The sequence below is a fragment of the Phyllostomus hastatus genome, unplaced genomic scaffold (genome assembly GCF_019186645.2).
Source record: "Phyllostomus hastatus isolate PE091 unplaced genomic scaffold, TTU_PhHast_1.1 phas_scaffold_93, whole genome shotgun sequence".
Lineage (NCBI taxonomy): Eukaryota > Metazoa > Chordata > Mammalia > Chiroptera > Phyllostomidae > Phyllostomus > Phyllostomus hastatus.
This window is the reverse complement of record NW_025334042.1, coordinates 5,390,008-5,534,186: the sequence shown is the minus strand read 5'-3', so window position 1 is coordinate 5,534,186 and position 144,179 is coordinate 5,390,008. Positions and strand designations below refer to the sequence as shown.

The window sequence follows — 144,179 nt, the reverse complement described above, 5'->3', positions numbered from 1 at the left end:
TGCTGCTGGGTTGTTACTGCCTGATTTTACATCCTATGCAGCTTTCATTCCAGCAGGAGATAGCAAACTTTAAGCTAAAGTTACATCTGCTTTATTTCAGGGAGACCACCAATTCATTTTATAAATGCAAAAAGTCTACCTGGTTCTTTTCTAGATCTGGGGGCAGACTTGAAAAGTTCATCTGGTCTACCTTCTTTTTTGTGGAAGTGCTATTATACCTAGGATCTTATACTGTCCTTGTTTGTACTATTTTCAGAAGTTTCTGAGGATATAGTTCCCATTAAGTCCCCATGTAGCTTGTTACAATACCTGATTATTATAATAGTATCTTTCTTAGCCTAAACCAAACTCTGTTGCTCCATGAAGCACTTTTCATGGGTGTGGGCAGTCATTTCTCCATGGAAAGAGAATAAAAGAATCAGTGTTTTTCTTATATTATCTTTGAGTGCATAGATGGGAAAAACTGTAAACTTTGGTAATAAAAATGGAAGCACTAACTAACATGATACCCCCAACACCTGAAAATCACACAACTAGTTGTCAAATTTTTTATTACTTACTATTCAGCAAATATTAATCATCTGCTGTGTGCCAAGTCCAACAATCACCTCATTGAAGTTTTTTCTTTAGCCTATAATGATTTTCTTTCTTAAATATTCCTTATAATGAGGACAACAAAACTGTATATAACATTCTGATGAGGGGGACCAGTGTGCATGTCATGCTCCTATTGATATGTCAGTTTCTTCTTTTTTTTAAGATTTTATTTATTTATTTTTTATTGAGAGGGGAAGGGAAGGAGAAAGCGAGAGATACATCAGTGTGTCCTTGCCTCTCACGTGCCCCCTACTGGGGACCTGGCCCACAACCCAGACATGTGTCCTGACTGGGAATCAAACCAGGCAGGGCAATATGTCAGTTTCTAATTCAATACAAACTTGTGTAAAGAATCAAGGTCTGAAAATCAAGGAAAGTTTTGGCAATTTGTTACCCACTTGAAAGTTGTTTTTCCTCATTTCCTCAGACTCTTTGTTCTAAGAAACCAAGCCTGACATAATATATTTTTTTTCCTTATGAGCACTTTTATATAAAAATTATCTGGACTGGCAATACTATCTTGAATTAAATGGCCTCAAGTGTCAAAACCACTGAGATCTTAATTTTTATTTTAAAGTTTTAGATATAACCTTACATTCTTAATTTGCTTCCTTATGGGCATTTCTTTTATACTACTTTGATATCCGAGGGCTCATTTTTCATTCCCAAGCTTTTTAGAATAGTTTAAAAACTAACTTGAGAAGAACGTTTTGTTATTCATTATATTCAATCTTTCTGAATTAGTGAGAAGCTATTTAGCTCATTTTTTTAGAAATGTCCTGAAGTGGATTCTCAAATGCTTGTTGACTGATCATCAAAGCAGAAGAGGAGATTCCTGCTCTGACTGAGCAGACTGGGAGCAAGTGCACGCTGAGAGCAGACCGCAGGGAAAGGCACACAGGGACACTGGCCAACTGAAACCCCAGCTCACTTGTTGAAGTTGGGGTGGGGGTGTGTAGCTCCTAGGACCGGAAGCTGTGGACAGGCAGGAACCACCAGGCAGCTCCTGAGATCTAGAGAGGAGGAAAGTCCATTCAGGAAGCTGTTATCAAACAAGCTTCAAACATTTTCTGCCCCGGTCTCTCTGCTTAAAATTTAAGTGTCTAGGTAGCTGTTATTAAAAGGTGGTAGGGACACAGGGTAGGCAAAAACATCCATTGCCCACAAACTGTACAGGAATAGCATGGAGGGGCCAAGTGTTTAGAAAAATGGTATTACAGAAGGCTCAGCACAGAAAAGCAGGGGCTGAGTGAAGTGCCCGACCCAGATGGGATGGTTCTGGAAAGGCTTCGAGGGCGGGCAGGCAGGACTGTGGAGCAGAAGAGAGGTGCAGCTTGGAAAAGTGCCTGTATGGTGCCTGTGTGTAGTAGCCACTCAATAATATTTATAGGATAAATGAATAAAAGAACTGTGCAAAAGACCATTCTATGCAACAAATAGTTAGTAAACTTGAACTCTAGCTTCAGAGAACCCAACAAGTTCAAATATAGGAAGAAGGAAAACTTTGCCAGTAGCAGAAAGGGCCAGTGAATAGAACAAAAAGGCATTTGAGACAAAGTCTTGCCAGTTTGTGGAAAGCCTCAGATTTCATTATTACCAAGGTAAAATAGCAAATGTCTTAAGTGGGCCAGTGGGCTCTGTATATTATTTCTCCGAGAGGGGAGCCAGCTCTGACTGGTTGACGTTTCTGAATCCCTGTGAGAGGAACGGGAGGCTCTGAACAGTGGAGCAGTACCAGGACTGGCCACGGGCAAGACTGCCTTGTGGGTAAAGGGTAGCTTTGGCTTCAGACCAGTCTCTTAATTCTTTGTCTTTCCTTCCCGTTGGGACCAGCACTTTCTCACCCTCTCAGACAACCAGCACCTTCTGTCCCAGGAAAACCTGAGCTTGCACAGAAGGTACAAATGTACCTTTGTACAGAAGCTACAAAGGTAGCAAATGATCTCCCACGTTCCATTTCTATAGAGTCTTGCATGCCATGCACTTTCATTGGACACAAGCTGTTTTGATCAAATGAGTCAAGAAAGATTACCTTCTCTAAGGGTACATTCAGTTGATCTCTAATGGTGGAATTTTATTTTTATTTTTTTGATTAAGTAATAGTTTATTTAACATTCAGTGTGGCCCCATACTGGCCAAGACAAAGTCAGAAAACATTTTAGCCAGAAGACTTAAATAGACAAACTTCAGTGCTGGCTGGTGTGGCTCAGTGGATTGAGTGCTAGTGTGCAAACCAAAAGGTCACCAGTTCAATTCCCTGTCAGGGCACATGCTTGGGTTGCAGGCCAGGTTCCCAGTTGGGGCCATGTGAGAGGCAACTGATCGATGTATCTCTCCTGATGTTTCTCTCCTTCTCTTTCTCCCTTCTGTTCACTCTCTCTAAAGTAAATACAATCTTAAAAATAAAAAGAGACAAGCACGACAAACTGACAGCATTAACTAGGTAACTCTCTAGCACTGTGGTTTGATAATGTCAATTTTTTATTCTATTATTCACATCTTCATGTGTCATGCCAAATGTTATCTGGTGGTGGAATTTTAGACATCATGTTGCTGCCTAGTGTTTCTGCCATGATCTCACAGAGGCAGGAACTCCTTGTTTATCAGTAAGGCGACTTCCGCTCCTGTGGGAAGACAGCATGGACTTTTCCAGGGGACGAGAGCAAGAACATGCCAAGGACAAGAAAAAGCTGCCAGATCATGCAAGCAGTTTGGGATTATCTGAACATTTCTGTCTGATGTTGGCAGGTGGTTGGAAACCATGTTGCCATGGTGTGGAGCATCTATGACAAAGAGGTCGGGCTTGGGGCCACTGAGAAGCAGTCCCTTTCCTTCCTTCATGCTGGGACCTCAAGGTGAAGGCATTTAATCAGCATGTCCCGTGTGCCATAACTAGGTCAGAGCCAGTTCCCCTCCTCTGCAAACACCCTGCACTGGAGACCCGCCGGGGCTATCACCATCTCTAAGGAATCCTGGCCCAGTGTCACCCAGGCAGACCCTCCCAAGAGGAGGTGCCACCACCTTCTGTGGGGTTATTGAGGTTGTCATCTCTTCAATTTCGGAGTTAGAAGTAGGTTTCTGGAGGACTCTGCAAGGTCTTGGAAGGTGAACTTTCAATACATGGACAATTTTGGAAAATAGAGATAACTTAAAACAAGAAGGTCGTTTTCACTGTAATCTCACCATTTAGTGTCTAAAAGCTGTTCAGTTTGGTGTCGATTTTGTGTGTCTGTTTTTTTAAACAAAAATGGGATTATACTATACTTTAATAGTGAACTTTTTCATGGAATATAAAGTGAATATCACGTGTTCATTTACAACAAGGGTCTGCAAGCCACAGCAAAATCTGGCCCACAGTCTGATTTTGTAAGTAAAGTTTTATTAGAACACACACATTCATTTACAGAGTATCTGTGGCTGCTTTGATGCTGTGATGGCAGAGTTGAGTGGTGATGACTGAGACAATATATCCCTCAAAATTCATCTGGCTCTTTATAGAAAATGTTAGCCCTTGACCTATAACCTAATTAATAATAGTTGTTATTTATTGAGCATTTACTATATGCTGGGTATAGAATCATAGTCATCCTAGGTGTGAATCCTGGCTCTTTTACTACCTCTGGAATAATGGATAAGTAAACCTTTGTAGGTCGTAATTTTCTTATTTGTAAAATGGGGGTAATTGTATGATCTCATAATATGGTTGTAAAGTGCTGTGTCTGAGAGAGAGCCCAATAAATGTTAGCTTTTATTATTCTCATTGTCACTTTATTACCATGTTTTCCTTTTACCATCAAAGCAGCTCTATGAAGGATTTTTATCCTCCCAATAGAAACACAAGGCCAACAGGGGTTGAGTGAAATGCTTAAGAGTTATCCATGTAGTAAGTGCCTGAAAAGTCATCCTTTATTCCTTACCTTTGCTTATTCCATCAGCCAGTTGAAATGAGCCAGATGCTGCCCTAATAGCTGAAGACTCAGGGGTGACCAAGCAGAGTGCTTGCCCCACAGTGGCTCTTCTAGCTGAAGGGAGACAATAAAGAGATAAGCAAATATGCCCTGGCTGGTGTGGCTCAGTGGATTGAGCACAGGCCTGCAAAACAAAAGGTCATTAGTTCAATTCCCAGCCAGGGCACATGCCTTAGTTGCTGGCCAGGTCCCCAGTTGGGGGTGTGTGAGAGGCAACTGATCAATGTATCTCTCACACATTGATGTTTCTCTCCCTTTCTTTCTCCATCCTTTCCCCTCCCTTTAAAAGTAAATAAATAAAATTTTAAAAAGAGAAAGAAATGCAAATAAAAAAGATGATTTCAGATAGTCATTAATTATGAAGAAAAAAATAGGTAACTGTGCAGGTGCAGAGGCTCATGAAGGGATGAAGAGTGGGTGACTTAAGCTAAGGCAACCAGGGAAGGATTCTGAGAAGGCAACATTCAACCTGAGGCCTGAATAATGACTGGGAGCAAGTTATTCATCAGTCATCATCCATCATCCATCATCCATCATCCATCAGAAGAGCATTCTGGGGACTTCCAGTCAAGGTGGCAGCATAAATAAACACAGCTTGCCTTTTTGCACAACCACATCAAAATTACAGTTAAAATACAGAACAACCATCACTCAGAACTGTCAGAAATAGAGTCAAATGGAAGTCTTGACAACCACGGATTTAAAGAAACCACATCCATCCAAACAGGTAGGAGGGGCGAAGACATGGGATGGGCTGGTCCCACATACACATGTGGTGGATAAAAATTTGGGAGGATATTTTAGGAACAAGGTGTCCCAGCCTCACACCAATCCCCCCCAGACCAGGGTTCCAGTGCCAGGAAGATAAGTCCCCACAACTTCTGGCTGCAAAAACCAGTGGGGATTGAGTCAGTAGAGAAAACTGCTGGATCCCCAAGCAGTTCCTCTTAAAGAACCCACATAAGGATTCACCTACTGAGGCTCCCTACCTTTGAGCTCCAACACCTGGGTAGTAGCTTGAAAGGCACCAGTGGCAAATTGGGAGAAACTGAAGTATCTGGCATTAAGGTGAGCAGAGGCCACTGTCCCTTATCTAAATCCCGCGCCCCCCCCCCGCCCCCCACCCACATACACACCTGACAGAGCCACAGAGCTGGCAGGCTGGTGCCATATCTGAGACTTCACCAACCTGACTAACACTGTTTGATCCACCTTGGAGATTCTCAGAGACTCTGCCCCACCCAACTTACATGTCCACCCAAGTTGTTAACAGTGAATTTTCCATATGAATGGCTGTTTTTGGCTCATGCTTCACAACTTCCTAAATCCTCTCACTCAAGCAACAGCTTGCTTCTGTGAGTCCTCAGCCCCCATACCTCTTGCTAAATGACCCACGCCTGGTACTAGCAGCAGCCAGCTCAGATGCACAGCTTGGATTTGCCTGGGAACCTCCAAGCCCAGCACAAGTAGCAGCCATTTCAGATTGCTTTATAGCTCAGGCAGGGTGGCCCCAGGCCAAGCACAGGTGCAGGCTGACCTGAACCACCCAGGAAACCCCATATCCTGCACACTTTGTGGACAGCTGTAGACTATGTCAGAGCACCACCACCCTGCCCCTGCACAGCCAATCCTTCACAGAGGGTGGAGGTTGGAGATCAGTGGTCACAGCCATCTTTGCAATTGACTGGCCTGGGTAAGTCTCTCCTGTAGACCTCCCAAGAGCAACCACAGCTAAACTACAAAAGAAGGGTGTACTCAGCCCACATGAAGGGTGCACCTTGAGTACCTAGCTTGGGTGATCTGTGAGGCTGTGCCACACTGGACCCTACAGGACACCTACTACATTAGGCCATGCTATTAAAACACAGAGTCATAGCAGCTCTATCTAATACATAGAAACAAACATAGGGAGGTTGCCAAAAGGAGACAAAGAAATATAGCCCAAATAAAAGAACAGATTGAAACTCCAGAAAAAGAGCTAAATGAAATGGAGATAAGCAATCTATCAGATGCAGAGTTCAAAACCCTGTTTATAAGGATGCTCAAGGAACTTAGTGAGGACCTCAACAACATAAAACAAATTCAGTCAGAAACAAAGGATACATTAATTGAAATAAATAACTATTTACAGGGAAACAACAGTAGAGTAGATGATGCCGAGAATCAAATCAATAATTTGGAACATAAAAAAGCAAACAACAACTAATCAGAACAACAAGAAGAAAAAAGAATAAAAAAATTAGGATAGGGTAAGCACCTGGTGAGACGATTTTAAGCAATCCAACATTCACTTTGTAGGGGTGCCAGAATGATAAGAGAAAGAGCAACAAATTGGAAATCTATTTGGAAAAATAATGAAAGAAAACTTTATTTGGTGAAGGAAATACATGCAAGTCTAGCACAGAGAGTCCTTAACAAGATGGACACATAGAGGCCCACTCCAAGACACATTATAATTAAAATGCCAAAAGTTAAAGATAAAGAGATGGGAGGGGTGGTGGGAGAAGGGATGAAGAGGTGAGGGGAGTAAGAAGTACAAACAGATAATTACAGAATAGCCATGGGGATGTAAAGTACAGTAGAGGAAATGGAGTAGCCAACAAACATGACCCGTGGACATGAACAACGGTGGGGGGATTGCTTGAGGGAGTGAGGGTGCTGTGTGGAGGGGCAAAGGGAGAAAATTGGGACAACTGTCATAGCATAATCAATAAAATATAATAAAAAAGAAGAAGAACATTCCAAGCAAAGGGAACAACAGTGTGAAGTTTCTGAGCTTGGAGTGATCAGGCAGGGGTGGGGTGGGGTTAGAGGGCAGGGGCATGGGGCAGAGAGCAGTGTTCAGTAACGTTGGGGAAGGTGGTAGGAGATGACAAGAGTTCGTTTTTTTATTCTCAGTGTGATAGGAAGCCAGTGGAGAGTTTTAAGCAGAACAGGCAGGACTTGCAGATGGATGGCATATGGAGTGAGGAAAGCTGAGGGACGAAGGATGATGCCTAGGTGTTGGCGTCAATATTAGTGAATGCTGGTTCAATGTAATCTGGCTTCTGCCTCGACTCCCTCTTCTGAAAATTTTCCTAATTGCTCGATCACATCAAACATCTCCAGCCCCTTGTCCTCCTGGCATTCTCCCTAGACTTTGCCACCACCGCCCAGTGTTCACTCATGGAAACACCCTCCTATCTGATTCCATGGCATCATCCCTTCCGGGTCTCATCCAGCCTCCGTGTGTCCTCTCAGCCTCGTTCACTGGTTCACTTTCCTCCTTGTCTGCCCAGGAGTCCTATTTCAGGAACTCTTTTATTTGAGCACCAAAGTTATCCAGAACAGTTTCATTTATTCCCATGGATAAGCATATTCCAAACTCTATTGCCAAGTTCCAGACCTGTATTTATAGTGATTTACTGTACGTGTGTATGGGTAGTTTCCCTAAACCAACACATTTAGAGTGGAACTCATCGTCCTTTGACTCCTTCATTTCAATGTTCACTTCCTCCTGTTTTCCTTTCTCCAGCAAACCTCCCGAACTAGACATGGGAGGTCACCCTTGACAACACCTCCTGCACTCTTATAGCTGATCATTATTGAACTGTGTTGCTTCAACCTCAGGAATGTCTTTCAGCTGCACCCTCTCCTTTATTAGGAAGGTCATCTCTTGTAAGAGCCCCCTAACCTCTCTTCTCATGCTGACCACCTTCCATTTCACTATTGGCTCATAAGGATGTCATTGTTTAAACATTTCTGTTAAATCTCCATAGTCTGAGCTGAGCATAGTGGTCCCAATGTAACATTGCAGGCATCCTTATCTCCAGGGACTCCTCCAGGCTCACATTTGTTAGAGATAGTTTGTCGTAACTGGTTAACAGCATGTTCCAGGGCCAGAGCTCTAATCTTGGCTCTGCCCCTTGCTACCTGTGTGATCTTGGACAAGTTACATAATCTCTCTGCAGCTAAACTCTGTATCTATAAAACTGGGTTTTAAAAACAGTGTTACTGGGTTTTATAGATACAGAGTTTAGGTACAGAGAGATTAAGTGATACCTACGTAATAGGGTTAAAGTGAAGGTCAAATGATTCAACATGCATAAGGTTCAGAGCAGTACTTCAGTTACTATGTGTCTGTCATTATCATTAGTATTATTATCATCATCAGTATTGTTATTATTGTTATCTATACCCCAGTAACACTGAGATTTTTATGGTTCCTTGAATACGCCTTTCCCTCTCATAATACTGGGTTTTGGCTGTGCCTTTTGTCCAGAATGCACTTTCCTACTTCATCTAGCACACTTCCCTGGGCAAGGGTAGAATGAAATTCCTCATACTTCTTGAACACTTTGTCCATACCTTTGATGTGCTCCCTTTACGTCGATGTTAAACACTGATTACCCCCAGGCGAGGGCCTGGCTTTCTCTCAAACCCTGTGCAGGCTTAAGGGCTTGAATGTAGTGTTACTTCAAAAACAATTTTTGCTGAATACATGTTAATGAATGAGATTCTTGACCAAAAAGCAGGGGCCTTAACTGCATTATACAAAGGTTTGTGCTAATACACACACACACACACACACACACACACACAATTATTTTGGGGGGAAAACTAGCATTTAATGAGATATACTGATAGTGAATGGTAAATCTATTTAACAGAAGAAATATTTTGATAATCATAGCCACTTGGTAAAATAAGTTATATGTGTGAAAATAACCACTAATTTCTGGAACATTCTAGAGGATTCTGAATCAAAACTTTGAAATCAAACCGATTTAAAGGGCATGGACAAGTGCAGAAAGTTCATAGTGATAAATAAAAGGAAGCCTCCTCAGGGAATGTAAAGCTTGTGCTGCCCAGTCTACGTTACTCCCGGGACGAGTGTGGTGGGAGAGCTGCTGGCCCCAGCTTCCCACCTTCTGGATGGGGCATTCATTCCCTTCCAGATATTTTAATATCAGAATCAGCTCAGGGGCAAGTCAGCTCCTCATCAATGTTTTTTATGTAGATTATGCTTGGATCTGTGACTTATAGTAGTGATCTACCCCTAGGTGTGGCAACTCTGTTTACCCAAAACAAACAAACTCCTCTTTATTAGCAGGAAAGGAATGGAGGTGGTGCGGTGCTTGGGGGAAAAGGTGCTCAGGGGAAACGTGGCAGAGATGCTGAGGATGGAGAGAATGCAAAGCCCAAGTCCACCGCTGAGAGCTTTAGGCTGCTAAGTAACTTATACCAGGTCATGTGCTTAGAATCAGAATCAGTTATTGGGAGTCACTAGGAAATGTTAGGAGTCAAACAAGGAAGCTCTCATCCTGAGTGAAAGCAGAGGTCCAGGCACCGGCACACCAGTCAAGGTGGTAGAGATGATCACGGAGGTTGTCTGATTACAGCGTCTTTCTCAGCTGAGGCTGCATTTCCCAGGCCTCCCACATCAGCTCTGGAAATGGGGCCCGTTACAAATCACTCACCTTAATCCTGAGCTCCTGACTCCAATCTGCATGGGCGGTGATGACTGACATAGTAGTCAGAGCACAGACTTTGTTAGAGCACTGCTGGTGCAAAACAAAACTCTGCAGAGGGAATTTAGGCAGCTGGGTTTGCTCCTAAGTGTAGTAAAAAATATTAACTCTCAACTGTAGTTAGAATGCAGATTATCCTGGGTTAAATTCCACCTCTACTAAGGATTTAAGAGGCTGCTTTGGTAAGTGACTTGCCTCTCTGAGATGGTTCCTCATCTTTCAAATGAAGGAGGTATACTTAACAAGAGAGGAGTGAGAATTGAGTATGGTGTATGTGAAGTACTTTGCATAATGCCTGACACACAGTTAGTTATTGACCAATGAAGTGGCATTGTCAGTATTATTTAATTTAGAAAAATGTTTATTCTTTTAAAGGAGCTCCTTGAAGCAGCCTGGGATGAGCAAGAAAACCACTATCATTTAATGAATGCTTGGCTTTACGTTAGACATTGTACTAAGACCTTTAGCTGTATTCTTTTTTAATTTAGTTTTTAAATTTTTATTTATTTTTAGAGAGAGGAAGGAGAAAGAGAGGGACAGAAACATCAATGTGTGGTTGCCTCTTGCACGCCCCCTACTGGGGACCTGTACTGTAACCCAGGCATTTGTCCTGACTGGGAATCAAACCAGCAACCCTTTGGTTTGCAGGCCAGCACTCAATCCACTGAGCCACACCAGCCAGGGCTAGCTGTATTAATTCTTAATTTGCACAACAAAATGAACAGACAGATAATGTTATCACCATTTTAGAGATTGTTAGGTCAAAGTCGCTCAAGAAACCAGATGCAGCGAGTGAAGGAGCAGGATTTATTAGCGGGGAATAAGAGGGAAAGTGGAGCCGACCTAGGGTGGTTGTGGAGCCAACCAAGGGAGGTTAGGATTTGCTCGGTTGTTCTTAGGGCAGGGTTTTTAAGTACAAAAACCCATGAAGGGTAACTGGTTAGGGTGTCAGAGTCTGATTGGCTAGAGCTGGTTGCTGGGTGCCATTTCTGCTGACCATGTTCTTGATACATCTTGTCAGGCTCAAGTTAAAGCCGCATCCTGTTATGACAGATGGGCCGACCCCAGACCCAGATCTTAGCAGGGCACCTGTTTGTCCTGGGTAGGGTCAGCAGGCAGTTTCCCAGGCTACAGTTTCCCATGGTATAGTTCCCCACCTGGTGATTTTCCATTTCTCCTAGGCCTACCTAGGTCTGTCAGAGATGGGGAAACATAAATTCAGAGAAGGTTTGTACCTTGCCCAAGGTAACACAGCTGTTGTGCTTCAGGGCTTGGAGTTGAACAAAAGTCTTTTTCTCTGAAGGCCTGCGCTCCTAGCCACTGTGCAGTGTCTACGAATCAGGTCGCAAGGGGACATCTGTAGAGTTATCTGTGGAACTTCTGGCTCCTGTGAAAATAACCAGGACTTTGTGCATATGTGTGTGTGTGACAATTTGCATGTACTTCTATTATGTACATAAAATTATTCTGGAGTGCTAGCAGTTGGTACCATCTGGCATTTTTTTGGCAAAGTCCAGCTCTGGTGCCATACAATGAGATGTCAGTGGTGAAATGACAGTGGTTTATATTCACAGAACAGGCAGCTACAGAAACTCAAAAGATGAGGCTACTAGTAAGAACACAAAAATAGAAGAACTCCAACACTGGCTTGTAGCACTGCTTGGTGCAAAACAAAACTTTATAGAGGGAATTCAGGCAGTTGCATTTGCTTGGAAGTGTAGTAGACAATAACTCTCAGTCCTGTCCTTTTTGGTCATTGACTCAGGACAAAAAGTCCAGACATATGGCATCCGGATATTTATTAGCACTATAAGAAACAATTGTCATGTATAGCAATGGGAAGTAATGTCTTTTAAGGAAAATGTCATGACTTGGTAGTTGGAAATAGTGTCACTTCCACAGGATTAAAGTGATCAACATCCTCAAATATTTGGAGCTGAGAAATATGCTTCCTACGAGTCTCTGTGGTGTGTGTGTGACATCCTAGGCCTTGGTCCAGGCAGGTCTGGGTTTAGATCCTGATTTCTCTGCTTTTCATTTTGTGACCTTGAGCCAATTACAAAAGTTTTCATTTTCTCCAACTGTAAAATAGGGCTAATAATACCTACCTTTTAGAGTTGTGCAGATTAATGATAAAATGCAGAAATGATGAAGTAAATGATAGTTATTGATTTTTACTGTAACATTTGCAAATGTGAAGGAACCCAATTGCTTTGTTCTGAAACAAGAATAGCTACAAGCCATATATATATAATCTCCATGCATTTCTTTCTCAAAGAAACACTCCCGTCTCCAGGGAGTTATTACAACTTTTACATGTTCACATTAATTCCAGAGCCTTTATAATCAGAAAATCCATTTATAGCCTTTAGTTGCCAAGCAACAAAGGACAAAGTACTGAGTATTTCCTTTTATTGTAAAAGGTTCAGCTTTTCCATGTTGGTCCTGAAATCCACATTTTTCAGAAAAGACAGAACAGGGAACCTTGACACCATGTTTCCAAGGCTTAGAGGCATTCCTTGTTTGGGGATAGAATCAAAGCTGAAAGGCCTACGTTGTTGTTGTTGTTGTTGTTATTGTCCTGTCCTTGAATAGCCTGAAGCATTTTGTGCTAATTTCATGGTAAGAAGTTCTGGAGCTGGGAGACTACGAATTCAGTTTAAGGAGAGAACTTGTTTCATTTCATGTTCTGTGGTGCTCTCACTGTAAGAGAACGAGTCCTTTGATCTGTCGGTGGTCTTTTGGGAAACTCTGGGGTGACGTGAAACTCACATGAAAAATGACGACAGGTCATTCAGCCCTGCACTGGCAGCATTTGGGAAGCTGGCTTTGTGCCACATGACTAAACGAAATTCTCCCCTGCAAAAAGTATGTTGACATAACAACATACAAATCTGTAGAGAATTTTTATGAATTTATTTGAGCCAAACTGACAACATACGCCAGGGAGCAAGATTTCAAATGTTCTGGAAAATAACAGTTTGGCAGCTTCTTTTATGCATTTGAAATTAAGGAGGGAATGTAAGGAAGAGTACTTGGAAGGTGAGATTGGATTACAGGGTAGCTAAAAAGATTATAATGCTGTCCTGTGGGTGGTTATGGCTTATTTCAAAGGTGTGTTAGCTTAAGTGCATAGAAAAAAATGGACAGGGCTGGTTTAAGGCAAAGATAAGCCTTTTAGTAAAGGTGTTATAGGCCTGGAGCATGACTACCTTACCTGCCTGGTTAGGACTTTACAATCAGTTCTCCCTATGAAATTACTTTCCATAGAATCCCCCCTCTTTTTCTCCACAGGTATCAAAACTCTTAATTACTTCTGGTGTTTTTGTTTGTGGATAATCAGTAAGTAAAGATGAAAATTAAAAAATAATTGACTCAGTGGATTGAGTGCGGTCTGGGATCCAAAGTGTCCCAGGTTCGATTCCCAGCCAGGGTACATTCCTGGGTTGCAGGCCATAACCCCCAGCAACCGCACATTGATATTTCTCTCTCTCTCTCTCTCTCTCTCTATCTCCCTCCCTTCCCTCTCTAAAAATAAATTAAAAAAATAAACTATTAAAAAAATAATAATTGAAATAATATATTACTATTTAAAATCTTATAAAGTACCCCAATACAGCCTATATTTTTAAAACCTCTTAAAACATCTATGGAAGCAGTTTCTTATTTGCATAGCTATTTCTCTATCTGTGTGCATTAAAACAGTGCAAAAGCAGATTATCTTTTTTTTTTAGTGTTTAATCAGCTTTACTCAAGATAGCACAAAACTGGAAACAACCCAAATTTTCATTAACAGGAGAGTGAATAAACAAATTATGTTTATTCGTGCAGTGCAATACTTAACAATAAGAAATAAATGGCTGATTGGTAACATAACACCATAAATTTTTAAATTTTTATGTTTACAATTTTACAAAGAGTGTACTGAAATATACTAAATGTTACTGAACAAGTGGGGTCCTGCTGCCCGCCACTGTCTTCTGGGCAAAATTCCAGAGGCAAAGATTTGCAGATAAAAACAGGAGTCTTTATTTAAAAGCTTCACAATTTTGGAATAACAGCTTTCCACCTGCATTAGGCACTTAAGCCTATCAATTAAGGCTAAATTCTTTAACTCCTGAGTTCCTCTATCATTTCCCCTGTTAGTTTTCAATTATCTTATTTCCATAGGGTTAGTTTATAAACTAAAACAAGATAAGATACAAAAGCTACACAAATTTTGAAGAATGGCAGGCTTCTGCCTCAGAGCCCATCCCCTCTAGAACATCGGAAGAAGAATAACCATGCTACCCTCTGCCAGGCCAGTCTGATCCTAGGCTGTGCCCGGAGCTGCTTCCCATTCCCATTGAAAATATTGTCCGTTAGGAAACACAGGCAGCTGCAGTACGCCCCGATATGCAACCTTGAACCTGCCACACAATCATCCAGGCACCCTTGAGGAAGCGAGCCAGAGAGAGCCAGTAATCTCTGTCCTCCTTTAATTTTGAATCTTCTGGCCCATAATTCCCTGTACTCTGGAGAAGTGTTCAGCTTCTCAGCCAATCCCATCGTGGATGGTTTACCATTGCCTCAGGCAACCTCCTCTTCCGGTCCCTCCCCACTCCTCCCCAGTGATCTGATCAGATCTCTCCGTATCATAAAGAGTATCTACTTATGATTCTATTTATGTTGGATTCAAAAAAGGGTAAAGCCAAGCTATCAGGACAGAAATCAAAACAGTAGTTTCAGGTGGCAGATTTCTGGAAAAGGTCATGAGGCACCTTTCTGAGATCACAGAGTATCTTGGTGGGAAATGTACTCTCCTTGTCCTCATGTGAATCCTACTCATATGTGCAGTGTGATTCTGCAGATGCAGAGTGAAGACAATGCCTAAAATTTTTCTTCCCTTGTTGGGTTAGAGAAGCTTGTGGCTTTGGAACAAATTTACTAATTCATATAAGACGTTTTATATGCAGGAGGAGGCAGAAAGGACACCTAAAATGATTATTTTTAATTTTTAATTTATTGATTTGAGAGAGAAACATTGATTTGTTGTTCCACTTATTTATACACTCACTGGTTGATTTTTGTATATGTCCTGACCGGGAATTGAACTTGCAACCTTGGCTTATGGGGATAATGCTCTAACCAATTGAGCTAACTGGCCAGGGCCACAAATTTTTTCTTATAAATTCTACAAGGTAACAGCTAGTTAAGGCTCACCTGCTGAGAGTAAATGTCCTTTGGGATAATTTTTGTGCATAAATATAAAAAAAGAGTAAGAGCTAGCCTTTAACATGACTAGGCTAATTCCAACTGATCAGAACAGAGGCACCTTTAAATCTATTATTCACACATCTCAAGAAGCATGCCTAAAGCATCAGGAGAACTATATATTCTCTTTTTATCTTCATGAAGGTGAAACAAAGACAAAAATTTTCTCCCCTCCCCTCTCCCTGGGAGAAGCAGGCTTCTCTGTGTGAAACCGTGAACTGAGCCTTCATGGTGGTGAGGACCACAGGGCTGTAATCCCACCCTCAGGACCTGGTCCTCCCTTTCTTTGTTGCTGTTTGTGGAAATGCTGGAAAAAAACAATAATTCATACACAACCACCAATTTTTAAAAATATTTATTTATTTTTATTTTTTGATTTAAGAGACAGGGCAAAGGAAAGAGAAAGAGAGGGAGAGAAACATCTACTTGAGAAAGAAATATTGATTGGCTGCCTTCCATACATGCCCTGACTGGGGAGCAAACCTACAACCCAGGCATGTGCCTTGATTGGCAATCGAACCTGTGACCTTTCAGTTTGCTGGATGACGCCCAACCAACTGAGCCACATCAGCTGGGCTACAGTTACCAATTTTTACATTTCTTATTTTGTGAGTTTATTCCTAACCCATCTTCAAAGTTACCTCCTTGGTTTTCCATTTGTACTATGCTTGTTTACAAAGTTTGATATTTTACAAACTCTTCCATTAGCTCATTGGTCCTACAAGGGACCCCAAAAGGAAGGCATTTTACAGATGAAGGAAGTGGAGTCGTAAGGAAGTTGGCAGATGCGTCTAAAAATCATATTGCTAAGTTCCAGGGCTGGAGGGTCCTGTCACTCCAAGTCCATCTGCATCCCACTTTGTCTTCCCAAAGGAAAATGTGGGCAAAGACGTGTGTTGGCTTATTGACGTTCATCCTTCAGGGATAGGTGCCAAAAAAAATACTGATGTAAACATGGTCAGTCTTTGGAAATAACTCCTCCCCTTTATCCTCCTCTCCCTCACTTGACTCCAGTCAGCACGTACTCCCCCACAGACTGGCTGCTGGCTTCCCCTGCCCTCTCCTCTCCAGAACAGAGCCAGCAAGTTCCTGTGTTTTCAGCCTTTACCTAACCCTCTGCTTCGATGAGACTGATCTGCCCGAGTTCAGCAATTGGTTTATTGTTCTGAGTCCTGTGTTTGGGGAGTGGTGGTGAGGAACAGATAAGAAATAAAAGAGTATGAGCAGGCCCTGGCCTGGTAGCTCAGTTGATTAGAATGTTGTCCCGATACGCCAAGGTTGTGGTTTCACCCCTGGTCAGGGCACATATAAGAATCAACCAATGATTGCATAAATAAGTGGAAGAACAAATTGATGTCTCTCTCTCTCCCCCTTCCTTTCTCTCTCTAAAATCAGCAAATGAAATAAAATTTTAAAAGAAAAATGAACATTTATTATGAGCCAAGCATGTAGTAGTAAAGAAAAAACAATCAATGCCACTATTAAAGCATGGTAAGTGGTGCAGACATGGGCCCGCAGTGTCCGCATCATTAAGAATGAAATGAGACATTCACAAGGACTATGGAGTCTGGTGGAGGAAAAGGGACAGCATGGCTTTTCTCTCAAGGGGAGCAAAAGCTGTGGCCCTTGCTGTGACTGGCCTTCATTGGGTTTCTCGGCACATTACATGATGGTCCTCATTTATTATGCACAGGTTTACTTTAAGTGGTTACCTTTAATAGAAAACAAAAGAGCAAATGCTGCTAATCACATCACAGAAGAGGGATATTTGCAAATGAAAGGACAAAAGTAGTTGAACCACTTACACTCATCCTTGGTAGCTTTAGCATGGATTTTAGGAAGTTACTTTGCAGTAAATGTCCTCAATTCTGGGTGAGGAAGTTTTTTAGCAAGAGCAAGACTCAAAGCGGCCTGGACACATTGCAGGCCTGATTCCCCACGGGAGAACATATCTGTGGGCCTGGGTCCTGTGCATCTCCTAGTGGGAGCTGGGCCCACACTATGCAGAACGGTCTCCTACAGTAAGGAGGGCGCTCTTCAAATATGACACTGTCAGGATGGGTAGAATGACCACTGGGATGGAATTCTGCAGTGGCGAGAGAAACTGGGCTCAACTTCGACTAAAACATAGGCAAGTAGGCATTTTTAGCCAAGGAGCTGGTTAAGGGGGATCTGGATGAACTGACCTAACAAGAGGCTTGCAGAACGAAGGCTAGGGTGATCAGACATCACCTGCGACATGGTGGTGGATGGAATCTGATTTAGATATTGAGGGTGATCAGAGATGGAGGAAAGAGAATGCTGGTTAAACTGATTTAGTAGTACTATTACATATGGGATACTATGCAGCAGAGAGAAAGAAGGAACTCCTACCCTTCACAACAGCATGGATGGAACTGGAAAGCATTATGCTGAGTGAAATAAGCCAGGCAGTGAAAGACAAATACCATATGATCTCACCTATAAGTGGAACCTAATCAACAGAAGAAACAAATGAGCAAAATAGAACCAGAGTCATGGAAAGAAGGAACAGACCGACAGCTACCAGAGGGGAGGGGGGCAGGGGATAATGGGGGAAAGAAGGGGAAGGGTCTAGTCAAGGAACGAGTATAAAGGACCCATGGACGTGGACAACAGGGTGGGGACTGACTGATGGAGTGGGGGTGGGGGTGGGGTAGGGGAGAACAATGGGGGAAAATTGGGACAACTGTAATAGAACAACAATGAAAAAAAGAAGTAGCCCAAAAGAGGGAGGAAAGCCTTAAATGAGATGAAGTTTAAACCAACATTAATGTTCTAAAACTCTAAATATGTGCCCGCTAGGGAGGAAACACTAATGACAGAAACTACTGGAAGTCATGAATGTGAGCTCACCTTCATCTTTGTGACTTTGTTACAAGCTCTTCATGTTACTTGCTGTAAGAAAATAAAAGATTGACCTGGATTAAAAAAAAAAAAGCTTTGATACATTTATACAATGGAATACTACATGGCTGTAAAAATAAGAAATTTTCACCTTTTGTGACAGCATGGATAGACCTGGAGAATATTCTGCTAAGAGAAATAAGCCAGGCAGAGAAAGACAAATACTGTATGATATAACTTATACATGGAATCTAATGAATAAAATAAACTGATGAACAAAATAGAAACAGAAGCATGGAGACATGGAACGGGCTGACAGCTGTCAGTGGGGAGGGGGACTGAAGGAAAGAAGGGGAAGGGGTTAGCCAAAGAACGTGTGTGCATACATAACCCATGGACACAGACAATAGTGCGGTGATGGCCAGAGGGAGGGTGGGATGGGGGTGGGTAGAGGTCGCCAAAGGGGGGAGAATGGGGACATCTGTAGTAGTGTCAATAATAAAAATAAAGAAAAAGTGGAGAAAAAAAGAAGTCTTGTCAAAATTTAAAAAATACCAGGAGAAACATGAAGTAGGCCTCGTTGAAAGGTTCAGGGGAGCTGGAGAACAGTTTGGTGAGGGAGAAAATTTGTCTGTAGTGGAATTATGTATGTTATCATATTTAGTCTGCAAGCAGCAGTCTATGGTGGTAAAACCCATTTCCTTTTTCAAGATAAGGAAACAGGCCCAGAGAGAACTGGAATTTAATTCAGGTCTCCCTGCCCTGCGGTTTCCCAAGTCCTCACGCTTTTCCTGTGCCTGTGTTACACGGGGCTCCCTCCTCCTGGAACGCTTTCCTGCCCTTGTTTGCCTGGTCAACTGCCTTCACCCTCAATATCTGTGCTGTGACATCATTTCCTCCTTATTCCTGTGTATTCCATAGCACTTTGCAACTCACCTTTCAAGGCATGGATGGCTTTTTTTCTGTGTCTGTCTCCTATGGACAAGTGGAAGGAAAGAACTATGTCTCATTCTTCTTGTAGCCTCAGCAGCTAGGAACTGGCCCCTAGTAGGCACTCAAAGAAATTTGTCAAATTAGCAAATATAGAACTCTAAGCCTGGTCTCTTCCCAGGATTCCAAGTCTTCTGGATTCCCCTCCTTTGTTTCTTGCATCTAAGAGGACAAGAGTCTTTGTCCTACACCTGGCTGAAGACTAAGCCCTCAGATGGTGCTCTGCTGGGCTGTCCCCTCCCTGCCTGCCTGGCTTCACCACACAGGAAGGCATTGCTGAGGCCGGACAGGCACCCCTGAAAGCCACAGGGTGGGCGCTTCCTTGTTATACTTTTTCTGAATTCATGCAGTGCAGGGTCTGCTAGGGGGCAGGGGGTGGAGCTTGTTTTAATATCCAACACTGAACATTCCAGGTGAGCCCAACTCTCCGTAAAATCTGGGGGTGGGGATTTACTCCAGCGTTAGGATGGTCTTCCTCTTCCTCCTCCTATTTGGCCTTTGGCAAAATTAGACTTTCTAATAGACCAAACCAGAACGAAAATTCTTCAAAATCTTGGACATAAAATCAGTAAGAGGTCTTGATGTGTTCCTATACCATTTAAAAAATTTTTTGTCAGCTTCTGTTTCCCAAATTTATCTTCTATGGTTAACAAGCATTTGTGTTTTCTCTTCTAGTATTTTATTTTCCCCTGTATTTATTAACATTAGTACATGTTACTGAGGAGAAAATGGACTTAATGTGCTGGGAGAGAACTTGAGCCCAGGAAAGGTGGTTCTGATGTGATTGATTTAAACCAGTTATAATCTCAATTTCCTCCTCTCTTTCCCTCATAATTCAGCAGCTGTAACTCTTCTCTGCAACCCCTTCTAACATCCTTTTCATAAAGTAAATTCTTATATTTTCCGAAGTACTTAACAATATAATAGTAATTTGATGTGTCTTTTACATTTTTACTAGGAATGTTAATTGTTTTTATTAGTTTTTAAGTGGTTCGCCCAAACCTTCTTTCCTCCATTATTTTGCATGATTTTGCAGACAGCGAGGTTGTTCGTTAACACGTTACAGTAAAAAACACGTGAGTCCCTGCAGTAACAACTGTGTCACTGAAACTTGAGCAGATACTTAAGCTTGCTAAGACTGTTTGCTCTGCTAAAAAATAGGGATAATAATAGTTCTTATCTGGGAGAATAAAATTATTGTGAGAAGCAAATGAGAAAGTGTCTATAAAATTCTTAGTACAGTAGCTGTATAAAAAACGTGCTCAACAACTTTACCAAGTATTATTATTATTGTTATTACTCTCCATCAGCCATCACTTAGGCAACTTGACTGATTCTTTCTCACCCTGTCGGCTCTCCTTTGGACACCCTACTATTTGTCTTCATTCTCCTTAAGGTATGAGGCCTATGTCGTCAAGGTTGGACCTGTCATAGAGGAATAGGGGACTCAGCATCCTAGCTCTGTCCTCAATGGTTTTTATTATTATAACTCTACATTAGTTTCTTTTCTTCCCAATACGTCCTCATGACAATGCAACTGAAAGACCTATGTGTTTATCACAGATAAGCCAAGTTTCTCTCATACTTACATAATTTTAAAAAGCCTATGTAAAGCTGAACGCTTAACCTACCAAATTTCATCTTGTCAGCCCACCATCAACCTAGTGAGCCCAGATGAGACCTGACTCTTTTGTGCTTTATTGCACCTTGCCCACCTCCTTCAGGCCATCTGCATGCTTGGCCAGTTTACTTTCTCTGTACTTTTCCAAATCACAAATAATGTTATTGAGAAGGATGAGAGCAGAGTCATTTTATCCTGAATTTTAGGATTTTCTCCAAGGTTAACATTTTGGGGTATGATTGTTCTCCCAGGTGTAAGTTTACCTAAATCTAATGTAATTTTCTCTACCTTTCTCCATCTTAGCTGAAAACACAGCCCCGCCCCCCCCCCCCCAGACTGCCTGCCCCCCAGATAGGATCGGAAACCCTCTTGACTTACTGCATTGGCATGGCCAGTTTCCTTCCTGTGCCCCTCCCCCACCTTGAGGGTAAGATTGAGCGTTGCTCACTGTCTACCCTTTGCCTAGCACACACACTTCACTGGCTATTTATCGAATGTTGATTGAATGAATGAACAATGTTGCTGGGTGTCTAGCTGAAGTGAAAATACATGTTTCCAAGGAGAGTGTCCTGATCTGCCAGCCAGGCAGCCGGACAGGAGAGGAAGTCCACCCACCCAGTTCTGGGTGGGCACATGCAGGCGCCCCGATGTCTTCTGATGTTTGTAGAGCCCAGCAGTCAGGTTTTCAGCAGTCCTTTCTAGAATTTACATCTGTGACATTTATAGTAAACCCACGTGGGTGCTACCATTCTGTTACACAATGTGCTTGAACTACTTATTTACTCAAGTTGATAAAAAGGTTAATTTTCATCTTGTCTTTTGATAATGGGGCACATGAATTTCAGGTGATTCATATCACTTTAAGGTCTAGAGACAATCTTTTAATTTAGTCGTTAATTCCAACAATGAATCATGGTAACTCGGCTTGAAAGGACTGATTAGATTCTTCCTGGATCAGGGTAGGACAGCCTGTACAAGGAAGGCTGGGAGACCCCCAGGGTTCCAGGTCATTAGGTGGCGTTTTTCTTGAGGGTAGTGCCCTGCTGCTCACTCCTGTCCCCAAGAGTGCAAAAACAAGATGGACATGACATGAGCTTGAACAGATGAACTCCTCCAGCTCCTTCCCAGGCTCCTCACCCAGCTCTCTCATATTTCCTATCTCAAGGCACCAGCGTGACCTAGCTGCCAAAACAGGGACGAAGAACAGCCTAGAACCCTTTTAATCAATCACGAAGTCCAGTGAAGCTCTCCTCTCAAATACGTACTACTCACATTCAGCGATGTGCTGGTCCATGTTCAACAGCCAACACTTGGGTGAAATAATTCCCCACTTGGTGGTGTTTGCCAATTTCCATGGTGTAAATGTGCCCAGTATGGCTATTGGCAAGCTACTGGCATGCTACTGGCATGAAGACGCTCAATGTGGAGCTGGGAAGGGAGGTGCACAGGCTTGTACAAGCAGGCTCCAGCTCACCACTGCACATTCGTCCACTTTCCTGACCCCACTGTACTGCACTGGATCCGGCTCACAGCTTCTAAGGCTCCAGGATTGGGTCCTTCTGATGGTTCCAGCCTCATGGGCCCTGTTCGTGGAAGCTTTACTTGGCACGCTTTTGCTCCTGCTGAGTCATTTAGGTGTCCCATAATGTCCTATGTACAACTCTGTTTTTATATCCTATTGCTATGGTATTTTTTTTTTTTATGTCACTGTTTCTCATTGGTTTAGGAACTGCTTGAGCACAGCAACTGATGGTAATGACAACAGCTAGTATTTATTGAGCTGGGAAGTGTGCAAAACCCCTTATGGGCATTATCTCATTTAATCCTTACAACAACAATGTGAGGTAGATGCTCTTATTCATTTTATAGATAAGGAAACTGAGACATAGGGAGGCTAAGTGATTTGCCCACGGTTGCACAGCTGGGAAGTGTCTCAGCCATGTGGACCCCAGGTCTGACTGCAAAACCAGGGCCCCTAACTACTAAGGCTCCTCTGGCTTTGTGTCTCCAGCACTGTGCCAGGTCCATTGTAGGTGCCCCTGGACTGTGTGTTGAGAGGTGTAATGAGGGAAGGCTAGTGTTGGCAGTGTTCCCAACCAGTCTCTTTGCTCTACTCTTGCCCACCTTCTCTCCTCACAGCAGCACAAACACCTTTCAAAACTATAAACCTGATCGTGCCACCCCTCTGACAAAAAATTTTCAATGTCTAGAAATGTTAAGACAAATTCTTTGCTTTGATACCTATAAACCTCCATGATCTGCTATCTTCCAGTTTCTCTAGCTACACATTTTGCCATTTGCAATCACATCCATTTAAATCTTACTACACATCCAACAAATTCAGTATTTATGGACTAACCACCCTGTCCCAGGCCTTGTGGGTCTGCTTAGGATCTGCACAAAAAGATGCAATTTCTACCCTAGAGAAGCTTAGAGTTCAGCACGGAGAGACAGACAGCCCCACGTAACTGCTGCCATGGTGGAACTAAACGTACAGGCAGCTTGCAGGGGGTCGTGAAGGGGCTGCTCTCAGTCTGCCATGCTCTTCCCCTGCCCTCCAGCTCCGGCCGGAGTACCTGCACATCGCCACGTGAATCCTGCTGCTATTTAAATCCATTTGCCCACGCTTCCTAGACTGTTTTTTTACCCACCTCTACTCATCCTTAAAATTCCTCTCAAGTGTCACCTGCAGAAAATCCTTGGCCGACCCCGGCCAGGCTGATTGGTGCCCGTGTCTGGATCCATGCTAACACTGGACATCCTGTGCTGCTATAGCTAATTTTCTTGTCCCTCCCTCTGGACTGTGAGCTCCTCCCTGATTTTATTCCTGGGCACATCGTGGATGCTAAGTAAATGTTGAGTAAATGAGTCAACAATTAGTCAGTTAATGATTGGCAATGTCTATGGGGAAATGCCATCTTTAGTTGTCTAACTCTGACCTGGCTGTGGCTCTGAACACCGACAGCAGAGTCTCCCCTCCTCCCTCTCCTCTTCTTCCACCTCTCCTCCTCCTCCTTTGGAACGTCCATTGACATTTCTGCTCCACTTTCTCACCCACACTGGCATGTCAGAGGGAAATGATCTTGATGTTTAAATCCAAAGGCAACCCTGAGGATGATCCTCACAATTGCTTTTTAGAATTGTCTAAAAATCTAGAGTTGCCATAAGAGACAAATGTCATCAGCTTGCTTATGGTCGGAACACTCTGTGCACCAGGGCTGTGGGACAAAGGCTGTAAGAGTAGATAAAGAAGGAGTGGGACGGGGGCATGGGGGCAGGGGACAGTGTGTGGGAAGGGAACCCATCAGATGGAAACAACAAGGTCTTCACAGGGGGCTGGTGGACATGGTTGCGCAGGTGGGGGTGGGGGGAAGCAGCGGGTAAGGAAAGGCTGTGCCTAGCCTGCTTGTACCTTCGGAGAAGCACCATTTCCCCAAAGGCACATGCATGTCCATTAGCAGGTCCTCCGAATGCAGCGTGGATTTGTCTGTGGCATTCCCTGATGGGTTTCTTTTCATAACTGTGTGCTTTTTTCTCATCTGTCCAAGGCCAGTGCAGCAGGGCAGGTGACCATCCTGCAGCTGTCACTGTGCCTGGAAGGGGAGGCAGAGAACTAGGGTGAAGAAGGGCTTTGCGTTCTGAGAGCCATAAAGGGGCAGTTCGCTGTCCTCCCAGGAGGCCGGGCAGCTTCTCCCTTTGGGAGCCGGACTGTGACAGCCCTTCCCAGGTGCAAAGATAAATGTAGGGAAGGGAACAGTCAAGGTTCGAAACAGAGCTTCCCTGACAGGTTTGGCTTGGTGTTATAAACCACTGTTTAAGACATGTAGAGCAAAGTGATTATTTTTAAAAGCATGATCTTTACTTTAACAGCTATTAGAGAGTGGCCCTGTGTGTATAAAGGCCTCCTGGAAACAGTTTTCTCTGACACTGAGATTTATCTTGTTGAATAATGTCCTTTGGGTCTAGAAGTCACAGGTGTGATGTTGGAATCCTAGAAAGAGCCGACTTCTGCAGGGATCATCTCTCCTTGCTCATTAAGGAGTTTGGACAAGCCGCATGGGGCAGGTCCTGACAGCTGTGGACTGTCTCCTAGTTCTTTCTGCCTGGGGATGGGCGTGGGGAACAGCGGGCATTGTAAAGCAAGTGGCACATTGGTCAGATCTGAGCATCTATGGGCCACCTCTGATTTGTTCCTGGGAAGTGTGTGTGTGTGTTGGGGAAGGGGGGCTACATAAAGCAGATGGGGCACCAGCAGGGATTTCAGTGGGAAACCAGACAGATCCTTTCCTCCATCTGCTTCCTTTAGCATTCGGCTTGCCCAAAGCCCAGAGAAGTACCAGAAGCAAGATGCTTCCCTGCGGTCGGTGTTGAAGGAGGTGGGCGTGCAGGTGATGGTGGGGTGGTGGAGAGAGCAGGCCCAGGAATGACAGCAGGCCTGGTTGCCTTCCCTGCATGTCGTTGACTAGCTGTGTGACCCTGGTGAGTCACCTTTCCTGTGAACTGGAGATGACGTTAGTGCCCACCTCCTTGGGCTGTTGTGAGAATTAATGGGAAAATGCAGGTGAAATGCTTATCCTTTTGCTTGGCTCAGAGTAAGAACTCGTCTGCCTCTGAATGTCCCTGGACAGCTGTGATTGTGTCTGACTTGATCTCCCTTCTTTTGTTCTTGTCCCCTTGTACTCCTTTCCCACAAAGCAATCAGACTGACCTTTTAAAAATGTAAAGCACACCATGTCACTTTCCACAGGCTTTCCATGGCTCTGACTGCCTCTCCTATCCCCTTCCCTGGGCTCACATGCTCTGGACGCACCAGTGTGGTTTGCTGCAGGCTCTTGTCCTTGCCATTCCCTCCGCCTGGCATGCTCTGCCCTCCGTATTTCCATGGCTGGCTGCTTCCTAAGCAAACCTTCCCAATGAAAAGAGCTCTTTCCCAACACTCCATTACACCACTTCATTTCATTTTCATCAATGTCCAAAACTGCCCTGTATGTTTATTGCTTCTCATGGTCATGGTTAGTCTTCCAGGCCCCACGTTTGCTACCTTTTCCTCCTTTAGAGTTCACAGCCCCCAGGGGAGCCTGTCCTTTTTTATTTCCCACTGCTGTGTCCTCAGAATCTTGTACAGTGCTGAGCACATGGGAAGTCCCTAATAAATGGTGGTTGAATCAATGAAAGAATGAATGAGTTTTGCCCTGCTCATCTCCATCCCATCCATACTTCAAAGTCTAGCTCAAGACTTAACTCCATTATGAGGTCATTTCTGACCATCTCAACCTTTAGGAATATCTTCTGTTTCCCCCTTTAGTTTTTGCCACAGGATGGAGTTGGTAATCTCTCTTCCTTTTTCTTTCCTTCTTCCTGCTTCCCCCCTTCCTCCTACCTGTCTCTCATACCCATACATTTTTCCCATTTGGGAGGTGCTCAAAATTTTTAAAATTTTATTTTAATGACTTTGGATGGGATAGGAAGTCAAAACCTAAACATAAAATGGACTCCTGTAACTAGCGCAGTGATCTGCACACAGGAGCCCGGATTACATGCGGGACTGTGGTGTGGGGGGTAGGGAATCGAAGTGTGACACGTTTAAACTGAATCTGGGAACCCCCCACAAAGTTAATAATTGGTGAATATGAGTGAAGGATATAAGTTTTCTTGTGACTTTTCTTTAGGTTAGTAATTATTTTAAATGAAAATATTAAAAGTTCTTTCTCCTCTCGAAAAATGTATAGGGTGGGCCAAGAAGTTCATTTAAGGAAAAGTTTTTTCCTTAGATGGCTCTAGTAGTACTTAGCTATCTTTACCTTCATTAGAAACAGTTTTATTAGATTGTGTGGTGACAGCTGTCATATCAGCGTACATTAAAAAACACCAAAATTGGTGAATTTTGGGGCATTTTAATATTGAAGATGTAAGAAAATATTGACATTTTCAGTGCATTATGCTTTATTATTTCAAGAAAGGTAAGAATGCAACTGAAATGCAAGAGATTTCTGCACGTGTATGGAGAAGGTGCTGTGACTGACGAAACATATTAAAAGTGGTTTGCGAAGTTTTTTGGTACTATTGACATTTTAGCCAAATAATCCTTTGCCGTGGGGCTGTCTTACACATTGGAGGATGTTTAGCAGCACCCCTGGCCTCTGTCCACTAGAAGCCAATAGCGGGAGATAGCCAGCATACTCAAAATATCCAAATCAATCAAGTTATTGGTGAAAATGAAAAATGTGTTTTTTATTTTATGGAAAAAAGTAAATGGACTTTTTGGCCAACCCAACATGAAGTGAAATTTACCAATCTCTTTATAGTTTTGGTGTTCATGCCATGCTTGGAAAATCCTTCTTTATCTCAAGGTCATAAGAATGGTCATTCATGTTTTCATTCTATGGTTTCTTTTATTTATGTTGAAATATTTGATCTATCTGGAATTTTGGTGTTGAAGCAGGAAAATGATCCAGGTTTTTTTCTTCCAAATGTCTAACCAATTTTCTGCACAACTTTTACTAAATAATCTTTTCTTACTGGTATGAAAGGATATGTTTGTCATGTACTAAAGAGTCCTTATATATTCCATATACATGTCATATTTCTTGTTATGCTCTGAACTTGCATTTCTCTGATGTGTCCATTTGTGTGTTTCTTGGTACTCATTTATCCTCACCCCCCCTTCCACAATTATTCTGATGATTTTTGAGTATTTATTTTTCCAGAAGAATTTCAGAACACTTTAACTTGGGGATTATTTGATTTCAAGTAACACACAAGTCAATTCATATGGTTTATTAGGTATATAAAGAGGCTGTTATGTAATTAAAGCCAAAGTGGAACAACCAGGCTCAGTACGGATTAAAAATCAAGAAGGACCTGGGTACACATGGCAGAAATATTAGATGATCACTCTTGTCCTCTGCCTTAGCTATTACATGACTTAATCCTAACTACCAGCTTTAAAGTCTGTTAGTTCAAATTCTTGGGAGAAACAATTGAATTAATTGGCTACTGGCTAACTAATGGATTGGTTCTCCTGGACTCAAGTGCCTGCAGAGATTGCGTGTTAAAACATAAGGGGAAAGTTCTCAGAAAATGAATATATAAGTTTGGCAGACATCCTAAATAATATATAGTAAAAGTTTTGCAATATTGACAGTTTTAGCCCAAGAACAATGTAAGTCTTCGCACTTGTTCAAATCTCTTACGACCCTTCTGAAATACATGTTTAGATATTTTGTGCTTTTTATTATTTTGAATAGAATTACCTTTTTTCATTGTTATTTATTGAAATGATTGACTGCTTTTTTATATATAAGAAAGTAACTAGTTTTTATATTTAATTTTAACCACCTACTCTATTGACTTTCCTAATTATCTGTCATTGTTGTCCATTGTTTCTCTTGAGTTTGCTAGGTAGAGTCATGTTATATGCAAATAAAGATTGTTTTATCTTTTTTTAAAAAGATTTTATTTATTTATTCTTAGGGAGAAGGGAAGGGAGGGAGAAAGAGAGGGAAAGAAACATTGATGAGAGAGAGAAACATTGATTGGTTACCTCTCATACGTGCCCTGTCCAGACTGAACCTGCAACCCAGGCATGTGCCCTGATGGGGAATCGAACTGGTGACTTTTCCCTTTCCAGGATGATGCCCAACAAACTGAGCCACACCGGTCAGGGCTGTTTTATCTTCTTTGTAATATATTTCTATATTTACATTAAAAAATGTAACTTTTTTAAGACACAGAATGAAACCGGTAAGTTTGTTTTCATTTTTTTTTAAACCAAGAGAAAGAACAAAAATATTGTGTTACATTTGGAAAGTCTAACAAAATGTGAAGGAAGATACTGAACTTCATGTTGAACTTAATGAAAAAAACCTCTCTAACCAGCCATCCCTTCATCCATCCTTCCAATAAAAAAGAGTCTTATGGCTACAATAAGAAAGACACAGTCCCTGCCCTTAAAGTCTTTAGATAAAGAGACAAACGCAAAACCAAACAATCATACTAGTGTATAAGGCAAAGCACATGATGTTAAAGAAAGCACCTGGACTGGCTTTGGGCAGTTGGGGAAGGCTGCTGGAGGAAGGTGACATCCAAAGAGATTTCTGAAGGAAATATTTGAATGGGAAATAAATGCATTATGCCACTTAGTTGTGTTGAAATTCTTGGGTGCAAGCATATCAATGCTTTTAGCCATTAGCCATTGTGAAATCTTCCTGAATCTCAAACTTTTCATGTTACCTTTGCTGCTCAGGGGGCCAGTGGCGCTCTGGGAAACTCGTCCCTGGACACAAGTGTGCTGGAGGAGTCCTCAGGCAATGATTTCGATGTGGGCGCCTTGTAAGTAAGGAGAGCACTGCTTTCCATTTGATGTTTTCAAAATTATGAAATAATTAAATGGCCTGGGAAGTGTTCCCTCCTCTTCTATTTTCTAGAAGAGCTTAGGTGGAGTTGGTATTATTTCTTCCATAAATCTTTGGCAGACTTCATCAGTGGAGGCAGCTAGGCCTGGAGTTATTGTAAGAGAAAGACCCTCCCCTTCCAACACAGAATCTTTAAAAACTATGTGTCTATTCAGGTTATCTATGGGTAGTTATTAGCTGAGGAAGATTATGTCGTTCAGTGAATTTGTCTGTTTCAACTAAGTTGTCAAATTCACTGGCCTCAAGTTGTTCATTATATTTCCTTGTTATACTTTTAATGTCTGTTCCATCTATAGTGATGATCCTTTTGACAACAGTAATTTGTGGCCCTGGCTGGGTCGCTCAGTTGGTTAGAGCATCATCCTGATACACCAAGGTTGCAGGTTCCATCTCCAGTCAGGGCACATATGAGAATCAACCAATGAATGCATAAATCAGTGGAACAACACATCAATGTTTCTCTCTTTCTTTCCCTCCTTCTTTCTCTCTCTAAAATTATTTTTCAAAAACACTAATTTATGTCTTTTTTTCTTGATCAATCTGGCAAGAATTTTATTAGTTTTCTTAATCTGTTGAAGAGCCAGTTTTTGGTTAAATTTATATTCTTAATTATTTTTTCTTTTTCATTGATTTCTGTTCTTATTTTATTTGATATTCATGTAGCTAGTCCAAGTGCCCTTTTATTTTTAATTTATATACAATAGAACTCAATTTTTTCCCTTGTTTATCGTTTTGTGAGTTTTAAAAAATTGATGGAGCCATACAATTACTATCATGATCAACTCACACTCTATACTCACCAGAAACAGTTCCCCTGTGCTCCCTGCTGTGGCCAAACCCCACCCACCCTGTGCTCTCGTAACCGCTGATCTGTTCTCTGTCCCCAGAATATTGCTTTTTTGAATTGTCATACAAGTGAAACCATATTGTATTTAACACTTTGAGTGTGGCTACTTTCACTCAGCATAATAAGTGATCAATAAGTCACTTCTTTCTTTTTCTTTCTTCTTTTTTTATTTTTTCTGAGAAAGACTCTATTGAATAGTCATAATGCAGATTGTGTATCTGGTCACCTTTTCAAGGACATTTGGATTATTTCCAGCTTTTGGCAATTATGAATAGTTTCTATAAATATTCATGCACAGGATTTTGTGTGATTAAGAGTTTTGATTTCTCTGGGGTAATACTTAGAATAAAGACTGCTGAGTCATACTGTTAATGTAAACTTAACTTTATAAAAACTGTCAGATTTTCCAGACTGACCATCCATTTTGCATTACTACTAGCAATGTATAAAAAATCCAATTGCTTCTCTTTATCAGCAGTTCTTGGTATTGTCAGTTTTTAAAATTTTTATTATAGCCATTTTAATAGGTTTACAGTGATATGACATTGTTTTACTTTGTATTTCCCTAATGACTAATGATGTTGAGTATCATTTTAATTGCTTGTTTGTTAGTCATATATTTTCTCTGGTGAAGTATCACTTCAAATTTTTTGCCTATTTTAAAAAATTGGGATTGTTTTCTTATCTTCAAGTTAAGAGAACTCTTTAAATGTTCTGGATATAGGAACTTTGTTGGCCATGTGGTTGTGAATGTTTTGTCCCAGTTGGCAGCTTATGTTTTCATTCTCTTCATGATGTTCTTCCTAGAGCAAAAGTTTTAAATTTTGGTGGTGTCCAGTTTATCATACTTTTCTTATTTGGTTTGTACTTTATATCAAAGAAATATAGGTATTGCGTAATTTAAACTTTCAAAGATTTTCTACTATTTTTCTTACTAAAGTTGTATATTTAGGTCTATGACCCATTTTGAATTAATTTTGTATAAGGTTTGAGATACAAACTGAGATTTATTTCCTCATCTGTGAGTGTCCAATTATTCTGGAACCATTTGTTGAATAACCTTTCTCTATTGAATTGTCTTTACACTGTTGTAAAAAAAATCAATTGACCGTGTTTTTGAATCTTTATCTAGACTCTCTACTGTTCCACTGATCTATGGTGCCTATCATTCCGCCATTGCCACACTGTCCGGATCGCTACTGCATTCTTATCATGCAGTTCAGTGTCCATCTGAGGAAAACTACACCAAAACTGAGTTTTCCAATCCACGGACATGATATATCTCTCCATTTATTTAGGCCTTCTCTGATTACTTTCATTAATTTTTTATAGTTTTCAGCATATAGTCCTACACATATTTTTTATTAGATTTATACCTGTATATTTTACATTTTTCTTTGAGCTATTTAATACTCCCTTCCTCCCAAAATTTTAGGTTCCAATTATTCTTGACCGATATATAGAAATAATACTGACTTTTAGATAGTGGGCTTGGGTCCTATGGTCTTACTGAAGCTATTTATTAACCTTAAGGCCTTTTTTGTAGATTTTTAAGGCATTTTTCTATGTTGACACTCATGTCATCTGCAAGTTGGAACATTTGTTTATCTCTCTTTTCCAACTGCATATCTTTTTTTTTTTGCTTGTCTTGTTGAACTGGGTAGGGCTTTGGGTATAATGGTGAATAGAGAAGTAGTTTGAGCAGACATCCTTGCTTTGTCCTTCATATTAGAAGGCAATCATTCAGTTTAAGTCATTAGCTATGATGTTAGCTCTAAGTTTTTTGTCATGCCCTATTTTACCTTAAGGAATTCTCTTCTAATCCTAGTTTGCTGAGAACTGTTACCATGAATGGATATTGAATTTTGTCAGATGTTATTTCTGTATGTTCTGTGACCATATAGGTTTTTCTCCTGTCTGTTAATATGGTGGATTACTTTGCTTAATTTTTGGATATTGAACCAGGCTTGTATCCCTAGGACAGACCTCAGTTAGCTGTGATGTATTATCTTTTTATGTGTTGCTGGATTCAATTTGCTAAAATTATGTTGAAGATTTTACATCTATGTTCATGAGAACATTAGTTTGCAGTTTTTTTCTTTATTTTTATTATTTTTTATTGTTGTTTAATTACAGTTCCCCCCATTTTCCCCCATTATTCTCCTTGCCCTACCCACCCCCACCTCCCATATTCAATCCCCCCCCCATTGTCTTTGTCCATGGGTCCTTCATACATGTTCCTTGACAACCCTTCCTCTTCTTTGCCCTGTTATACCCCTCCCGCCACCCCCCCCCCCACCTCTAGTTACTGTCAGTTTGTTCTTTATTTTCAAGTCTCTGGTTCTTTTTTGCAAATCATATGGCATTTGTCTTTCACTGCCTGGCTTATTTCACTTAACATAATGCTCTCCAGTTCTATCCATGCTGTCTTGAAGGGTAGGGGTTCCTTTTTTCTTTCTTCTGCATAGTATTCCATTGTGTAAATGTACCATAGTTTTTTGATCTACTCATTTACTGATGGGCACTTAGGCTGTTTCCAGCACTTGGCTATTGTAAATTGTGCTGCTGTGAACATTGGGCTGATTAGATACTTTTGAATTGGTGTGTCAGGATTCTTAGGGTATAATTCCAGCAGTGAAATTGCCAGGTCAAAAGGCAGTTCCCTTTTTAACTTTCTGAGGAAATTCCATACTGTTTTCCACAATGGTGTAGTTTTTTTCTTACATGGCATTTTTCTTGCTTTAGGATCAGGATAAATATAGGCTCTTAAAATTAGTTGTAATGTGGTCCTGCCTTTCAAATTCTCTGGGTGAGCTTGTGTCATTGGATTTATTTCTTACTTAAATATTTGATAGAATTAATCAGTGAAATAATCTGTGCCTATAGTTTGCTTTGTTGGAAAATTGCTTTGCTTTGTTAACTACAATTAAATTTGTTCCATACATTCATGTTATCGCTTTCTCTGTAACTGAGTTTGGTTGCTGGGTTGCTTGTTCCCACTTCCCCATCTCCACCCCCATCCCAGGAACCAGCCCATTCCAAATTAATGGGCATAAAGTTGTTCATGGTATTTCTTATTAGTCTTTTGCAGACTCTGAGGAGTCTGCAGTGATATTCCCTCTTCTGTTTCTCATATAGGCAATTTGTTTCTTTTCTCTTTTTTGATTAATCCCATTAGATATTTATCAATTTTGTTGATCTTTTTAAAGAACAGCTTTTGGCTTCATTAATTTTCATCATTTTGCTTGTTTTCTATTTTATTATGATATGACTGGGTACAGGCATGGTTTTCTCAGAGATTATATTGACTGGGATTTGCTCTCCTTTTTGAATCTGTAAATTTATGTTTCTCACAACATCTTGGAAGTTTTCAGCTATTATTTCTTCACATTTATTTTTCTGTACCAACATCTTTTTTTCCCTTTTCCTAGGACTCCAATGATACAAATGTAGAATTTTGATACTGTGCACAGGTCCTTGAATCTCATTGGATTTTTAAAGTCATCTTTCTCTCTGTTGATTATATTGGATAATTTCTATTGATTTGTCTTCAAGTTTATTGACCCTACTGGGTCATTTCCATTCCATTATTAAGACCCTTGTAAATGCCCTGCTTTTCCTCCTCCATGAAAGAGAAAGTAAAACCAGACCTAGATTTCAACAGTAATGAGGAAACTTGTTTGTGGATATTTCTGGTACCTGGATTGGTTGATCTTTTCCAACACACACACACACACACACACACACACACAACCAAAACCCATCTTTATCAAATGTCCATGGGAAGTAAGGGAACTCATTATGCAAGCTAGTTAGACACACATATACACAACTGGTAAGTTGCTAAATGTTGGGGCCTACACTCAGCCTGCTATCTGCCCCAGGCGCTGCCTGGGCTGAACCCAGACACTGGTTGCCCTGTGCCTGCCCTCACATTCCTCTCACTCCGTCTCAGCAGCAGGTGTGAATTCCTGTGGGGAGGGTGGCAATGGAAATGACCTTACCACTGCTGGCCTGGAAACAATCTGCCAGAAGTTTTCTTGCCTTTCTCTCCTCTGTGACTTCTCCTTAAGAGAAGGTACAGCTCATTCCACCAGGGCTCTGTTTAATTATCCGAACCACTTTTATGACTAGCAGAAAGAACTTTAGCTGTTTGGGGTGGGGGAAAATGAACAAAAGTCTGATTTGAAGAGCTATTTTTTTTTAACCTGGGAATTCTGAAACCTGCCATATGATCTTAGTCCCCGTGATAATAATGGACCTTCCTGCAGGAGCAGAGATATCTCCCCATAAGCTACTGCTACTGGTTTGTCCAATCAGATTCACTCTCTACCTTTGAGGGTGGGTGGCAAAGGGGGGAGTTAATATTGTTGAGCACTTAGCAAATGTTGAGCAATGTTCCATGCACTTACATATTTGCTTATTTAATTACATTTTTGATTTTACATATTTCAGTCTTTTAACGAACTCTGCCAAATAGGCATGCTATTGTCCATATTTTACAGATGAGCTGCTGAGGTTCAAAGAGCTTAAGTAACTCTCCAAGGGAAATAAGTGGCAGAGCTGGGATTAAAATGTGTCTAGCTGTAGAATACATGCCCTTCCTTCTACAGACAAGTTTTAGGTTAATTGATATTTTAAGTGATATTTTGGAGGATTGTGAACCTTAAGGAAATATATTAAATGTGTCTAAAGTAATCTGCCAAAAGGTATTACTCAAGATGGATCTGAGCCACGCATAGCTTACAAAGATTGTCAGAGTTCATGTCTATTTAAAAAAGTCCTGTGTGTCTTGGTGTGGTCCTCTTTGGATCTGACTTGTTTGGGACTCTCTGTGCTTCCTGGACTTGTATGTCTGTTTCATGCCAAAAGTTAAACATAAAGAAAGAATCTTAAAAGCTGCAAGAGAAAAGCAGAGAGTTACCTACACGGGAGTTCCCATAACACTCTTAGTCAATTTCTCCAAAGAAACTTTGCAGGGAAGAAGGGACTGGAAAGAAGTATTCTAAGTCATGAAAAGGAGGTACCTACAATCTAGATTACTCTACCTGGCAAAGCAATCATTTAGAATGGAAGAGCAGATAAAGTGCTTTCCAGACAAGGTAAAACTAAAGGAGTTCATCACCACCAAGCCATTATTACATGAAAAGTTTAAGGGACTTAAGAAAAATAAGATCAAAACTATGAACATTAAAATGGCATCAAATTCACAATTATCAACAATTGAATCTAAAAAAAACACCCCAATAAAACAAACTAAGCAAACAACTAGAACAGGAACAGAATCATAGGTATGGAGATCATTTGGAGGGTTATCAGCTAGGAGGGGGAAGGGTGAGAATGGAGGAAAATGCAGGGATTAAGAAGCGTAACTGGTAGGACTTCCCCAATCTGGCAAAGGAAATAGACTTCCAGGAAGTCCAGGAAGCCCAAAGAGACCCAAAGAAATTGGACCCAAGGAGGAGCACACCAAGACATATCATAATTAAGTTATGCAAGATTAAAGACAAGGAGAGAATCTTAAAAGCATCAAGAGAAAGGAGTTACCTATAAAGGGGTTCACATAAGACTATCAGCTGATTTCTTAAGAGAAAACTTACAGGCAAGAAGGGGCTGGAAAGAAATATTCCAAGTCATAAGAGGTAAGGGCCTGCATCCAAGATTACTCTATCCAGCAAAGTTATAATTTAGAATGGAAGAGCAGATAAAGTGCTTCCTAGATAAGGGAAAGTTAAAGGAGTTCACCATCACCAAGCCCTTATTACATGAAATGTTAAAAGGACTCATCTGAGAAATAGAAGATCAAAAACTATGAACAGTAAAATGACAACAAACCCACAACTATTAATAACTGAACCTAAAAAAACAAAAACAAAAACTAAGCAAACAACCAGAACAGGAATGGAATCATAGAAATGGAGATCACAAAGAGGGTTATCAGTGGGGAGGAAAAGGGGGACAATGCGGGGAAAAGGTGCAGGGAATAAGAAACAGAATAGGTAGGCACAAAATAGTCAGGGGGAGGTTAAGAATAATGTGGGAAATAGAGAAGCCAAAGAACATGTATGTATGACCCATGGACATGAACTGTTGGGGGAGGGGATGCTAGAGGGTGAGTGGGGTGGTGCAGGGAGGAGGGGGATAAAGGGGAGAAAAAAAATTGGGACAACTGTAATGGCATAATCAATAAAGTATATATTAAAAAAAGAAGCATAACTGGTAGGAACCAAATAGACTGGAAATGTTAAGAATAGTGTAGGAAATGAAGAAGACAAAGAACTTACACTCACAAGCCATGGACATGAACTAAGGAGGGGATTGCTAGTGGGAAGGGGGTGGAGTGGAGCAAAGAGGGAAAATGGGACAGCCATAATAGCATAATCAATAAAATGTACTTTAAAAAAAGTCCTGTGGCCAGAAAACCCGTCATTGTTTGACAACAACTGCTTGGGTGCATACAGTTAAGTGGGGCTGTAATAAGAATCTGAGAGCGGACATGTGCAGATAGGTCCAGTTTATGGCCACTGGGTTGTTGGACCAGTTCAGCGATCCTCGCAGCTGTGCAACCTGTTCAAACACTGTGAGTGTGGAGTGTTTCTAGACACTTCCAGGCTCTTTCCCCAGGTTAGTTGCATTCTTCCCCACAGCCCTGGGGTGGAGGCTTCCTTGCCTAGGCTCACAGTTAGTAAATGGCTGAGTGGGGACTCACACCCGAGTCTCCTACAGATCCTGACTGCTTCTCCTCTATTACAGTGCCTATAAATTGTTCTTTAAAAAAAATGCCTGTGACTACTCTTTATCTAAGCGACCTAAGAGACCGTGAGGCTGTAAATATACCAACAGCAAGTTTGGATCTCATAAACAGATCATCAAATCTCAAACATATTAAAAAGTGGAACTATTGGCTCTTTAAAATGGATTCCCCTAAATGCTCTGTGGAAAACTGGTCCTGTGAAATGCTGTGGGAAAAAAATGAAAGTTCCATGATCAATAAATAAGCTTATGACTCACTGGCTTTAAATTAATTGATCTCCTTTACTGTGGTATTTTCAAAACCTTTGATGTGCTAATGTGCGGCTAGGGAAGGTAAGTGTGGTGTTCTTCAACTTATTTGGCCAGGACACTCTTTTGGGAGGCATGTACCCATGGCTGAGCATTGGGGTATGCTGCTCAAGCCTTTCCCATGTTTCTTTGTGACTCGGGTGTGTTGGGCTGGGACAGTCCTGTTGGCATGTGAAGGCTTTCGACCTTAACCCTTTATTTCCTGTGTGGCAGAATCCAGGGCAGCTGTCTGCTCAGGAGGAGCAGACTGAAGTCCTGTCTGATCCTCTGGGTTAGCCAGCCAGTTACCTACTAGAGACAAGGTGAGCTGTGGTAGTTGGATATAGTGGGAAATATCCAGGTGTGGAGAGCTTCTTGGAGGAAGGGAGGCTGGACATTTAAGAAATAGCATAAACCTCTGGTGGGTGCATCCCTGGCTGAGTAGCTCTGTTGATTAGAATGTTGTCCTCATATGCCAAGGTTGCAGCTTCTGTCCCTGGTCAGAGCACAGACAAGAAGCAACCAATGAATGCAGAAATAAGTGGAACAACAAAATAAGTGATGGTTCTCTCTCCCTCTCCCTGCCATCAATAAAATTAAACAAATTAAAGACTGAAATAAAAATTTTTTAAAACTCTGAAGGATGCAGCGAAAAAGGAAGTGAAGAGAGAGAGAGAGTGTGTGTGTAGAGGAAGACTCTGGAAACTAGATTAGTGCTTTTCAAAACAAAATTTGTTTCCTTCAAAAACATGTGAGGTGACAACTATTCACAGTGACTTCATAGGAGGAGACCTTAGGGATACATTAGGTCCATGAGATATCAACTCTAGGTTTCATTTAATTTCATTCTAATGGTTGAGCTGAAGTGTCTGACATTCAGAGGCTTCCTTAGGACTTGGCTTATTGGGGTTGGATGGCAAAATGAGTTAGGAGTCACTGACCAGTTGTATGTTTAATTCCGCTGACAGTTGAGTGGGGCTGATAAGCTCTTAATTGTGATGTTGCGCAAGGCGGTGAGGTAATACACATGGTCCTAAGAGAAGAGCTCGTTAAAGAGCTTGTTTGAGTTCATTGACCAGTTTGGCCTCTAGGTTCACACTGATTCAGTATGAGATAGACAAAGCAGAATCTTGGGCGAAAGCATTGTGGACAATTTCTTGATTCTAAAGGTATCCGTGGAGAATGAAACAGCCTATAGTTTTCAATTTGAAAACACTGCATTCTTTAGGGCATGACCTCTGGTGGCAGACTCCAGCTTGACTAGTGGCCAGATGAATGACCTCATGAAGCTTCAGCTTCACTGCCTGTGGCAGAGACACAACAATAGTCCCTTTCATCTGGTGGTGGGAGAGGTGAGCTGAGTCAGCACATGCACAGGGCTAGCTCAGGGCCTGGCCCAGAGGGGTTCTCAGTGAGGGTTATCTATTTCTAAAGCAGCAGAGGAGGCCTGGTGACTGGGGGGTGAGAGAGGGTACTTGCCATTTGCTAATATAGGGCTAGAGGGGCGGAGAGGCACCTCTCGCGCGTTTCCCGCCTCTCACTGCCCTGTCATGAAATGATCGTCTCCTGCTGCCTTACCCACTGACGGCACTTCTGTCAGGGCTCTCTCCTGCCCCAGGTTCCCGGTGGTGAGTACAAACCCTAACTAAGTAGGTATTTATCGACCAGGTATTTCTTGAGTGTCTACCACGTGCTTGCAACTGGATACTATGCAGGGCACACATACACAATATTAAGGCATGCTCTTTTTTCAAAATTAAATTTATTGGGGTGATGTTGATTAATAAAATTATATAGGTTTCAGGTGTCCAAGTCTACAACACATCGTCTGTATATTATATTGCGTGTTTACCACCCAAGTCAGCTCTCCTTCCACCACCATTTATCCCCCCACCTCCTTCTCCCTCCCGACCGCCCCGTCTGGTAATCGCCACGCTGTAAGACACGCTCTTAATGTGAATGTTCGTGTGGGAGGGGAACCACACATGTAAAGCACTGGAGAAAGTACCTTCAGTAACACTTTTTGGAGCTGGGTAACGCGGCACAGCGGTGTTCGAAGCAGGTGAAACCACTGCTGCGGGCGGTGTGGTGGGAAGCCTCCCGCCCCGCAGGGCACCCGCCGAGTTTTCTCTGCGGTGGTGGTGCGCGGTGATTAAAAAGAAAGAAAAGGCAGGCTGACTGTTGTAGGTTTAAGGATTGTTTTTAAATTCTCTGTAGACAGTTTATTTCCTTATTCCTCCTCCTGGGGTGAGCCGCTCCCGGTCCTTCCCCGGCGGCACTGCTTGGCTCTCGGGCGCCCCAGCAGGAGGAGAACCGCAAGGGCACACAGTGTGAGGCCGTTCGGTGGGATGAGAAATATAAGGGCGAGGCTAGCGGGTAGAATGGGAAGGCTACCAGTTTAGATGGGGAGGTCAGGAAAGCCCTCTCCTGACCTATGAATTTATATATATATTCACATATATATGACTATATGTAGAGTAAAAACCCGAATTCATATGTATTAAGTACCAGGCTCTTAACTGTGTCCCAGGCCCTGTGCTGAGTTGGGCTCACCGTGTGGCAGAACTTCGGAGAAGGCGGTTGGTGTGCGAAAGCGCCGGGGGGTCACGGGAGAAAACTGGGGATCGGATTGTCCAACTGCGAGTCGTTCCAGCTGGGTGGTCACACGGGGCTCGTGTCTGAACACCCCGTGTCCTGCATAGCACCTAGTGGAGTCAGCCAAAGGCACGTGCTAGGCACTCAGTCAGTACTTGCTCTAGCCTGGTTGCAATCTGAACGAAGTCCTGGCTGCTTCGGGGGCAGCCTGCAGGTGTCACGGATGTAACCTCAGCCAGCTGGAGGGTGAAGTCTACTTTGCGCCCTCTCTTTTGATGTGCGTGGCATGCAACCACCAAACACAGAACAAGTTGTGCTTCTGAGACAAAAGGGTTTAGAAGGCAAATTATTCTGTTTTTTATCAGCAGCTAAGAATTTTTTTTTTGACATTTACAACTATCTCCTACAGAAGCTAGAGAGAGAGATGGCCCCTCAAGCAGTGACCATGGTGTTTGCTGCTTCCTGGACCCACTTCAAGAAAATCCCTTGGGCTTAACAGGCGCATTTGGAGCAGGGAGTCCAAAAGCAGTCTCGGGTGCATTCCTGGGATTCCTGACAGGGTGCCTGTGACTAGGGAAGAGTTAGCAGCTCAGAAACAGTCCCGAATAAGTGTTTTTCTTGAAGTTAATCATTGCCCTTGTTTTAACAATTTGCTCAGTTAAATACTTGCTTAGTCTTGAAAGTAGCTATCATTAATTCTTCCCTCAAATTCTCTGAAAAGAACTGCAAAATTTCTCTCAATGTATTAAAATGCCTCGAGCATGGGGTGCAATGAAATAGTGAAGTAGCTATGATGAGTTTCGAAGAGAGACTAAATTTTAAGAAATGCATTTTAAAAATTTTTCATTTTAAAACTACCAACCATGTTGCTGCCACTCAACCCAGGGACCTTTGGTTCTCCACAGAGAGATGGAGCATGCATTCCTGTTCCTAATATTCCATGCCATATTTCTTGAGTAAATTGATAATTCACTTGTGATTTTTAGTTTTTTTTTTCACATATTGAATTCAGTGGCGCTAACATAACACCAGCTTAACTGCCTAGAATCTTGAATGTGGCACTGTAAGATCACAGAGTCAATCACCAAATTTAATTTGCAGGTTTAATAGTGTGATACATGTGCAGAATTTATGACATTGAATGGTGCCATATAAATGGCTTATAATGAAACCCAGCCATCCTCTGCTTGACTGAATTTTACTCTCCTGGAGGCAAATAATTTTAACCCTTTTAGATATTTCTACCACTTTCTATCTAAATTATGTTTTTATGTTGCTGTTCTTGAGTTATACCTTTTAGGAACCTAATATTATCTACATAAAATGTGGAACATTCAATTGTGTGATTCCATGTATCCTCCATCCCCATCATCTGTGTAATTGTCCTAAGTTTTATAACCACACTCATTATAAACACTACAAGATAATGTCATAATTTTTGCTTGCTATAGTCATATGTACTTTAAAGAAATTAAGAGAAAAAGGAATTTGCATTCAGATGTATGAGTATGCCGTTTTTGATTCTCTGCATTTCTTCCAAAAATTGGAAGTTTTCATCTATCATTTTTCTTATTTTAAAATACTTTTCTTAAACTATTTTTTATTTTTAAATTATAGTTGATATACAATATTCCCTTAGTTTCAGGTGTACAACTCAATGATTAGACATTTATTTAACTTACAAAATGATCACACCAATAAATCTAGCACCCATCAGACACTCCACATATTTATTACAATATTATTGACTGCATTTTACATCCTTGTGACTATTTTGTAACTACCAGTTTGTACTTCTTTTTTAAAAAATATACTTTATTGATTATGCTATTATAGTTGTCCCAATTTTTCCCCTTTTGCCCTCCTCTGGCTAGTACCCCTCTTTGCTCCAGCAATCCTCCCCTTAGTTCATGTTCATGGGTTGTGCATATAAGTTCTTTGGTCTCTCCATTTCCTATACTAGACTTCACATCTCCCTGTCTATTTTGTACCTACCAATTATGCTTCTTAATACCTGCACATTTTTCCTCACTGCCCCCGCTTCCCCTCCCAGCTGATAACCCTCCAAATGATCTCCATATCTATGATTCTTTTCCTGTCCTGGTTATTTGCTTAGTATTTTTTTTTTTTAGATTCCGTTATTGATAGTTGTGAGTTTGTTGCCATTTTAGCATTCATAGTTTTGATCTTATTTTTCTTAAATAAGTCCCTTTAACATTTCATGTAATAATGGCTTGGTAATGATGAACTCCTTCAGTTTTACCTTGTCTGGGAAGCACTTAATCTGCTCTTTCATTCTAAATGATAGCTTTGCTGGATAGAGTAATCTACGTTGTAGGTCCTTGCTTTTCATTATTTGGAATACTTATCACCAGTCCGTTCTTGCCAGCAGTTTCTTTTGAGAAATCAGCTGAAAGTCTTATGGGGACTCCTCTGTAGGTAACTAACTACTTATCTCCTGCTGCTTCTAAGATTCTCTGTTTATCTCTGACCTTTGGCATTTTAATTATGATGTGTCTTGGTGTGGTCCTCTTTGGGTCCTACTTGTTTGGGACTCTCTGTGCTTCCTGGACTTGTATGTCTATTTCCTTTGTCAAATTAGGGAAGTTTTCTTTTATTATTTTTTCAAATACGTTTTCAATTTCTTCTCCTTCTGACAGCCCTATGTTTTGGATGTTGGCACATTTGGAGATGTCCCAGAGATTTCTTATACCACCCTTATTTTTTTAAATTCTTCTTTCTTCTTTCTGTTCTGGTTTAATGCTTATTTCTTCCTTATGTTCCAAATCATTGATTTAAATCCTGGCTTCCTTCCATTCACTGTTGGTTCCCTATGGATTTTTCTTTATTTCACTTAGTGTAAACTTCATTTCTTCTTTTATGTTATTCTTGTACCAATGAGTTCTCTGAGCATCCTGATCACCAGTGTTTTGAACTTTGCATCTGATAGGTTCGCTATCTCCATTTCATTTAGTTCTTTTTCTCGGGTTTTGTTCTATTCTTTCATTTGGGCCATATTTCTTTGTCTCCTCGATTTGGCAGGTTCCCTGTGTTTGTTTCTGTGTATTGCGTAGGGCTTCTTTGACTCCCTGTCTTAGTGCACCTGTTGAGTTGTATGGTGTGGAGGCATTTGCCAAAGTGAGACAACCTGATTCACTTTGTGGCTCTGTGTGTGGGGGAGGCTCAGAAAGGGTACAATGCTACTGCCTGATTTTTGGAGGTTTGTCCAGCACTCATGCCATTTCCAGTCCCTTAACCCACTTCCTGTATACCACTGGACCCTTCCAGCTGTGGCCCTGGTGGTGAATCCCAGAGTGTGTGGGTTTTCATACATTTTAAGTTCCTGTGGGCCCTTTAAACAGATTCTCCTAAAAAAACCCCAGCAGTTTCTTCTGCTACCCCAACCCCCACTGGTTTTTTACAGCCAGAAGTTCTGGGACTTTATCTTCCTGGTGCTGGAATCCTGATCTGTGTGGTCTGATCTGGGGCTGGGGTTGCTCACTCCCAAGGTCTCCCTTGCCCTTAAGGCATCCGTCCCAATTTTTATCCATGAAACATCAATGTGGGACAGCTCACTCCACCGTTGCCACTGCCTCTTGCACCATACCACATCTCCTTGCCTCTCTGCCCCATCTCCACATCTCTGCCCCATGTACTTGTCTGGGTAAATGTGGCTTCTTTAAATTCTTGTTTGTCAGACTTCCATACAGCTTACTTTCCTGACAGTTCTGGGTATTAATTTGTTTTGAGACCTAGTTGTAATTTTTTCTGTGGTTGAGTGAGGAGGTGAAGTGTGTCTACCTATGCCTCCATCTTGACTGGAAGTCTTCATCTATTATTTTTCTTTAGCCTGAATAATGTCTTTATCATTTCCTATTGTGCATATCTGTTCATGGATTCACTTAATATTTTTTTAACCAGAAATGTCTTTAATTTGCTTTCATTCTTGAAGGATATTTTCATTGGATATAAAGTTCTAGACTGTCAGTTTTGAATTTTCTCTAGCACTTTAAAGATATTGTTGGAGTATCTTATTGCCTCTGGAAATTTTGATGAAAAGTCACTGATCATTTGAATCACTGTTACCCTAAATGTAATATGTTGTTTTTCTCTGCTACTTTTGAGAATTTCTCTTTATTTTTGGTTTACGGCTATTTGACTGATAACCTAGATGTGTTTTTCTATATACTTATTTTGTTTAAGATTTGCTGAGCTTCTCAAATGTATAAATTTATGTGTTTTACCAAACTTGGAAAGTTTCTGGACATTATATCTTTTTCTACTCCACCCTGTTCACAAGTTCCTGACTCTTTTTGTCTCCCTATTTTTTAAATAATGTTTGTCAGTTTTTTAGATTGGATGATATTTATTGATGTATCTTCATGTTTTTCTGTTATGCCACCTATTAATTAATTTTTTAAAACTTTCATATTTAAAACTGTCTTCATTCTAGCATTTCCATTTAATTCTTTTTTATAGTTTTGATATGTTTCTGAGATTTTGTATTTTTAAAATTTTTTATAAACACATTTTCTTCTACTCCATTAAGCTAAGTTACAACAGCTGATTAAAAATCCTTGTTTGCTAACCTGGTATTTGGATCATCTCTGAATCAGTGTCCATCGTTGATTGGTCTTTCCTTGAGGCTGGAGTACATTTTCCTGTTTCTTTATTGAGTAATTCTCTTTTGGTTGTTGTTGTAACAGTGAAATTGTATATTTATGGTAACATTCTTTTAGGGATTGTCTTTTCAGTTTATTCATCAACTTAGAATTGGTAACCAAAAGGTGTTTATTCCTACTGAGTACCTCAGGAATTCTTAACTGTATCCTGGACATTGTGAATGCCTGGATTCTTTTATATTTCTCTGAAGAGTACATATATTTTTGTTTTACCAGGCAATTAGTTTGCTTAGACTCAATCTGTAAACTCTATCTCTTGGGCAGTCACTCAAATTTCAGTTCTGTCCTATTTACTTTGGTTGGGCTGTGTGCTCTTAGCCCCACACATGGACAGCTCCGGAGTCAGCTGGACACTTAGGCAGAATTACCCGGAGAATCTGGGCTTCTTTTCTCTACATCTCTTTCCCAAGAGTTCCCTTTCACCCTTTCACTTTCAGCAGCTGTGTTTGCCCCAAACTCTGTTCTTTGGTCCATGAGGCCAAAAAGACCATAGGTTTTTATTGGCATTTTAGCTCTTTCGTGGTTCTCACTTGAACTGGCCCAAAGGCTAAGAGCTGTGAACAGGTGACTCCTGTATGCCACTGCCTTTGTCCTAGCTGCAGGGCCCCTTCTGAATCTTCTTGCTTTTGTTTCCTTCTATTGTTTTGGGGTAGGTTAAAATTTTTTTTCCAGAGTTTATAGTTTTTACCTGGGGGAGGGTCAGGTCTGTAAGAGCTTACCAGTCATATCAGAAGCAGAAGGGCATTGTGATTCTTTTGCACTTCTTATTTATCTAGTTGTTCTCTGTCTTTAATATTAAAGGTTTTGTGAAAATGTCTGTTCCTTCATTGTTTGCTCTTAACATACTCAGGAGGCAAGCCCTTCTTCTCGAAGGATGAACTTCATTGTAGGGTGGTCAGGCAGGAGGCCATTTCCTTGGGTGATTGCAAAATATCATCTTTTCCCTCCTGATGATATCCAGTTTTTCTAGGGAGCCTAGAAAATTTCCAGTTTTCCAACCTTCCAATTTCTTACTGTGGAAAATCTGCTTGGATGCCTACAGTCAAGTTGAAGAAAGGTCTCCCAGTTCGGTGTTTGGACTTTTAATTAATTAATTTAATTTTTAGCCCAGTAGCTCCACAGTCTCCTTGGAGCAATTTCTCTAGAAAGTAAGCTTTCTCAGCTTCTGTTGGGGTCATGGAGGTAGTTGCCCAGCTGTACAGGCTGGGGAAGCTGATCTAAGGGTCCAGCTGTTCCTTCGTCCGACTTTCAATCAGTCCTTTTATTTTCAGCCCCATCTTACACTTGAATTCAGACACTCCTGTTAATTCTAATGTCTTGGGCTTTTCTGGGGCTGAACTCCAATTGGATAACTTCCTGTTGGCTCCTACGTCCCCTCCTCCGACCCCAGGAAGTCTTGTTTTTGCTTTTTCCATCCTGCTGATTCGGTCCCCATCCACACTACTTCTGTCTGCACCAGCGTCATTGAAATGTGGTCTGGTGTGGCCTCTGCTCACACACTCTGTGTCCTTCTGTGTTTATGCTTCTATATTCCTTTCCTCTCGCTTGGGTGGAGTTTTGGAGAACTGTAAATGTATGTTCTCTCTTCCCTTATTAACAAGAAGTGAATAAATTATAAAGGACAAATTTGAGAAAACACCGCTTTCCTAGTTAATAATAAAAGCAGACTTTTCTCTTTATTGTACAAGATTGAAATCTTAATCGGCTGAGAAAGACATGACAGCTGACTCTCCCACAAAAGAACCAGGGGGAAGCTGGTGGTACTCACTGAGCATCAGAGTTGCAGAGCTGTAAGAGACTTGCAGGTTTTGTGGAGCAGGAGTTTTCACACTTTGTTAGTGGTGGTACGCATTTTTAAAAAATGACAGTTTACTTTCCCCTCATGATATAACACAGAAAAATGTTATGATTTTCCTCCCAAGCACTAAAATATTTCCTGTATAAAACCCCTGAGCCCTTTCCAAGAACTCTGGAATCTTCCAGAGCAGAGATGGAAAACCCTTGCTTTAGTAGTCCTATTTTACAAGGTCTTAGCCGAAACAGTATATACAACCATCGCTCCGGTGTAAATAATTTGAGAAGGTTAAAAACCAACAATAATGTTAATTAAAGTTTATTGAGCACTCTCTATGTTTGGGGCACTATGTCATGGGTTTATATACAGTATCTCATTTAATTCTCACAATGATGCTATGAGGAGAGCATAGTGATTATTGCCATTTTGTAAGTGAAGAAACTGAAGCCTGGAAAGGCTAATTACTTGTTTAGGGACACACAGCTAGGAAGTGGAAGAGCTGGGACTCAAACCCAGGTCTGTCTGACTCAAAGCCCATTCATTTAATACAGGCCCCTGGGCATGGTCTGGTGGGCTTTGGCCCCTGGAGCACCTGGAACCATCCCTGGGGGTGGTGTACACTGAGGGCCACCTCCCATTTGTGACACAAAATATGACAATAGACTAGGTTACCACAAAAAAGCAATGCTTGTCTCTAATCCTCAGGACACGCCAGCTCCCTCATACCTCTCCCTGCGCTACATCAGACTCCTACTCTCCTCCACAGGTCAAAGCAAAGGTGAGGGCCCTCCACCTCCGCGCAACGCACGCCTTCATCAACTCTGGTGGTGGGAAGAGAGGCCCTTCTCACCTGTGTGTTCCTCCAGGTGCATGCTGCCGGACTCTGAGGACACCGGCTCCTGTCCACCACTCGGCTGCCACACCCAACACACTGCCTGCACACCTCCACCGCCCACCCCCGGCAGTGTCCCGACCTGAGCGACGCAAGCCTTATTCACAGAGGCTCTCACAACTGCTACCCAGAAGCCGGTCAACCCGCGACCGCCCTGGACCAGTCCGTGCCCTCTCATCTGGGGACAAGTTGTTCTTACCATTAGCAGCCTCTGTGCCTCAACACTGGGTAAAGAGCAAAATGATTTAGTCTTCACTCTCTCATTTTTTGCTGAGAAGGGAAGACCTCAGACACCAGCGCGGGGCAGGGCCAGTGGAAAGTGAACAGTGGCGCCCTCTCCAGGAGATGGCAGTGTTGAGACACATATCAGATAGGGCCAGGCCCACAGCTCTCGGCTTTGGATCTGCTTTAATTAAAAACCAACTAAACCCGAGGTGTTCCTCATTCAGTGAACAGCTAAAGTGTCAGAAATATGTAGGGAGATTCTGGGTGACGGAGAAAGCCCTCTTTCCACGTGTAGCCTGGCTAGAGTACTCAAGGGGATTTGTGAATGATCTCTCAGAGAGATATGTCAATTAAGCTTTTACTAATAAGCCTTTCTTCTCTTTTGCTTCCTCTCCCCTTTTCCCTTCCTTTCATTCCTCCTTTTGGACTTAGAAGATGGCAAAAAGAGTAAAAGGCCATCAAAAACTATGGTAAAATTCCATTCAAAATTTTTTTAGGTGTGAAATGTATACCTGTATTTTGAGTCTCTATTTTCTTGGTCCTAATGAGTTCTTTGCCTTTGGCAGTTTATTTTTCAAGCAGGTGAATCCCAGGTCCACTGGGTGGAGGAAAATGAAATCTGAGACGGGTAGGAGTCATGGAGTAGGGGCTTGCTTTGTCCACCGCAGGCATGGACCTAGTTTTGCAGACTAGCAGGCCCCAAGGAACCACGACTCCTTAGAATTAGACTTAGGAAGGTGGACAGCAGAAACGTGGGGCATTAAATTTTATTTACGGTAACATCGAGAGCAAAGAAGAACCCTAATCTTCTTTTCGGTTTCTTGATTTTAGAGCCTCGCAGCCACCGACCAAGAAGAGAAAGTGCCACAGGCTCTGGAGGACCCCGGGGACTGTCCAACCTGTGCCCGGGACTCTGGACCAAGTGAGCCGACGTGGGGCCTGTCACTGCCCGTTCAGTCAGGGCATTTTGTTTTGTTTTGGTTTGGTTTGGTTTTTAAACCAGGCCTGGAGCAGCCCTACAAAATTATTTTCTCCCTCATAGAAGGGCAATGATAGACTCTGGGAGTTCATTTCTTCCCACTTGTCATAATGTTTCATGCAGTCTTAGGTGGGGCCTTGCAGGGGCTCCCGGGTAAGAGATGCCATCCTCTCTCCCCTGGGGATGAACACCCGTCCTTTCCACTTCAACAGCAACGTGCCTCAGAGGACCCAGACTCCAGGCCGGGGGAAGATGCACAACCACAGCAGCTTCAGGGGCCTGCTGGTGTGCTCAGCGCTTTGTTTGGTGCCACCCTTCTTCACTGCGGTGTGCAGACGGATAACGTGGGGCAGGTAAAGTGTAGATTCCGATTAAGTAAGCCTGGGATGGGGCCTGAGATCCTGTCTTCCTCACAAGCTCCCAGGGGGTGGGCGCTGTACCGGAAGAACTCAGAGAAGCAAGACTGTGGAGGATTTCTACAGTCTGCCTCTAGCGGAGCAGGGAGGAAGAGAGTTGAGCTTCCCTAGCACTCACTTCAAATTAGTAGATTCCCAGTTGATCTTTGAAATTTTATAACATCATTTTAAAAGTGTTTTTAGCAGAACCAACTGATGTCCAAATGGTTGGCCTGCCTCTTTCTTTATCTCATATAACATGTGACACGTTATGTTTTGAGCTTAGAGACCTGATCCAAAGTTGAGAAAAATTGAGGTTTTTGAGTCTGAAGCCTTGAACTTCAGAATTTTCAGAGTAAATGCTATGGCACATACTTGGGAAAGGGATAATATTACATGCCAATTTTATTAGCCACTGTAGATAATCAAATGTAGGCCGTGTGAATAGTGCCCCAAATTCAGGGTAGCAAGTCACATCTCTTATTCCCATGCATCAGCTTGGCAAGAAGTCCAAGATTTCCCTCCTGGAGCTCCCTCTCCCACTGTTGTCCTCAAACTCCAGAGATTTATCCTGCCCTGAAAGGAGATGCGCATGGCCTTCTCACCGGCTTATGTTGCTGCCTTTGCCTTTCACAGCTACATAAGAGCTGATCCTTCAGGGATGTCTGGCCTCAGCCCCAGCATGGGCTCTAAGGGTCCTGCAGTAGATGATGGCTTCGCCTTCTCAGCTGAGTCCTCCACTCTGCCATCTCCTGGCAGTGCCGTGGCAGAACTGTGCTGGACATCCAGCCTTGTATAAACCAAGCCTCTTACTGTCTTCTTTTCTTTTGTGTGAGATCTACCGTACCCAGCAGTTGCTTGATTTTAATTGTTCAACCCTAGAAACACAAAATGCAAAATAAAGGCCCCTTTCCAAATAATATAGCACTCCCCACCCATCTTCCTATGAAAGGTGACTCTAATTTCTTCAGGGATCCTTGCATTCAATCTGCAGCTTCAACATGGTTCTCAAGCACGAAAGGATGAGTAAATTCCTAGCAGATGAGAGGACCATCTGTTCACTCTTCCACAGATACACCAGCTCACTGAGGGTACCGGGCAAGTCACCCAAACCTTCCAAGAGTTTCCTCATGTAACCAGAGTGCTACTCAAATCGTCCTGGTCACTTCAGAGCTAAGGTCCACCCTGCACTGCTTTTCTGCTGCCTGTCCCTGGAAAGGGCACTGATTTTGCACCATCGCCAGAGAACAGCCATGGAAGACTAGCTGAAATGTCCCAACACATAGGAGGCCTCAAATCCCTTGTTGAATACCTACTCAAAGGTCATTAAAGCTGGCCAAAGATATTTGGCTCCAGACAGAATAATAATGGTCAGATGAGCAAAAAATAATGGGGGAAAAAGAGGCAAAACTCAGTTAATCTAAGTGTCATGTTTTTTACAGCAGAAGTTTTCTAGTAGAGAGCTCAGATTCGATGTTGTAGAAGCCCAGGGACTTTACGAAGGTTCTGAAGCACATGGGTAGAGGAGGGAAGAGGTTATGCTAGTCTCATAGGCAGGATTTTTTGATGGGAGTTGATTTTCATTTTTTTTTATCCTCGTCTAAGGACATGTTTATTGATTTTAGAAGGGGGGAGGGAGGGAGAGGAGGGTAGAGAGAGGAAGGGAGAGAAAGAGAAACATTGATCAGTTTCCTCCTGTATGCACCCCGATCAGGACTGAATCAGCAACCCAGGCATGTGCCCTGACCAGGAATCGAACTTGTGACCTTTTGGTTTATGAGACGATGCCCAACTAACTAAGTCATCTGGCCAAGGTGGGAGGTGATGTTCTAAATCAATCAATGAGGCATTTTGGTTGACCTTGTTTCAAGCAGTTCACTTTCAGCAAGTGTTCTAAGATCTCCATTTAGAGGGCTCACAATGTAGAATTATTGGGTTGCTGTGACCAGATGTAAAATCTTGCTCTGAGAGGAAGCAGCTGGTGACTCCTATTAGCTGATTCCAACCTCACATGGTCTGGATTCAAAATATGAGAGGGTTCCTGGTCCCACCTAATCTGAACCCCAGATATAAAAGGGTTCACGGCTTCATATGGCTTGCTCCTCAACTATAAAAGGGTTTGTTAGCTCCAGAGTTGTGACCTTTGGCCCCCGGTGAGAAGTTCAGGGACTGAATTCACACTGTAGAATCGGAAGGATCTGACTCATCTCCCCAGCAACTTGGAACTTTCAAAGCCTCATTTTTCTTGATTATCAAATCAGAATCATAAGTTCTACTTCACTCATTTCCAAGATTTTTAAAAAAGGAATGCATAAGAAAATATTTTGAAAGACATTCAAACTCAAGCTATGAGTTTTTTCCAGAAGGTTGGGACTTGGACCATCAGCTGCCTTCACATTCCTGCTTCTCTCTTCTGTAACATTTTCTCAAGAAATCCTCTGTGTTTCATGAAGAGAAGAAAAAAGTTTGAATCCCGTCCCTTCCACTGAACAGCTGTGACACTAAGCAGGTTATGTCAGATCTCTGAACCCATTTCCACACTGATTGAATGGAGTACCCACTTTCTAAATCTGTTTGGCTACATCTGCTAAAGCATAGCCTCTGACCCAGGGATTCCACTCCTGGGAATAGACCTGACAGAAAGTTGCACATGTGCTCACTAAAACACACGCCCAAAGACATTCATGGCAGCATTACTCATAAAAACCACAAACCTTTTGAAAGTAGCTTGAATGACCATCAAGGGCAGGATAAGTTGTGGTGTATTCACGCAATGGAGTACTACACAGCACTGAAAATGAGCAAATAACTGCCATTTGCAACAATAATAAGTGAACCTCATAAAGATAATGTTGGGCAAAAGAAACCAACCCTTAAGAGTACCTATCATAGTATTCCGCCTCTACGAACTTCTCTACAGTGCTAGATTTCAGAATAGTGATTATTCTGGGGCAGAAGGAAGCAGCGATGAGAGGAGGGCAGGGGGTCTCTTCTAGAGCACTGGACTCTCCCGTTTCTTGATGGTGGTTGTTACCTGCATTGTTCTTACCACCTGCACCTGAACTTATGAAGAACTACTACTTCCCTTTCACTCCTTATGTCAGGCATGAGTATTGCTGAAGGAGTACTGGTATAATTCATTTTATTAAAAAGTATCAAAGTATGTACCAATGATCAGTGTGCCTTCATTGTGTATATGACATGTCAGTGAAGAAAGTCTATTAAAAAAGAAATCTTAACCTTGAAGATAAGTTAATGAGTTGATTAGAAACTGTCAAATGTCTAGGACAGTGCCTGTAGTTCAGAAAACACACAGGAATCATAGATATTATTATTAGTAATAATGAGTCCCTGAATAGGCTCCGGCTTGTGCCAGGAATTTGGGTGTGAGCTTGTGGTCCCAGATTCCCATCCCTGGGGTTCTCTAGCTGATGGCCTGCTCCCAGTGAAGCCACAACTGTGTCAGTCCTGTCGGAGTGGCTGCCTCGACACCCTTGCTGCTATGATGAGAAAGGGTGGGAAATGCCATTATCCCTGAGGACAATGGCCCCGCCCACTACCCACCCTCCCAACCTGCACCTGGAGGAGCAGAGCTGGCCTTTGGCTGCCCCCCACCCCTACCAGCACCTTGCCCTTGCCACTGTGCTTGAGTAGCTGCAATTCCCTCACATCAGACAGCATTACCACAGAGGCCAAGGACAAAGTATTTGCCAAGGCTTCCTGGGAATAACCGAGTCACTGAGCTGAAACAAGAAGTGTAATAATGACACTATTGTTTAAACCCTTTTGGTGACGAACACCATGCTAAGCACTCACAGACATTACTCACTGAATCCCTTTAACAATCCTGGGAGGCATCATGTGGTTACACCCACTTTGCAGATGAAGAGACCGAAGCCCAGAGTCCTCAAACCATGTCCCTAAGACTGTATAGCCATTAAGTGTGAAGTTGGGACAGCAACTCACTTCCAACCTTGGAGCTCTTGAACTGCCTTCATCCTCTCTTCAATGGAGGAGAAAGGAAAGAAAAATGGAAGAACTAGTTTCTCACTTTCTCTGAATTTGGTATAAGCAGGAGAACGATAGAAAGATTTATTGTTTTGAAAACACTTAAGGCCAGGTATCTTTTGGACGGCTGAGGGCACAGAGTTCCTTGCATTGCCAACCTCCTTACTTATAGGTGGAAAAAAGTTTCTCAGGATTTTGAGACATTGTTTCCAAATCCATATTTATAAAAACAAACAAACAAAAATAGATGTGTGGTGGTATCACATGAAAATAAATGTGACCAAGGAAAACACATTTTATGTGGCATTTAGGATCAAAAGCAATCTGAAGCAGCTCTGTTATTTACTTTAGGAAGTCCTCAATGAAAGTACGGAGAAGGTTAGATGAGTGAGCGCAAACCCAGCCACACCCCCTGCATTTCCCAGGCTGTGGGCTAAGGAGCTCTGTAGGAGCTAATGTCATCTTTCTGCGTTGTTCTCGCCTCCTGCATCTGAACGCATGAACAGCCACCACTTCCCCTTCACTCCTCCCGTCAGGCATGAGCACTGCTGGGGGCGTTGAAGGAAAAGGAAACAACAACGAACAGCCCAGTCAAATTCACATAAAAACTTTCTGCGGTTGAATTGTACAGTTTGGAGGCCTACTCAAATTAAGACAGTGTGAAGGACTATGCAAAAATGGTAGCTTGCACGTGTGAAACTGCTGTTACTTGGCCCTTTTTTATATGCAAAAGTAGCAATTGCACATAGTTAACACTACACTTTAATGGGATGGATTCTGTCACCGTGTCCTGGTATCAGATTCTGAAAGTGCTGTCACTGTCACTCTCTCTGCCTGTGCAATGTTGCAAGTTGGGCAGGACACCTGTTTTAATTTCTCGTTTGCAGTTGAGGGAAATTAGACGCTAAGTGAATAAATAACTGGTCTAAGTTCAAAAAGCTAGTTGGACCAGAGAACATTGGTGCCACTAGGAACCTGTAACAAACTAGAGTGTATTGATTTCAGTGAACAAAAACAAGGAAACGAAAGACAAAAACCATAACCTTAAACTGCCTTAAGCGAAAAATAGCATAAAGTAAAATGAAATGAAATAAAATAAAATAGAAAAAAAAAGAAACAAAAACAAAACCAGAGGATTTATTGGCTTCCCTGATGCTGGAGTTGAGGACTGGATCTCGGAACCCAAATCATGCCGTCAAGCCTGGGCGCCCTTCATTCTCAGTTGCTTCCTGCTGCATTGCCTTCTTCCCAGACAGGCTTTCCCTGAGGATCCACAATCCTGGGGATGTGTCTCACAGGTTCAGAACTCATAGAAAAGACTCAGCATCTTTGAACCCTCATTCCTAGTAGTGCTGAGATCCACTCTGCTTGGATTGGATTAGGCCAGGTATGTACGTGATGCAATGATTGGTGCAAATAGTGAATGCTGTACTTGGACTGACCAAGCCTGGCCGGGTCCCCTACCCTCCTCAGGCTGAACATGGCCATCACTGGAACCACACAGAATGGACGTGAGGGGATGCTATGAAGTAGGGAAGATAGATGCTGAGGGCAACGTTTCCTTGGAGATCACTGACCCCAAGATGCTCTTTCTATAGATGAGGAAACAAGGCCGGCCACATGCCTCCTGCCTCCCAACGCTTGTCACTTCAAACACAGTCGCTCTGCTTTCTACATGGCCTATTCATTAGCTCCACACAGCTGCCTCCGAATCTAGGAAAAGCAGCCTTGGGGGAAAGATCTAACACACCTATTTCTTTGTAGTGATGAGCAGGAGTCACAGCAGCGAAATGCAAGACCATGACAGTGAGGGGCTGCTGACCAGGGCTCTCTGGCTCTGAAGTAGCAGCCATACCAAAGTGTTCTTTGGCATAGTTTATTGAATGGTCATTATGAAAAACTGTAAGTGGCCTTGGGAAGCCCTTGTGATGGGCTGGAGAGTGAGGGGGGAAAGGTAGTGCTAACTCTCAAGACTGAACCCAAGATATGGGGCTTTGCGGCCACCCCTGATCTAATGGGATGGGCCAATGAGATGTGTAGCTTACTCTTTATGTTTTGCACTCTACCTGATGAATGGCTGGGACATGGGTTTCTGGCTGTCAGGAATCCAGACTTGTAATTCTTACTTGTTATAATTTACCCACTAAACAATGGAAAGGGAGGGAGTTTTTCTCAGATCACGTGCTCAGTTAAAGCTAAAATCTTGAAAAATAGAGATTTCTCAAATTACCAATATTTAATCCTGCAGTTAATTTAAAATTCTGGAGAATACATTTTTGGTGCCACAATGAATTTTTAGCTGGTGACACCTTCCTCCTTCAGCATCTATGCTGCCTGCCAGTCAGTATTGTCAAGTTCACTTTGAATGTGCCCTGCAGTAATCACAGCCAGTGCTGCCTTTGTATTCAGAGACTGGTTCAAACCATACAGAATATCCTTAAACTGGAAGAGTTTCATTCTATTCTTATGTTATAGTTTCAAGAAGCCAATGTGGATAATCTTTAAGACTTTTCTTTATTCCTTAGGATATAATTTACCCATCTAAGTCTTCTAGAATTTTTATTGATTGTAAGTGCCTTCCTGAAACACTAGGAAATGTTAGTGGTTAAAGAATAATATTTTCAAGTAATAAGAACAGTATGAAACTGGCCTACAGACTTGAGGGTCTTCATGGTATTTTCCAAATTTAAATATAACTTCTTTAAGAGCAAAACTATGTCTAGGACTTTTATGTAAGGTGAACTGGAAGGAAATCTTTTCCTTAAAACCAAATCTAAGCAGGTAAACAGACTTGGAAGTTGGTGTGTTTAACAGGAGGCAGAAAAAAGCAAATTGCTAATTGTATTATTGAGATGTCTTTGCCACTGTGAGGAAGAGCCCATAGGTCTTGGTTTTGAGTCTTAGCCTTCACGTGATCTTTAGGGCAGGGTCCCACACCCTGCCTTAAACACAAGGACTGAGGTATGAAACTGTCACACACATGCACAGTATTTTACTTAACACCATTTATGCTTCCTGGTCTCTGTGCATCTGAGTTAATCAAGCATTTGAGGTACCTGTGTTCTCACTTCTTACTTGAATAGATTATTTTCTAAAGTTTATGGAATAGCCAATCTATGCTGGACTAATCTAGAAAAAAGGAGAACACAAACAGTATCAACTCAAAGGTGTAGAGGAAGGTGCATTTTGAAGCCATAATTCACTTTTCTTAAGTGTGAATGGAGGCAATATTCATCTGGATTAGAACTCAGGCCCTCTTGATTTCACTACTAAGAAAGAAAGTCATTTGTGTCTTCTTAGATTTTTATGTCTAAATTGTTACCCTCCTCAAAAGTCAGTCAATTAGTCTGCTTACCTGAATATATTTCTGCAATAGTGAAGTCACATTATGAGCCTTAAAGACTTTGAAGTCATTAAGGTCCCTGAAAATGGCTACAAGAAAAAAAATAATAAAGTGTTACAAAAATATTGTTTTCCTCAATTACATAATTCACATTAGGGGACTGAAAATTTATCAGATCTCTTTTTTTCCTGAGTGATTTTTCAAGCCTGTGTTAAAAAGGGTTTTTTAAAAAGCCAGTTTAATTGACTTTATAATTGACTTTTGATATAAAAAACGGAATTGCTAGTCTTAGGTAAGCAGATTTCTTTAACCAGAGATTGGTGTTCAAGGTTCAGATTAGTCTTCAGCGTAATTGTTGCTGGTTGACTCAGTTTCTGTCACAGCTGCTTTTAAATTTCAGGCTAATGCTCATATCTGAGCTGTCAACCTTACCTGCTTTCTTCCAAGTTTTTGACAGTGAAACATGAAAGATCACAAAAAGATAGTTCCTTTTTTTCTCAAGCAAGACAGTTCTTATTACCCTCCGTAGTAAAATCTATACAGTTCAATCTGTCTAGCCATTAGATGAGCAAATTAACAAATCGGATCTAGAAACCTGAGTCAATATAAAGTTCCCAAATGGCACAAGACACGCGGTCTTTATCAAATTCTTCATTCAATGGATTTTCTCGTTGCTGCCGGCAAGCACTGCGGTTGTGGGGCATTTGACTGATCAGCCACTTGAAGGTAATCAATGACCCCGTGACTTGATTCACTGTGAAGGTACTTTACTTGCAAAGAACGCAGACATGACTTACCCAAGAGACCCATTGATATTTCCTGTCTCTGGAATTAGAGGACAACTTAGAAACTCTGTGTTGTTCATTATGATGGCAGGCTTCCAAACTGAGATCCCAAGATGCAAAAATTCACAGCGTAGTGGGAGCGGAGAGCTATCACGGCAGGAAGTGCTGCCCTCTTCCACCTGTGCTCCTGGGAGGGTGCTTCTCTCCCGGGGAAAAACCCAGAGTTAGAAGCCCCAATAAACTAAAAATCATGATCCATATCAACATGTTTGAAAAAAACTCACCAAAGGAGTTTTCAACTTTTATGTTCTCTTCTCACCTTGAAAATGTCTCCCATTTAACATTTTTATTTTTATTAATGTTTAAAAGTATTTACACATATAAAATGTTTAATTAACTAAGCATTTAATTAAACATGTAAGCTTCTATTGAAAATGATTTGATTAAAACAAGTAAAGCAAGAGGCTGATTTTTTTTAGCCATGCCACTACCATTGCATTCCCTCCTGCAGAAATAACCAGCCAGGAGGTTGGCGGTGCTGTTCAGCCTGGGTGAGTGAAAAGGACCTGACTTCTATCTGGAGGAGACAAATTCTCAGTCAGTAGAATGGCTGACTTTGGTTGATCCGGGGTAAAGCTGTCCCTGGTATTTTGACCTGTCTACTTTACTCATGTGATCACCAGTAGGAGGGATATTCATTCGTCTGAGTAACTATTCAAGTATGGTATTGCTGATAAAAGGTAGAGACTTCTTTTTTTTTTTTTTTAAAGAAGCACAGAGATAAATATTTCACAAGTCTGAGTAGTGCAGGGACTTCCCAACTTCTGGCCTATGTCTTCCTGCTGTATGGTGGAGTCAGGTGGAGTCAGGTTACTGGAGGAGGGCAGAAACACAAGGGGAACAGGTGGCCGAGGAAACAGTGCCTGCGTTTGGTGAGAACTATGCACCTTCCTGGGGCCACGACAAAAAGCTGCGAGGGAGCCAGCTGTGTTTTGAAAATATTGTATTCATTTTCTCAGTAAAAATGCACAAAACTGATGGATTAAATATAGCAAAAGGAACTCACTGCACTATATTTTCTCGAAGTGTTTATACAATTAATATGGTTAATGAAAGAAAATGTGTAGAAAATATTTGTGAAACTGGTTTCTAGATTCCTCTTTCCATAGACCCAATGTAGGCTTCTGAGTTGTTGCAGACAAAGGATTCAATTTTTCACTGGCAGACGAGGCTTCTGTTTGCCAAAAGAAGAACCATTTCCAGATAACCATTTGTATCCAAGTTTGGGGAAGTGCAAAATTTGTCAAAACCCAAATGGGCCTACAGCCAATAGAAATGTTTTACTTGAAAGCTTTCAGGGTTAAGGTAAGTTTTTTATTTATTTAGTCCCATTTAATTCAGCCAACATTTATGAAGTGTTTCAGTGGTCTGTTGCTGAGTAACAAACTATCTCAAAACTCAGTAACATAAAATGCTAACAATCATTTATTTGGGTCACAAATCTGCTACTTGGTTAGGGCTTTGCTCTGATTGTTCATCTCTGTTCAGGAGTCATCAGCTGGGGCAGCTCCAATTTGCTGAATCCAATTTGCAAGAAGGCTCATTTACATGCCTGTCTGGCGCATGCAGCCGTCAGCCAGGGGGTCAAAGGGGCTGGAAGGCCAGGGCTCTTCCCCATGCTGCCTCTCCATGGGACCTAAGAATAGGTCCCATGTGCTTCCACACAGCATGGAGTTTGGGTTCTAAGAATAAGTGTTCCAGGACAGAGGGAGCAGAAGCTGCTAATTTCTTTTCAAAAAGATTTTATTTATTTATTTTCAGATAGAAGGGAAGGAAGGGAGAAAGAGAGGGAGAAAAACACCATTGTGAGAGAGAAACATCAATCAGTTGCCTCTTGTATGTGCCCAGACTAGGGACCAAACCCACAATCCAGGCGTGGGCCCTGACCAGGAATCCAACCGTGACCTTTCCCTTTGCAGAGTGACCCCCAGCCAACTGAGCCACACCGGTCAGGGCAGAAGCTGCTAATTTCTTAAACCTGGGCTCAAACTGGCAAAATACCACATCAAACTGCACTTTTGCAGTTTTCAGTGAATAAATCTTGCACTTCTTTTACTAAATATGGTCTTAATTGTTTTATACTTTTTGATGCTGGTTCATTTTCATATGGAGTAGATTCAAAGTTTTCACCAAATTCTCAAAGAGGTCCCTGACTTAAAAAAAAGTGAACAAACCACTAATCCAGTCAACGTCCCCTCTTTTCCAGTTTAACAGAGAGGGTAGACTGAGGCTTAGAATGTTACAGAATTCATCCAAGATAATAGATGATAGAGCTGGGCAGGATGAGTTGTGATTGGCCAATGAGTATCTAATAAATTATTACCTCAGATCTTGTACCTTAGGGGGAGTGGCTATTGTCCACATATTTTATTCTGATCATTAATCTGGGCTTAGCTTCCCAAAATGGGGCTGGACTGCTGGGCACATCAGCTGCTCTTCCTTCAGACTGAGCTTTCACACTAAACCAAACCAAACCAAACCAAACCAAACGGAGCACAATAAAAGCAAGTACAAACAAGCAAAACCAAATACCCACATTTTCCTGATTTTTGGAAGTAATAATTCTACTGTAAAAATGTTGAAACATAATAGAAAAATATTAAAGAGAAAAAAATAATTCATATTTGGGATCCACCATTTGGTAGCTTATTTTTCCTTAATTTTCTGTTATTAAAATTGATCTCATATTGTTAATATAGTGTAAAAAAATAACACAATATGATAGTAAAGACTCTATCAAACTATTGTTTACAAAGATGACACAGATTTCTATAGTATAGAGGTACTCTATAATTTCCTATATCATTGTTTGTTTTATTTCCAATTTTTCTTGTTAGTAAAACTGCAGTAAACATCTATATACATCCACTTTTTCGTGAAGATAAATTCCAGCAGAATTTACATATTGAAAGAATGAACATTATTAATCTCTTAATGTAGTTTGCCCAGTGGCTTTTCAGAAGAATTTTCACCGTGTGAAGGGACACCCACAGCCACAGATGATAGGGTAGGTCGCACCCTGTCATTGCCGATGATCACTAATGACAAGGAGAGTTCGTAGCAAGTACTGAGTAAACACTATTTCCTGTACTTTTTTATTACCATTGCATTTTCTTATTAGAGCATAAGCTCTGCAAGAGCATGGATTTCTGTCAATTTGGTCAACTTCTCATCTCTATTGCCGTGAGCAATGCCTGGTGTAGAGCAGGTGCTCAACAAGTATCTATGAATAAATGAATGCATGAACACAGGAATGCATGCCTTCTTTGAGCTATGTTGCTCCTGTGTTTTGCAACTGATGTTTCTACTGGCCCATTCTGTACTCACTGTTTCCCTGGGATACTCTGTGGCCTTGTGTTTTCACTGTGTAGCTTTACAGGTATTTGTTTCTTTTCTCACCAATAGCATACTGCTCTAAGGTCGGAGCCATTGCTTTACATGTCTTTTCAGTGACTTGCCCCTCCGGCCCAGTGCCTAGATTAATACCTTGGAAAACCTTTAAAGTACTTGAACATTATTTACTAATGGACATTTTTATTAATAAATTAGTTTATTAAATTTTTTCTTTATGTTGTTTTACACAGGTGGAAGCCACCAATCAAGTAATTGCTATTGAACAATCCTAAGCAGATAGAAGGAAAAAGATTTTCAATCCTGTGGAGTAAGAACTTCTTTTCTGAATTCTTTTGTAAGTGTTTTGGGAAGAAAACCTATTGCCCAGTTTATTTTGCTTATTTGAAATGAATCTTTCTGTAAAAACTAAATAATAATATATAAATTTATGAACATATGCTGTCCACAAAAATAAAGTAGGTAAAATGCATCAAACTAGTTACAAAAAAATTTCTTATAAAAAGCTCCATCTTAGCCCTGGCTGGCATAGCTCAGTGGATTGAGCGCAGGCTGCAAACCAAAGTTTGATTCCCAGTCAGGGCACATGCCTGGTTTGCAGGCCACGGCCCCAAGCAACCGCACATTGATGTTTCTCTCTCTCTTTCTCCCTCCCTTCCCTCTTTGAAAATAAATAAATAAAATCTTTTTTTAAAAAGCTCCATTTTTAAGTCATTTTTATTTTTATAATTATTTACTATTTGCTAACAGTCTTGGTTCCTTGAGATAGATTATGGTTAGATCTTTTAATTTTTCATTTAAGTTGGCACAATGCTGATAAAATTAAATTTAAGGCCCTGGATCCATCCTGTGCTTACAGTTTATTTTTTCTCTTCTAAAGCTATATTGATAGATTGCTTAATGGGTTCCAAAATAGAAAGCATATAGGATTGGGATTATCCAAAGTAATATGGTGGTCCAAAGAGAGTCCTCTGTAGAATCACTTTGGAGTGGGATTTGCTTTTCAACAACTGATTTGGCTGGGATACCATTGAGATGTTTAATGTTTTGACCCTGAGTCAGTCCCATTTGGGCTGGGAGGAAGATGGCCCCTTAGCTGGGACCAGGCAGGAGCTCAGCCTGATGCTCAAGCAGGAGCCTCGTGTACCAGCACAGCTCTCAACCTGCCTGGTGCATCCGGCTCTCCCTTGGTGGGGAAGGCTGTGTGTGGTCGTCCTTGGGAACAAGCAGCCTCCCACAGCCAGGCCAGGAGAGGGCAAATACATGAAGGAGGTGTGAAGGAATTCATGAGAAACCTAGAGAAATTGCTTCAGTGAGGAAGTGAGTGCCGCAGAAGCAGAAGCACAAATAAAATACGTCTTTTCTCCTCGTTGTGGAGGTGAAAGAGTCCATCAAGAGCACACAGCCCTTATGAGTCAGAAGGTCTGGGCCTGAGCTCCTGCGGGATGCGCGTTTCCACTCAAGGGTTATTCCGTGGACTTTCCTGGCCCCCATTCCTGGCCTCGCTATGGATGGTTTATTAAAAGTCAGTCACTGGAATAAACTGTCCTCTGCAGTGTGACAGGAACTGGGGACTGAACACGCTTGAGAATCTCAGATGGGCTACATATGCTCAAAGACTCTATGTGCTTTTACAGTCTTTTGGTATTTCTGCTGTTTGTTTTAGAATTGACTTACTGGCCAACCACATCCCCAAAGTAACATTGGGCCGACTACGCTTCCGTTGAAACCACAGCAAATAACATGAGAAAGGAAGGGAAACCAAATCCTGACCAGAGGTACCAGCGTCACTGTGTCCACCAGGGGGTGGCCGGTGCTTTGTACGACCAGGGAGTGCCCTCCACAGGCCTCTCTGCTCCTCTAGGCCCTACTAGCCTGCAAACCGGGCCTCCCTCAGCTGTGTCCCTTCCTTCCCTGATTCAGCTTATTGACATATCTCACTTACCCTTAGACACCTTTCTCCTTCCATCCTCACCCCTGCAATGCCTGCTCTGCTGCCCAGCCCCGAACCCACTCGCCTTGGTTGCCTCCATGATTCTCTGGAGTCACCATGCGTTTATGTCTCATTGGCATCCAAGGGCTGAGGAAGGGCGACTGCGGTTCTCAAACCCGTGTGCTGCTCACTAATAGGGTGCCCTGAACCCTGCAGCTCTGCTATATAGCCTTTTTGGATTAAAAAAGAAGATAAATTTGCATGAATAATTTAGACCTGCAGTTCCCATAGTGTGGTTCCAGGACTTTCAGAGATAGTATAACCTGAACAGTTATTAGAAAAACAAGTTCTCAGGCCTCACCAAAGACCTACTGAATCAAACACGCTGGCAGTGAGGCCCAGCAGTTCGTATTTTCACAAGCCCTTGAGGCGACGCTGATGCATAACATGTTCGAGAACCACTGGTTTTGGAGTTGGACGGAATTGAGTGTGAATAGGTGATACTGCCATTTACTAGCTGGGTGACCTTGAGCACACAACTTAACCTCTCTGAGATTCATTTTCCTCTTCTGTACAATGGGGACAATAACCATATTCTACTCCAATAGGGTCCTTTGGGGATCTAAATGAAATGATGTAGTTAAACTGCTAGCCCAATTCCTGACACACTAGCACTTGGTAGGTGGTAGCCAACACTAATAACAACAACAACAACAATTCTTACTATTACTGATTTACTTTAGATACAGAGGAGAACTCATTCTCTAGGGATATGAGAATTTGTAGAGTGTTACAGAGGGACTTGGTGGTATTTTTTCATGCAGTTATTAATGCAAAAGCTGCTCTGATAGGGGTAATTTTTATTTTGACTTTCAAGAAGTGGTCAGATCTTAAAAATTTCTCAGTGGTGGTACATATGAAGAAGCGATTGAAATAACTGATGAAAATTGCCATTGGGAGCGATTGGAGGGGAGGGGCCAGGCCTTTGACTAAAGTCATGACTGGGGGGTGTGCAAGGTACAGGGTACGCGGCCAAGAACAGTTTAGGGTGGGAAGGGTCCAGGGTGGCTGAACAAACCCTACTGAGTCCCCCTCCACTGAGGCCTGGGACATGGGGCTTGGGTGACTGTGGACAAGGGGACTCTAAGGTGGCTTCCCACTGTGCACGTGTTTGTGAGCTATGCTGTGTTGAGGGCCCAGGAACACAGCCCGTACAGATGGGCTGAGCCAGGGCTGCCAGCGGGATGACTCCCCAATGAAGGCCATGCAGCTCAGATACCTCAAACCGGGCAAAGGGAGGACCCGGACCAACAGCGAGTGAATCAAATGCTCTCTCTTTCCACAGGAGGGGCAACTTAAAGCAGAGGAGTAAAATATTTAAACATGCAATCTTTATTTTTTTTTAAGATTTTATTTATTTTTAGAGAGGAAAGGGAAGGAGAAAGAGAGAGAGAGAGAGAAACATCAATGTGCGGTTGCTGGGGATCATGGCCTGCAACTCAGGCATGTACCTTGACTGGGAATCGAACCTGTGACACTTTGGTTTGCAGCCCCCACTCAATCCACTGAGCTACGCCAGCCAGGGCTAAACATGCAATCTTTAAATGAGTAAACTCATCTGTGTAAATTCAGGATTGATAAACCGCGGGTGGCATTTGATCGCACAGATTATGTCTCTGTTCCCTGATGTGCCGCTATTGGTCTAGTGTTTTTGAATTAGAAACTTCAGGTCGGTGGTTGGACTGCATGCTGCTCACCAAGGCCAGTTCTATCTGTTGTCTGCCCACATCTCCAAAGGGATCGTTGTAAGGGTGAGCTCCTTTCCTTGCCTTCTCTGGATCCCACATGCTTTTCTTGAGGATGGTAATAGCAGATACTATTATTTTCATTTTTACACAGTGGTTCTCAACCAGGAAAACTTCTGTCCCCCAGGGGTCATTTGGTAATGTCTGCAAATACTTTTGGGTGTCACAGGTAGGGGTGCTGTCACCTAACGTGTAAAGGCCGGGGACACTGCTCCGCCCCTTACAGAGCACAGGACAACCCCCACAACACAGGACCATCCTCCTGAAAGCTCACAGTGCTGCAGTTGGGAAACCCTGGTTTTTACACTGTATTTCAGGCACTGAGGTAAATTCTCTATATATGACATCATTTTATATGGTTTTACATTTGGATCACATTCTTTATACCCCAGAGGAAGGGAGGGGCAAGCGGGTAGGAGACTTATCTGTGATCACACAGCTTGTAACTGATGGAACCCAGGTACAACCCAGTTCCATCGGACCCCAAAGCCCACAGGACAGAGAAAGTGGCAGGAAGGCCCTCCATGCCCTAAGGTGGTGGGTGACCCCAGGGACATCTGGACCCCTGCCTAGCACATGGTCATGGTTCATCACATTTTGCTGAATGACTGATTGGTCACAGCTGTGGACAGAATCTTGGCAGCCACGAGAACATAAAGCTGTTGGCAGCTGCAGCTGCAGCTGCGTGAGGCCAGGCTGGCCACTGCTGGGAATGCCCCGGGGTGTGAGGGGACAGGTAAGCACAGGCTGGGTAGCCCTGGGAGGGTGTGGTTGTCATGGCTGTTCGAAGTGACACAGGGAGGATGTGAGGACTTCAATAAGCATTCACTGTGCATGACAACACAGGAGGCTGTTAACCTTAGGTCTGGGGATGAGATCTGTCTGTTGGGGGAAGTGAGTCCTTCTGGCTTGCCTTGAACTATCCTGAAACAAAGGGCCCTCTGTAGTTCTTGTAGTCAATTAAAAATAATCAGCCACCTCTTAGTGGAAATCCTTAAACTGGGGTTCAGAGTTTTAATGGAGGTGAAGTAATGATGGAAATGTGGTGGAACCCCAATGTGTTCAGAAGTCCTGGGTGAGAACCAGGCTCTGGGCCTGCCAGCGTGCACACCTGAGGCTGCGTTTTGTGAGGCCTGATCTAACCTGTGGCAGGTGAGGCTCTCTCCCCTGGTCCTGAGCCAAGGACAGAGCTTCCCGTCCCTCCCTCAGCAGGGTTCAGGGTAGTCTGGGACACCTCACCCCATGTAATCTGGGATTGCTTTGATGCAGTAATGAATCTGATTTGAAATAAAGTCTAGAAACCTAGGTCATTTATCATTTCTGGTTTCTCATAGGAAGGAATAAACTGAGAGGTACCAGAGTCCTGTACAGCTCACATTTGCATCAGGCTGTCTGCTAGTCACCTGCATACTTTGAATAATTTACTTGGTGTTGAGGTTCCTCCATTTCCTGCTGGCAGCTCCAGCAAAGCTATCTTCTGGCTGCTGCGCAGGTTCACACAGCAGCCATCCGAGACCGACCCCTCTGTCTGACGTGCTGTGACCCAAACTCTGTTCATCAGCATCTCCTCATATCCAAAACATGCAACAGTCTAACTCATGATGATGACTTTGAGAAGCTGAAAAACTTCTACAATTTATATTCAGTATGAATACTAAAAAAGAGAAATATTTACTCAGTATAAATTGGGTGTCACGTCATTCAGTGAATTTTTATTTTTAAGAAATGATTGCATTAAAAAACAGGAAAGAAATGATTACACTCCAGATTTGATGCTTTCTCCTAGCCATAATTTTTGTTTAAAGACAATGCCCTATTATACAAGTGTGCTGGGTAACATATGGGTTATCCTAACAAAAATGAGAACAATTATAGTGGTAGATAACACAAAACCTTCCCCCAACACTAGAAATATCTTATTGACTTTATTTCATTCTAACTCAAAATGCAGAAGTGAAAAATGAATGCAGACTTTTGAATCTATTTGTTTAATGTTTAAGCCAACTAAGAAAAAAACAATTTCAGAAATGGTTATACTGTTTGCATCAATGAGTTTTAGAAATGTCCGCAGAGCACATTTCCTACCACTGAGGTTCTAGAAAGCTCCATGCTGGTATATGTGTCATGCGTTGGGCAGGAGGCAGATCAGCCTACGTTCTACAAAAATGCGGATGTGCCCTCTTAGGCCATGGTCTGGCTCTGTTAGTCTGAGCTCCAGAATGAAGGAAAAAAACTTTGGCAATCAAAGATCTACAAAGCTGTACACTAAATGAACTACAAATCGCATTTATCAAATTCAGATTCCTTTTGAGGCCTAAGAATCATCCCTCCCAATAGCAGAGATCCACATAAGGTGACTGCATGAAGTCTGGAATAGATGGGGGCCAGGCCTCCAGCAGGGGTTCAGGAACCAAGCTCGTCAGCATTCTCTTTGCAGAGAAAATCGTGAGCAGGACCCAGTAACTGTTCTCCTGGGCTGTCAGTCAAATCAGCTTTAGAAATATATTATGGCCCCATAGTGTAAATTGACCAATTTAATGGAAATTAAGCTTTGCTCCCAAGAACAGATGTATTTCCCAGATGCATGTTTTGAGAACATTCCCCAGTGGAGTTCCTTCAGACTCTCCTTGTTAATGACTAGGCTTTCCTTCAGCTCCACATTTCTTCTAAAACACATCATTAAACCTGGTTCACTGCTGTGCCGCAAACTGGAGGAGTGATTGCTTCCGTCTGTCTTTTCTTTTTTTAAGTATATTTTATTGATTATGCTATTACAGTTGTCCCAATTCCGCCCCCACCCCTTGTCCACTTCTGCCCAGTACACCCCCCTTCCCTCCAGCATTCCCCTTCCCCTTAGTTCATGTTCATGGGTCACACATATAAGTTCTTTGGCTTCTCCATTTCCTATCCTATTCTTAACCTTCCCCTGTCTATTATGTACCTACCTATTATCCTTCTTATTCCCTGTGCCTTTTCCCCCATTCTCCCCCTTCCTCTTCTCAGCTGACAACTCTCCAAATGATCTCCATATCTATGATTCTTTTCCTGTTCTGGTCGTTTGCTTAGTTATTTTTTGCCTTGCTTGTTTGTTTTGTTTTGTTTTTAGATTCATTTGTTGATAGTTGTGAATTTGTTGTCATTTTATTATTCATAGTTTTGACTTTCTTCTTTTTCTAAAGTTCCTTTAATATTTCATGTAATAATGGCTTGGTGGTGATGAACTCCTTTAGCTTTACCTTATCTGGGAAGCCCTTTATCTGCCCTTCTATTCTAAATAAAAGCTTTGCTGGACGGAGTAATCTAGGTTGTAGGTCTTTGTTTTTCATCACTTTGAATACTTCTTGCCAGCAAAGTTTCTTTTGAGAAATCAGCTGACAGTCTTATGGGAACTCCTTTGTAGGTAATGCTGTTTTTCTCTTTTTGCTTTTAAGATTCTCTTTTTATTTTTAACCTTTGGTATCTTATTATTATTTGACTTGGTCTGATCCCCTTTGGGTCCTACTTGTTTGGGACTCTCTGTGCTTCTTGGACATGTATGTGTATTTCCTTTGCCAAAATTAGGGAAGTTTTCTTTTATTATTTTTTCAAATAAGTTTTCAACTTCTTGCTCTTCCTCTTCTCCTTCTGAAAGCCCTATGATTCAGATATTGGCACATTTGGAGATGTCCCGGAGACTTCTTTTATGATCCTTATTTTTCTGAATCTTGTTTTTTTTGTCTGCTCTGGTTTAATGCTTATTTCTTCCTTATGTTCCAAATCATTGATCTGAATCCCAACTTCCTTCCCTTCCCTGTTGGTTCCCTGTGCATTTTTCTTTGTTTTACTCAATGTAGCCTTCATTTCTTCCCTTGTGCTTTTGCCATACTCAATGAGTTCTCTGAGCATCCTGATCACCAGTGTTTTGAACTCTGCATCTGATAGGTTGGCTATCTCCATTTTGTTTAGTTCTTTTTCTGGGGTTTTGTTCTGTTCTTTCATTTGGGCCATATGCCTTCTTTGTCTCCTCAATTTCACAGCCTCCCTGTATTTGTTTCTGTGTATTGGGTAGAACTGCTTTGACTCTCTTAGTGCACCTGTTAAGTTGTATGGGGCAGAGCCATAGGTATTTGCCAGGGCAGGGCAACCTGCTTCACCACTTTGTGGTTTGGTTTGGGGGAGGGTTTGGAGAGGGGGCAATGCTGCTGCCTGGCTTCTGGGGATTTACCTGGCACTCACCACATTTCCAGTCACTTCACCCACTTCTCATATGTGGCTGTTGCTCTTCCAGCTGTTGCCCTGGTGATGAATCCCAGTATGGGTGTGTTTGCGTGTGTTCTAAGTCCATGTAGGCCTTTTAAGCAGAGTCTCTTGAAAAACTAGCAGTTTCTTCTGCCACCCCAGCTCCCACTGGTTTTTAGAGCCAGAAGTCTTGGGGATTTATCTCCCAAAACTGGAACCCTGGGCTGTGTGGTCTGGCCTGGGTCTGGGATTGCTCACTCCCGAAGTATCCCTCCTGATTTTTATCCACCACATGTGAATGTGGGACCACCTTTTCTGCCACGGCCACCACCTCTCTGCACCACAGTGTCTCTTCACCGCTCCACCCTGACTCCGCATCTTCTCTCCTCCTCCCCTTCTGGATGAATGTGGCTTCTTTAAATCCTTGGTTGTCAGACTTCCATACAATTCGATTTTCTGACAGTTCTGGGTGTTATTTGTTTTGAGGTGTAGTTGTAGTTATTCTTGTGGTTGCTTGAGGAGGTGAAGCATGTCTACCTACACCTATATCTTGACCAGAAGCCCTTCTGTCTGTCTTTCAAAGATGGGCCAGACACCTGGGTTGTAGCCCCACAGTTTTAGATTCAGTAGGTTGGAGATGCCCAAGAATGTGTATTTTTCACAAGCTTCTAGGGGATGCTACCTGCTGGCCTGCAGACCACATTTTGAGTAACATGAGCAGAGACCATTTTGAGACCTATTACCCACAGGTCTCAAAATTGATTTCTTACAAGTTTCCTTCTTCAGCTCAAGCTCTCTTATTATGCTCTTTAGGTATTATTGCTTTAGAAACCCAAACAAGGGTAAAGCAGAGAAATTCCAGTTTTTCCTTCCAAACTTAGAGCAAGCTTCAAACTACTATTAATTACTGTTTCCTATTCCAAGCACCTGCAGGGGGCACCATTTTCATTCTACTCTTTGTGTGTGGGATATTTTTCCCTCCCTTCCCCCACCCCCACCACAATTATGCAGCTCTGCAGGTGTGTGGCTGAGGACAACAGATTAATCAGTTATAGGTTGGACACTGGTTGCTATGCACAGCAGAGTATATTGAGAATAAATTTGAGACTATCTTCAGTTTTCCAGTGCTTATATGTACATGGTTTCAGTGTATTCCCACAACCCTGTAAGACAGGTAAAGAAGACATTATTATCTTTATTCTTCAGAGGAGAAAACTGATATGGAAGGGTTGACTGCCCCAAGGTCACACAGCCAGTTTGTGTCATAACATAAACTAAAATGTTCAGGTCTTTCCTCAATGTATAAGGCTGTGGAATAAATAATAACAGTAATTTAGAAACTTAAATTTATTTTGATATTTGATATTAATCATCTACTGTTGGGCTGAATGTGAATCCAACTTCATAATTCCAGAGGTTTTCTGTGATTTCTTTGTAGTTTGCCGCCATATGTTAAGATTCTGGATACCAGAGAAGGAAAACAAGTTCACAGATTTTATAATTACATTTCCATTAGGGATAAGGACCCTCCTTAGGGCTATATATTTAAAACATGTAAGTCTCTGGCCCTCACTAAAATGATTTGAACATATTTTAGGGATTTGAATTCTCATGCAATGAAAGCCAAGCAAGATTGTTGTAATAGTTCCAAAAAATTAAATCTACTTACATCTGCTGTTCCAGTAACAGTTACCAACATGATGATAATTATCCCAAAGCTCATTAAGAAAAAAAAAATTCATCACTGTCCTATTTTGTTTGCTTGAAGTGGCTGGCTCATTATGTTCTGAGTAGAGCAAAATACATCAACATTTTATACGGCATACCTTTGGATTTAGTTGATTGCTTGCTATAAAAGGATTTGAGTCAAAGCCAATTTGCCATTCACAGCCAAGGGGTCTCTAGGGATTTTGCAGAAAAGCTCTTTGTTCAAGTGAACTCTCACAATACAACGTTCCTCGTTGTTACTTTATATTCCTCCACGCCTTTGTCTATCAAGTGTCAGTGGCTGAGTTTTCCAGGAAGCCCAGGGGTTGGACATTGAAGACACCCACAAATTCTTTAACTGAACCCAGACTGAGAAGTACACCTTGTGATTTCTTTTAATTACTATCTTTAAGTTGCAAACACATGCATATGGTAAAAAACATTCAAACCATACTGAGAGTGTACAGTGAAGAGTAAATCTCCCTCCCACCCCAGCCACTGTGTCCCTCAGTCCCTGTCCTTGGGGGAACCGCAGTCATGGGTTCCTTGCATGTACTTAGAGCTAATCTGGGCACATTCAGATGCCGAGTTCGAGATGTCTCCTGTGTCCTGTCAGAAAGGTAAAAACTGAAGACTTTGTATTTGTGCTGACTTTTTAGATGATCAGGGTCCCTACTGTTTTGTCTGAATTTCTGACAACCTGCCTCAAACACACAAAAATCAGATTTATAAGGGTAGGTCATAATTTTAAAAACAAATTAATTTTGCTAGGAAGATTTTGATGGATTTGAAAAAGATGTTTGGAAATGTATTTAGCAGCTACAGGGAACAGGGAAGGCAGGACAGTGGAAAATATTTCAATAGGAATTTTATTTAAGAGTAAAACCTCCAGAACTTTGTCTGGTCTAAAGTTTCACTTGGCTCTTCTCTGAAGACCACATTTGACCAGGCCTCCTTGTAGGCAACAGAACAAAAAGGTAAACTTAGTATCATTTAATAATCAAAAGAAGTATAATTCTAGCTCCAGAACTTATTAGCTTTGTGGCCTTGGGCAATATGTTTATCCTTTCAGAGTCTCAGTATCAATAAAATGAGGGTAATAGTGTATACCTCATAGGATTGAGGTGTGGATTTGCACACAAAATGCAGCTGTTATTATTCTTCAATATCATCTGTGCTTAGGGAAGAGCTGAACTCTATGAAATATATCTGCATTGTCATTTGTTAGTCAATTGTGTATGAAATCATAAATATGAAAGTGTTTGAAACTATAAAAAGGCTACCTAAATGGAAGGTATTTTTATTTATCTGAGCGTTAATAAACTTCTAATGTTTTCTGATGTAATGTTCTGGTTTTAAAACCATTATGATCCCTGAAAAGACAGTCCCTGTGAGTTTCTCCGTCTTTCTCCCTGTACAACTGACGCATCACCGGTTCCAGGTGCACACAATAGGGACTGGATGTTCCCGAACGTGGCGAACTAAGCTCCTGCTCGTGGGGCCACAGTCTGAGCTGTGGGGCCACAGAATCCCACATAGGATTCTCAGATGAAAGACTTTGATGCATGGTTTCCCTTTGCTGTGAGGACTAAAATGATCATCTGTTCCTACCACTGTAACTTTAATTGTAATATGTTTATGTATTTTTTCCAGGCCTCTAACCCTGGGCAATTTGAAAATGACAGTGATGCATTAAGGCAGCGAGGACAAGTTCCAGAATCTGTTGTCTGTCATGGTCGAGTGGGAATAAACACAGATGCCCTGGAGGAGGCCCTGGTCGTCTGTGGCAACATGAAAGTGATGGGGATAATTATGCAGCCCTCTGACAGCCGGGCAAAGCAGAATATCCAGGAGGTGAGCACAGGGCAGGCTTGGACCCCTCGTCTGACACCTGAGTCAGGTGCATGGGCACTCCTGGCCTCTGACACACCTCGCCTGGGGCATTTCTGCCTGCTCAGCGACTGTGAGTGTTGCAGCCATTACCACCTCTGCTGGGCTGGCAAGCGGTTCCCACTGGAGAGAACAACTCACCTGACAGGAGCACTGGGTGATGACAGCACTGTGTGGGCTTCGCCAGCAGCCACTCTCTGGGGTATTTTCCACAGGCCGCTGTCCTTCCCTCCATGCATTGTCAACTGCTGGAGGTCGCCTTTTCCTTTTCATCTCCAAGTTTCCATTTCCCCATTCATCTTCCAAACACTGTCTCAGCCCAGTTCTGCGAACACTCCCCTGGAGCCCTCCAGCTGCTCCCTCCCAGAGTCCAGGCCCCGGCCCTGCCAGCCACGGTCCACCCCACTCATCATCTTCCTCGGAAGAGCATTGGAGAAGCTCCTCCTGCTTGTGCCCCCTCGGTCAGTCCCACCACCCACGGTGGAAATCAGAAACCAGTCCCAGAAGTCAGGAGGCTGCTCGTCCACTTGGGCCTCTCCTGAGCAGCGTGAGCCTGGACAAAATGCTTGGCCTCCCTGAAACTCAGTGTCTTCATCTATGAGGTGGAAATGGAAATTCTCTGCCTGACCCCACTGAGCCCTTTATACTTTTCCAGCTATGGAGATAAGTACTGAATCGTCTGGGAAAGTCACAACAGCTATGAAGACCTAAGGGATTAGATTAAGATGCTAGGTTACCCCTTGGGCCCAGTTCTTCCACCATTTAATTCTGTTTTCCCCTCACTGCCACGCCCCCACCTTCTCACTCACACTGCCTCTCCTGGGAGCATTGTTGAGCATGTAGCAGAACAGTGTCTTTAAGCCTCTTGTCCGTATTCTTTTTTAGTTAATAGGAGACAATCTGTAAATCACTGGCCATTCTTCCAGACTGCATTCCTTTTGCTGTGTAAATCTGCACTGGGTTTTCCAAACCAGCCAAGGAATGTCCTCTTTTGCTGAGAGGATTCCAGAGAATGGCTGTAATTGTAGAGTTTCATGCTGATTGTGAAGCTGCGGTTCATGTTAGAAGAGCTGTGACCTGCCAGCCGGATGGGAACTCTTAGGGCTAGAAAGTTCTCACACACACTTTCAGATCCCTGTCCCAGATACCATGCCTTCGCATTGCAAAGACAGAGAAACCGTCTGTATTTCAGTCACACCACCTTCAGCTCATCCTTGCGATTGGCTGCACAGATCCCGACCAGGTCTTATCTAAATGTAAATGCAAGATGACAAGTGGGGACAGTCCTCCACAACCCCTCCTGCTACCACCAGCCTGTCAGCAGAACTTTACGCACCTAACATCTTCAAATGGTGTTCCTTGGTTTGACAAAGTCTTAAAATAGCAAACTTCCCCAGAGCCTCTGAAATCCCTTCTAGGAAGTGGTCTCCATAAAGTGAAATGCCATTCCAATCCAGGCTCCAAACGTGGAATTCCTGGGTCCCCTTCCTGCTCATAGCAGCAGCACAGTGGGACAGAGAGGAGCCCAGGCTCTGCTGGAAAACTGGAGTTTTAATCTTTGGCACCCACCAAACCAGGAGATCTGGCCCAGAGACATTCTATGCTCTGTTCACTCTTCTGTGAAGAGGGAATGCTTACATTCATTTCACCCATGGGCTTTTTCTGACTATGTGAAGCAATTTGTAGCTGTATAGGGCTAAGCAAATAGGTATTATTATTTACTTGTAAAAGATGCAAATTACCATATTTTGCCATGTATAATATGCACTTTTGCCCAAATTTTTGAGGGGAAAGTAAGTATGTGTGCATTATATATGGGTGGTACTAATCCCATATCTATATACACATTTTTAATTCTTTGATTTATGCTTATGTATTAAAAGTATAACCCTAGAAAGCAATAATGATATCTGTATGCAAAATAATACCCTGGAATATAATAATCAGTTTTATTTCAAAATATAAATAAATAAAAGATGGAATTAAAAAATTGAAAGATTTTTTTCTGAAAGTTTGGACCAAAAACATGGATGCACATTATACACGGAGCACATTGTACATGGCAAAATATGGTATATGGAATTCATTTATTTCATCATTTCATATTAACATATTCATTCTTCATAGATCTATCCACATTTATAAAATATGTTTCTAGAAATTTTGTCCTATTGGCCATTTATTACAGATAAGAGAGAGGATGGTGGTGTTGACGACGGTGCTGACAGATGTGTGGACTTCATCGTCACCTCTCCCTTAGGTTCTCCAACTTATAAAAACAGAGCCATTCTTCCAAATGTGCTGAGGAGGGATCCTCGGCTGATCTGATCACGTGCACAGCCCTGGAGGCATGCATCCCTCATTCTTTTTTGTTTGTTTTATTTTTGTTTTTCCAAAAGCACTGTTTTAATTTTTATAGAGTCCTGACCACTTCAGTGGCAGGAGTGGGAGAGGTTCCTTTTTCATTACAGAGTCCAGGGGCCCCCATAATGTTGGTCTGTTGTCACCAAACACAGACAAGTGGCGTCGAGGGTTTGGTGAACCCACTACAATGCCCAGTCTCTCTCTCTCTGCTGGCACAACAAGTTGAGCGTCAACCTCTGCTTCCTAAGAATCCTGAATTCAGGATTTTCAACGGTAACTGCTCCACCTTCTATTTATGAAGGTTTGAAATCAGTTGACAGGACAGTAGACAGGCATATCATTGCAGTTTCCACTGTCTGTTCCAATGTCCAATCAAATTTCTTCACTGTTTTTCAAGACAGCTGGTTGACCGGTTTGTTTTACTCCCACTGCAGTGGCTTTAAATCCGCCGTCATAACCTGCGGTATCTCACTTGTACACCCAAGGGCCTTGCTCTCATCTCTACCAATTCAGATCATACAGCGACTGAGAGGCCTCATGTCAGCATCCTGTGTGTAGACCTGAGAAATACCAGCAATTCTTTTACACAGCATGTCCATAGGAGTCTCATAGCCATGCTGTATTTCCAATTAGCTGCCTCATAGCAGGCCCTCTGTACCTGGGATCTGTTGTCAGCTGTCATTCCTGTCACCACACAGCCAGTGTTTTCAGTTATCTTGAATAAGTGAGTCACTGTGCTAGAATCCCGTGTGACAACTACTGCACACTCTTTCCCTCTGACAGCTGATGGAAGGCCACTCTGGTTAATAGCCTTAAAGGCACATTCTACTTGGTAGAGCTGGACTTCAGGTGAAAAAATGATGATGTGGTGGTCACAACCAAGGCTGGAACCAGGGGATATGTTGGTACACCCTCTACTTCAAGAACAGTATCTGGGCCTCGTAGCTCCCGCACCAGGCATAGCAGCCCCTCCAGAAGTTGCAGCGACACCTGTATCCTTCATTCTTTAAGGTTGCACAGTGGCCAGAGCTGGCTCCTGCATGAGTTGTTGCAAAACATAGTGGCCAAACATGTCACCGAATACTGTGACAGGGAACATGAATACAGGTTGCTGCCTTGCCGTGGCTCCACGTCTCCTCACTCAAGGCAATGTAGGTTGCTTTACAGATGGTAAGCACATGAGCACTGCATAGAGAGTCCTGGTGGAGATCACTGGTGCTCATCTGGAGGCATAGCCAAGATGCCAGGAAGATGAAGCAGGTACGATGGAAACCTGTGGAACTGAAACACTGGGGAAACGAGGTCAGCCTGAGAGGAGCGGCTTGACTCACCCAGCAAGTGTCATTGCGCTTACTGGTGTGGCTGCAGACTGGAGGAGGGAATGCAGCTCTTACCATGGAAACTGAACAAAATTAGGGCAGAAAGGGAACGCTGAAAACCAGAGGGGTACAATGAGCATCAATGTCGATGCAAAAAAAAAAAGTTGAAAGTTGAAGGCAGTGAAGGCTGGAAACAGGCAGCAAAACACACAAAAAATAAAAGCTGGAAAAAAATCAATTAAGATGAAATGCTGAAATATTTTTTTCTCTCAACCACACCAGCAGTGAGCTAGTCAAAGACAAAAGTGTGAAGAGCTGGAAAAAGTCAAATATGCAGTCTGCCCTCAGGGCCACAAGCCAGATGCAGAAGTTCCTTAGCTCGAGGTGAACCAGCTCTGACCGTGCTGGCTGTGGGCCAGAGCCAGATGACGTGCAATGAAAGCTCTTTCCCCGAACTAACTGGACTCCACAGACTGGAATGTCTTCTCTGTGGTACAATTCCTCTTTTTTTTTAAATGTCTATTTATTGATTTTAGAGGGAGAGAGGAAGGCGGGGAGAGAGAGAGGGACATTCGTTGGTTGGTTCTTGTATGTGCCCTGACTGGAAATCGAACCTGCAGCCTTGACGCTGGATGACACTCTAACCAAACGAGCTGCCTGGCCAGGGCCTGTGGTGCAGTTCTTGGGTTAAGGATACGAAGCCTTGGGCATGAAGCAGCATGACAGCAAAGGCCATTTGCATTTATGGTTAAAACTTTCCAAAACTGCTGTGGGCAAGATCAAATCAGACACTATAATTTTAGTTTCTAGCTTCTTGCTCAACACACATGAGGAGCAAGGCGTGGCGTTAAGTGCAGGTCTGTGAATGGTTCCTGGAGGAGGGTCCCGCCGCGGCGCAGCCCTCGCCCCAAGGGTTTTCTCTAGGCCAAGTGCACACCTAGGGAACATGCAACACAGGTGGTTTATATTTAGCTTTGGAAAGCCTACAAGTCAGACATCAGGAGAGCATTTTTCTTACAGAAACATTATTATAGGTCTTCAGATCCCCAAGCCAACCCTCAAATTTTTCTTGGGGCAAAAATCTGTCTGAAATACAATGGTAACATTACCAGAGAACTTAATTGCTATGTTTAGCAATGTGTCTTTGGGAAAAATGCATTCAAGGATCCAACTTAGACACCAGGGGTCATTTTCCCTCTATGTAGCCTGGACAGCCTGAATGAGGACCCATCCTTCTCTGCTTTTCATCTGCAGCAAAGAAACTGACACTGCCTCATCTTTGGACTCCACTGGGGGCTCATGCAGGAGCCATGGGGATAATGAAAATTAGGCAAGGCAGCGCGGGACTCCCAAAGGTATGGGAGTGGGGGACTGGGTAGGGCCTGGCCAGCATGGCCAGGAGGCCAGTCCAGGCTAGCTCCTGATCGATTCCCTGTCTTCCATTCTGTTAGTGTCAGGGATTGTTCTACCATTTCACCACCTCCATGCTTTTACTCCTTCTTTTCTGCCATGAAGTTCTGGGTGCCTGTTGTATCAGGCACTTTGCTGGGCACTGTGCAGTTCCTGAAATAAACAAGACACAGGCCTTACCCTAAGGAATAGAACTTTTATTAAAATTTGAACCCCAGATGAGAAACAGTCATCTCCAGTGCCTGAAACAGCATCTGACACATAGTAACTACTGACTAAATATTTGTTGAATGAATGAAGGAGCTCATAGTCATGTGAGATGGTGACCATTCTTTCCCAGCATGGCCCTCCCTGCTCTGAATTTGTCTTAATTAATTAACTTTTTAAAAGATCTTATTTATTTATTTTTTGAGAAAAGGGAAGGGAGGGAGAGAGAGAGGGAGAGAAATATCAATGTGTGCTTGCCTCTCACATGGCTCCTACTGGGGACCTGGCCTGCAACCCAGGCATACACCCTGACTGGGAATCGAACCAGCAACACTTTGAGCAACCCGTGCTCAATCCAGTGAACTACAACATCAAGGGCTGACCTTGTCTTTATAGTGTAGTAATGTCAAATTCTGCAGACGTCACTCAGGGGATTTGCTGCCTTGGGACTTGGCTCATGGTGTTCTTCCTGCCCAGCATCCCTGTCTTAGTCTCGCCCTTCCCAGCCCTCCCCATATCTTTCCACGAATAACTCCTATCTTAAAGTTATTAACTTATTTAACAAATATTAGTTGAGCTCCCATTACTTGGGAGGAACTGTCCTAGAAACTGGTAATTCAGTGAGGAACAGAAAACCACAGCTTCGTATGTCCCGCCCTCAGGAGTATAGCCTATCAAAAAGAAGGAAAACAAGGTGACACGGCCAGCTGTCTGCTGACCACGTGATTAGTGTTGTGAAGGCAGGAACAGGCGCCATGAGCACATAAGTAGAGGGACCCTTCCTAGTCTTGGAAGTTAAGACCTGCTTCTCTGGTGAAGGGATGTTTAAATTGGGGGAGGGGAAGGGGCGGTGGGAAGGGATTACTTTTGAGGCAGAGGAAGTGGCATGAACAAAGGCGGTAAAGTGGAAGGAGCAGAACATGTTGGAGAACTGAAGTATGCCAAGATCTGGGCGGGGCTCCACCATCTGGAGGAAGCCCTCCTCCTTTTTGCTCCCGAGAATATTTTAGATGCTTGCTTGGAGCAGCCACGATTCTCTCTTCCTAATTCCATCATCACCCTGCATATCACGTTGTCATATAGTTCGTACGTGATGAGTCTGCCTTCCTGTGTAGACCACAAACATTGAAAAGGCCACCACTCTTTAAATTTTATTTTTCAATTACAGTTTACATTTGATATTAGTTTGTATTAGTTCCAGGTGAAAAGGCAATCATTTCTGAAGTCCCAGCACTTGGTGTGGTGTGAGGTGTGTTGAAGGCGATTGGTAAACGTCAGTCATATAAAACAATGAGTTCATGCCTTGAACCAAGCTTTTGATAAGAGCAGGTATTAAAATGACAATGAACCCCAAATGATACTGCCTGAAAAATACCTGAAGTAAAGCTTGTCCATTTAGTCAGTTAAATTCCAAGCCACGACCTTTCACAATCAGCCAAACTAGGGAAGGGCAAGAGCCCATAATGATGCTGGAGGAGCTTTCCTGCTCGCCTGACAGAGTGGGTCCAGAGTTGTTGAGGGTCACGGCAGGGATTTTCTTAAAACAGCAGCAGCAGCAGCAGCAGTGACAAGGCATTTCGGTTGCTCTCACATGTAGAGGAATGTCCAGGCAGTGTAATATTAACAGCCACTGGTTTCATAACCGTTATGTTCTAAAAGAAAATTTAGGGGACTCACACAGGGCTGCCAACTTTTTACTTGAATAAGGTCATTTAAACAAAATCAGTCTTGTTATACCATAAATTGGCTTTTTAAAACCTCTCAAAAGGGAAGGCTTTGAATCAAACACATTTAGCTTTAGGAAAAACTTACTGTATTGGTCTTGGTTGGTATCATTTTGCTGGGACCCAGTGGACTTTTTCTGAGGAATTTGCAGTGACAATCGGGAACGCCTTGAACAACCTGCCAGAGCGGCGAGCTCAGGAAGCTCAGTCACTGACAGGGCGGTCTGGGAGAGGCCGCCCCCACAAGGGGCAAGTCTGGGTCTTGAGGGTCCAGCGGGTGGGCAATCTGGACTTGCAGTCTGCCATGGGAAGACATTTGCTGTGGCAAAATGGTCAAATGCAATTCAATGATATAGGGTATGCCTATACCTCAAAGCCAGTTACTTGAACTAAACATTGCATTTTCAACTTCTAGAAACAAGACTGACCTGCATTTGTTTGGTCTTTATACTGTGTGTTCACGTGGAAACGACACTTCTCAATCCTTCAGCAACTGTTTTTCTCCCCAGTGAGCAACCTCAGTTCTCAGAAGGAGGGTTCACCTCTCAGAGGAGGGAAAGAAGGCAAGACCAGTAACCGAGGGAGTTTCTGTCTGGGAATTTAGACATAGAAACTGGCTCAGTGGGTAGATGGCACTAACATGAAAGCTGAAACTTTGGCTTCTCTAAGAAGCCAAAACATAATTTCCCTTAAAATAGTTTGAGCAACAGGGAAAGACAATCCCATTTTCAACGTGTCTAATCTCTCTGGGCCACTGTGGGCATTGGTTTGAATTGCAAATATCTAAGTGGGTGAAATCTGCTCTTCTTTAATTCAATTAGGTTGACACAAATGAACAGCTGAGAAGAATAGCCCAAATGAGGGTCATTGAATGTGACCACAAACCTGAGTTCGTGTCTGCGATGGGCATAAATGCTGCCCATCAAACAGGTACACATACACGTTCCCTACTTAATTTTGTACTGTCACCTATTAAAACTTTAAGTCTGAATTCTTTACCTGGAGGTTGTGTGCTATGGCACTGGACAACATTCTGTTGGTCTCACTAGTCCTCTGTGAAACCCATGATCACTAGAGCAGGAAGGCTTAAAGAAATGACTGCCATTTCCCTCAACACTCCATCCCCATTCCTGCATCCCAAGGTACTGGTGGAGTTCTGGGAATATATTGCTTCTTTTCACTGGAGTCTTGTTGCTCATGGGATAGGGCCGAGGGGCAGGTAGCAGCTCTCACTGTTCGAGGTACGCCTTTGGCTAGTCCGGGGATGAAGAGGGACAATGGCAGGCCTAGGCCAGATTAGGGCCAAAGTGGTGTTTATACACCAATCTGGGAATCCTAAAGAAAGGGGACCCGATTAGGGGGCAAAGTCTTCCTGCAGGAAAGGAAAAAAACCCAAGCTAATGCCCCACCCTTGTTTCTATGTACAGGAATGCTAAGGTATTTACTCTCCCCTTCCAACATTTGCACAGTCTCAAGGAAAAGTAAACGGCACTCCCACTTTAATCCCATAGTGGTTCACAGCTCAAAATTCCTTCTCTGCTTCAAATGCAGTAGATCAAAGCAAAAGCTGAAAAGGGATAAGCATCCCTTTGCAAGGACTTGCCATGTGGCCTGTAGCTGCCGTGTTCCTTTCTGATGTAGACCTGGGAGGGTTTTCCATGGAAAGGTCTTTTTCTGACCAGACCTGTGGGAGTGTTTTGTGTCTAGGAATGATTGCCCGGGACGTGTGAGAGGTCCCAGAGCCGTGAGAGAAGTGGGTGATGTCACCTGCAAAAACGGAGAGACGCTACAGAACTTCCTCATGGTCGATAAGGTAACCCCAGAATACATACCTGCCTGTAGAGCTATCACCCCGTGTGAACCCCCTTCTGTGACATCACAGTGTGCTGGGATACCCAACCAGGGAAAAGGACAGTAAGAATTCTTTGCCGAGCTGGGGAGTAAGCTGGTGTCGTTGACCCCACACTGGTTACAGGCGCCATAAAGTAGACCTAAAGGGGAAAAGAAAAAGGAATATGCACAGTAAGCATTGGAGCTCAGCGGGTCTGGTGGTCGGAGGGCACCCTTGGGAAAGTCTTTGTAGCTGGAGTGCCCTTACGACAACCACTGAACATTGTGAGAAAGAGCGACAAGAAGCTTTGATTAGACTTTGTCCTGAAAGATGGAATTAAAATGTAAGTAACTTATCTCACATAATATCATTTATATCACAGGTGGCAAACACAAGGCCCTCAGGCTGAATCTTCCATCTTGTTTTATCCGGCCCGGCACCTTGTTTCTACCAGGCAGCAGTGCTGAGCTCCTTGCCCCTAGTTAAGGAGTAAGTTACATTTATACAGTCCTAAAATTATATTTGGCCCTTTGAAGGCAACCTCGAGGCTGATGTGGCCCCCAGTGAAAATAAGTTTGGCACCCCTGGTTTACACACTCATTAAAACAATGTGCTCCTCCTCAGGTTGATGGAAGACTGAGGTGTTGCAGCCTGTCAAGGCCTGGCAGGTCCACTCCAGATTTGGGCAGACGGGAGAAAGTGCACGGAGCCGGAGGTGCTTGGCATGCCTTTATTCGTGGGTGGGCGGGCCACGCACGTGGCAAACTGCATGTCAATCTAGTGAGGAGCCCCTACCTCCTTAAGTGCTAGAGATAAACAAAGCCGGCTCAAGCCAAAAGATTACATAACATAGCACGATTCTGTGCATGCGAGCCCACTTCCTGTTATGGGAACCATTTATCTGACCCAATCTCAAGGCTCTGAGAGCACTAGTCATCAGGCCTTTTCAAGGCTAGGGGAACACTGCTTCCCTTAGTTACCCCAACACCTGGGTGGGGAAGCCAGGCTGCCTCCATTTACCCTACAACTGAAATGTTGATTTTTAAGCAGTTTTTCAACAAAATTGTATGTTTGACTTTCACAGCACAAAGTGGGTCATTTTTACAAAGATATTCATGAGCCTCATCATTTTTTCCCAAGGGCCTGTCTTCCTTCTTTGATTAAAAAAAAGTTTTTAAAGATTTTATTTATTTATTTTTAGAGAGATGAAGGGAGGGAGAAAGAGAGAGAAACATCAATGTGTGGTTGCCTCTCACGTGGCCCCACTGGGGACCTGGCCCACAACCTAGGCATGTGCCCTGACTGGGAATCGAACCTGCGATGCTTTGGTTTGCAGCCCGTGCTCAATCCACTGAGCTATGCCAGCCAAGGCCATTCTTTGATGTTTATATATTCTCTTTTGAAGGAATGTCACCACCCTCATGGATTAGCTCCTCTTTGCTCATCCAGGTGTCTCAGCTGCCATCTCCTCCCCGCCTAACAACTTCTGTGTGATTTGAGTAGTTTTCCAAAATCACACCCATTAATTCTGTGAAGTCCCACATCTTTGTGAGCTTCGCGATTTCACTCTGCTGCCGATTTGCTTTACATTGCATTCTTATATTTGATGCTGGGAGGGAAGGCTGATTGACATGGGGATTTTATAGTAATCAGAGAGATGTTTGAGCAAGACAAATTTGTAATTTGTCAATTCAGTTTCCAAGTATGTAAGAACCAGTGGGAGATCTTATTAAAATGCAGATTCTTATTCAGTGAGAACGGGGTGAGACCTAAGGCCTGCATTGCTAACTAGCCTCCTGGTGATGCCCATTTTACCAGTCCTGCTGCATTTCCACGTTAGGCCCTTCTAGCTGCAAATTCTGCAAGTTCATTGACAGCAAACACTGAGGGGATGTGGACAGCCTGCTCGGCCTGGGCTGCAAGGCCGAGTGGCAGGGGATGGGTTACTTTCTCCAGCTTCCCAGGATCGCATCTTGGATAAAAGAAATTTTTTGTCCTCTCTCTCTCACACCTGGGCTATCCCTTCACTTGAGAAATTTATTTTTGATAATAAAGTACTGAAGTTTTCAAATAATTTACTTAAATATTTTATATTTACTTAAAATATAAACTATATTCAGAGGTATTCGTATAATAAAGTCACACCCAGTCTCCCACATTTTCATAAGCTTCCTGGGTGAGAGAATAGAGGGTAGGCACAGCTGTCCGTCTCAGGATACAGCCTTCGGAGTGTGTCACTAGGCTGCTAAGGTAGGGGCTCCCCTAGAACGCTCAGGAAACAGATTTCTGTGTTTTCGTGTGGGTGACCTCTGCCCAGGGCTTTATGACTCTCGTTGTTCAGCAAAATAAGTAGTTCTCTCCCCAGCCCAGTATCTTTCCATTCCCAGATGAGTTGAATGGAGGCAGTTTGGATTATTAGCAACAGGAGTTCCAAGGGCCACACCCCACTTCCCCCAGGAGAGGCTACAATGAACTTGGGTTCATAGCCTTGCGAAGGCAAGTGCAGAGCCCTGGGAAAGTGGGCAGCCAGGCAGCCAGGTTCATTTCTCACCTGAAGAGCGAATCATGCCAAGGCATCAGTCAGTGTATAAATAAGTAAAACCAACAGGAGTCCAGTGTGGAAAAGTTGCGATTCTCTAAGTAACAGAACCTCTAGAATGATATGACCTACGGAGACATCACTAAGGCCACACTCATCTACAGAATCCGTGACACCATCTCCATACTCTCTTCTTTCTCAGGCTGTGTTCTGAGGGTGGTCTTCAGTTGTGGTTTAATCCTCAACATTGTGGAACCGCCCTCCTTTACATTCACAAAATATCACCTGTATTCTGTCTCATTAAGGACACAGGGAACGTGGCTTTTGTTGTCCTATGTTCTTTGTCAATCGTAAAATAAGCAAGAGGTACAGAGAGCCTCTTGCTTTCCTGGCTCCCACCCATTCCCCTGGGCAGCGTGGTGGTTTTAATTGCCACGTCCAGGGATGCCGGGCGTGAGGAACGGCACTAGGACTTCCTGGGCATCATGTTGTAGCAGCTGCTGGAGATCGGACAAGATAGTCTTTCTGCTCTGTGCCATTTCACCTCCATCTAATGTCTCTTTTTTTAATAAAGAAACTTTCACTGAAGCTAAAATGCAAACTAGAAGTGCACATGTCAAACTCTGTGCTGCACGATTGCTGTATCACTTCTGTGTGTACTTTGCAACTTTATACCATGATAGGTAAAGGAATGGCTGGATCTTTAAAGACTGTCCACACAACCAAGCAAGGTTGGAGATTAGTCATGTCAGTCAATGTTGGCACAAACAACTTTTCTTTATGCACCGAGACCGGGGATCAAACCTGCAACTCTTCGGCTGTAGGATGACGGTTCAAGCAAATGAACCACACTGGCCAGGGGTCTTTCTCTTCTTAAGAGGATAGGTGACCTCGCCAGATAAACTTCTCTTATCTGGAGTCCTGTGCTTCTCCTAATAGCCAGGCAGTGATGGAAGCTCAGTGATGGATGGTGGACTGGAGGGGCTCAGGGCTGACACTGGGGTCAGGGGGCCACAGGGCAGTAGGGACCATCATCTAACCCTGCATGAGGCCACTGGGGGCTCTCTGGCTTGTTCACCCATCTCTTCACCTGCAGGTTTATTTATTTGTTTCTGTGATTATAGGGGAGCAGGTGGTTACATTTCTTGAGCATTATTATTAAGTATACTTGGTATAAGAAAAATGTACACAATAAATGTAAGAACTGCCTTAAACAAATTCATAACTGAGCCTATATAAAGATGAGGTTCATCTTCTGAGTAATTATTCATTGAATAATCTGTATGCATTGTTTTAAGATTGCATGTTATAAGCCACTCTACCATAACTCAGTATGTAGCTACTTTTTACTTGTTGATTCTATTTTTCTTCAGCCATAAAGTGGCAGGACTTGTCGTTTCAGTCACACAGAGATAAATAACGCCTGGTTCCTGTGTTCAGGTACCTTACAGGTAAGACAGGCACACAAGAAACAATGCTCTATGCTGCATTGCGAGAGGTACTGTGGGTGCACAACTGAACGATCATGTCAGTGCAGAGGAAGGAGAGGGGATACCTGGACACTAGGGGTTTGAGGATGGAAAGGAAGTGGGGAGACAGAGAGACAAGTGACGTAACACCCTGCTGACCTTGTGGGCTGAAGGTGTGACTGAGGGAGGGTGGGCACCCCAGGAGGCCTCTCGAGCCTTCCTCTTCCTCACCCACAGTATCCAATTCGATGCTGAGAACTGTTGTTCTTACTCTGGCCATAGCTTTTATTCATCATCTCCCTTCTTTATCCTCTTTATTCTTTCCATTTTATCCCTCTTATAATGATCTAACTGGCCTGCCAGCTGCCAATAGAATGATCTTCCTTTAAAACAAAACAGAACAGATCCCTGACCATACAATCTCCCTTTCTCACTTGTGGCTCTTCTTTGGCTAGACTGTTGCCAGCCTCCACAATCTGGACGGAGTCTGGTCTTCCTAGCTCATTTCCTGACACTCACACACCCACCCCTCTACCTGGTACAAGCTGAGACCCTTCAGAATGTGATGTATTTGTGATGTTTGCACACACAGACACGGCTCATTTATTTGCCACTGGCCCACCAGCCTTTTTTCCTGTCTCTCATACTGGCCAGCTTGTTTCTGCCTCTGAGCTGGTTTGGTATGTGCTCTCCATCCGAAAGACCCATCAGCTATATCTCAACACCAACACCTTCCCTGACCACCTTAGCTAAATAGTCTCCACATCACAGAGCTTTGCTTTTTGTAAGCTTCAGGACCACCGTGAGGGTGTAGGGTATGCTTTTAGTAATAGACAAAGATGCTCCCTCTGGCCAGTGCAGACCCATCCACCCTTTGGGCTGCACCTCTGTGCAGAGGATACACTGCTAACTTTTGTCCCTAACTGAAATTGCCTTGTTTATTTGCCTGCTTGTTCTTTGCCAGTATCCCCAATTAGTTGTATGAGACCAAAAATGTCCTCTGCTTTTCAAAGCCATGTCTTCAGTACTTGATGTGTGTCTTTAACTCCAGGGCTTAGAATATTGTATGAATTCAATAAATATTGGTCGAATGAATGAATGAATTCTGTGATGCCTGGATTGATCCTGTCTCTACAATGTCTAAGGCCTCTGAATATGCATCTTCTCTCCTCCAGCCGACTAGGAGCTTCCGGAGGTCAGAGAAGGTGCTTCATCGATCCTGTGTTGTTTAGTACAGATTCTGACACCTCCTGGGTCTCTAATAAGAATGTGTTTATATTAGTGCCTGAGTTTGTGAATGTCAATGAAAGGAAGAAAAGTGGTTCTAGTAAAATAAAGAAGTCTGAAGGAGAAGCTGTTCTCTAGGGGAAAACAGGGATCAATTTTGAGTGTGCGATGTCAGCTGACCAGTGAGATGAAAACGTCCAGAGGTGACGACAGGGAGGGTGGAACTCGAGAGCAGGTGGGGCCGAGGGAAGCTGCGGACATGGATAACAATATTAAGAAGGGAAAGGTTGGCAAATGCCGTAACGTACCCCGTCTTCCCAACTTAGGCCTTCTCAGTCGATAAACCTTTCTTTGCTCCACACTCTGATCTCTTGAATACTGGCCTTTCCTTTGGAACACTGGCACATGGACCCTGTGCCTGTAACAGACGGCCGCTGTAGCCCAGGCCAGTGTCCGCAGCAGATGCGCCCTGGCTGGGTGCCCTGCTCTGGGTCATGAGTCCTGAGAAGCTGTCAGGGCTGTCTTGCCTCAATGACCTAGGAGGGGGACCTTGGCTGGCACTGCTTGCCCTTGCTAGGTGTCACATTTGGAGTAAGGAGTTGATTTTTGACTCGGCCAGCTACCTGTGTGCTCCTGAGCCCTATGTGGAGTGATCCCCTGGTGACTGCAGAGCTGTCTTCAAGACCTGAAGAAATGATTCATCACCCTTACCCAATCTCCGACCACACAGCTCCCAGCGTGGCCCCGAACATCTAACCCACGATGTCCTGTGACTCTTTGCCCTATATAATCTGTACCCTGCCATTAGGGAATTTGGGCTCTTGAGTACTAGCTCCCCATTATCTTGGATGGCACCATTCATAATAAAATAGCCAATATTTCTCCACTGCAAAAACAAACAAAAAATAAAGAAAAACATAAAGAAGAGAGGTTATGGATGCAGGTCATAGATTGGGAGCCTGTGACCAACACCCTGCTGCCCCCACCCCCTGACCCATGGTACTTAAAAACTTTCAAATTTATTGCCTACCTCCCAAAATTAGGAGGTCCTCAAACAAATTTTAGATTTTCAATTTCCTGGAAATGTCAGATCTGGTGACACGGTGCCAAGGGGTGGCTCCCCTAGGGGGCTTTGTGTGCCCCCTCTCTGCTCCCTGTCACCTGCCTGGCTTGGCAGGCTTTCTGAGTTCACTTGGAATGAGAAGCAAAGAGGACACCAAGTGCTTCCAGTGAGGGCTGTGGAGGAGGGAGAGGGCCTGTGAAGAGTGAGAGGATTGGGAAGAGGCAGGAGGAGGGTATGGGGCAGCACAGTATGGAAAAGTCAGGTGAGCAGAGCAGATCAGCGAGCAAATGGGGAGGAGGTGGATGAGATGGGAGGAAAGTGACCGTTAACAAAACAGTGTTGATTTTGATGACTGAAAAATTAGTGATAGTCTTAGGTCCATAGTGGTTAAGAGCATGAATTTCAGCATCAGATGAAACTGTCAAAAACTTGGATCAGCAAGTTTTGGGGACTATAAGGTCACTTTTATAGTTATACAGAACACATTATTTTATTCTTTACATTTCAACAGTAAAAATAACTTCATTATGGTGAGTTTCATTCTATTTTGATCACTTTGTCCCCCTCCCCCTGAAGCAATTGTTCTTATAAATGTTTTTTGCTAATGCAAGTTTTCTTAGGACAATGACTTTTAGGTCTACAACATAGCAGAACCTAATAAATGGTTAACTATTAATAAATTTTTCTGCCTACCACTCAGAGATGCCACCACCTCAGATCTCTCTAGATCGATGTATTTTTCATATTTAAATAGAGAAACACTGCATTATTAAAAATGATATTAATTTATGTTCAAAAAGCCAGCCCAGAATCTAAGTGGGGCTTTCAAATGTCCTTCTCAGCAGCTGTTTAGAAATCCATTCTTTTCTCATCTCGGGAGGAAGGAGAACCGACTCCCTGGTTGTGACGATAAGTGTGCTGTGGGTGCACGCTCCCCGTTGCACTCACGTGATTGATTTGACTCCGAGCTCAATGAGTTCTTCCGAGTTCATAAGTTGTTTCAACCGACCCTGGATGTTTTAACAACGGACTACCTGCTTTTAGATCATCTTCTCTCCTAGGAACTCCTTATGCCGAAAGCAGGGAGAGAATTCTCTTGTCTTCTGGGAAAAATTCTTGAGAGAAATAGGCCATTTATTGCTTTCTTGGAAAATTTCTTTTCATAGTCATGTCTTCTTTAAAAAAGTTATTGTTCATTTTTAAAATGCATTTAAAGAAGACCAGTGAATGGATGGATGGATGGATGGATGGATGGAGAGAGGTGAGTTTAAAAAAGCAGATCAGTATAGTAACTGTGGAGTTTAAGTGGTGCATATATGATGAGTCCTTACAACTTTTTAAACATTTCTGTATGCTTGAAAATTTTTATAACACAATGTAGGGGAAAGAAGTCATGGTTCCAGACACCTAAAACTGCAATTGAAGTATCATGCCAGCAGGGGGTGGCACTGCTTTGACAATCAGATAGGCCTGTGATACAGAAGCTGGAATTTCACACTTGATTTACCTAAGTGGAACTTAGACTAGCTGAATTTATGCCAAAGTGTTTGAAGAGAATATTTGCAAGTATTTTTTAAAGAAGTAAAGTCTTAAGTATAATTCAGTCCCTTTGTGACCAATGCTCAATTACTGTTAACTATAAAGCCTGATACCTAGCTCAAAGTCTCTTCCTCCCAGTAAGCAGGTAGAGCTTGCTTGGACTTGGACTTCACCTGCAAAGCGCCCGGACTACTGAACTTCATGTCAGCTGGTCAGCCCTCCACTGTGCCGTCAAGCTACTTAGACTGAGCAGAGAGCTAAAGAGTAAAGAAATTTTCTGCAAAAGTGGTGTCTCTCAAGATTCCTTTCATTTGTTCCCCCTGGGGATTTGTCTTTAGTGTTGGAACTTTAGAGTTGATATACTACAGTCCTTATTTTACTGCTCTTTTATTTTATTGCATTTCCTCTTTTTTACCTTCATGTCCTATTCCATCCCACCCTCCACAGCAATGACAGCCACTCCAGTGTGTTTCCTATATATCCTTGGATGTCCAGGCTTTCGGGAATATTGCTAGTGTTGTTTTTGACTGTGTTTTAGTTATGAACATCTGCTCCTAGTCTGATGCATGGAATTCCTTGGCCCATGCCTTTAACTTTTCCTTCTCAACTGTGGATCCCCCAGCTTGGGTGACCACAAACTCTGCAGGCCCCCTTTTGAATCTATGGAAGTATTCCTCTGGAACACACACTGGGAGTGGGGTACAGGATGCTCAGAGCCTTAAGTTCGTGAAAGTCTGCCAGGTGGTCAGTCAGTTCTAACTCGTAACAGCAATGCATGAGACTTACTGCTTCTCTGCATGTCCAACACCTGACATTACCACACTTTCTAAATTTTGCAATCTGACTGGGGTAAAGTGATATCTTGTTTGAATTTGCCTCTCTTTGACTAGTAACAAAGTTGTGCATTGCTTTCTTATGGTAGCTATTTAGATTGCTCCTTCTGTGAATTGTTTGGCCCAGTTTTACATTGGGTTATTGGTCTTCCACAGGATGAGGCTCTAACTTTCCACTGGAGGCTACTTTACTCTTTCCCAGTGCTCTCAAAAATAAAACCAGTGAGACCAAAGCTATAACAATGGCTTAAGATAGTGGTAATTATTTTATACTTTAATGCCTTGTTGGCGTCCTTCCTAGTGCTAATTGCAACTTAAAACTGTATTATTTACTTGTGATTTACTTGTATTTGACCAGTTTCCCCCACTAGAAAATACACTCTATGAAGGCAGAGATCCTTTCTGCCTTATCTAATTGTTTTATCTGTGCACCTAGGAAAGTGATGAGTGCAAAATAGGTGTCTGATAAAGAGCTATTGATTCTGTTCATTAGTTGAACATTAAGCTACACATGCCAGGTATTTAGTTGGCCCTGGGGAGTCACAAGACACAATGACTGCCCCCAAAAAAGCTCATCCCTCACCTGGGGAAGACAAGAATTCAAAGAATTGCAACAAACTGTGATATGTGCTAGTTCAATTGGCAACTTGCCTCGGTCAGAAGACTCAAACCCTTCCATAAAAAATTCCACTACACAGAAATAACTAAAAATTAAGCAAGGATTCTAAAGCACACAAAAGACAACAACAAACCATAATTTTAAGTGGTTTTATAAAGCTGTGCTCTTCCCATGTAGGGCAGAGGTCACAACACAACAGGCAGGGAAATGAGCCCAAGAGAAATGTTATCCTCTTTGCAAGAGAAATGCACATGAGGCAAACCTCTCCTCCAGGGATCTGATGGAAATTCAGCTGGAAGGCTGAGCTTCCACACTATCTCAGGAGCCTGCTTTTCTGGTTTGGGGATTCTATTTTTTTAAATCCATGTCAGCTCCTGGAGAATGACCCATAAAATAAACTCTTGGAGAAAGATCTAAAGCCGAGTTTATCCAAAGCTCAAACAATTGCCAGACACACCCATCAGCTAAAGACAGTTTCTCCCTTGGCAGTTGTTTTCCTGATGCTCAGTTACAGGCTGTTTTATTCCCATGATCTGATTATGAAATGTCAGGCCCTGCAACATCAGATGCCACAAGGAGAGATTTTCAAGTCTGTGATGCTCACTGGGAAAAAAAGAGCCTCTTTCACCTTCTCCAAGCATTCTTTGCTACCAGGCTTAGTTACTCTTGCTCAATGGACAAGTTATAGTTCCCCCAAAGAGGCTGCTTCCCAGTGTTGTGGGCCCATTTATTGTCGGACCTGCAAAGGACCCAGGAGCTTGCAAACTGTGTTCTGCAGTCCCAGGGTTCCTAGGGCATGAGGGGGCCTGGAGGGACATTCATCTCTTTCCTGAGCCAATCTCCTCCCAAAGGGGAAAGGACCTAACCAGAGCAGAAATCCATTTGCTGGGTACAGTTGAACCACTATCCCATTGCACTGAGAATGCTAAACTCCAGTGGTTCCTTGCTTAATTCACCTGCATTTCCATGGGCATTTCCTAACATGGGGATTTGGACATTAGCATTATTTTTCTGAGAGAGAGAAACCTGAGATAACAAAAATAAACTGGAAGTTTTGCCAGTCTCTTCAATCTTACTAGAGTACAATGCTATGACCTCTCAATGCCTCATAGCATGAACTGCCATCGTAAGAATGTGAGTACATTCATTCATTCATTGGGTCATCAAACATGTACTGAGTTACTGCTCTGTGCTGGAGAACTGGCTGTGGACACGACGTGGGGGCTGGTTGCTGGGTGTTTATACTGCAGGTAAACAGGACACTAAACGTAAGGAAGGTGGGAAGAGGGGAGAACAGGTGGTTGGGGAAAGGCCTCTGCGAGTTCAGTGAAGGGTGAATGGTTCAGTATGATTAGAGCACAGAGCGTGAAGACAACGCTTAGATAAGGAGCCCCTCTGAGCGAGATAGCAGCTCCACTTTCACACCTGCCTCCCTGTTGTTCCAGGTGCTGGTGCCCTCCCCAAACTGCCCGGCACGTCCTTTCAGAATACATGCTAATGCTGTGTGTGTGCCCGCACCCCAGAGCACGTCTGCAGTGGGGAGGAGACTCCTGTGTGACCTGAAGCAGTTCCCACTTCTGCCCACACCCCAAGTCCCATGAGCAATTGTGGCGGCAAGCCGGTTAATCATTTCTGCGTCCCAACTGTAAAGTTACATTTCTGCTGAGGTAGTGGGTCCCCTGTAAAATGGTCAATCATAACGAGACAGAGTTGAGTAATTAAATTAGGTTCAATTATAAAATAGTTTTGAACAAACAGTGGGCATCTGATGGGGAAGCTTTTCAAAGTGTCCCTGCCTTATGGCCACCTCATTCCTAATGAGTATAAACACGCCTCCAAGTGGGACCTGGGCGTGTATTTAGAGAAAGTCCCTCAGGTGTCCAGGTGCACATTTGTGGTTAAAATGAACTCATCAAGACTATTCACTTGCAGAGAAAAGGACATTTTTGGAAAATTCTAGATGAATTTTTGAACATATTTATACAGGGGTGGGCAAAAGCAGGCTTACAGTTGTCATACAAATAAAATACAATAATAAATAAATAATAATAATATAAAAACCAACTCTGCTTCATAGATGCACAACTGTAAGCTGACTTTTGCCCTCCCCTGTACTGGCTTTATTATGGTGATAGAGGACAGATGTCAGAGTAGTTTCAGTAAGAGTCATCCCCATAACGTGTCCTAGAAATTTATTTTTTGGTATTTTTCCATTGGATCCTTAAAGTTGGGCCTTCATTATAATAAGGAAGGCCCGAGTAAATTCCCTCTCCACCTTTATTTCCTCTTGCACAGACCAGCACGTGAATTATTTTCTGGCCAACTGGATCTACCTGGAAGATGTATGGTGCCAGCAAATTTGAGTTGGCGAGATCAGAGAAGGCTTTTTATTATTAATGACAAGCCTGGACAAGGCAGCCACTGCTCTGGTCTCATGAAGCCGTGGTAAAGCCCAGCTGGGGAGGCACTGCAAAGAACACACTGTGGTTTAGAGAGGACTTGAGCATCTTCCTCCATGGTCTGTTTGGTTGGGGCAAATCACACGCAATGTGTCAAGGAAACATTTTTTTTAAAGAAGCCACTTGCCAATAAAGACAAAGATATATATAGTAGGTATGGTGAGTGCCAGTGAGGGCACAGAGAAGTGGGTGGATTCAGGAGACGGAGGCCCCTGAACTGACAGCATGCTGGTGGACCAACAGCCTGTCAGGGAGCAGGTTGGGGAGGGGCCAGAGGGGACGGCTGGGAGCCTGATCTGCACTCCTGGGTGGACGTCAGCTGACCACCTGGTCCACTAAATGCTGCAGTTACAATTACGGCATAAAGTCCAGTGACATTTACTTTGATTTAGAATCATAGAATGCTATTCTTATCTTCACGATCTCTGCCGTACAGTTATTAAAACAAATAGAGAAGTAAAAGAAACTGTGTACTAGAATTAGAACTTTTAGAAGAACTTTGGTCAGGAGATTTTTGTTTGGTTTTGTTTTGTGATTTATTTTTAACATTTTTAATGAAAAATTTCAAACATACAAAATAGAGACAATAGTGATGAAACCCAGGTATATACTTCACTCAGATTCCGCAGTTATCAATTCACGTCCAACCTTATTTTACTTACATAAAGGGTCCTCTCTCACAAAAGAATTGAGAATAATTGACATATAACACTGTTTGAGTTATACAACATGATTACTGGACATGCATGTATATTGCAAAGTGATGACTGCAGTGAGGTTAGTCAACACATCCATTGCCTCACATAAATACCTTCTGTGTATGTGTGGTGAGAACATTTAAGATTTACTCTGTTGGGGAGGAAAAGTTTCTCCTCTATCCTTGTTGACTGTCCTGTCTGGTTTAAGGATCACATCGATGTGGGACAGATAAGAGGAGAAAAACCCAGGCTTAATTTTGTGCATGACTTTGCTCCAGAAGAATATGAGGGTCCAGAGACAATCAGCCAGTTGAGGCTTATCTGCCATCCAGAGCCAAAGAGAAAGGGGTAGGAGTCTGGGACTTCCAAGGGGAGGGAGGCGGTTTACATGAAGATGAAAAAACAAATGTTTGGTAAACAGATGTTTGCTATGCCGAGAGGAAACAATGAGACACAGAGAGGACTTTGAACAGGCAGGCCTTGCTGAGTTCACCACCCCTTTCCTCACTCTCCCAGCCCCTTCCACCTCCCACCCCCCTCCTGGACCACACCTGGATCTCCTGGTAACCTCTGGTGATAGCTCATCTTCCTGAAACAGGCCCTCTATCTAAATTATTTTAGGCATTTAAGGGGAGGTGAGAAGCTCTTCCTCAGTCTTTTGTTTCTTAAAGATAATCAGCCTAAAATAATCCTCATGCCAATGAGACATTTTGGGGTGGCAAAATCCTGCTTCCCTCCAACTCTCTTAGCATTATCAGGTCTATAAGAAGCGTGGCTACCTGTTGTCTGTCACCTTGCTGCAATCAGATTTCCAGAGCTCATTCATCTCAGACGGAATCTGGGCGCACATGTATTTACGACTGTAATACCTCTGGGCAAATTGAAGACCCCTATATCATTCTGTAATGACCTTCCTTGCCTCTCGTTAGGGTTTTTGACTTAGATCCCATGTTATCTGATATAAGTATAGCCACCCGTGCTCCCTCCGGTTTCTGTTAGAATCTCTTCCCATCCTTTCACCGGAGCCTGCGTGTGCCCTGAAGCTGACCTGAGTTTCTGGTAGGCAGCGAAGATTAGGATCCTGTTCTCTTTTTTAAATCCATTCGTACACTCTCTGCCTTTTGATTAGAGAATTTAATCCATTTTTGTGTAGGACAATTATTAATAGGTAAGGGTTTAATAACACCGTCATATTGTTTTCTGGCTGTTTTGTGTTTCTCTTGTTCTTTTCTTCGTTTGTTGTCTTCCTTTGGGAACTGGTGGTTTTCTGTGGTGGTATGTTTGTTTCTCTGCTTTTCCCCATTTCTGTATCTACTCCCAGTTTGCACTTTGTGGTTACCATCAAGCTTCCATGAAATGCCTTGTAGATGTAACAGCCTGTTGTTGGCAGCTAGCAACTTAACTTCAATCATACGCGTACACAAAAACTCTACCCATTTATGTTTTTGATGTTAAAATTTACCTCTTTAAATGTGCGTACCATTAGCAAATTATTGTAGCTGTAGTTATTTTAAATATTTTTCCTTTAGCCTTTATTCTAGACGTAAGTGATTTATATACCATCATATTGCAGTCGTAGAGTGTTCGAATATGGACCATATACATATCTTGACCAGTCTGTGTCTAGCAGTGCTCATGTCTTTAAACTGTATGAACTAAGCCTTAAGTCCATTATGTTCAGCTTTTGAATCCTTTCTGAGTGGTTGTTTTACTGCTTTTGAAACCCTTAAAGCTTTGGTTTGCATGATGGGAATCTTAAAGACACACACACACACCTTTGAGTATGATCCCCTAACCACAAAAGGGTCTTTCTCATTTGGCCTCTAGCTCACTCCTTCACAGTAGCAGACCAGCTGCTATGAGTCCCAAAGAGCACAGTGGCATTCTGAACTTGTAAGCGGGGGTGGGAAAGGAGGAGAGGTCACGGGGTCAGGGTGTGAGCTGCCACTGAGAGCTTTCCAGGCTGAGACACGGACACACTGGTCCCTGCAACAACTGGAGTGTGTGGGCAGGGAAGGGAAGGCTTGCGTACTCTGCCTTTCATTGGTTTCCCCCTTCGTGTCTTTCTGACATGTCAGTGACTTTCTCTGAACAGAAATAATTAAGTATTACTGTTGTTTTAAATTTTGTTTGGGAGTTAGACTGAAAAATACGTGATAGCTCATGGGATGTTAAAGCAAAAATTAACACCTCAGGAATTTTCGTGTCCTTTTACAAATGAAGAAACTGAAGCTCAGAGAGGTTGTTAGGTTTTAGCTGGCTCTCACGTCCAGTGAGACACAGAAGCCAGAGACAAGTGCAGGTCCTCATCCCCCCTTTCTTCACCTGAGCGCTTTGACGCACATTTTACCAGGAAGAACTGGGGTCCTTTCTAATGAGGATTTAGTGATGCACGCAAAAGTCAACATTCAGAAGCCTGCTCTTTCTGTTTATGGGTGTTAAATATAGCATCATGGCCACTGAAAATAATTTTCAGATTCCAAACTTGAAAATGTCCTTCAGCTTCATTCCCTCTCTTGGGTTATGAGGACATATTTCCATTTTATTGCAAATTGAACATAAGCAGTTTTACTATGCAGCCAGCAGTTTAGCAAGACCACTTTAAGTCGCAGACCTCTCCAGATGTATCTTGAGTGAACTTGAGGTTGTGTATAACCATTTTCAGTGGTGTGTTCCAACTGTCTTTGAATGGGCTATGGACCGTACTCTGGTAGTTTCAATTTTATAAATTTATATAGTCTGTATTATTTTCATTTTTAGGACCGGATCTTTATGGAAAATGCAGGTGCAGTGAAGCAGCTCTGCAAACTAACCAACGACCTTGAAGAAAGAACAGAGGCGTTAGAAATATGGAACTGAAAGCTGGCCAGGCTAAAGTGGCTCAGTAGCTGGAAGCCCTCAGCCAGTGAAGCCAGCTCAGGCAGGTACACCCAGGACTGCCATAGGCGCTTGGAGAAAGGCATGGAGTCTTTCTGTAACTAGATCAACCAGTAACCATTAGCTTCTGATAGTTAAATCTCTATTCCTTTAGAATGTTTTGGAACACAATTACCTTATATGGTCATTTTCTTAGTTTTTCTGTTGCAGCTTTAAAAATGAGACATAACATCAGGCATCTATTTAAGAGCAGTTGTTACAAGAAGTGTTACATTTTAGTAAAAGGGTAGTTTCTCCTTTAACTGGGAGAGGCAGCCATTTCTAAATTTAGAAAACCAGTTTGGTCCTTGAGGGGGAAAAAACTTTTTTTTTATTACTTAAGGAGGTAAATGCACATTTCCTGGGGTATAATTTTAAGAAAAAGAAATGTAACATTTAATGCATTCACTTATGCTTACTAAGGTCCTTTCCCACAAAAGGAACTCTCAATTGCTTTGACTTTTCCTTTTTTAAATTACCACTGTATTACAAGAAAAGTCATACTGCTGTGTAGTGACTGCCTGGGCCTTTGTCATCCAACTCTCAGAGAGGCGTTTGAATAGTAATTAATTCTCTCTCCTTCTTTTTAAAGCAAATTTAGCAGAGCTGTTAGAGCTCCTCCAAGAAGGGCCATTCCCAAAAGATCCAACAAGGTAAATACACTTACATTGATAAAGAATAGAGAAAATATTTTCCATACCAAGAAAGTCTTTAGAGAAATTGATCAAGATTTTTTTGTTCATTTATTTGTTGATGAATTTCCTAGTTTGCAACCTTCTACACTCAGGTATTTAAATACTAACCTTTTAATAGACATTATTTGGTTTTAATATCTATTTATATTATTATACATAATCTCTATATCTATTTAACATCTCCAAGGAAGGCTTGGAGAAATGAGTATAGGACATGCTCACTCCAGAATTATTATTCTGCTGGTTTTGATTTTTAGGGCCCCATCAGGTGGAACTCCGTGGCCTCCACACACGTATGGCCCTGGGCTGCCAGCTCTGTGTGGATGCCTTCACTCCTCAGAGGGCCTTATCTTTGACTTCAGAAGATCCTGAAGGGATTCCAGTTAATCCTCAAATCCCTGTTTTCCCTTTGATGTTTAGTAGTATATATGCAAATGGAGAGTAGGTATTCACTTGCTTGCAAAGATTAAAATGTGATGGCTTTATTAATGAATAGAGGACTTTCATCTAGTAGGATACCATTTACAGTAAAAAGTGAAGGTTAATCATGTATTAACTTGAAGGACACCCTCTCCGTTGCAGCGCAGAGCCAGAGAGGGAGAAGCTGCAACCCTCCCTTTGTAGCTGCAGTTCAGCTGGAAATGGCCTGCTCCCTCTGACGAGACAGTGGTCCACGGTCCTTCCTGGAGGAAGACAGTCGTGACCCCATCCTGATGTTAGGGCCATTGCCTTGGTTTTCTCTCTACTCTTCACGTTATACTACATTGAAGTATCGTAAAAAGATTCAGAAAGAGTTTAATATTCTACTAAAAACTACTACAATGCTATGTTGCTGCTAAGCTTCTTGTATATGTAAGATTGTTCTTGGGCACGTTACTTAATTGCATTGGACAATAGAGATAATAGCAGTGTGATACCTTATGGAGATTGTTGTTAGGATTAAATGAGCTGAAGCCCTTAGCACAGTGCTCAGCACTTAGCCGGTTGCTCAATAAGCACAGAACCTTAAAGATGCTGTGTCAGAAAGGTGCCCTCTGTACTAACTGGTTTGCAATGGGATGGAAGGGGTGGTATCTACATCCATAGCGACTCTAATAGGTGCACTTTGGTGACGTGCAACCTCTGTAGCTTGCATGTTGCATCCACAGAATCTCTTTATTTTACAGTTACCTCAGAATATTAACTAGGATGCATGGTCCCTAAAAGCAGGCTCCATGTCTGCCTTCCTCACACTTTGTCCCAAGCACATAGTAGGTATTCAAGAAATACTTGTCGAATGAATGTATGAATGGAGAGCTCAGTCTGAAAATATCCCTTGAAGTCTCATTGTTTAAAATAAAAACATTAAGTGGCTCAGTGTCTTGGATGTGTGGGTGGGTGGGGGTGGGGATGCAGACACAGAGTCAGGAAGTGACATGGGTGTTAAAGAGCACCCATTCAATGGGGAGGCCTTTTGCAGTCGATGTCCCAGGCTTGTGGGAGGCAGATAAAAGTGAAATGTGGCCTCTTCAACTGAATAACTGCAAGTAACCAGGGAAAGGCAAAGAGCACTGTACCTGAATGGGATACATATTACAGATGCTCAGAGTGCAGCAGGAGTATTATGGGCCTGGGCCTTCAAGAAGGAGCAGGCACTGGCGGGGTCACAGGAGCCGTAGGAGAGGTTTTGCATGACGTGGTGTGAGCAGAAGCCTGGAGCTGGCGCTGGCTTCAGTGAGGGGCTGGGTGGTGGTTGGTTAGGGAGGAGAGTAGAACGTAAGGCTGAAAATACCAGTTAGGCTCAGCTTCCGGATCACCAGGTCAAGGAGTTCATTTGGTAAGCCGCGAGGACCTTTTGAATGATAGCAATATCTAAGTTGTAGGGTACTTCCTTCTTTTACAGACAGAAGAATGGAGGCAGCGTAGCATCGTGGTTAAAAGCACAGATTCTGGAGCCAAATGTTGCTCCGTTCATACCCTGCCTTTGTGACTTACTAGCTATGTGACCTTGGGTGAGGAGGCTGCCTTCCTGGGCCTCATTCTCCTCTTCTCAAAAATGGTAATAACACTACCTGCCTCACAGGACTGTTGAGGATTATTGTGAAGATGAACAAAAACAGTATGTGTGAAACATTCAGAGGAATTTATGGCACATGATAAGAGCTGTATATGTGTTCACCATTATTAGTATTTGAGAAATTCAAACAAAGACCAATTTAAAGCTATTTCTTAACTACCACCATCCTTCAATTTGCTTCTGTTCAAAAGCATAATTCTACCCTGTTCCCCAGGAGGAAGAAAACATAACACTCCTCACAGCATTAGTAGGAAAACTCGGATTTAAGGAGCACCTGATTTACAGGGACAGAAAGCCTGCTATCTTTTCAGCCAGATTTCCCGGATATGGCACAGCTGTCTGTCCTGCCGTCCTTGGTCCGTTCCCCACTGCAAGTCTTCATGCCAACATGCAGCAGTCCTACAGCTCTGTCTCGGTCACTTCCTAGAGACTGCGATTTACTTGTTTTCATATCCCCATGGTGTTCTACATATTAGTGCTTTACGAATATTTGCTGAGCAGATAAATAAGGCACAGGTCCAGCACTGTCCCTTAAAAACAGGTGACAGAATTAGATGTGACAGATTTGATTTGGCACTATTTCACGCCACCAAAAACTTCTCCACGGTCTGCATGATGCCTGACATTCTCCCACTGGGATTCATTCTATCATGTCTTAAAAACCTTTCGATTTTGAAAAGTATTTTATTAAAAGAGGTGGAAATTTGGGTTCTGACAGTACTTTGTGTGTTAGTTCCTCTTCTCTCATAAAGCTTCAAGAAAAAGGCTAAGCGGAAGGCACAGACCGTCATCCCCCAGGACGTAAGGGAGAAGGAGAGATCCCTGTAGCCTGGAGTGTCAAGGAAAAGGAGGGAGTTGAGGTGGGTTTGAGAGAGCTTTGTTTTCAGGGGGACAGGGAGGAGGAGGGAGACGTAGGCTGAAGGGAGCACACCAGCCACCCCGAGGGAGCAGCAGGCCCCCCGCTGGGAGTGATGCCTCAGGTGCCCTCCTCTCAGCGTTGCCGCTTTATCACTGATCAAGACTGAATCCTTTCACAGGTTTATTCTGCAGGAAGAAAACAGTGGTGTCCTACCTGGGTGTCCCAGACTGTGGTTATCACTCTCATTGCTGTGATGGCATTTTGGTAAGAAAAACTTCAATGTTATGCTCCGTGAAGCTCCTTTTCTTCCCATCTTCCTTTTCTCACTTGTGAACCGAAGCCTGACCTTTTATTTAGTTTGAAGACAAGGCTCCCTTTAAACTGCACAGTGACCTTTGATGCAGCTTGGAGGTGAGGGAGCCTTTTACAAAATCCTACTTGGAAGAAAAGCAGCACAGGTTTCCACACTTAAATGTGCAATGAAGGATTTTTTTTTTTCAGTTAACTGATATTTTTTAACAGCTTACTGTGCCTTCTACGTGTGTGTGTTTAGTCTTGCCGATAACTTTCTCAAATCTATTAGTCTATGTGGCAGAAAAGAGCGAGTGAGCAATCAAGTACAATCTACTGTCCCCTGAACATTCACATTTAGTGGGATTCTTCTAGATTCTTCAGTAGAGACTTCACACCAAAGGATTATGAGATTACTCCAAGATGTGCAATATGATGAAATTGCAGCCAAATGGACTAGTAGTTAAAGCAAACAAATACGGTATGCTCAGAAGTATTTGCCAGGCAAGCACTGGGTTCCTTTCGACTGCCATCCCCCCTCTGCCAGGATGTGGGGTCAGCCCCTCCTGGGAGGCAGAGGTCTTCTCTGGCCTCTGGTCTTCAGGCTCATCCTACTGCTGGGATGGCCACTCAGCCTCTGGGCCCCAGTCATCTTGCCTCTGTCCTCCGGGGCTTCTTGTTTTCAGTCTGACTATTCACACGGTGAAAGGGATATTTATCTATCCCCTGAAAAATGCTTTGTTAGTGTGGGAAAGGACTGGCTTCTGGCTTGTCTCAGGGGAGATGCTCGTCCTCAGAGGGAAAGGAAGGGACATGCCAGGGGCTCTGCTTCATGGGAAGCGGCTCCTGCTCTAGGAGACAGAGTGGGCCTCTGCCTGCGTGTCTCCCCTCACCATTTTAACCTCCCTCTTGCCCCTGCCCACTGTGGGAGGCATTCTTAAGGATTTGGCCCAGAATTCCTCTTTGAAGCCGTTTCACTTTTCTCACTCTCCTAAGTGAGCTTGTGTTCTTCTGGGATGCCCGGCTTGGGAGAGTGTGAGCACACACCTCCACAGACACACAACATTTTCTAGGTTCACGTGTTCCCCTGAAAACCCAGGGAAAGGCTCCTGGGAGTCTGAGTTTGATGCAAAGAAGCTGCTTTTGAAACGTGCTTATTCGATCTTACGGATTCCAATAGTATTGACCACCGAGACCATACGTGGGAGGAATTAGGTTTACTACCCTGTTTGTGACCTGTGGGCTACCTCAGAAGGGGCAGAGCCAGAGTTTGCCCCCAAAGAAAGCAGCCGATGGGCATGCTATTTATTCTGCGATTCTAGAAGTTCTCTGGGTTATGCGTTGAAGCAGATGCCAGAGACAAATCAGACAGAGTGTTTAAGGGTTAGTAACAGGGACATAGAAGAGGGGGGGTGTGGGAGAACCAAGTAAGGGAGACTGGACCACAACGAGCAGTTGTCAGAGTGACACAGCAGAGTCTGCCTGGTGGCACCTTCGGGGCTCAGCAGCCTCCTCCCAGGCCGGGCTGTGCCTGCTGCACAGGACCCCGCCGCTGCTGAGAACACTCTGGGAAGCCCTGCTTTATGAGTGGAATTCAAACACGTGGCACATGCTTTGTGTATATTTAATGATGGAAATCCACCACCTTTGATGGGGAATAAAATAATGAGGAGATGAGTCTACAGAATCAGGTGTGAAGTCAAACCAGCAGGAAATCAAGTCTGGTCACCCTGTGTCAGACCCAGCACACAGTGGGGTTGTCAGGTCGCCCTGTGTCAGGCCTAGCGTGCAGTGGAGTTGAAAGTTCACCAAGGAGAGTTTCTTGTGTGACTCGTGAATGGGTTCTAGACCCCTCATTCCCACCCAGAAGAGGAGAATGCTAAGTATTTGGATGCATGAGCATCAATGGGAATAACTTCCCAAAGCTCAGAACCTTTAAGGAAAGCTTCCATTTGGTTATGTAAGTTCTGTTCACTAGAGGGGAAAGGCACACTCATTATGTTGAAGCCATGTAGTGTGGAAATGGATGCTTTACTGCATTTTTTTCCTTCCTCTGTCCAATTTGGCATATTGTGCTCTGAAAAGACAGGCAGCTGGCAGGTGTCAGCGGTGGCCAAAGGCATTGGCATCCACAATTGACTGAACCTGAGTCTCCTCTTATCCCCCCACGACCCTGTGTGGACACCCTCCACCAGTGGGATGTGAACTTCGCTCTGACTTTTTACTGCCGGGAGCAGAGGGCTGCCTCCAGCCATTGACACGCTTCCTCTTGTAATCTTCCACTAGTGACAGATGCTTTTGAAACAGCTTGCCAGGGCCAAGGGGCTGCTCTGTGGAAAAATCCATCTGTGTGGACTGCCCCAGGAGCCCCTGAGCTCCAGGAGGATGAGGGTTTTTCTCACCAGAGCAGAGAAGCATCACTGGGCTGGTTTCCACGGCATTTCTGTTGACCGTGGCCGCCCCTCCACCCTCCTCTGTGTGGCCTGTGTGTGTGCATCTCTGCCCAGTCGGTTGTGAGAGATATGTCTGGAATCAAATCTGTCACATGGTACTGTCTCATTATTTTTTAAACAGTGCCTTGATGATAGTCTCCCTTTACATACTTAGCTTAAAAGATCAAGACCGACGTGCCCCAAGTCTCCTCCCGAGGTGAGACTTCCGGTCTTGCTTTCCTCTGGGGAAAGACCCTTGAAGGCCTCTTTCATTAATCCTTCCATTACCCCTTTCCAGCAATATCACAAGCTCTCAGGAGCATGCCCTGCTGCCCACAGCCACCTCCTCCTCCTCAGGTAAGAGCTGCACATTCCTCACCTCAAACCCAGCCTGCGTTTCTTGTGAATTGTCCACAGAAGAACTTGCCTGTCAGGGTGACCGTGTCTCCCCTTCACCCTCTGCCCCATGCTGTGCAGTGCCTACGATGACGTCTCTGGCCACCACAGAATCCTCCTTCCAAATTCCAGAAATCACTTTCTGTGAGATCCTGCCACGTCGGGAGATCTATTGCTGCCCTGTCTGGGGAACAAGAAGAGTCCTTTCCAGTCCTGTGTGAAGACAGTCCAAGGAAATGGAACCTCATCAGAGGTTATAGGCAAGTAAATGATGTTCAAAGAGAAACAAGTAGAGCTTTGAACCTGAAGTGTTTTTTTCCTTTGTCAATATTTACCTGAATCATCTCTCAATAGTTCCAGATAGTGATTCTACTCTTCTATTTAAGAAGGTGAGATCTTTAAAAACACAAATAAACAAACTTGCAATCATTTATAATAGTCGTCTAGTAACCTCATATAAATGGTGGTTCCATAAGATTATAATGGAGCTGAAAAATTCCTGTCACCTAGTGACCTCATAGTGTTGTAGGGCAACTCATTGCTCACTTGTCTGTGGTGAGGCTGGTGTGAACAAACCCGCTGCACCGCCAGTCATATAAAAGTATAGCCCAGAAAACTACGCACAGCACAAAATGCTTGATAATGCTTACATGACTATGTTACTGGTTTATGAATTTACTAGACTATACTTTTTTCATTATTTTAGAGTATACTCTTTCTACATATAAAAAAAGTTTTCTGTAAACCAACGTGCCATGTTACTTGGGGAGCAACCTCACTCATCTCGTATTTACCACCTCTCTTGATTGCTTCACCTTCTCTTATGCTGGGTTTAATCTCATGTTGGTTTGTAGCCTTGGAGCAGTAGGCCATGCCATGCAGCCCAGGTGTGGAGTAGGCTGTGCCATCTGGGTTTGTGCAAGTGCACTCTGTGATGTTCTCGTAACAGTGACATCACCTAACGGCACATTTCTCAGAACATATTCCCATTGTTAAGCCATGCATGAATGTATTGAACTCCCTGCCTGAAGATGAAGTTTTGATTGATTCAAGTGAAAGGGTCTCATTTGTCTGCTGCCAACAAAGATAGCAATAGTTGCACAACTGAAGTAATCATGTGTGGATGGGTGGATTTTTTTTTCTGGCTCACTTAGAACTTAAAAAATGATGTAGCATCTGGGCTCTCTGCCCAAACCCAACAGGGTAAATGCAAAAGGCTTTAGAAATTATAATGAGTGCAGGGTAAGCTTTAAATCAATGGAAAACACAAGATTGGCATTCCATTTTCTGAATGGAAATTCTTCTTCCTCCTAGACACGCATGCACAGACACATGCATGCACACACGCAAAGATGCTTTTTTAAAAAAAATTATTTATTTACTTTCAGAGAGGGGAGGAGGGAGGGAGACAGAGAGAGAGAGAAACATCAATGTGCCAGAGATGCATTGATTAGTTGCCTCTCGCATGTCCCCAACCAGGGACCTGGCTCACATCCCAGGCATGTGCCCTGACTGGGAATCAAACCAGCGACCCTTTGGTTCTCAGGCCAGCACTCAATCCACTGAGCCATACCAGCCAGGGCAGAGATGCTTTTTAAGTAACAGAATTTTATGTTAAAGAAAACATGGAAACTTGAACAAGGGCTAAAGGTGTAATTATCTCAGTAGGATCAAATACAATATATCCAAATGTATGCTAATTTACTACTGCTTTTAGAAATCTAAACACACATGTTAAGTGTCTAAAATACTAATAATGGTGATGCAAATAATAGCAATAAGTAGTGTTGGTATAGCTTGTTAGGATGCTATGCTAACAACAAGTGACCTTGGTCATGTCTAATTTCAAAGCAGTTGGGGGAATGCAGGTGGCACGTGCATCCGGGAGAAGAGGAACTGAAAGACTTTTGAGCAGCCCTAGTGACTGACACGTAGAATATGGTCAGCGGTAGAAGTTTTGGGGTGACAATGTACTTTCTTTTTCTTTTTGATATTATTTCTTATCCTAGCCTTGAGTAAGTAACTTTTACAAATCACCATCATCTTCACGTAATGAAATGTTTACTGTGTGCAAGGCGCTGTCTTAAGTGGTCAACATAAATAAGTCCTCTAATCTTTACAAGCCTAAAAGACAGGCAGTTATTATCCCGTTTTTCTAACGAGGAAGCCGCTGCACAGAGAGTTTTCCCCACACTTCCAGGAGGCCATGTTCTCACGAAAGCGGTTTCTGATTGAACCGGGAAACACGCATCACTACAGGGTGAGGATAAAGGTTCCATTTGAAGAGAGGAATTTGTTTCAGTCATCATGTTCTCAACGGCTTTACACACCCAAAGCTGCCATCCCTGGTGAAAGCACATGAAACCTTGTGGCTGCTGAATCCTTTTCTTACCTTAGGAGTCCACCTTGGGGACACTTGGTGTCCTGTGCCTAGAGTGACCCTCAGAAGAGACTGTCTTACCTATGAGAGAAATATTGGTCACAGCAGACTCTCTCTAGAAAGAGGTCATGGACGATCCATTTGTTATTTCCGAAGTTCCTTGACCTTTGAGCAAATTCACTGCTGTAGCCGCCAGCTCTTCATCGGCAGGTTCGTCGCTCTCTTGGCCGGGACAGTGAGTGCTCATCTTACCTCTCCTTCACGTGGGAGACCCTGAAGAGGCTCCTGAAGAAAGCAGAGCTGCTCTGATGGCTGGCTGTGTGGTCTTAGACAGGACTGTCAGCTTCTCGGCTGAAAGTGAAAGTTAAGCTCTGCTTTATCCGGCTCCCTGATTCACTGGAAAAGTTGTTCCCTCTTCCCTCATTCAAGTGGGGAAAAATGGAAAGAACATAAATGTTCTGTTTACTTTCACCTCCAGGAAACCTGAAAGCTTTGGGGGATGGGCAGTCACAGATTGTCAGAGCAGCTGTACCAGTGGCACTCTGACCCCCAAGAATGCGTTATTAATTCATTATACTTTTACAATGATTTGGCTGAGAACATATGTCGAGGGAGAAGGTAAGTAGAAACTCAGTTAAGCTTTTAATTAGTTGTTGTTGTTAATCCAATGGCGACATTTGCAAACATCGCCAGTCTATGGCAGGGGTGTCACTTTTCCAGAGCACAGACACATGCACTTTGTGAAATCCCTTGAAATTCTGAAGTCCTCAGGTCAGGAGAGCCTGTCACTCACACCAGCCTACTCTTTTTACAGCCGAAGACACGGAGGCCCAGGACCTTGCTTGAGGCCCTGCAGTTAGTTACTCTCCTAGCGGGAACTGGAATGGGTCCCCCACGTTGGGCTCCTTCCCATTCCGCCACCGTTTCCCCAGGCACAGTGTGTGCATATGGCTGGGGTCAACTCTGGGAGAGGCAGAAAGTGTTCCCTCTGTGGCTTTCAAAAGCCCTTTCAGCAACCACCCCCCAAGTTTGCCTCTAGCCATTGAGATGTGTGTGGTGTGTGACAATGCTGGCCTGAGGAAAGGCACTTCTCTTCTGCTGCAGTTTTCCCTCTGTTGGGAACCAGAGCTCACTGGGGGTCCTAAAGCCAAAAGAGGAAAAAGCCAGGCAAACATTGTTTTCAACCAGTCATTTCTGAAACATTGAAGACCAATTAGAAATTAAGGAATAAAAATAAAAAACAAATTCCAGGGCTGAAAAAAAAAAGCTTGCAAAAACTCTCAGTGGGATGAAGGTCACTACATAACCATTTACCAAGCTCTCAGAACATGTTCATGAGCCTCCTTCCTGAGGGGTAAAACTGCTAGTAAAAGAAGTGAAGAAAAATCAGCATTTTTATGATGTGCTGAACTCAGGACACGAGTCTTCCTCTGGGCCTAAGTTGATTGTGTGTCTATGTCTTTCAGAAAGGTTACCCCTCATCTCCCCATTTAACAAAAGGTCTGGGTAAGTCTACTCCGGAAGAGGAAAGTGGGTGTTTTGAACTTCTACTCTGAGGAACCAACTGGACTAGATTTTATTCTATGGAACCAACTAAGATTTAAATAAAGAGAGTTACATGTTAAGTAAAGGGCCTGCGTGTGTAGGGTGGGGTGGGGGGGGCGGAATCTAGGAAGTGTTACCGATTTATAGAAATTTGGTGAAGATTTTTAAAAAATCTCACAAAGCAAAAAGGCATCTGGAATTCATGTTTATTTTGTTTTGGAGACCAGAATTCTAAGAAGAGCAAATGGTCAAAAGAAAATGGTTCCCTGTGTTAAAGGACTCGGTCATCAAGCGGTTGGGCTTATTGGCTTTTTTCTTGGCCTGAGTCTGGTTCAGTCAGGAAAGAAGGAGGCACCGAGGGGCTGTGCTGGGCTCAGCCAGCAGCGCGGTTCTACCGCAACAAGGCATCCTTCAGGTGGATGCCACCTTCCATCTCCTCTCCGGGAGCTTCTAATTTAGCTTACGGAGAGATCTTATCCACTGATTTTGAAATATACCTTCAACTGAGCAATGAAAACCACAGGGAATGTATATTAGGGTTATAGTGAATATTGCTGGAAGGCATGTATAAAGTGGGAGCCATTCATGAATGACAACAGGAGCATTTATGGTTTTTTAATAACCAGCCTTTCAGAATTGAATAGTGGGTTGTGTGTTTTTTTTGCGTCAGAGAAGTGACAAATTGGAGGTGTTTTATAGGAGATTTAAAATTTGGTATTTACAATCCTGCTTTTCAAAAGCTATTTTTGTCATTCTAAATCTGCAAAATGATCTCTCCTCAACTTTGCATTTTTTTTACTGTTAAAAAAAACTGTTACCAGATACTAAATCCTATCATTGGGTTCTAGTCTTCAGGAACCTAAGAACTCCGTGCTGTGGAAGTGAGGCAGCTCTGTAGTTCTATTTATAGAACTTACAATAAGTCCCTTTCCTGCAAATTCCACAAGAAAGTAGAACAAAAGAGAGGGGAAGAAAACAGAGGGATGGAGAGGTTCTGGTTTCCCCTTCTCTTTCTGCCTCATTTGCCTTGTAAATTCACAGCCTTCTGTGGAAGCAATCACAAGAAAACTCAGAGCAGGAGACATGTGCTTGAAAATTATTATTGGAATAGCTGGAATCCAAGCAATCTGGAGGCATTTTTAGATAGCACATACATTTATATTTAAAGGGAAATAAATATTCAATTTTCTAGAAAATCTTCCTGTATCAAGATCATTCCTTCTTCATGGAAAGCATCGTGCTGGAGAGGATGCTCGGGAAACTTGCCTTGCCTTTGAGTTCTGTCTCACTGCCATTCGCTGACAGGGTGAAGGAGCTCAGCTCCCCATGCCCATCGCCAGCATCCCTCTACACCCATTTCTGGGAATTCCCCTTTAAGTGTGCAAGAGGAAACATTTTTCTAGAGGGTATTTGACTGGTCTTTCCCTTGTCTCCCTTCCACATTCCCACAAATATTTATTAGCACCCCCAGCTGAGCCTAGCCTTGTGTAAGGATACAACAGTGAAGAAGATCAGTCTTCCAGAAGCTCACAGTCAGGTGAGCAGACAAGTACCACCCCCCTGGAGTGGGAGGTACTAGGCAGGACAGAGAGACTTAGGAGTGACGGCCCCAACTAATGTCCACTGTCGCTTTGGCTTCTTCCTATCCTGAAATTCCATACAGAAACTTGTTTTAGATTGTGCCCTTTTTTTCTTCCCATGAGAGAAAGCAGCATACATGGTATTAACTTATATCTCTTGTTAAAGGAGGTTAATGTCTTTGTATTTTCTCCAGAGTTATATTGAAAAATATAAAATTGTATTGTTTAATGTGAATGAAGAAATGCAATAAGGGGTACAAATACTTGAAAAAACCTGCAAATGAAAAAAATGCTGCAAAAATTTTTAAATTTTTTTATTAGATTTGTTTAGCAACCCACTAAATGATTGCTTTCACTATCCACTTTAAAAAGATACATATTTTTTCCCATAGCCTTAATAACAATCATCTGAATGGTAACCTTTTCAAAACTGCATTTAAAATGCCTTTTTGTCTATGATGGATCACACCCTCTTCCCCAGCTTCCTTTTCCACAGGCAAGCTCCTGTTCCACACCACTGATCTGACTCCTCTCTTCAGTCCTTGCCTTCAGCTCGATTTATTCCTGTGTGGATCGTGTTATGCAAGAGCTACAGAGGATTCAGAAACTGTTAGTAGAGGTTTCCTCTCGTGGGGTTGTCGAGAATAGAGATGACATGCCCTGTGCATAGTGATAGATATACCACCCATGGATCACCGCATAGGAGATTCAATAACAAATGCTGTGGCATTAGAAATGAGGGAGGTGTGAGCTTCATTGAATCTCACCCGGGATGGTGTCTCAGTCTGTTGGGACTGTCATAACTAAATATGGTACCCTGGTGACTTAAACAGCAGAAATATAGTTTCTCACAGTTCTGCAGGCTCACTGTCCAAGATCAAGGTGTTGGCAGGTCTGGCTTTTTCTGGGGCCTCTCCCCTTGGCTCACAGGGGGTCGCTTCTCCTTGTGTCCTTACAGTGTCTCTCCTTCACACATGCACCCTCTTTGTCTGAATCTCCTCTTCTCATGTGAATAGTAGTCAGATTGGGTTGAGGCTCACCCTAACAGCCTCATCTTGACATGATCACATCTTTAAAGGATCTACCTACATGTACAGACACATTCTGAGTACAAGGGGTCAGGATTTCATACAAGAGAATTGGGGGGTCACAATGTAGCTCAAAGCAGACAACTTCTCGGAGAAGGTGAGAATCCTCTGTAAGCAATGTGGCAGGGATAGGATGGGCTGAAAGGGGGGTGAGAGAAGGGTGGGTGTACCATCCATGGACAGAGACAAACTAGAGCTCACGCCAGGGTTCTTCTCATCCTGAGTAAGCTTTCAAGACTGACAGACCTGTTTCCTCCGCAGCAGACAGACGCACGCCATTCTTGGCAGGAGATGAGCTAACCAGCCCTGATGGGGGAGTGACCGTAAGTTTTAGAGACTCTATTCTTTGACCTGGGGAGCCAGGCAGGGCAACTACAAGCTGTAGTCACTGGGGTGAGGGATGGGGAGAGACACCCATGGGTTCCACTTTCACACTTGAAGCCAGCCTGACCGTGAGGGGCGCATTAGAAACGCCACTCATTACCAGACAAGCAGTGGTCGAGCTCCATGGATGTTGACCATTTATTTGAACTTCCTGCCCTGTTCTTCTATTCTTCTGACTATATTTTTAGTCTGTTTTCTCATTTATAAAAGCATTTTCAATAAATTTCAATTTAATAGGACTTCCAGAGTCCAAAAATTCTTTTGGATACTATGAGGCTGTCTGTTGGAACCTGGGATTTTTTTTTTTTAGTTTTCTTGAAGTTGACTATAACAACAAAAATGCCTTCTTCCTGCCCTTCTCCTCCTTCTTTTTCCATTTGAATGCAAATGAAATTAATTTATCTAGGAAACTTATTTGCATTCTGAAAGCCGGACTCTGCTAGAGCTCACAACTCTTTTCCTCTGCAGAAGAGTTGACTCTTTTCTGTATATCTTCCCAATCCATGGGTCAATACAACTATCAGTTCTATTCAGATTCTGGAAATCCAGCAAATAATAGATGGTCGGTATTGCAGTTGAAGGCTCCATTGCGGGTGGGTAAGCCTCCCCTTTACACCCCACTTTTTCCTGGAATTTACTCAGGGAGCTGGGTTTTTGAGACTGCAATGAAAGCTAAACCTTTACACGATAAAATCAGTGTGTGTTTTCACTGAGCCTTAAGTGAAAGCACACTTGTTACGTTGTTACAGGGTGGAAGAGAGAATCATAAGCACAGTTGGTGTTACCAGTGGTCAATTAACCACTGCTCCAGTGTTCCCTGTCTCCTGGTTCAATGGGTTCACCAAAGCACAAAGTGTAGGGGAAGCTCTGTGGCTGACTTTCTGAAGGAATGAACCTGAGGTGCAGAACTGCTAGTTCATTTTATAGACAAGAAAGACTTTGTCACTAATGGCTTCAAGTTATGAGTGAGCTGACGTTTGTATATTTAAATAGCAAGGGATGTCATTATTTTAATTGCTGAAAAATGTAGCTTATCTTAGCTTTTTCAGGTAGGAGGGAAAAAAATCCATATACTGGAAAAGTTATCAGCAGCAGCCATCTCTAGTGTGTGCGTATCACCTGTGTAGAGGTAATTAATGATGGGCCTAGAGCATAGAGTACAAATGGCCTCAGCAAGCACCCTGTGCAAGAGTAGGCATTAAGAATGGGAGGGTTTTTCCTTTCTTTGATAAATATTTACCAAATGCCTGCTAAGTTAAAGACAAGGCCCTATGTTTTGAAACTAGTGTCACGAATCCTATGGATTCTGAGCCTTATTTCTTTTCAACCTGATATAACTTAGGCTTCCAGTTGATGGTCCCGAGTCTTAAAAATAAACGGCATGGTGCTTTTTGATGTGTTTATGACCTCTATATTTATTACCTCATCGAGTTCTCGCACAATCCCTGTAGGATGGTATTATTTATCCCCATTTTGTCGTTAAGGAGCCTGAGGTTCAGGAAACTTGGAAAAGCTAGGGGCAGACATTAATTAATGCAGTAGAGTGACATAATGAAGAAAAGTAAGGTGACTCAGGTTTAAATTCCAGAACTTTGACAAGAGGTTTATTCTCCCTGCATATCCTTTCTCATCGACTGAGTGGGCTGCCATGAAGTGTGCAGAGGTCGGAGGCATGGGGTCGGAAGTGAATTCCATTTACCTAAGTGAGCTTCCTCCCCTGGAGCACAGCTCTCCTGACCCCGCTGCAGGTCTCTGTCCTTTACTTCTGCGTTCTCATTTTTAGCAACTTACTGTTAGTATTCATTAAGGAGAGTCTAAAATGACTGGCTATTGTGCACACTTACCTGGTTTTAAGTTGTTTCTGCATAGAATTTGAAATTTGACCGGCTCGTTAGAACTTAGATATGATAAGCCTTTTTGCTAGAGTTTTCACTTCAGTAGCAACTCCCGCTTTTCCCCAAGTTTCTCTCTTTAAAGAGGTGGAGGAAGGAATCTCTGTATAAGCATTTCTGTCTCGCAATTATCTCCACTAGTAAGTGGTAATTAGGACTATAGTAGTTTTAGTTGGTTCAAGTTCTGAAAGTGCAAAGTATTTCCTGCTAATGTTTCCTAAAAGGGAGAGGTTGACAGTAGAGAAGCGGGCATTTGCCATTTCCAACGCTCTTCTCCAGAGGAACTGTTAGTTCAAGACCTTGCCCCATTTGTCTTCGGAAGTCTGTATTTCCTTGGGGGAACTGAAGTTATTTCCTTTGTGTTTAGTTTTGTCCACTTGGCACTGTGTCTGTGTGTTCGGACAAACTGTAAACCGATGTGGTATATATATTTCATATATTAAGGCCTGAGAGAAATCACTTTGCAATTTGACAGGTGTGTCTCTGAAAAACATAAAACTACACCGTGTTAAATTTGGTTTTATGTATTTATTATAGAATATTTTCCTCTACATAGTATATAATAAATAGCAAAAAGCCTTTTGAAACATTTCCTGCATATTTTGATCTGCGGTTTTATTTTGTTTATAATTAGGTCTGGAAATTACAATCACGATATTCCTGTTAATAAGCACGCATCCAACGTCAAATTCTCTCTGGAAATCATGTAAGCGCATCGCTGTAAAAAACAATTCCATTTTTATTAGGGTTTGAGTAGCCAGTCTGAATTTATTTTACCCTTTGATCAAAAAGTCGGGAGGTGGAAAATTATCAGTTGCTGTCGCCCAGCAACGGTTGGGATTAGAGGCGGAGCGACTGGGGACGGGGTTTGCAAAATGAAGGCCGGAGCTTCCAGGCTGCCTCCCTCCAGTGGGCTGGAAAGGCCCTAGGCTGTGTCCTCACACCTGCAAAGGGAAGTGACTTTGGGTTTGGTGCTTGCTCACAAGCTGCACACTGCCCCTGGCTGTGTCCCTTTGAACAGGGGCGAGAGCGAGAGCAAGAGCACGGCCCCTGGGAGGGGGCGCCGCACAGTCGGGAGCTCGAGCCAGCAGTGCTGATGCACGCATCACCTCCTTTCCCCCGCCGCCCCGGGGAGTGAGAGAACGGAGTCAGAGTTGGGTACCGGGCAGACCAGGGTTCAGATTTGTCTCTGTCACTCACTAGTTCTGTAAACCTTGGGGAAACCACTTATCCTCTCTGAACTACCATTCATTCATCTCTAAAACGAGTTTGACGTTACACCGTAACAAGTAGTGCAGCTGTGGGTGTCACTGTTAATAATAGTGAGATTAATAACTATCGTTTGCCAAGCAGAGACTGTCAGCCAGACACTGTATACTTTAGTTCTGGGTCATCTGATCCTCACAATAACCCTCCAAGGTTGGTATTGCTTTTTCTAGTTTATATTTTTCAGATGGGAACACAGGTCTTGAGAGGTCAAAACATCCATCATGAAACTCAGAGCTTGTAGGAGCTGGAGCTGGCCTCCCAGCTCAGCCCCCTTTTCCTGCCTTCCCAATGAGATAAGACATGTGAGAACATTGCCCCTCCCTGACACACAGCGGGCACTCAAATGGGAACTCTTCTTATGACTCCCTTTCCTCCAAAATCACAAAACCGTGCTTATCAGTTTTAATTAATTATGAAACTTTAAGACTTTTGAGCCACTTCACTCAAAAAGTATGCAAGGAGCTACTTCCTACTGTGAAGATAGATGGTTTCCATTTTGTGTCTCTTGAGTTTAGTTTCTCCTTTCCTGCTCCCTCCACATTCCCTCCTTTCTCCCCTTCCTTTCCTCTCTCTTTCCCTTTCCTCTGCCCTCCCCTCTCTTCTCCTGCTCCCCCAGCTCTGGTGCTCCTTCTCCTTCATTCCCTCCACTCTGTCTCTTCCTCTGTTTCGCTCAGGCTTCAGACGCCTCTCTCATCCTCTCATCGGCTCTGCTTCTACAATGAGCTAATGACTCTCCCCCTCCCCCAACCGGCTTGCCTTGGAAAGGTTTGTTTCCAGCAGCTAATATTTCATGACTCAGAACCCACCATAATTCAGGGCAGAGCAAAGGCTAAATGTACCATTCTTATGAACTAAATGTACTACTATTCTCTAGCACTCCCTGAGTAACCTGAAACAGCATTTCCTCATTCACACCTAGCTTCAGGGGAGGGAAATGAGCTTAAATGGTAAATCTCCTGAAGTGGCAGAAGATTCATCTTGAACCACTAATGTGGCCATTTTTCCAAAATGGGTGATTTTAAAACAATGCAGAGGCTCAAATGAGAGTATGGGTTGTCTGTCCCACTTGTGCAGAAAGATTCTTTCCAAACACAGATGAGTCTCAACTTCTCGGCGATGACTAATGGGCCAACCTCCGGAGAAAATGACTTTCCTGCAGGCCTTCCGTCTGATGGCTCTAAAGCCTGGTCACTTCCGATGGGTCTCACCCCCTTGTCCCTCCCTGTGTTTGTTAGCCTTGCTGCTTCAAACCAAATCTGCCCTGCGCAGGATTTTGCAGAGTCTGAAGTCCTGGAAACTTCAGACAGATGCATATTTAGCTGCAGTGGAAAGGGAAGGACTACAGCCCCAAATTATTATACAATCTATGGAGAGAAGTTATGACATTGAGGTAATTTAAATCATGGGGTTAGGTTTTAGAGACTGTCATATGGTACTTCAGTAGTTTGGCTGCGATGACACAAGTAGCATGGACTGGGTGGCTTAGACAACAAACAACTATTTTTTGGCGCTCTGGAGGTTGGGCAGTCCCTCATCAAGGCACCGGCAGATTTGGTGTCCAGTGAGGGGCTGTGTCCTGGTTCATGAATGGTCGTCTCGCTGTGTCTCCACCTGGCAGAGGGGTGAGAGTGCTCTGGGGTCCGTTTCACAAGGGCATGAGTTTCACTAGGGAAGGCTCCAACCTATCCCACTGGAGGTTAGGATTTCAATCTATGAATTTGGGAGAGCACGAACATTCCGTCCACAGCAGGAGTCAGCTGAGATTGAGTTTCTTTCTGTGATAATGAGATGTGAGCTAGCATACTGGCCTCAGTGAGCTTCGTGTAATAAAATGCGTATTGGGAACCTTGAATGGATTTCCAAGATATTATGTTCCCTCTTATTAAAGTGTAGCCTGGTAGGAGGTAGCAGCTACTTTTCCACTTACCCTTTCTTTCCTTTGTCTTTTTGAAGCACAGCAGAGCCATTGATAGTCTTCCAGTGCAGATTCACCCTTGGAAATATATGTTTCCGGAGGAAAAGGGAAGCCAAAGGGGTGTGGAACTACGGAGAAGTCTCCCAGGAGACAACACAGGTAATATTTTCTGGCTCCTCGCCATCACACCCCTGTTCCAGGAAACATGTGTGTAGAATTGTGGTGCAGCCTCTACCCACTACGAAGAGAGAGTTGCCGCAAGCCACATGCCAGGGTTTCCCCTGATGGCTGACTCTGGCCCCCAGCTGTTGCTCAGCGTCTTCCGTGCATCTTTCAGAAGCTGCAGACTGTTCTAGCTATCCTTATCAAAAGCTGATGTCACAGATACCTCTCCTACAGTAGTCAAAGAAATGCTTTCTCAGCCTGCAGGTTTCCAGAGCAGTGTGAAACCTGGCTGTGAAATGGATCTCCCTTTCATTCATTATTTAGGGAGATCAGCACATTTGGAGCCTCCCTGCAGCCTGGTTCTTCGAGAGCGCATACCATTTCCGTGTAGCGGCACCTGGTAAGCTTTATTTTTTTTTTTTTGACTTTTCAGTGAGGAAAGTAAATAAATAAATACACTTTAACTACAGTCAATTCTCACATTAATAATTCTCTGTTTTCTCCTGTTCTGACAGGATTTATCTGACTGTTCAATGGACCCTTATTTTGCTGGGATCTTCTTTACAGGTTACTTCTTTTATTTCTGTCGACACTGTGCCTAATTTGTTCAAGGCTGGTTGGGGACTTTGCCAAGAAAAAATACTCAGAAATACAGCTAACAGAACCTCATATCTGTATAACCAACTTCTTTCTTCTTTTTGTAAAACACTTACATTTCTGACCAAAGGACTTATCAGCCTTTGGCTTCTGACAGTTTTGAGACATCAATGAAGAGAATAAAGTGTTTGCTGAAACTTGGGATAATGTGGGCTTGACTTTGCCATGACCATGAAGAAGACATTTCCTGGACGTATCAGCATGCTTGGGTTGGGAAATACTGCTTCTGGTATTAAGGAAGCTGTGAGGTCAAAATAGGCAAGTCCAGCTTTACTTTGTCTTCATAGATTTCAGAGCTTTGGAGAAAACAAGAAGGCCCATTCAGCTGTCTGCACTTAGGTCCACTAAACATAGATCTGAGAACCTGCAATACGGTGTGTGTTGGCGGGAGGGGTGTGTGGTGTCTGATGCTGCACTCACATTGCGGTAAACTAGTGCTGTGTGTGTTTGTATGTGTGTGTGTGTGCGTGTGTACTACACAGGCCACACTACAGAAGATACGTGGCTAATGAAATGGATTTAAGAGAAATAGTTGCAACTCTACTTTGTAATATTTGATGGACACTAAAGTTTTGGGCACTGGGATTTGCACTCTTGCAAAGAGAGAAGCTGTAGCTTGTGACAAGTCTTTATAGGCTCTCCAAGCAATCTAGGCCTGGACAGTTGCACTTGATTTTCCAGGGGTCATTGACTTTTTTCTTTTCCTTTTTTTTGTTTTTGTTTTTGTTTTTCCTCTGCACATGAGGGGTTCTGTGACAGGGGTTAAGGCCCATCCCAGTTCTTCATAGCTGCATTAGCTTTGGATATGTCTACTTGGCTTATGGTAGATTTATATGCCTTTCCCAAACTAGAATGGACAGAAATCCTCTAGCTGGAATGTGTTCACTATGTCTTCTATTTTCTGTATTCTGATATTTTGACATCTTAAGGTCTTGCTGACCCTGGAGGGCCTACATGCCCCAGGGTCAGCCAGTTCCTAGAGACAGTGGTAAACAACTTGACCACCAGTGCTTTTCAAATATAACCCAGCCAATCCAGAGCCCACACACCAACCACCTCTTTGTCAGGTTATCACAGTCCACCTGCCCTAATTGCCCCAGGGCCACACACCCAGCAACCAGGCACAGCCCCTATATCCCAGAGCCTTGTGAAATTATTCAGACGAGCCAGTCTTAGGCCTATTTCTCCTGCTCCCCCATTCCTCCCTGTGAAAACCACAATAAAGGCTCTTGCCCTTAGTTCTTCCCTTTTCCTCTGCGTCCTGACCAACCATGGTACTTCCCAGTGTGGCCCCGGAGGGATGGCATGTCTCCTACCCTTGGGAACCAGGAGTAACAAATTATCTTTTCAATGCTGATCACCTCCTGATCTGTTGGCATTCCTATACTTCAAATTTCTATTAACATGGAGAATCAAGCCACTCTCTGTCGGGTTCCAGGTAACAGGACTGCTGAATGGTTGGCCTTCCTTATCCTATTGTTGGCCTTCAAGTCAATTGGGATAAGACAATTTGATTTTTTTTACCTTGACAGTAGTAATCAGTAGTAATAATGTATCACCCTCTTCCTTACTTTCAAATATTATTAAGTATGTACCATGTAGATGGAAAGTAATTGTGAGGCCCCAACTGTTAAGAAAAGAAAAGCAGTGATCCCTACTCTCACAGATGGCGTTTTGAAAAAGATTATTGACATAAAGGTAGTTTAACTCAGTAGGAGCTGAGACTTTGAAGCCAAAAAGTTCTTGCCTTGAATTCAAATTCTGACTTTATCTGTGCATTCCTAGGCAAGTTACTCAACCTCTCTAAGCCTCAATTTCCTGCTGTATAGAAGAGGACAGTGAGTATCTACAGCAGATAAGAATAAATGGGATAGAATATACAAAACACAGGCTCCAGGTAAATATGAGCTATTATTGTTATACCTGCACAAAACAGAATAATTATAAAGATTGTGGTGGGATTATAAAGGAATTAAATAACTAAATGCTCATAGACATTAAAGCATTTTTGTCAACTGTAAAAAAACACAGACAGAACATATGATGTGTACAATATTACATAACATTTATATATTTTTTTTCTATCTTTGGAAAATTGTTTTCCCTTTTACTAACCAGTGTAGTATTTGTGGAAAAAAAATAAGGTAGTTAATTCTTCAGAGGAGCATTTCAGTATTCCTCTAGTTTCTTAGACTGAAATTCAAACTTGGTTCTCCTGAGTGGCAGGACCAGCCTGTCCAGAATGACCGAACTCTAGATGCTCTAGCTGTCACTCCATTTTTTAACAACATCCCAGGTGCTCGGTGTGGAGAGACTCCATTAACTTGACTCTTCTCTTGGTAGAGGAATCCTTGTCAGCAGCAGAGTTACAGGAGTTCTCTTCAGCACGTAAATCCCATGTACTTACTCATGCACTTATGTTCAGGATAGTTGGAAGGTTTCAGATACCTAATGTAGTTTGGTAATGTTGCTTATAAAGGGAGTCCTGTAAAATGTATACTGTTTTCCTATTAAATTCCATTAAAAAACTGGAAGTCTTTTCCCCACAGAAAACTTAGTACAGAAGGTTGTGTTGAAAGTCTTCAGAGAGAGAGGACTGAAGACAGCGGGCAGACCTGTGGCAATCTGCGGCTCCCTGGGATTAATTAAGCCCATGAGGAGAAGAACAGACTCTGCTGGAAGACTCTCTTGTATTTGTAGCACTTTCCTAATGGTGAGCTGTCCACTGTGGACCATGCTGCTTCAGGCCAAAATATTTTTCCCTATGTCAGAGAATTATCTAACTCTCCACTAGAATATCCCCAAATTCAAGTAATTAAAATGTCTAGATGAGTCTTCCTCCCAACATCCCATAACCCCAGTCTAATCATGAGAAAAAATTCAGACAAATGCCAACTGAGGGACATTCTACAAAACACCAGGTCAGTACTTCTCGCAATGGTCAAGGTCATCAAAAGCAAGGAAAGTCTGAGTAACAGCCACAGCCAAGAGAAGCTTCCAGAAACATGATGACTAAACGTGATGTGAGATCCTGGAACTGAAAAAGAAAATTTGGTAAGAACTAAAGAAATGTGAATAAAATATGGACGTTAGTTAGTGGTAAGCTATGAATATTGGCTTATTTATTGTGGCAGACCTACCTCACTAGTTTTAAGATGTGGGAAACAGGGGAACTAGGTCTGGGCGCTATTGAAACTCTGTGTACTAGCTTCAATTTTTTTTATACATCTAAACCTTCTCCAAAAGAAAACACTATTTAAAAAAGTCAGAAGAAGGTGTCCATAAGAACTGGGCTAAAGGATCGCATGCTACCACCAGGGGCTATTTGTGATGATACAAGGTAAGTTGAAGCCTGAGAAATACGCATTTTTCACCTCAGACCAAAGTATTTTAGTGCCCTACTTTCCTAATTACTTGTCCGGTTCTGTATATCAATTTTATTAGCTACCAAATATCATAGAGAATATTATAGAATATATAATAGAAATAAATACAGACTATAAAATAACCACATAATACAAATCAGTAGAATTACAATAATTTTTCATGGGTTCTAACAAGAATTCAAACAAAATTGTGAAAACTGTCAGATTTTTTTAAACAAACCATTAAAATTCACTTAAAACAATTAGTGTGTATGCATGTGTTAAACCCTATGGCATTTTCAAACAAAACCATTTTGTAGTACTCTTAACCTATTTCTTTTTCATTTTTTTTCTAGACAATTTTTGGATTTCACTTTAGTGGCAGATTCCAAACACCACATTATTTGAATCATGAAACTGAAGATCTTCAAGGAACAAGCTAGATAGCAATTCTTTTGGCAGTTTGCAAAGCACTTTCATAACCCTCCTCTCCCTGGATTCTCACAACAGCCTCGTGGTATTGGGAGTGAGGGGAGGTTAAGCAAGGAAAAGAGGTGAGCCAGGGTTTCTGGTGCTAAATTTCATCCCTTTCTAGTGTATTACATATCTCATTTCATGCAGACTGCCATAACAAAATTTAAGACTTGATGACTTATATAACAGGGATTTCTTTCTCACAGTTCTGGAGACTGGAAGTCCAAGATCAAGGTGTCTGCAGACTCAGTGTCTGGTGAGGGCTGTGTCCTTGAGTTTCACACAGAAGCCTTCTCGCTCTATCCTTCCGGCAGTGAGGGCAGGTGGAGAGAGTGTGGGCGTGGGGGTGGAATCAAGTTCTTCGGTGTCTCTTCTCACAAGGGCACTAATCGCATCAGAGGGTCCCCTCCCTGGTGGCCCCACCTAAACCTAATTACCCACCTAAGGCCCCTATTTCCAAATACACTGGGACTACGGCTTCCACATACAAATCTGAGGGAAAGACAATTCAGTCCATAGCATTACACCCTTTACCCTTCGGAAATTTTTTCTTTTCTTCACAAATCTTGGCAGTTTTCAAGGATCATCAACTCAGCTATTGATCCACCCAAAAGGCACAGACGTGTTAGCGGCTCTGGTGAATGATACACTTACCAGGCCTTCCAAACCAATGTGATTTATTAGAGGCCATTTAGTTATAATACAGAGTGGAGAGAAGGATCAAGATGAATGGGATCTCTGGTCACCACCACTAAGTTGCATGTATTTATATTGCACCAGAGCTTAAGAGTTCACTTAAGAATGTTAAATATCAACCACGCTCTGAGGAACTCTTCAGCAAAATCTTCACTTGGCAGAGCTAACCGTGTTTTGGCTTTTATTCTTCAAGGACATGTGTCATTGATTTTTGTGTCTGTTGCTAAAGAGCCAATCAAGGTTTTAAGAAGCATCCAAGGATTCAAATCTAGTGCATTTTTTGATGAGCAGTTGTTTAAAGCTTGTAGAAGCACAGCTTTGGAGACCTTCAATTTACCAACAGAGTTTGGCACACATACATCTCCATCTTTTCCTGTCTGTCTTCTGTGAATGGGAAAGCTTGGTTAGTTCTTAAGACATATAATTGGAGGAAGGGATGGGTGGGTGCCAAAAATCACAGTCTTGATCCTTCCATTTCTTTATGGCCCCACACAAATATAAAATGAGGTCATATTTTAGAAAGACACTTGATAACATGTCTTTGCCAGAGTTGAGTTCCCAAGCCATTTTTAGTTGCACTAGTCTGACCTCCTGTTTAAATGCGAGTCACTGGAAAAAGAACCAGACTCGGAGCCAGGAATCTTGGTCCTGGTCCTGGCTCAGTAACTTGCCATTGGTGTCATCTGGGACTCTTCCCTTCCCTTTCCTGGTTGCAAAATTAGATCCATAACAGTCCTGCCTATGAGAGACATTTACGTGAAAACTCTGAAGTGGATGGTGCTGCATGAAGACGAGAATCTTTGAGAATGGTCCCTGGGAAGACATTATTTTGAACAAGTAAATAAGTAGGAAGTTCTCACTTCTTTTAGTGAGTTTAAGCCCATTATGCTCAGGGTAAGTCACTTACATTTCCATCCACCACCTTCACCCTGAAGACATGTTGCCTAGCACACAATAGATGCTTGATCAATATTTATTTAATGGAAGGTGGGTAAATAGGAACATTTTCTTTTATTTACCAGGGACCATGGCAAGTTGGCCTACTGAAACAGATCTGAGCTCTTCTCACTCTTTCATCCTGAGTTTTTTATTGGTGTTATTTGGAATGTTGCTATTATTATTCTCTTCTCGAAGCACATTTAGAGCACCTCTAAGTGACTCCTGGTAGAAACTGGAAAATGAATGGTCTGTTGTCTGGCAGAGGGTTCCAGACCCTGAGAGTCAGCAACAGCTGTTATTCATTGTTGACATTCCTACTGCTGGATTTTATACAGCACAGCTGCATAAGTACCTAACTTAATTGCAGATTAATTATAAAGAACTTAATGAATGTTTCATAATATATCCAAACAGTGAATGCATTATGAGAGTAATTAGGCTGTTGTAGTTTTCTCCTGAAGTGAATTTAAGAACTCAAGCTTGTCATTCTATACAATTACTGAAAAAGGTTTTTTTATTTAAAATTTTTTAATTATTATTTTTTAATGCTCACCAAGGATATGTTTACTGATTTTGGAGACAGTGGAAGAGGAAGAGACAGAGAGAGACAGAGAGAAATGTATGTTGCCTCCCATATGTACCCTGACCAGGGATGGAACCTGCAGCCTTTTGGTGTACAGGATGATGCTCCAACCAATTGAGCCACCCAGCCAGGGCTGAAAATGTTTGTTTGTTTGTTTTTTGCTGTTGTTCGTTTTTTTAGTGTGGATATTCTAGGCTCTCAGGAGCAGTCTCTGGAATCATCTGCAGTAGAAAAGCTACCCAATATTGTGCTAAGAAAAAAAGCTCTTAGTTCCTTCATGGAGGGTCCCTTTACCTCTAGGAAAACACTTCGATATGGATAATATTCAGCCCCAGAGCTCTGTAACAGTTTGTGCGTTTTCCACTCACTCACCCTCTCTTTTACTTAGGCATTGGTGGAGGGCTATTGATATGCCAGAGTCTGCGTGCGACGCTAGGGGAGCCCGGCATCATTCCCGACATTTCTGAGGGCCAGCCAGCAGACACACAGCCATCACACACTATGAAAAGCACTGTAGCTGTGGCTTTGACATTGTGCTGTGGAAGTGCAGGGAAGAAGGCTTGCTAAATCCTGCCTCCTGGGTAACAGAGCAAGAAAATGTTAAGAGAGGAAAGGGGGAGGTGTCAAGCAGAAAGAGATACCTGATCTATTTGGATCTGCAATGTTGATAAGTGTTGTCTTTCTGTGTGTGCATATTTGAATAAGTAAGTGGAAAAAAAGGTAGAAGTAAAATATGAATCCATTTTTAAAGAAAGAATCTAATTTTAAGTGCCCCAGGAAATGCAAAGTGAATAATTACCACACCCCCACATCCCCATACTACTGAGACAGCTCCTCTGCCAGCTTTGCTCACAGGACAGGCACTCCTCCTTCTTTCTGCAAGTCACCTTTCTACCCTCAGCACCAAGAGCCCGCCATTTGTCCCAAGAGATTCATGGAGACTGTGGGAAAAGTAAATCACATTGGGTGGGGCATGGGATGACTCAGGAGACTGGCAATGAGCTTGTGGGTGGGGAGGCTGAGCACCAGGACAGTGACTGACTCATCAACAGGTCCCCATCTCTCTGTAGTAGGGGCTTGATGAGTATTTGTGCAGTTGCCGAGGCCTGGCTGTATGGAGCACATACACATAGTTTTTTTGGTCCCTCTGTCCATTTTAAAGAAGTTTTCCTTTGTAAGGAAAATTGACTTCTGATTTTTCAGTCTCCATGTTCATGGTGGGAAGAGCTAAAAGTACCTCTTACAAGTTCTTCCAACATGCCCAGCCCATTCTTTTGGTAACAGCACCACCTGATTTTCTTTCTGCAAGTGATCTTGCCCCAGCTCTCAATGTCTAAGAATCAGGTAAGGCTGATGCTCTCACTCATGACCCTGGCCTGAGCAAAGAATGGTGATTGGTTTAGGGGAACATCTGATCCAATCAGGCCAGTCAGAACCATCCCTGGGAGTATGACTGAAACTATAAGCAATGCAGTGCTCTCTGGGGGAGTTATTAAGCTGGTGGGAGTAAGTCTGGGGCTGCCGTCTTACCATTGTGCTGGATCATCGACTGCCCGACTGAGAATGAAGCTGACACAGGGAAGCAGAGAGATGAAAGAGGACAGTTCTCCAAGCCAGACATGTTCCGCCCTCCTCCATGGACTTAACAGTTAAGTTGGCTAATACATTTGCACTTTGTTGTAGTTAGATTGAATTTGGATTCAGCTCATAGCCAAAAGAATTCTGATGCATACCAACCCTCAACAAGAACCTTTGAACATTTTTCACATGGGATACTCAGCTGGCTGACTCCAGATCCTGACACCTTATTTATGAGAATGTTGGTCACTAGTCAGGCTTTGGAAGGTGGCACCTGGAGGACTCACCTGGTCCTCTTTCCCTAGTGGCAGCTCCGTCAGAAGTGACAAAGACAAAACTAATTTCATATTTGTATGGTGCTTTCCATTTTACAGTCTTACAATGATTTCTCTTCTATTTTTTTAAATAAGGAACAAAAACTTAAAGTAACTAAAGAATGGCAGGTTTTTTATATTAGAATATAGAAGAATTACATGCCACATGTGGGGACTTTACTGGAGCTGAGATTCACGGGTACTAGACGGTTACCGGAGGCTTCGCCCACCATCTGGTGTCCTCTGGGTGACTTGCCTGCCCCTCTCTGCGAGGCCACTTCATCCTTCCTTCTGTAGGCCAGCTTGTCCGTCCCCTCATTTGCTCGTACCCATCATGGTGACCCCAAAATGTAGTCTCGGACCCCAAGTCTCCATCAACTTCCCGCTTGGTTCCCCAGGGCAACATGACCCAGTCTCTTAATTTTCAAATTCCTACGAAGGAGAATCTGACTGGTGCAGCCTGGCTCAGCTGCCCACCTGCGGCTTACCCAGCTGCTGCCCAGTGAGAGGGCTGTGTGGTTTGTAGGGCTGCCCCATGTAGATGGTGGGCAGTAGTGGGCAGATCCTTTAAAGAGGGGTTGTGGGAGGGGAGGAAATGACAAGCATTTTCAGTAGAGCCTTTTTATCTCACTTGATTCCTGTATTTCTGAGAGATAGAAATGATTATCATCCCCGTTTCATGTAGCTATGGATCTTGAGCAATGTGCTGCCTTGCATTAACAAAGATGTGAACAAGAGTGAGAGTCCTGCTAGGAAAAGTTCAAAGGAAAACACAGCTGGAGAATGAATAGTGGGCCCCCTGCTCCAGGCATGGATGTGGCCCCTCAGTTGCTGCGAAGGTTTGGGCAGTAGCTGAGGTGGCTGAATGTTTGATTTTTCTTCTTTCAAATGATAGTTAGTACTATAGTACTATAGTACTAATTATAATATCCATTCTATTTCAATTTCAAAGTTATTTGTTTATTTATTTAAATCGGGGTATGATTGACATATAACTTTATCCCAGAGGTGAGCTAAATATATCAAATATAAAATTAAAAATCAAATAAAATCCAATCAAATATATGTCAAATATATATCAAATATATATATGTTTAAGTAGTAAATGCTGCCAACCAAATAGTGGTGTCTTGTTATAAAGTGCCCCATCTGCCCTAGCTGGTGTGGTTCAACTGGTGGTAGTGTCAGCCTATAAACCAAAGGGTCACGGGTTTGATTCCCAGTCAGGGCACATGCATAGGTTGTGGGCCAGGTGCCCAGTCAGGGCATGTATGAGAGGCAACCAATCAATGTTTCTCTCTCACATCAATGCTTCTCTTCCTATCTCTCTCCCTCACTTCCCCTCTCTCTAAAATCAATAAGCATGTCCTTGGGTGAATATTTAAAATTTTTTTAAATGATTAAAAAAAGTAAAGCACCCCACTGGGCCTTCATCATGGATGGCTGAATCTCAGATTTATATATGTCATGCTTCCACAAATTCAGACTTTTCTGTTCTATCCTTTCCTTCCCATATCACACAAGACTTAGCGGTGGGGAGTGGGAGTGAGGAAAGTGTTTATGAGTACAATGGCAAAACTACGTTCCTTTGTCTCTGATGTAAGGAGCTGTGCAACACTCACCCGCAGCTGTCCCACCCCTCTCGGATTCTCCCTGACTACCTATCGGCGTTCCTAAGGGTGTGTTCTCTGTGCACAGCAGTCGCCCTTAGTTGAGATGTGACAGTTGCCATTCTTTGTTTCTCTTTAGTGGCTCCTTGGGGAGTTGTGTCTGGTCACCACCACTGCCGAATTTAGTGGCCACCCATCTGTACTTGTGGAAGACGCCCCAAAGAGCTGCTGAAGATACGGCTGTTAACGGCCAGCAGCATCTGCGCATTGGCAGCCTCTGCCAAACCCATGCTGACGGGTCCATCTGCCCCACTGCCAGCAGAGGTGCTGGGTCTGATGATGCCAGTGCTCATCCTCCACGGAGTCTGGGCGGGCAGCCTCCTCTACCAGGGCGTTGGCCTTGTTTGAGCTCATGTCTCACGGATCAGGGGATGATCTGAAAGGTGGACTTGACTTTCTTAGAAACATTTCCCAGGAGGTTGCTTTTTGTCCTTGAGCCTCTACTGACTTCCTGTAGGATGAGCCCCTTTGTCTCATTTGAAAATCCTGAGGACTCACTGCATGACAAGACATGCTTGAATCCAGGGAGAATGGAAGTATTAGAACAAAATGTATAGATGTATGGGCACCTTCTGAAGACTTCCCACTGTCATCGGAGTGCTTTATATGACCCTACCTTGGAGGGTAGTGTTATATAACCCTACCTTGGAGGAAGAGTAAAATCAATTCATATTGAACTTCTTTGCAAATGCACATTTGCAAAATATGCATGTGCGCACAGCTGTACTTCAGCCCCCATGTTCCTGGGCCTTGGAGGCTCTGGATGACCAAGTCCTCCCAGGCAGCTGTCTGTGCCTTGTACCAGGTAGTTGGTGCTTGGTGGGTCACTTCCCAAGGAGAAGGTGCTTTTGGCCTTTCCAAATGATGGTATCCTTTTTCTTTGTGGCAAGAGCAAAAACAAACAAAAACTTAGAATAGCACTACTCCTGAGGAACACATCAATCCATCTGGGATATTCTCCAACTGAGATGTTCCCTACCTGGTAGATTTTCTCTCCTTCACCCACTTCTACACAGCACAGATCTCCGACCTTGAAAGTTTTAGAACAATGCACAATTATTTAAGTCTGTGCACTAATCTTCAATGTGTCTTAGTTTTTCTTTCAAGTGTTAGTCACAGATTTTCTGGAAAAGACTGTTTCTTAAACAAACCAAATATAAGACAGGTATTTAAAGTAAATTTTTTTCAATGTTGAAAACTGACTATTTATTTATTTATTTATTTATTTATTTTACATTTTAATTTTATTGATTATGCTACTACAGTGGTCCCATTTTCCCCCCTTCACTCCCCTCCACCCTGCACACCCTCTCCCACCCACATTCCCCCACTTTAGTTCATGTCCATGTGTCATACTTATAAATTCTTTAGCTTCTACATTTCCCATACTGTTCTTACCTTCCCCTGTCTATTTTCTACACACCATGCTACTTATTCTCTGTACCTTTACTCCCCTCTCCTCCTCCCACTCCCCTGTTGCTAACCCTCCATGTGATCTCCATTTCTGTGGTTCTGTTCCTGTTCTAGTTGTTTGCTTAGTTTGTTTTTGTTTTTGTTTTAGGTGTGGTTGTTAATAATTATGAGTTTGCTGTCATTTTACTGTACATGTTTTTGATCTTCTTTTTCTTAGATAAGTCCCTTTAACATTTCATACAACAAGGGTTTGATAATGATGAACTCCTTTAACTTGACCTTATCTGAGAAGCACTTTATCTGCCCTTCCATTCTAAATGAAAGCTTTGCTGGATAGAATAATCTCAGATGTAGGTTTTTGCCTTTCATGACTTGGAATACTTCTTTCTAGCCCCTTCTTGCCTGTAAGGTCTCTTTTGAGAAATCAGCTGACAGTCTGATGGGAACTCCTTTGTAGGTTACTGTTTCCTTATCTCTTGCTGCTTCTAGGATTCTCTCCTTCATTTTAATCTTGAGTAATTTAATTACGATGTGCCTTGTGTGTTCCTTCTTGGGTCCAACTTCTTTGGGACTCCTTGAGTTTCCTGGACTTCCTGGAAGTCTATTTCCTTTGCCAGATTGGGGAAGTTCCCCTTTATTATTTGTTCAAATAATTTTTCCACTTGTTACTTTTTCTCTCCTCCTTCTAGTATCCCTATAATCCGGGTGTTATAATGTTTAAAGATGTCCTGGAGGTTCCTAAGCTTCTCCTAATTTTTTTGAATTCTTGATTCTTCATTCTTTTCTGTTTGGTTGTTTCTTCCTACTGGTCCACTCCATTGATTTGAGTACCAGTTTCCTTCCCATCACTATTGGTTCCCTGTACATTTTCCTTTATTTCACTCAGCATAGCCTTCTTGTTTTCATCTAATTTGTGACCACATTCAACCAATTCTGTGAGCATCCTGATTACCAGTGTTTTGAACTGTGCATCTGATAGGTTGGCTACATCTTCATTACTTAGTTGCATTATTTCTGGAGCTTTGATCTGTTCTTTTGTTTGGACCATCTTTTTTGTGTGTGTCTTGAGGAGCTACATAGTGAGGGGTGGAGTGTTCACCTGGGCGGGGCAACCCAGGTAGCTGTGTTGTGATGCTGTATGTGGGGGAGGTGTCCAAGAGGGAACAATGGATCTTGGTCTTCTCTCTACCAGATTTCAGTCATTTCCGCCACTTCCCCCAAGCAAAATGGGCCCTTCTGGTGCTGATTCCTGGGCGGGTGAGTTTGTGTACATCCTGGGATCCTGTGGTTCTCTCCAGTGAACTCTCCTATGAGGCTGGGAGTCTCTCCCTGTGCCTCAACCCCCACAGGTGTTTTCAATTGGTGTTTTGAGGCTGTATCTCCCCTCACTGGAGCCCTGGGTTGCGCGGTCTGTCTTGCTCCCCAGTTTTGCCTGGTTTATGTGCTCACGAATGTGGGACCACCCAGTCTGCCAGCGCCTTGTGTGCCTCACCCCTCCACAATCAGCCGCCTCGCTGGATCCGCCCGCTGCAACCCTGCGTGCCCGGGGTTTCCCAGCCACCACCTTTTTGCCTTGACCCCTCTTCCCCTGGCTGCCCGACTCTGCCCCTCCAACCTGTCTGGATGAATGTTTCTTCTTTAACTCCTTGGTTGTCGGACTTCCATACAGTCCAATTTTCTGTCTGTACTGGTTATTTTTTTGTTTCTAAAATTTTGTTGTCCTTATTTTGGTTGTGCGAGGAAACACCATGTGTCTATCCACACCTCCATTTTGACTGGACGTCTGGAAACTCTATTTAAAGTACTTTTGAGATGCAAATAATTTTTTTGTAAATAGACTTTTGGAAATCATTCCATTTTGATTGACGTTTTGACAGATTATTAGTTATTGACCAGGGGAATGGAAGATGGAGAGAATGAGAAGAAGGAACAGTGGTACATGTGTGTCTATGCACGTAAAATGGGGAGAAGCTGACGTAAGAGAGGGAAAGGTTTTTCTGTGGCTGTTTCTGAAAATGAAACTGACAGATTAACAGGAGAAAAGCATGTGCATTTATTCAGCATAAATGTTATATGACAGGGGAGCCTTCATAAGGAAATGAAGACTCCCCAAAACAGTGAACCCTGAGTACTTTCATGCTCGGTTTGATGAAGAGTGGACAGCTGTGGTGAAGAATGACAGGCGAAAGTGATGAGGGCAGTGTAACAACCTGGGGGAAAGTCAGACAGGCCTATTTGTTGAGTTTCTTCTCAGTGTTGACCCTTTGTCTTCAGAGATAAGGATACTCATTTCCTTCCAGTACAGGTAGGGCACGTTTCACAAGGGAGTTCTGTTACCTGTTTCAGAGGAGAAAGGCTAGTGGGGGGAATAGGTCCTCTTTCACTGTTTTCTCAAATTCTTTCAGCTTAAAATATTCAAGATACTGTGTTCGGGAGTAGCACCCTTTACCCTGTACCCTGTCCTGTACCCTGTCCCTTGCCAAATGTGAAGTGGCCCTTCCATGCTATCTATCCAGTCCCTGGTATTCTACCAGCTTCATAGTTGTATTAAAATCATTTAGCAGTTAGGAAGCTGATAGAGTATTCAACCAGAATTTGTGAAGCACCTATCACGTGTCTCTCACATATAGCAGGGATCTCATAAAAGATGTATTTCTAACAAGGAACCCTCCCACTCCAAGTTGCTTTGTTTAACTGTTGCTCTCAGGGACTCCGAGCAAGAAAGATTAAAACCTGCTTCAATTCCACCTCCATGGCTACTTTTGGTCTCACACTTACTAATCTTTCCCAAGGCTGAGACAGTTTTGTATATGTGGGTTTGCATTTTATTGGTTCTCCTACCACAGAAGTGGCCAAGGATTTTAGAAGGCAATGCCTGTCTCAAGTGGTCCTTTCCTGAACGAAGGGGAATACTCTCCAGGAACAACCTGCTTGGCCATACCTGCTGAGCCACCAGGACCCGGGGCAGGAGGACATGGAAGCCTTTGTGAAGGCCCAGTCCTTTCAGTTTGGCCACGCTGTATGCCATTGGCAGTGTGAGAAAAGAAAACAGAGCCCCAAGTCACAACTGGCCACATTTGTTCAGTGTGTTGGAACAGGGCTTCTCAAACATGAGTGTGCGTACCACCAACCTGCGGATCCTGGTGAAGTGCAGGTTCTAACTCAGTAGGTCTGGGGTGGGACCTGAGAATTTGCCTTTCCAGTAAACTCCTGAGTGATGCTCATGCAGCTGCCTGGGAACCCGCTTTGAGTGCCAAGTCTTTAGGGTTTGCTAAGCATTTTCTTCCCTCTGTTATCCCATTTAGTCTTGAAGACAAGCCCGGGAGGTGTTCGACACATCCCTACTTTGCAGAAGTGGAGACAGGCTCAACACGGTAAACAGACTTGCCTAGGGCTGTGCAGCCAGGAAGGCTACATTCAGTCATCAGAATCCAAGTCCTGTGCTTCTCCTCCCTCGTGACTGGGGCTGCTCTGCATCAGCCCTTGGCCTGTGACGTTACTCAGGGAAACTACATGTCAGGGCTTTGGATTTCAGAGCTGACTAAGTGGCACACCATTTAGTGTGTACCTAGGTAGAGCTGCTCCTTTAAGTTGCTCGTAGCATGATTTGGTTGGTGATTCTGCCATCCAACTTACTTATTATTCATTCCTACTTCATACTTTATTTACAGGAAGGTGTAAAATTCCTGGCTTCTCATATTTGAATTATAAATACAGACTTTGCAATGATGATTGGGGGCTCAAGTATTATTGATGGACACATGGAGGACCAATCTATGAGAAGTAAGAAAGGCAGTACATAGAGAATTGAAATAAGAGGTTGAATATATTTTTATGGGTAACAATTATCAAGTGAGAAAAATAATAGTACAAGCTAGAAGTTGACAGAGCAAACTGGGTGAACCTGTGGCCTTGGGAGTTTTGAATACTGGTTCTGCCTCTTACCAAATGGGTAACTGGGTCTGTTATTTAACCTCTCTGTATTTTGATTTCCTTGTATGTTAAAAGGAGATAATATGGTTTTTGTGACAACTAAAAGATTTCGTTAATTCACAACAGTGCCCACTATGTAGTAAGTGCTCAATAAATATTGGTGAGCAACATTTTTCCAATCATACCAACCTCCTTATTTTTAATACAGAGCCGTAGAGGCCCCCAAAATCTTAAGTGATTTAAACATTCATTAACAAACAATTATAGAGTTCTTGCTATGTAGCAGACACAGTAGAGCTGATGACTGAACATAGACCCTCTGATTTCTATTCCATTATGTTGAGTATGAGTGCATGTTCAGCCCACTCTTTGCCACTCTGGGTCTGTAATAGTTCTTTGATATTTCAAAGTGTCATGGGTAACACTGACCGCAGTAACCACAAAAAGGTATCTTCTTTTCCCATTGTCTCCTTGGACTGGAGGAGCCTGGTAGCCTGGACTGAAAGGCAAAGAATCTCTAGCTGGGCCACGGGCGCTGTGGAACTGGCTGAGACAGCACCTGGCACGCAGGTCGGGAGGCACTCTTAGAGCCCAGGGCTTGGTAGTGCTCACTGTGGGCATACGTTTCCAACCCACCCAGAGATTGATAGAATCGGCATAGTTTACCTGGCTGGAGTTAGTGCTCTTGGCATCTCTCTCTCAAGGACGATAAGGAATCTGGTTACTCTGGGCTGGGGGTGGGGCGCCAGGGTGTATCTGACCCTTCTCCCACATTCTGCAGTTCTCTGTTTCAACTGGATTTAAAAGCTTTTGTCTCCAGGGAACTCCTTGGCTCTGAGCTTTGGTACTTTTGTTTGCAGCAGCCTCTCCTTAGTGTTCAAGTTTCAGGTAAGGCTTCTGGTGCGTGGAAGTGAGGGATAAGCACCGGGAGAAATGAAAATCTTTTAGTATGTCTGTGAAGCCAGATATGTGCAAATAAACAGCGAAGTGCAAACGAATTCAAAAGAGGAATTGTATGAACTCCCAAGGGGCTATTGCCCATCTTTACAAACCAAGAGTTGCTTAACATTTCACTGCTTTGTTTTCCTCTTCATTTAGAATGCAAATTTACAGCCATTGGTTGCAATTAAAGGGTCCATTCCCTTAAAAACTAAGCTGATTGAAAGCATTGGTTTCTTACTGCAAATTATTTCATTGTTATCCAATAATTCTCCCTTCAACAATATTCAATAATGTCTCCTGTATGTGAAGTCTGTGGTGCAGAAAGCCCACAAATTCTGAAAACAGAACTTCATAGTCACTCTAGCCCAGGGGAATTCACTGCCCCAGTTTCAGGGTTTTTGGATTGCACAGGATAAAGGACTCCAAATTGTGGAGTGTGCAAGATGGGAGATGCTATGATCCTTTGTCTTTGCACAGAGAATGAGAAGTTAGAATACTGACTTCCCAGTGCATGGTATTATGGAGCTGGACAAAGTCCAATGTCTAAAAATGTTATTTTATCAGTGCAGTACAGGCACGTGATTTCAGTAGTTGAATGGGACTGGTGAGCTTATCACTGAAGCTACAGTTCTCTCCTGCACACGCATTCCACTCTCCAGAGGCAACTATCTTCTACTTTTTTAGCTCTTTATTCTTGAACTGGGTCTCTATTTCTAAATAATATGCATATACTGCTATTATCCATCAACATTATACACTACACAGGATTTTAGCTCTCTTGCCTTCTGTCCTGTCCTGCAGTACACTTACATCAAAATTTTGTAACAATTCATCTTCTGTGTTTTCACTATTCTGAATGCAAATATCATTTATTGATGAGCCTAGAAGTATGATTATGTTTTCTGTATATGCTTGTTACTGTTCCCTGGGCTCTGTTTCCTGCAGCTGTTGGGGCATTTTCCACCGGCCACATGTTCTCCTTGTTAGGCTGATGATCAGAATTCACTGGGTCTTGTGGTAAAAAGATGTCTCCATGACCAGCACCTCTTCTGGCAGCTTGTTTATCTGGATTGAGTCTCTCTGGCTTCTGCCCAACCTTATGAAGCAGTAAACTCCGGGGCCCCCAATGGCCTAAGAGTCCTAAGTAGGACTTTGTGATAGCAAGAAGAGAGAACAATATAAATAAAGGCAAGAGGCCATCTGGAGCATGAAATTGTCTGGAAGGAGTTGTCTGAGAACTTTAGATGTTGTGTGCACATGCGGCTTTGGACACGATGTCGGGAGTCACAGTGGGGTTTTTGTTCTCTTTATAAATATGCTGCACTCATTTAAACAGCCTAAATGTGGATTTCATTCATGTTGCATCCAGCAAACTCGAGAATGAATATCGGAGACTTTCAGGGTATCAAAGATATTACTTTATTAGCCAAGTTTAACCTGCTCAGGGGCGAACTCTCCAAACGTGCCTGAGGCACACGGCTACTAGGAGCCACAACTGAGAGCCGCACCGAACGCTTACAACTACGTTCCTATATAGGGGCAGGCAAGCAAGCGTTATACAGAAGCAGACGTGGCAGTTAGTAATTCGCTTACAAAGACCACGCGCGGGAATTTCAAACCAAGCATTCTTTCATAAGGCGGGAAGGCTGTTTGTTCATTAACCTAGTAATCTCCTGGCTCCAGCCAGCTAGCCTTCTATCTTCTTACCAAAAAAACCTACAAAGCACTGCTTATCTAGCCTACCCTGGGGGAGAGCGTCTGCTAGATATAGGAAGCTTGCTTTAACTGTACTCTGTCTCTTTTATCATTTCCTTTTTTAGCTACAATGTGGTTCTTGTCTATTAAGGTTAAACTTAGTTCTTAATTTCCTTGTTCCCAACAATTCAGAAACATTATTTGACTCACAAAACTTGGAACCACTCACCCTATGTCTAACCATCAGGTCCCTTTTGATTGTGTCCTCCTACTCCTCCTTTTCTTGTCTCTAGTTGAGAAAAGACAAGCGTCTGCATGCAGTTACCAACTAGCCTCTGTCACACATGCCCAGGAGTACCAAGTACAAAGGGAATCAAAGCCCACACACCCACATGCAGACGTGCATGCACTCACACACATGCCCAGAAGGACTAAGCACAAAGGGAATCAAAACATGTGCACACATGTGCTCACACACACACACACAGATTTTTTTCTGTGTTTTTATTTAATTCTCTCTGATTCTTTTAAGACACTGAATACATACATCAGGACACATTTTTAAACTTTGAGTTGGGGATGTGTGAGGAGAAGTCGCATGATGAATATTATTTGCCAGACTTTAATTCTTGTCTCTGAGAATGAGAGCTAGTCCAGAATGCTTCTTCTGTTTCTTTGTGGCTAGAGTCAGAAATGGTAATAATGGATGGAGGAATTAGCAGGGGAGGGATGATGGGAAGCTCGAAGACCACGCCTGCCGCATTTTTGCTTTCAAGCTCAGGATATAGAAAAACATCAATGCAAAATAACCAGTGCAAATTACTGCAGATCATAAATCACGAACATGAAAAAATGCTGGTAAGTAATTTTAATTAGAAATGAAAATTTCTCTGTTCAAGTTTCCCTGTTCCTTGCCCCTACTAGGGATGGGAATAACTCTCAAAATATTTATAAGGCCATTGGTCTTCTCTTGGCCAGTGGAGACTCCTAGACTTTCTTCCATGCTTGTTACTGGTATCTAGTCCAATATAGCATCAACTGAGATTTTTTACGTTAAAAGACATGAATTCCAATGAGGAAGAACAAAGCTTGGAGTACATTTAAATATTACAGAAAAGGAAAAAATATTTGACTAATCATTGAAATTAATATACATGGAGATAGAATTGTGAGTAACAAACCAAATGGGGGTGGTCTACGGAAGACCTAAAGACTGAAAAATTGTCAGTAAGTGTTTAGAGGTGTTCTGAGAGAAGCGACTAATAAGCTGGCCTTGTGAGCACTAGGTCTACTTAGCAGGTGCACCCTCAAACCTGGAGATGAATATCTGAGGATGTCAACGTGAAGCATGGGCCTTGCTCTTTGCTCCCCTTCCTCTGACTCTTCATTGGCCAGGAACACATCTGACTATAATCTGGCTTTCCATATAGAATTCCCTTCAGGGAACAAATATTTGATCAACTGGCACGAACATTCACTTTACCTGGTGGCTTGGTTCTCACTGCAAATGAACTGGCTGTTTGTGCGCCACTTGCTCGAAAGGTGGGTTTGCATGAGCCTGACAACCAGGGAGCTAGTAGGTTATGCTGCATTAACAAAATCAGTTTAATCAATCTGCACATTTGAGGTAATCCAACCAATTCACTCCCCTTTCCCCCTGCAGGTCTGTTCCTGCCACATGCAGAGCTCAGGGCAAAAGTAAAAATGGAGGCCTCAAACCTGTGTCTTACCCTCTCTGTTCTTCCCACAGACGGCTCTCACCTTCACATCAGAGGCTATGTGGGCATCCATAAGGACACCTCAGTCACCAGGTCCACAGTCTGTCCCAGTCCCTGCCTGTCCAATAGCCACTCCTTAGTCCTTTCTTAGGCTCAGGTGTATGCATATGGAAATGGCTATTGTTGGGAAAACAGACAGGAGGAAGAGGCCCAACCAGGACCTGTAACATTTGCTAAAGGCATTAATTGGTGAAGATGGTCTGGGGGTAAGCAGTTGACCTCAGTGCACACATAGCTCCTTGCTTTTACAGCCTCCTCACTGGGTAAGGAGTTTTCCCAAAGGAAGGCTAGAGTAGGGCCCAGGGCAGGCACATAGTCTCCCAGTTTTAAGGTGATACTTCCCACATAACCATCCTTCCCCCACTCTGGGGACATTTAGGACTGAGTGCACTACCTCTTGTGGTGGCCTCTCTATCTCAGCTCTCTAAAACTGCAATATTTCCTAATAAGATGTAATTTGCCAAACTGTGGTCTAAGGGGGCTTTGGCCTAAGCCATAAACAAAGCCTGTCTTGTTTGAAATCACTCTCCAGAGAACTAGAGAACACTTTGGGGTTCCCTGTTAACATTTATAGAGGTTCCTCAGGCAATCAGACTAAACTCTGATCTATGTAGAAGTGTAGTTCAGGGTCACAGCCTTGTCTGTCTTAAGTACAGGGTCAGACAGCAGAGATTTCATTTAACTGCTAATGGAAGTCCTTAATCTGAATGAACCTGAACCATTTGGCCCAGGAAATGAGAACTTGAGAGGAACAACGTGGAACTTACTTGATTGTAAGTGTTCCCGAAGGCAGAATGGTTGCAAAAGTGATCATGTTTTGTTCCAAGAGATTTCACTGCTGCTTTGCAAACTCCATCCAGTCTGGCTTATAGAACAAAGCCACAGAACAGCACTAAGTGGAGCAGAAGAGGATTTAATGTACTCAGCCAGTTGGTCTATCATCTAGACTATACAGGGGGAAGAAAGAAAAGTGTAAAATACCATGTGATACACATTTCATGTCATTATCCAATGGAAGATTCCTTAAAGGGAAATGAATGGAAAATCGATATTCACAAAATTCTGGGTGGACTGAACAGTGGACCCTTCCTGATGATATTGAAATGGCTAAAGAGCTGTGGCCAGGAGAAGGAATGGCCTTTGTGGCTATTCATTTTTTTCATGTCAACTATTTATTCAGCAAATATTTAAGTATCAGCCAAAAGCAAGGCATTGTTGGGCAAGAGACCATTTCTATGGATCTGTTTTCTTTACTTCCTCTCCTCTCTTCTACTCTCTGTCTTTGACTTCATCACCAGGGAGGTGTTAGAACCATAAGTAGCCATGCAGGCCATGCAACCATTGTTAAGGAGGTAATTTCGCATCTCAGAGTCTCGGTTTCCCCATCTATAAAGCAGGGGCAGTGACAGTGCCTGGCTTACACAGTGGTCAGCACATGCTAAGCTTCCAATCAATGTTAAATATGAAGAATGTGAAAAAGATAATAACAATTTGCTTCCTGGCTGCTGAGCTACCTTACTGGCCACCTGTAGGAAAAAGCAGCATTAGCCAAAAAATGAATCAAGAATAATGTTTGTAAACTTCCAATGTTTTATATTTCTTGGGTATGCAGGAACCGACCACATTTACTAAGCCCATGCCATGCTATGATATAAGCGAAACTTTCTGAGTATGTGATATTTGTTGGGGAAAAAAACTTTTTCCTCTACCCTCTTAGGTTTAGTGGCTGAGACCCTGAAAAATAAAGTAATAAAAGACATTACTGGGAGCTTTGTTTCAAATGGATATTGGAGATCTCATAGAAATAAAGGAAAACCTCCAAGATGAGATCATTCCTGGAAGCTAATGTACCATTTTAACAAAGAGTGATAAATGTGGAGACATGAAAAGACAAAAGAAAAAGGACTTGAGGGGCAGTAAATTGTGGGAATTACTCTTAGGGGCAGTAAACTGTGGGGAGGTAAATACATGGGGGAAGCTCATGGAAGGTGAGGGTTACTCATTTCAGTAACGTGCCTGATGCCGACTTCTCTCAGTGCCTCTCTGGGTGGCTGGGAGCCTAGAGTTGCCTCCTGTGATCGAGCCATTCTGCCCTTCCCAGTATGAAAGCATGGGGTGGGGGTGGGGGTGGGGGGCACCTTCACAAAGGGAAATGTATGCCCCGCTTTTAGACAATTAAGGCAAAGGTAGAGAACTTGGTTCTGCATCTGTTGTTTCTCAATTGCCTTCTGCTCAAAATAATTCTTATGCCAAAGTGGCATATTTTGGGTGGCATATTCTTATCCCCTCCACATTGTTTAGTAACTCTTACACAATACCCTATAATCTGGGTACTATTTGAATTTCCATTTTATATTTGGGTCAACGGAGTTAAGAGAGGTAAGATGTGTGCGATGTTTATACAGCTGGTAAGTGGTGGACCTGGAAACCAGATTCAGGTCTCATGAGCCCAGAGCTGCACCCTTGCCATCACCCTCCCTGGCACCCTCTGTGGACACAGCAGTGGCAGAGATCCTGAAACAGCCAGGATGACAAATAAATTCCAGTTCTAATGGTTAGATGAGGGAGAAAACCATTTGCTCAGGAGTTGGTCATTATTTAAAGGAATCCATCATTCAGAGCCAGATGGCATACTCTTATTACAGTAAGAAGGGAGTCATGTTCTGAAATTCTGAATTCAGCCTCAGAAGTCACTCTTAACTGTGGTTCCATAGCAACCCATCATTCCGCTCTCCTTGGTTTGCCCCTGTTGGGGGTCAGGGACTGTGTCTTTGGCACTTGGCAGAGTCCTTGTGCATTTAAGTGGCTCCTTGTTTATAGAATGAGAGAATTTTAGGAGACTGGGGTTCCTCTCTGTAGATGAGACAAAGCTACTATGCAACTAGTAGAGAGAAAAACGATTAAGGCCACTAGAAATCTTTAAGGCAGACTAATGTGGTTTTATCAGGTGACCAGTGTATACAAAACAAGCAAATAGAAACTACAGAATCCTGCCATGTACAGTCTTTTTTTACTCAACAAATCTAAATTCTCAAAGCCTCACTCCAACTCATCAAACTCAATTCTCAAGCAATTGGCTCTATTGTTTTGCCTGCAAACATATCACAAGTCTTGATTACTTGTTTGCCTTGAAACTAGAGTACCTCCAGAATTCGTTGTTCAGTCCTTTGGTTTCCCATTAAATGGCTCTAAACCTGTTTCTTCCTGGGGGATGAGATTCTGGGATGATTTGGGGCTGGTAAGCCATTTGTAGATTGATGGGTGGTCAAAGAGGTTCAGCCCCCACCCACCCAGATACCCCTACAGGTCAAAGTAGCTTGAGGCTGAAGCAAATATAAAGGTCAATTCAGACTACTGAATACAGGTATCCTAATACTGGGATGCAGAAACATACATGCAACTGATTTATTATTTCTACACCAAAATTTCTTGGAATACAGTCTAAGCTCCTCTACACAGAAGGAAGTGTGGTGCAGTGGGTAAGAGCGCAGTCCTGGGGCAGTCTGCCCGCTGTGGGCTGCAGCAGCCACCGTGCTGCCTGCTGGGAGAGGGCCGGTCTGCGGGCCGGTCTGCGGGCCGGGCCCACCCAGCAGAAAGCAGAACTGAGAGAGGGGAAACCAGGTCCCGAAGATGCTGTGGGGGATCAAAATGTGCCCCCCTCAAAATGTGCCATTCAGCATGAGGATTATTTTCAGTTGGAGGAAAATGAGAATCAACGGATGAAGAAAAAAGCCTTCTTGGAGGTTTTCCTATCTGACTCATAGCAGAAACTTCTGAGAAGTGAGGGCTCCCATCGAGTTCCTCTCCCGGAGAAGTTCCATGGCCACGGAGAGGACGGAAAGTTGGCGCCAAGACGGACCTGCACAAACAAACCTTCCTCCCTCAGTTTTCCGGGATGTTTAGTAACCTCCCCACAGTTCTCGGCCCTGGGAGGCCCGAAGCCTTTTTTTTCCGTCCAGTCACTTCTCTGTGAGTGTATTGTTCTTTGTGAAGATGCTGTTAGAAACTCCGAGTTCTAAGCACCCTTTGAATTACTCATCACTGAGTTTCTCCTATGTATATAAACGCTGCATGTGTTAACACACTCTGTTTTTCCCTTGTCAATCTTTCTTTCTTTGGTCAGTCAGTCTAGTTCACAGGGCTCCAGCTGGAGTGCAGAGAGGGGCAGAGGGAAAGTTTTCTTTTCCTCCCCAACAGGGCTGCTAGAGAGCCCCGGTCTAGCTGAGCTCCAAGCCGAACCATCCCTAGATTTTTCAGACATGTAAGCCAAAATGTTTCCATTTTGCCTGAACCATTTTAGGTGAGGTTTTTCTATCGTTCACGTTCTATTCTCCACCCATCAAAATTCTCCCCAGTATGCAAGCCTTCCTTATTCTTTGAAGGTTCCCTTATTCCCTCCCGCCCCCCCCCCCGCCCCGCCCCGCCCCGCCCCGCCCCGCAGCGTGAGAGCTGCGGGCCTCTCTCCCCCCTTCCGCTCCCAGGTAGCACTCAGCGGGCACTTCTATGAATGCCCTTGCCAGTAGCGCCTTGGGCCATTCGGTGCCTGGGGACTCGGGAGCTAGATTGCTTAGAACGGAGCCCCAGCCAGGAACCCAGGAACATGACACACAGGAACTGTGTCATGTCTTCCCTGAGAGAACACAAGGGACTCAGGACAGAGATCTTGGCTTGAGTCATTTTCCCGTTGTGCTCCCCATCTTGTCGTCCCATCCCCTACGAACAGGGACTATTTGTAGACCTACCTTTGGATTCATGCGTTGCCCCTCTTCCCTCCCTCCCATCAGAAGACTGGTATCCCCTCACCACCCTGGTATGCTCGGACTCCAGGTCTCTGCCTGGCCCTGCAAATATGTTGGAACCCAGACTTCCTAAACCTCCATTCTGTTGGTGCATGATCAGGGCTAGGACATAAACATGCGATCTCGGTGGCTGGCTCCTTCGCCTTTCTGGACTCTGGAACCCACTGCTGTTTAATTACAGACAAAGGCCGCTCCATTGGTCTATCCTAACTGTAAACGATTCATTCTGCATAAATAAAACTAACTTCTCTTCCCAGAGGACTAAAAAATTGTCACTTCCAAATCTGTACTGTCTTCCCATCGCCTTCCTGAGAGGCAGTCCGAAGGGTTAACTGCTTACAAAAACCCTTCAAACAGACAGACTTTGAAGAGTTTGTGGAAAGAATATTAAGTCCAGATGTCCTACTAAGATGTTGTCCTTGAGTTAATGAGGAAATAAAAAAATATAATTTAATAGAGTAAAAATGCATTTAAACAGAGAACAGAAAGGATTAAAGGCTTTTAGACAATGGCTTGGGTTATGGTACAATTTCTGCCACTTAACGATTATATGACCATGGGCAAATCACAGAAAGGATCAGGATTTCCTTCTGCATCTGTTTCGCTGAGCTGTGAGGATGGTCAAACTGGCTGGTGCCTAGTTGCTTTGCTACATGTGTAAGGTTATCGTTGCTGCTATTAGTATTCAGCTCCTTTTGCTACTATTACTATTGCCAAGTGACCCGGGGTGTGGATTCTAATTTCTGAGTAAAACTTTTACATGACAACATTTGGTAATAACTGAAATCCAACATCCTTAAGAAACTCAAGTTTAATTCTTTATGAAATCTCCACATTTATTTTGTGGGTAAAGAAAGTCATGTCTGAATTTCTGACATCTATTCCTGCTATTTTTATGTTTAGAACTGACAACTATAATTAGATTAGGTAACACTAATGTAAGATAGCTACACATTATGATTCTTATGAAAAAGATTAGGAAAGCAAGTAGGACTATGGACCTGGGGGAGGCTGAGTTTGAGTGCTGGGTTCGGGTTCTTTAGGTTCGTTGCAGTGGGTTGGGCTTGTGCTTACACCATCCTGCTCAGCACTGGGTTTCCCTGCTTTAACGTCACATAGCTCATACTCAGACTCCTCACCACGCGGTGACTGTAGATTCTCAGGTGCTGTGGAACTCGTCTCCCTAAAGTACCTCTTAGCAAGATCAGTTTAGCTGCGGTCAGCTTGTAGATGGTCACTATGCTGCCATTTGCACTGATGTTGCAGAGACATCTGGGTAAACCTGACAGTTCCTTAGCACTAATCCGGGGATTAACACCACACTTTACCAAGACACATCGATTATATTCCCCACCATTAGCAAGTCCCAACCTTGACTCCTTGCACACCTGCACGTAAGGAAGCCCTCCCACAGGGTAGCCGGGCAGTGTGTTTGGGAGGTGTAACCACCGAGGCACTGGGTGCAGGCAGAGTTGCCCTAAGCGCAGGCATGACAGGGAAGCCAAGAACATGTGGACTTTGGTTTGGGCCACAAGGAGCGCAGGGGGAACTGGGACAAACCAGAGATTAGACAGCTGTCTCCTAGCTCTGGGTTCCAAGAATCTCCTGCTTTCTGGTTTTATCTCAGGAGCAAATTCTGGCTCCAGTAACCTCTAACATGAAACTTTGTACCAGACAGGTGGGGTGGGAGCTTAGACAGAAAATCAAGTTGATTTAAAAGACATGAGAAAAGGCAAAGGGAATAGTTCTGGCACACCTGAGTGTGTGGGTGGATATGAATATACATTAATACAAAAATGGGCACTGCATTTGTATTCTCCCACTTAGGGGACTGAGCATTTTTATGGAAAATATGTTATTGAAGTATTTGTCTGTTTGGCATTTCTTTTGTTCTAAAGCCAAGTTGAAGGTTGTTATGCTCTGCAAGGTAGAAGTCTTTTTAAGGCCATTGATGACACCACAAAAAGAGCAGAATCAGATTTGGAAAACCGTTTGCACATTCACTGGAGAATGGACAAATACAAGCACAAAGGAACCTAAAAAGGAAAGAAGTGATTTTGTAAAAAAGGGAAAGTAAATTGGGTAGAAAGATTGACTTTGCATAGAACGTCACCCACGGAGTCATTGGGTCAAAGGACAAACAGATCAATAATTCCAGCTGAGTCCTTGAATTCTCATTTTCTCTAAATAATATACCTTCTCTGTTTTTAAATCTACCCAGATCAGAACTTTCCTTTTGCTACTAGAATCCACCTCATCTTAATGAACCCACCTCATCTATTTTCTTCTTTTGGAAAATATTTATTGAATACTTCCTAGGGGCCAGCCACCATTTATACAACAATAACACCATATGGTTTTTACTGTAATAACAAAGGCAATTCCAGTGTGGCACCAAACCCTATTTCTTTTTCTTTCTAGGCATATAGCTAGGTGGAAATAGGATAAGAAAAAGTTAAGTAAGTTGCCCAAGATCACATAGGTAGTATGGGTGCAGAACAGAATTTGAACTTAGAGTAGAGCAAAGTTCAAATGCAGATGACAGGCTCAAAAACGGACCATTAGCTGGCCATTCTGTGTATTTCAATCCCATGCCTATCTGAATGTCAGAAAAGAGTTCACTAAAAAGTATAGGTCATAAGGGCTAGCGATCTTCCCTGCAGTTAAGTAGTGCCATGTGACTGAGTTCAGGCCAATAGGCTGTGGGTGGAAATGATGTGTCATTTCCTCTCTCACCTTTGGCTCTACGTTATCACCCATGTGCTCTATCTTCCCTCACCTGCCAGCCAAATACTGATGAACTGGTGGAAGATTCTGAGGACCCAGTGGATGTGGTAATCACAGGGTGGAAGAAACTGGGACCTCGAATCACTGGAGTAAATCACCCCCAACTAACTCCCATTCAGCCATGACACCAGCTCTTCCTACACATGACGCTTAAAGCAAGAGCCAACTTCACAGATGTTTCGGGGGCCAGGCTCCCCATGCGCCCATGCGAGGAAGCATGCAAGGCAGTCAAGTGTGAGACAGCGGGGAGCCATGGGAAATAGTCCACACGAGGAGATGGCACGCCTACACCAAAAACAGCCTTGTTGGCTGTGCAAGACTTTACTGGCTCAGTAATGAATATCTGTGGGTAAAGTTGTGCATCAAAACCAGAGTTGCCATGGTGGGGAGTTCACCTACATGTCCACCCGTGGCCCCTTCTAGCTCCACCTGTCAAGATGTTCTGGGATGTGTAACATTTAAAAAAATTTTCCCTTGGGAATATCACTTTAAAGATAAATTTCCAGTCCAAAATGCTACTGTTTCTGAATCTTAGAGCTTTATTATTTTGAGACCTAAAAGTTTGGATCTTCAAGAGTCCAAATTATTAGCTTAATATGTAATTATTGACAAGACCAGTTATATAATTTGGGGGCCTTTTGAAAAATGAAAATATATGGTCACCATGCAAAAAGCAGGAGAAAGTGTGGCTGAAGGCATTACCATATTAGACTTTTCTCTTTCTTGTGTGATTTCTCTCTTGATCTGTCAAGGTGTTTTTTTATTTAATGGTTGTTTCATGATATTTATTTAATTAATTTAATTTTGCTGTCTGAAGAATACATGTCCTCAAAAGTGGCTGCCTCCTCCCCCAATTCCACGACTCTCTGAGTAGCACTGTGCCTGATGTGTCTGGCCTTGGCTGGGGACAGGTAAGTCCTCCAAGTCACAGTAACCCCCACATGAGGATGCATTTGGCACCTAGATCAGGTGCAGATGAGGTGCTTGCTGCTGTGGAGGCGCCCACTAAGGGCACCGAGGAGCGGCCAGTCCAGGGTGGGACGGCTGCTGCCAGGCCCCTCCAGGAGGTGCTGCAGGCCCAGCCTCAGCCCTTCAGCACCCTCGCCCAGACCCAGGCCAGAGTCAGAGCCCCCTTCCCACCTACCACCTGGTCTAGTTGCCACTCAGGGCACGACGAGTGAGGAGTGGAGAGCCAGGAACCCAGAGGAGCAGGAAGTACAGAGGTGGTGAAAGGCAGGACATGTGGGCCAAGCCTCCAGCTACCCTGCTCTGCTCCATTACCCCACCAGATTTTACCTACAAAACACAAACTCAATGATAAAATCATTAAAGAAAAACTTCTTTTAATCTTCACCCGATGATATGGTTATTGGTTTTTAGAGAGAGGCGGGGGGAGAGGGAGAGAGAGAGAGAGACATCGATCAGTTGCCTTCTGTACACACTCCCACTGGGGACTGAACCTGTAACCTATGTATGTGCCCTGACCAGGAACCAAACCTGTGATCTTAGTTGGTGTATGGGATGATGCTCCAACCATGTGAGCCACCTGGCCAGGGCTCAAAGGTAAAATTGCTAAGACTTTTAAGACGACAACTACAGAGCATTAACCCCAAGTGTGGACCA

General features: G+C 43.1%; 1 protein-coding gene and 1 pseudogene across 1 annotated transcript; both read left to right on the top strand.

The window, feature by feature from the left end:
• Nucleotides 1–28,538: 28,538 nt before the first annotated feature.
• Nucleotides 28,539–115,535, top strand: MYRFL (myelin regulatory factor like). The gene is given in 29 exon segments (XM_045829341.1): nucleotides 28,539–28,547; nucleotides 29,050–29,135; nucleotides 46,884–46,949; nucleotides 47,043–47,130; nucleotides 47,132–47,298; nucleotides 48,127–48,158; nucleotides 48,161–48,217; nucleotides 54,442–54,486; nucleotides 54,489–54,579; nucleotides 57,975–58,170; nucleotides 60,450–60,526; nucleotides 61,883–61,940; nucleotides 61,942–61,994; nucleotides 63,870–63,960; nucleotides 71,533–71,733; nucleotides 79,615–79,723; nucleotides 80,501–80,524; nucleotides 80,527–80,606; nucleotides 95,831–95,994; nucleotides 96,579–96,639; nucleotides 99,775–99,860; nucleotides 102,495–102,536; nucleotides 102,618–102,676; nucleotides 102,797–102,968; nucleotides 110,196–110,285; nucleotides 112,219–112,290; nucleotides 114,807–114,927; nucleotides 115,258–115,331; nucleotides 115,448–115,535. Coding segments are annotated over 29 exon segments (2,559 nt in total).
• On the top strand, nucleotides 56,009–56,117 carry LOC123813149 (annotated as a pseudogene).
• Nucleotides 115,536–144,179: the final 28,644 nt, after the last annotated feature.